Source organism: Meriones unguiculatus, chromosome 3 (assembly GCF_030254825.1).
Source record: "Meriones unguiculatus strain TT.TT164.6M chromosome 3, Bangor_MerUng_6.1, whole genome shotgun sequence".
Taxonomy (NCBI): Eukaryota; Metazoa; Chordata; class Mammalia; order Rodentia; family Muridae; genus Meriones; species Meriones unguiculatus.
In genome coordinates this window covers 91,700,419-91,843,104 of record NC_083351.1, presented here as the reverse complement: position 1 = coordinate 91,843,104, position 142,686 = coordinate 91,700,419, and the positions used below count along the sequence as shown (strand labels likewise).

The window sequence follows — 142,686 nt, the reverse complement described above, 5'->3', positions numbered from 1 at the left end:
AGGCCACTTCTTATGAATTATTTCCCTCTCCATGATTTTTCACATACTTTACAACTCTTACCTTCGCACACATGCCAGTGACTATAACTGAAGGCCCTAAGTGGCCTGTCAGGAGACACCACCAGGGTGGCTGCAGGCCATTAAAGCTTGCGTGTAAGGGCCACACTCTTTGCAGCTAAGCATCAAAAACAAGCTCCAGATAGCCACACTCTCAGGACCTCAAGGAGGAAGTGAGCCCTGGTTAAGAAGGAGCCTGGCTAAGGAGAAGTGAGTGGCCCCTGTTTGCTAAAAAGCTAGTCCCTCTGGCATTGAGCTGAGCCTCTGCTTGCTTTCCATCTTGACCTCATGGCCACATGGTGGCACTATGAGCAGGGTTTTCCCTGATTCATGAAAGTACATTCATGAGCTTTATTTATCTCCCAGATTTCAAGCTGCAAGTCAGTTAGCACACACTAAACCCAACAAAGAAGAAATGGAGGACAGGAAATTGAGGGTCCATAAACTACCTGTTTAAATCCCAAACTTCATCCCAAAGACCACTTAAACACAGGGAAATGGTGTTTCGAGTGCATGTGGAACAGCACAAAAAAAAAAAAAAAAAGCACTGTAATACCTCAGTGAGGCAAAAAAAAAACACTACTAAAGAGCAAGATCACCAGGATCACCAGGAAATACAAACACAGTATCTTGCAGTGCTCTTAAAAGGGAGAATATAGATTCATTGATTTTTTTTAATATATGCATGCATGTATAGGTATATTTTGAATAAATATTATATATATTTGAATACATATTCAACAAAACCAATATCTCCTGACCATCAAAAGGGCAGGTATGACTTCAAAGGGAAGCTGACCTTTGTCTCATAGTCTGTGAGGCTGTGAGCAGTTGGGGAGGTAGGGAGACCTTCCCTAGTCTTCTGCTAGGGACTATAAAGGAAGATCTTTAACCACAACTCTGGATCCTTTGCCTGGGATAGCCAGATAACCTACCCTTTTGCTCCTGAGGAGAATATATACGTTTTTGAACTTGGAGCAAACAGGCTTCCCCCAGCAGGCCCACTGCACCTACTGAGTCAGAATTCACTCCAGTTCTAATTTAAGCGTCCTGGTGACTCACAGCCACAGGAGTCTGAGAAGGAAGCACCTCTAGGCTGGGGTGTCCAAGGGACACCTCCATTCACCATGAGCTGAAGGTGGTGCTATCGTGGCTGCAGGGGTCTGTGGAAAGGAGCCTGCCCCCACCCTGCCACTTCCAGCATCACAACAAGCTGTCAATTCCCTACTTTTGTCACAGAGCAAATCTATTCACGACCACCCGACCTTTCTACTAGACAGCTGTCCTTGTTTTTCCAAAGATCCTGTTAGGTTCCCATCCTTGCAGGCCACTGGGGAGAACATGGCCTGCTGGGTTCCTCCAAGCATGGTGGGCCTGTCCTTAGAATGTGTGGGACCCAGGCCTATTTGAAGCACGTGGAAGGCTGTCCCCAGGGGTTTGAAAAGAATTTACTGTAGGCTTCAAAAGACAGTATCCTGTAGCATCAGAGGCAGCAATTTCAATATCTTGAAAAGTCCTGATTTCAGCAAAGAAAACTATATGGCACTCCACCTACCTGGAAGTGTGGCTTTCCAAGCCCTACAGACCTCCAAAATCACCTAGAAACCCTGTTTCATCATGACCTGGGTTATGGGTGAGTGACAGCTCCTGGGTCTTTACCCCATGTGCCTGTGAGAGTGAAGTTATTTGGGGACAGGGTCTTAGAAAGCTAACAGCTTAAAACTCTCAGGCAACCCTGACCCTGACCATAACCCTAAACCAGAGAGCTCTGGGTCTGGAGGTCAGCTCTCTACTCAAATGAGAGAACTCCTGTCTGCACCCACAACTGCCCAGTGCTCAGGAATCAGCAAGCCAAGTGCAGCCTTTCCCAAGCGTACCAGCCATGTTTCTGCGCACTTCTCATCTCCATGAGGCAGTTCCCAGGCTCTTTCAGGCAGCACCATGGTGTGCCATCTGTAGGAGTTCTGTCTGGTGGTGTTGGCCTGTCAAGAGCTATCCCTTGAGCCCACACTAACTGCATCCCAGCACTGTGGCCACAGCCTACTGAAGTCATGGGGATTGCCCTAGACCCCCTCTGACCTTCACTGCCTGTACTGCCTATGGGGTTTGCAGCAGAAACAGGGCCCCAGAGAATTCTTCAGGTGGGATGAAACATCCAAGGTGCTGGGAAGCATCGCTAGCCACCACCTTGTTAGGGGCTTCCATGGACCCAGAAACTCCTCCCTAGTGCTTCCCCCCTTAACCTATAGGGGTGGAAGGGAGCACCACAGCTTTGGAGCCATCCAGCTCACCACACCAGCGCAGCTGGTGCAAAATGGTCTCAACACAGAAGGGCTAACCTGGGGCACATACACCTTAGGTATGTTAGGTAGTTTGCAGTAAGTGCTAGAGGAGATTCAAAGAGGTTTATATTCAAGAGGGAGGTGGGAACATGACAGAAAAGAAAGAGGTGGGAGAGACACAAGAAGCACTGCTTGCCTCAGGACTGTCATGGAACTGCTCCACAAAGGGAATCTCCCACTATCAGTGTCAGGCTGGACACAGCAAGCTGTGCAGCGGCAAGCTTGTAGAAGCCTCCTGGTTGGCATCTCCCTCGCTCCTTTTGGATTCCCCAGATGATTCTTCTAAGGTCAAGATTGCCCCAAGCAGAACGCAGAACTGTTTTGGGTTTTGTTTTGGGTTTTGTTTTGTTTTGTTTTAATAGGTTTTAGCAAGTTAAAAAGAAAAATCTGACTACTTGTGAATAACTGTAAAATAGCATGCCAAAAAGAATTAAAATTAAAAATCAAAATTAAAGGCAGGCAAGAGTCTCAGAAATGGTGCTTATGCTGTGGTAGGAGGGGTGGTGTCAGAACTGTCTATTTTTAAATCTCCCACAAATCCATAAAACATGAAAACTCGAGACAGGTTGTGAATCAATAATTCAAGGAACCAAGATACAAGTGACTAATAACAATGCTCATTAGCCACAAGAAGAGGCCCAGGCACCCGCTGTGGTCAGGTGGGCAGGTAGGACTAACGGGGCAGAAGTCACCATGGCTACTGCAAACAAGCTGTGTACCTCTCTCCTCGGCTCCCTGGAGAATGCTTGAGTCCACACACCAAATTCATCACAGCTGACACTCTACCATGAGAGACGCCAGGATGGAAAGGCTGAGGAAGCCACAGAACCTCTGCCGGAGACTTAGCAGGAGTCAGGTTTCCCCATTTCCCATCTAACTCATTGACCAGGCAGGATCAGTGTGCCCAGGAAGAAAGAAGTGCGTCACAGAGCACCCTTGGCGCGGCAGGTCTTGGGAAGAACCGTCAGGCCAGCCTCACCTTCCCTCCTGAGACGCCAGTGCTGCCAGCACCTTGCCTGGCCTTGTACATCATCCTCCAGAACTACGAAAAGTGAATGCTTGCTCCTAAGCTAGCCAGTCCCAGGGTGCTGAGCAGGCCGGGGCAGCTTTCCACACAGATTCCCTCATGTGGAAAGGACAGGATCCAGCCCATAGGCTGCCTTCCCAAGCTCCTCCTCTGTACTCTCCATGATTCATTCAGGACATTTCTTCATGACTTCTTTTCTGGTTACTAATCCTTTTTCCAGTCACATCTAAACTACTGTTAAACCATGCACTGAGTTTCAAGTGTTTGCTTACTGAGCTTTTTGGCTAGGACAATCTCTGTGCTCTATTTGCAAAGACACGGGGGAAAGAGAAGACGCAGCGTTCCAGCCGAGGAAGCTCTAGGAAGAGAGGAGGAAAGTCAGTGCCTAAAGAAACACAATACAAGTATTTCCAGACTAATACTGCCCTTTGGCCTAATTTTTGTTTTCCCCCAGAAGCCCTTGACTTTGTTTTTTCTCACTGAATGAGCTCACGGGGTTGTCTGAAATCTCGCTGAGCTGGGGGCTGGAATCTGCACAGGTGGTGCCTTCTCCATTCTCTGCCATTGTGTTCATCTGCTGTCTCTCCTCGGAGCCTTGCTATCGCCTGTTTTATGATGCATGTTATTTTATTATCTGTCTCTCTCTGTGTGTCTGTGTGTCTGTGTGTCTGTGTGTCTGTCTGTCTGTCTGTCTGTCTGTCTGTCTGTCTCTCTCTCTCATGCATGTTTGTGTGTGTGTGTGTCTGTGTTCACACTCACTTGTACCTGGGAATGTGTGCATGTGTGTGTATGGATGTTCATGCATTTGTGTGCATACATACCTGTGGAGACCAGAGGTCATGTCAGGTGTTATTCTTCAAACACCCTCCATATTCTATCTATCTATCTATCTATCTATCTATCTATCTATCTATCCATCTATCTATCTATCTATCTATCTATCCATCTATCTATCTATCTATCTATCTATCATCTATCTATCTATCTATCTATCATCTATCTATCTATCTATCTAGAGACGGAGTCCCTCACTGAATAAGGAATTCAAAATTTGGCGGTCTGGCTAGCCAATTAGCTTCAAATCCCCACCTGCATCTGTGCTGTGCCTGGACTAGTGTTACAGGCATTCACCACTACACCCAACTTTTTACCAGGGTCTGGAGGCCCAACCTCAGGTCCTCAGGAATGCCCAGCAAGTGCTTCACCAACTGCTGTTTTTCCACCTCACGCCCCACATTCTATTTCCAGTATCTTTAAAGAAAAATCTAAGGTCATCGTGTCACACTCCTCCAGACAGGATGTGCTGTAGCTGTAAAGACAGGGCGGGTGATGATGTGTACTCCTGGCTGATACAAGCCTTCTATCACACACCCATTGTAGTCACAATGCTCAGCTGGCCTCGGAAGACAGTGCTGTAACTGTGTCTGGGCTTAGTGGCACCTCAAACCACAGACTAGGGGGTGAAAATACACTCCTCAACTGAAGAGAGAACCCACTCTCCCTGATTCTACATCCCAGGGAAAATCTCCACGATGCCATCCAAGAATATCGGGCTCCAGAGGCTCCAGCCTCCTCTCCACTCACTCTGCTGAAGCATGACCCTGAGCTAGCTCCCATGAGCCCTCACAAGAACCCTGGGGCTCTTACAGGCACCCTGAGCCAGAACCCAGACTGCACAGCTCTGCTGAGAAACACAAGACTTCCACATGAGCTTTTACTGTGCAATGCGTTCCAGGATACGAAAGTCTTCCTTATTCAATACAGACTATAATTTATATGAACGGCTTCCGAGTGCCTGAATGTTCATACCCGATTCATCCTTCCCTTCAGGTTTATCTCAGGAAATAATCAGAAATGCCTCAGTGATTCCCATGGCACCATGCTCACTGCATAGCTCATTATACTGAAGAAAGGGAACTCACTATCATAGAGAATACGCCAGGTACCAAGTGAAGTGCTGCAGTCAGAGGCGCACGGTGAAATATTACACATTTTAGTGCTTATAAACTTCATAGGCCTCTTAAATGCACCATAAACAATTTATGAAGAATTTCCTTTGTTTTGTGCAGTTGGTCATGATTAAAAAGTGCAAGTGATTGAAACAGCCAGGAGTTTAGAACCTTCTTCACTGTCACACTGACCATCACCAGGAGGACAGGCTTTCCCTCTTCTGTCCCTGTGCTGTCAATCAATGTCAATGTGCTATGATCAGCCACTCCTGGGATCGAGGACAACCAAGCTCTAAATCTCTTGTTATGTATGCGGTCACCATGTGCTGCCTTGGCTTCCTTGGCCTTCCCAAGCCATGGGAAGAGGGTTAGGGTCATTAGAGCCAGCTTATCAGTACTCACATTCAGGACAGCTTGGAAATTAAATCCCATCACAGCCATACCTAGCTTTGCTTAGCACTCAAAGAGTCCTCAAGGCCACAGGCAGACCCTGTGTCGCCTCCATGTCCCTATAGGATGCTTGGCCTTCATGCATAGAATCCCCTGCTTGACTTCAGTCTTCCTAATTCTAGCAGTTCCTCAGCCCAACAATCCATTGTCCCTACAGCATCTTCCCCAGGGACACCCATCCCAAAACCCGTGGGATCACTTCCAGGCTGCAGTAGAGCAAGAGCCTCTTATTGGATCATTTCTGGCCACAGAGGCCAATACCCAACAATTTCAGCAGCCTCCAGCCTCCTCCCTGGGGCATCCCTGCCCTCACACACCTGCCCTGCAGAGGGAGCAACGGGACTGAAAAACACTAGAAAGCCACACAGAAGAGGATACAGAACCATGCTCTCGTGTTATTGTTCAAAGAACCTCAGTGGACCTCCCACCACACACAGTGGGCTATGGAAAAAGATGCCCCCACTCTCCTGCACTGCTCCCATGATCCTGTACTCTGGGGGGACTTCACAGCTCTCCACCTATAGCAGTCTTGGAAGTTTCTGGAACTATCCACTTTGGAAAAAGATCTGGGAGCTTCTTGTAAAAAAACTACCTGTACTGCCTGTGACTCAGCCAGCCTCCTCACGGTATTTTCCCAAAAGGAAGGAAAACAGGATCTTGGAAATATTTGGAGAGCAGTGTCAGCCATGCCTTGACAGTGTTAGCCATTGCCAGCCCGAAGCTGACAAAGACCCACCAGAGAGGCAGAGCGGTTTGAGAATGACACGTGTGTACACTACTGAAGTGCACAACCATTTATAGTACCTACGTTGACACTCCCAGACAGGTCTCAGGGGTGTTCATTATCAAACGGCCAATTGTCCCCAAGGCTTCCCCGTAAAACAATAGCACATACCCGTGGCCAGTACAACAGCTTTGGTCTAGAAATTTGGGATGGGCTTAATGGGTAGGTTCTATTTTATTGTGCTCAAGAGGTTGTAAATGGAATTGGGGGAGGACGGGTGGTTGCCTGAAGGCCTGATCATGGTTGAAAGTTGCTCCAGAGTGGCTAGCTCCCATGCTGTGGGCAGCAGGTCTTGGTTCCCTTTCTCAGGACGCTGGATTGTCCCCATGGTGACTCACTGAAGGGCAAAGAGAAAGCCACATCTCTTTTAGGAACTAGTTTCGGTGGGGTCACAGGATCAACTTGGCCCCCTGCTCATCACAAAGCTGTGTGTAGCTGGAGCTCTGTTCCTTCCTGGTTGCTTAGGGCACTTCCAGCCCTCCACCCTTCCCACAGCATTGTGGCCTCTGGCTGCGTCAGACTGCACAAAACTGTTAGGTGTTCTTCTCCGCAGCCACACAAGTCTGCTTGGGGCCACACTGACGCAGGGCTGCAACCCAAACTGCCTGTCAACTGAAATGAACCTCACAGCTGAGGCTGCACAGTACATCCGGTGGGGGAAGGAAAAGAGAAGTGCTTTGACTATGACTTAAAAAAAAAAAAAAAACAAAAAAAAAAACAAACAAAACAAAACCTCTAATTGGCTTTGTGTTCTGTATAAAATGAAGGCAAAAATGAAAACCAATCCAACGAATGTTGCTGCAGACAGCATGCTAACTGCTGGCCACAGCTTGTGCTGGCCCTACCTTGACCTCTCCTGCTTACACGGTGAGTAAAGAGGACACCTATGAGAAACAGGCCCACCACTGGCCTGTGCACACGTAACAGTGTGTGTCTGACACAGTCTCATCAGCTTTTCCCGAACATACAGGAAACTCCTCCAAGCAAAGGCAAAGCAAGATTCAGAGCCTACTGAATATGCAATCCACCAACTTTGCAATCACTGAGGAGCCTTCAAAGCACAGAGAGTTTAAAATATTGGCTGGTTTTAAAGGGCTTACTTAACTGTCAGGGGTGAAATTAGGCGGACTTGTTTTTATAGCATTACTGTGTTTTAAGAAAATGGTTTAGGCCATTTATGCTGATAGCACACAATTCAAGTTTTATGGACACAGTGGTGTAACCTGCCTTGAAATCTGAAGAGGACACTGTGTTATGCTGTGGATGAGTCTCAGCCTAAGTACTTTTCTCTGACCCACTGCTGGCTGCGACCAGTGTGCCAGGTGCATCAGCTCAGCCTCATTGGACCCTGGCACCTGACACAGCATTCCAGGACACCTGGAAGAGCCATTTGTCAAGCACAGCTGGCCTGAGATGAGAAACTATGGGGTTTTGTTGTTTTTGTTTTTACCTGCACTAAAGGAAGAACGGAGAACGGGCAGAGTTAATGCCTGTTTATAATGCTCCCAATGAATTGGTTTCATTGTTTGTTTGTTTGTTTGTTTGTGACAGGGTTTCTCTGTGTTGCCTTGGCTGTCCTGGACTCACTTTGTAGACCAGGCTAGCCTCAAACTAACAGAGATCCACCTGCCTCTATTTCCCCAAGTGCTGGGCTTAAAGGCATGTGCCACCACAACTGGCTGTGGTTTCAGTTTTTAAAGTACGCTTTAAATAACTACTTGGAGACAGATGATCAATATCCTGAGCCCAATTTGGAAGAACCAAGCTTGTGGGACTTATTGAAAGCCTTTGGTCAGTATCTGCACTTTATTTCAATGAAACTTGTCTTTGTCTCTTCAGAGGACTCTCCAATGTCCTTGGTAGTCCCCAAAATTCTCCAAGAAGAAAGTTCAGTGACCTGCAGTGATCTCACAGGAAGAGGGTGGCCTGCATCCATCCCTGTCTCTCTCTCTGCTCATCCACAGTGTGCTGTGTCCTCCATCTAGAGCCACATCCTACACCAGCTAACAGTCAGTGTCTCTGTGAAAAGGCGGTGAGGGAAGGTCAGAGCAAGCTGGATGAACGAAAGTGAGCCGGGTGGGGAGTGTGCTAACAGCACAGAACAATGGCTGTGTTGGCTCCAGCTAGCGTGTCAGCTACAGACTGACCAGGACAGCATGCACACACACCCGTTGCCTCATCTAGGACTGTGTGTGCTGGAGAAGTTATGCCTGTAGTCCACCTTCAGAGTCATCTGTCATTGTCACTGACAAAAGGAAGCTGTAGAGAAACAGCACAGCGCTCTGAAAGTAGCTCTTGGCCTCTTGATGGGCAGTGCCCTCTGGGTCAGATACTTGGTGTACATAGGCCAGTGTGGGCGACTAGATGATATGGGGGTTGTTGTCTGGTTTCTTGTTTCTACCCCGCTTGTGAAGACACAAGAAAGCTCCTGCGGCCACTTGGTTAGCTGCTACATCCAACTTCTCACCCACCTGAATGTGTGAACTGCCACAGTAGCCACACTCCACAGGTACAAAGCTACCTTCCCTTTGTTCTGAGTGTGAGTGCTTGAGTGAGCTGAGGAAATCAGTGCAGGTGGCTGCTGGCCACAGACAGGGAGGCTGGTGTGAACCGGATCTGACATGAGCTTGGGGCCAGGGGCACTAGCAGATGAACCAGAAGCTCTGAGGGCATCTAGAAATGAGGACTAGGGCTTCCTCCCTGAGGTCCTTTATTGCCCAGGAACTCCCAAAATTATGTGTTGAGGCAGGCAGGTCGCTTTTCTGGCATCTAAAGACTGTGTAAGGGCCTGGCCTATGTTTCTTATAGGCCCCTTGAAGCTGGGTTCAGCCTAGTGGCCACAAGTGAGGCCCTGATCACCCAGTGATAACTAAGGTGGAGGTCAGAGAGTTCCTGATGACTGGAGCTTTGTTTTCACTCTGGTGAATTCTGGTCCTTCACTTGTGACTATACTGTCCTGGGTCAACTACTAGGCTCTGGGAGACTTTTTCCTTGTACAACTAGGGATCCTGGTGTTCTATTTTTCTGTTTGCTCAGGTCTTGTAGCATTAACAGGCTTCTTAGTGTGTCCTTCCTGCCATGTGACCCTGAAGGACATAGCACTCTATATGCTATCTGGACTCAGGTCAGCTAAACTCCTGGTGGCTTGGTCGTCTATCTGAATTTCTCTTGGAACCGAGGTTCCCTGATAATCTCCAGGTCACTTAGTTAGTTGCTATATCCAACTTCTCACCCACCTAAATGTGAACTGCTACAATGGCCACAATCCACAGGTCCTCCAGGTGGGCTTTCAGGACGGCACATGGTGGGAGCAAAGGCAGTTTCACTGATCCCTCCTGGAGATTCCTCCAAGTGTTTGGGGCTTTGTAACTGGCCTGTGGGGTGAGCTGGAAATATAAGTTTCCTGAAGTGAAGCACGGTGTCAAGACTGCTCCCATTCTGCTCCATGGCCTCTGCTCTGAAGGCCCAGGAGTCTCTGTGAGCAGGGCCCATCTATTTGAGGAATAAGTGCCCACCTGCATACACCACAGGGCTCAGAACCCAGGCCAGGCCCAGTCCTTTAGCGACCAGTGGCCACTATCTCTTCAGGACAGGGCTTTGCCTGAAAGTGTGGTAGATAGAGAATTAATCCCAAGACAAGCCCTCAGGAGTAGAGGGAATGAAAAGGCCACCAGGAATGAGCAGTTGAGCAGGAACCAGCAACTAAAGTGAGGACCTGGAAGGAACCAAAATGTGTGGACATGCTTATATGACATCTCTACAGAATGCATAACTCTTGTCCCTCAGAGGAGAAAACAAGGCAGGCAGCCAAGTGGGAAAGCCCACAGCACTGAGGAACCATGATCATTGGGACAGGCTGGGATCCTGGCTTCTCTTTCCTTCGAGGCTCCCAGGGAAGGACCTGATTTCTAGCAAACAGGGGCTGTGGTTGCCTTGAAGGCAGCTGCAGCTGTACAACTAGAACTTCATGAGGTTGACTCCAAGTCCTGTGAGTGTTCTCTGCCAGGATTTTACAAGGCCTTGTATGTCAGGGAGGATACAGAGTTATTTGGAGGCCATTGTGGTGTCCTAATGAGGGGACATTCTCTACTGAGTGAAGATACTGTGGTACAGCCTGAAGCTTGAAGAAGCATGGAAGTTGGCTCCACCTGTGAGGTGAAACAGTGACTCAGAACAGAGACCAAGCAGAATGCTTTGGAAAACAAAGAGCAGAAAGACATGGTAAGGACACTCCCTGACCATGTACATGGGTCTTCCTGCTGCAGACATTCTAGGCATGGGATAAAGGCATTGAAATGTCCTGCCAGACCTCCACTACCTTCACAGGAGGGTCTGAAAAATCTCTTTTAACCCATTCTTTGCCAGAATAGGCCACACAGGTTTACCCAGAGGGGCCCCAACTATAGCTCAGGGCCTCTTTAACACAAAGCAGAGCAACATAAGACCCACTCTCCCAGGCAGGCCTGGTCTCATCACAATTCTAAGAAGATCATTCTGATCAGTCAGATGATATCAGCTATGGACTCAAGGACAGAAACTGTCCAAGGGAGCAGAGAGTAAAATAATACATGTGACTGAGCCCAGGACGCATTGCAAAGTGGATTAAAGTCTGATTCCTGGGCATTTGACCAGAATACCAAGCACCAGGGTGCACACCCCAGCAGCACATCTATATGGCTCCTCCTGACTCAGTTGACCCTGGAGGGCCCTTACACTGACCCAGGAGGAGGAGCCATGTGCTGTGTCCTCTCCAGGAGTATCTGATGTCTGAGGAAAGTCCAAGAATGCTCACTTCCTAACAAAAACACCGAGCAAGGCCTAGAGAGTACAGAGCAAAGCCTCTTTCTGCAAAGCTTTAGGGAAGGAGCTCCCCAACCCATCTCTGCAGTGGTATCCTGGGCCAGCAGCCCTTTCTCACTCCCCACCAGGTTCCCAGGAACAGAACCTCCAATCTGGTGCTCTCCCAGCCCTGTGGGGATCTCAGGAGGTACGGGCATATTACAGCAGATACTGGACTTCCGTGTGTCTCACTGACCCACTCACAGGACCCTGCATGCCCAAGGGATGAGTAGTGCCCCCAATTAGCATTAGAGAAAATAGGCGCCTGTGTGTGCAGCTGGCGCCTGGCCCAGCAAAGAGCCTCCTGCTGTCTGGGAAGCTGCTTCTTCGGTAACTGATGAGTTCTCAGGATCCAAAGGACAAAGACAAATTCTTCTTCAGAAGAAGGGGCTGCTGTAGAGATGAGGGGCCCCTTCTCAAGGTTGCCATGGCCTCCTCTGTACCTCCCTGCAGGTAGCCCTAGGCTGATGGCATGGACGCCAAGTAGAGGCCATGGCTCTACCTTCCCAGGACTGAGCAAGCATCCTCTCCCAATAGGTCTGCATGTAGTACCTCCCTTCACAGCTGCCAGCCTACATCCCATCCTGTGGCTTTAGGAGAGACAGAGATGAAAGAATTGTTCTCCCTCAGGGTGTTTGCATGTACGTGTGTGCTTGTATGAAGGCCAGAGGTCTCAAGTGTCATTCTCAGAAGCCATCCACTTTATCCACTTTGTTTTCTTCAGACCTTGCAACAGCATCTCTCACTGGCCTAAAGTCTGTTTGTCAGGCTAGGCAGGGTGGTCAGAAAACCTGGGATTCTAAGAATGTGCTGCTTTTAATGGACTGTGGAGATTCAACTCAAGTCCTGTTGCTTGTGAAACAAGTAAGCACTTTACCTACTGAGCTATCTTGCCAGTGCCTGGAATGCTGCAAATAGCAAACAAATGTTGGCCATTCCCTTTTTCTGCTGAAATGTCTACCACAGTACAGAAAAATCCTAAACTCATCATGGTAATGACTATGACAGTGAGAGCTGGGGTGGGCGTAAAGGTCAAGAACAATGCTCAGAAAGCATTCTAAAGGATGATGAAGAATTTCCAGTAAGAAAAGAAATGCATTCCTGGAGGCACAGAAGCATGTAGGAGGGTAGGACTCTGAAGAGTTTAAGCACATAGTGGACACGTGAGGCACAGAGCCCACTGATGAAAGCTGGCATAATCACACAGAGTGGAGGTGAGGAAACAGGACAAAAGGGAGGGGGAGAGAGGGAAGAAGGGAGGAAGAGCAAAGGGGGCAAAGTGGAAGGATGGGGAGGAAGGGGGAAGGGAAGAAGAGGAAAAAGGAGCAAGATGGAGAGAAGGGGAGGAAGGGAAGAAGGGGGAGGAAGGAGAGAAGAGAGGAAGAGGGAAGGAGAGCAAAGTGAAGAAAAAGGGAGGGAGGAAAGGGGAGGAAGGAAGGGGAGCGAGGAAGAAGGAGAGGAGGGGGAAGCAGAGCAAGGTGGAGGAAGAGAAGGAAAAGGGAGTGAAGAAGGGGAAGAAAAGGGAAGGAGAAGGAAGGAGGGGGAGGGGAAAAGTTGGAAGCAGAGATCAGAATGCACAATCCAAAAAACACCTAGGACTATTACAATTGCCAGGGTCTGGAGCAAGGCCTGGGACTGATTCTGTCCAGGCCTTAGAAGTCCCAGGCTTTGCCTGCTGAGGGAGACCTGTGGCTGCTGATATTTTAATCACCTTATTTATGTTTCATGGCTGCTGCAGCCCCAAGACACTCATGAGGGTAGAAAGGTACAATGTAGGACCAATGAGTGACCAAGGAGCCAAGCTTCTGCACCCTGGAAACACAACCTACTGGGCTGATGGCACTGATTAATCCTCAGCCAGGGTATGTTCCACAACCACCTCACCCATGAGTCCTGCTACAGTCCTGAGCCCCAGGGGCGCAGAGCTGTGAGGATGGTGATCCAGAGCCAGCTGAGGATGCTACTTCTCATGAAACCATGAGTACTCTTAAGTCTTGGATCTTTACAGTTGGTCCCCTTAGAGACTAACTCTAGCTGCCAACATGTGAAACCAGGAAACAGCAACTCATGGGAGGGAGCCTGGCAGATCCCCCTTGACCAGTCCACCACTACACAGATGAGACACCCAAGGCCCAGGCTGAGTCAAGAGACATCTGAAATGGATGAAGTCACAAGAAATAAATTAAGCCTGAGAACCCTGGATTTTGGCTTTAGACTCACAATAGTATGGGGGATTTCACTTTTCAGATTCATTTCTTGAACAGTATGTTTAAGGGACTGATTCTTAACCTGTGCTTCTTCCTGGCAATTCGGTGATTCTACCTTTGTGAAGCGGATTGTGTTAGTCTTGGATGAGTTATTGCTCTGGTGAGCATGTGTATTTATTATATTATTATATGCTATTATCAGTTCTGGGGAAGCACTCTATCACTGAATCACAGTACCGATGTCAAGTGCATGCCTGACATCCTTGGGGCCACCACATCCATGTTGATCAGTGTCATTGCAGGACTCTAAGCACAGCTAATCTGACATGATACACAACATAGGGAGGTGAATTTTTAGCCTCATTAAACATTGCTTTGACTGACTTCCTTAATGTGTTGTTCTTAAGGCACCAAAAGCAGACATCTCACAGGAAAACTTCTTTCGAAGCAGCCAGCAGTAGAGCTAAGGGTCTGGGTCTGGTGGTTATCAACTTCCCCCAGAAGCCCTCAGTACAGACAAGAACCTCATGCAGCATTTCCTGGCCACAGCTGTTCATGAATGGAGATCATCTGGCTCACCAGGTGTGGGTTACACTGAGGGGCTGTGGCAGGTGTGTTCTCAGATGCTCAGAGCTAATATGGACAGTGGCAGAGAACAAAGTCTCGGTCTTGTCCCATCCCATGGCAGGCAGTTATGACAGCAAGTGGCGACATTCTGCTGGAGATTTTTGGCCAGGAACACTGTTCTCTTCCTAAAGCATGTCCTGGGAATGCATGACTCCAAGGTCTGGTAAGGGCAGGAAGTTGAAGCTGGAGCAGGGAGGGGCCACAGAGGTCAGGAACTTTTGTCAACTTCCAGCCACTTCTCCTTGGGAGTTCCTTCCATCTTGAGCCTCTTCTCTATAAAAGGGAGAAAATGGTCTGGCACAATGCATCCTAGAGAACACGGGTCCTTAAGGCCATAACTCACCCAGACCTCAGCCAGGTCTTTCAGCCATGAGATAGGCTTGTATTTTAATTCACTCCCTACCCCTTCTAGCTCCACCCCCCAAATCCAGCAGGATGAGGAGCAGATGCTGCACTCTCTGCCCTGTGACTCTGATGTGATACAAACCTACCCAACTCTTCACACACACACCCTCACACCCCTAAAAAGTTTTGGGCCCTTTGAACAAGTAACTCCTGAATTGGGCAACTGTGAGGAAATGGACAAGAGCCCAAGAAGTGTGCTTAGTGAGCTAAGATCTTAGGAAAGCTGCAAGTGTTTCTGGAAGCTTCTGGTGTTTGCAAAGGATGAAGAGAAGAGGGCCGCCTTTTGTCCACAAAGCTCAAGAGGTTCTCAGGAGAAATGAGTTGCAATGCCTTCCCAGATCTCAGGCAACCCAGTGTAGACACATGCTCCATGAGATTAGGCACCCTGGACAGACACCAGATCAAACACAGTTCCCAGGCAACCATCCCCCATGTGCACAGCCCACCAGGCTCCCAGAATACCACCAACCCCACATCCTCTGGAGACAGGCCTAACCATCCTTCGGACAGCCCAGGGCCTCCCCTCCAGCCACCCATGAAACCTTGAGCCTTATGATGGAAACTTCCTCTGCTATGGGGAGCCCAGGATGATTCACCCCTACTCTCATCAGAGAAAATGCAGAAGTCAGGCTTCAAGTTCCATACAGCCTCCCAAAACATATCAGGGAAGACATGATTAACTTCTTAGCATGATTAATCTCTTAGGGGTGCATGAAGCTAAAAGAAAAAAATGTAACTAGGTTGTAGCTCAGTGGTAGAGCACCAAGCTGGTGTGCTTGAGGCCCTGGGTTCATCCCCAATACCACAAACAAACAAACAAAACAGCTTAACTTTAATAGGAAGCATTATCAGTGTCAGAGTGATTGAAATGATCCTCATTTCAACAGAAAAGTCCATTTTCAGATTGTAGTCTAAGTGAAGCATCTTTATGCATAGGAGCATTTTACAATAATAGCACCTCATAACCACTGCCCAGGAAGCAGGTAGAAATGAGGGAGCTGGCCAACACCAGCTTTCCACATCATCCTCTTCCCTTCTGACCATGTCTCCAGCCTATGGCCATATGAAAAGTGGCCGAAATTCACCCTCATTGGGTTAGGAGGCCAAATAACTCCAGATACAGAGAAGTGACTGAGATGCTGGGAGGCTGAGATGTTTACCAAGGACCCTGTACGTCTGTGTCTGCGATATATGCAGTTGGACTTGAAGAACTATTTGCATGTGCACCCTGTGTGCTGTTGGCTTGTTCAGATGCACTCCATCCAACCTATAAGACCTTACTCAGACTTGCCCCTCCAGCAGCGTCTAATTAAAACACATCCATACCGGCTGGAGAAATGGCTTAGTCATTAAAGATGCCTGTCTTTATAACCGTGAGGACCTGAATTTGGACACCCAGCACCCACATAAAAGCTGAGTGTGATGGTGACCCCAGCTCGGGGTGTGAGGTGTGAGGGCAGCCCATCCCAGGCCTGCTGGCCAGCCAGCCTAGATGAGCCAGTGAGCTCCAGATTCAGTGAAATACCAGGTTTCAAAATAGAAGCAACCGATATTATGCTTCGACATGCCAGAGGTCAGTGCACACATTCACACATACCCAGCGTACACATATATACCACACAAATCTGTCTACCCATAAGACATCTGAAACCATAAAGGATTCTCCTCTACCAGGCACATGACCTTGGATAAGCACACATGTCCTGCAATCTCACTAGGCCCCAGGGTTAGTCCCCTCTCTTCAGAACCAGTCAGTCACCAGATTATGCACATCCATCCTGGTTATCAGTACTTTCTCCTTTGCTGGGAGAATAATCATCCTTGACCCAGAGATGAGAGTAGGGGTCAATTCAGCATCAGCCTCAGGATTCTCAAGGGCACAAGAATGGTCACTCCAGCCTCTGCACTCTGAATCCATCATGTGGCCGAGCTGTGCTAGATGGTGAGGACTCCTGCTCACCACTAGCCAGGAGCTTTGGCTCCTCCCACTGACCAGGAGCTTCCTGTTCTATAGAGGTCCCAGCCCACAAGGAAAAAGAGTCCCACCCTGTGCTGCCCTATCACTGGGTCAGAAGATATCCCCACTCAAATAGCCACAGCATTATCTAAACAAGCCTACCACGAGTCCAACACTCACCAACTCTGGTCATCTGAATGAAGCCTCCAGCCCTCTTCTACTCCAAGTTTAGACCATGTGTCCCTTCTTCGAGAGTACTCTGACTCACCCCAGGCACAAGTCTGTCTCATATCCCACGTTGCACACTTGGCTAACTTGAACTATAAGGGCAATAGTGAGGTAAAGAGGTGGCCAGCAAACAGCTTATTGGGCCCAGTAGACTTAGCCTTCAGGCCCACCAGAGCCTTGCTGGACCCCTCCCCCACACCACTGCTGTGGGCTTGGAGGAATCTCATTGCAGTTTCAAATGGTTTTCCTGCCAGGGAATAGTCCAAACAGCTCAGGTTCACAGACAAATAAAACTGGGTCTGGAACTGCAAAGGTCCCTCCACAGGTGGGGCATTCATGTCCGACTTGGGAGTGGTGGAGGGGCCCTCCGGGAGAGTTGCCCCCCCCCAGCTTCACTGGCAGACTCATGTCCAACTTGGTAGTGGTGGGGGCCCTCTAGCCTCACTGGCTGAGGGGTATGACTTGAGCCGATATTTGCTCAAGAGAGAGAACTGGCTGAGCACACACACTTCAGGGGATAAAGGAAAGGGGTGTCCTAAAGAGCCAGAGAAGATTGTTAGGATCCAGAAAATTTCAGATCCATAGATTCAGGGTGTCCTCCTGACCTGCTGATCTAAAAGTAGAGCGCATACTGCCCAGCAGACTGACCCAATTAAGGCACTTCACTCCCCCCCCCACCCGGCACCCGTCTGAGTCCATCACCCACAGGCCATGGAGGGGGGCAAGAATCTCTCCAAAGCTGGTCAGGCCGGAATAGAGGGCTTTTGTTGTGCTGAGACTTCCAGAGCAGAGCTGGCTCTGGCTCTGGGTGATTTTGTTCCATAGGCGAGAGGTTTGGCCAGTGCCCAGCTGGGGAAAGAAGGATCTGTGTGTGTGCTGTTAGGGCCACGTCATTGCCCAGCCGTGGTGGGAAAGCAGGACGGCTGTTCATGAAGCTCTGACTTGTTGAATGAAGTCTGATTTTCCAGAATAACTCTGACATCAGGCTGTGGTGATTGAGGTTGCCTGCTTAGAAATTACATTCAGATTATAAATGAAACTATGAGAACCTAAGGTTTGCCCCCTTCTCTCTCTCTCTCTCTCTCTCTCTCTCTCTCTCTCTCTCTCTCTTTCTCTCTCTCTCTCTCTCTCTCACACACACACACACACACACAAAGCTGAATGGAGTAATTAAGATAAAATCCCACTCTTCAAAAAAGCTTTTAGCTAAGAAATTCAGTGCCAAGCTACAGTCAGAAGTAAGCCTTTGCTGACATTATCAGCCCCATGAAAACCGCCTGTCATGAAGGTGCTGACACCACCAGACACCCAGGCCACATGGAGATGCCAAATCCCATCGCTTTGTTCTGAAAGGAGAAAGCTTGGCCATGAGCTGTAGTCCCGACAGAATGTGAAAATGCTGTTGCCGCAGAGGGTTGTGTCAGGACAGCAGTTTTGATAGTCAAGTATAAAGTAGAGATGATATGAAACCATTGCTTCATTAAATACTTGTAAAATACCCCTTTTTTCTTTTTGGGGGATTTCATTCATAAACACAGATCTCTCATATCCACCCAGCCCTCTCTAGCAAGTAAGCAAACACGGACATGAACCCTGGGCCCTTGGAGTAAAAATCAGATGCTCTACCAGCTACGCTATTTAAGCTCTTAAATACTTGCATATTTTCTTAGCATCTCACAGCTAAGAAATAGCCCAATCCAGCCCCAGGTCCCACTGCCCCTAACCAAGCCTTCGATCACCAATAAGAGGTGCCTTCCAGTATGAATCAAGACACATCTGGAAAGGGGAAAGCAGGGTCTGGCAGGGGAGAGGAGAAAAAAAGAGGGGAGACTCCGAGTGGGACCAGGGGGTAGGAGATATTGGAAGCAGTACATGGTTCTGACTGCAGCTCAAGTATGGGCTTCTTAATCACTCAGAATTAATTAATTATCCAGAATGAGGAGACATCCAGCCTCCTGAGGCAGAAATAACCCCCACCTCCACCACCACTCAGTAGACCTCAGGTGGTCTACACGGTACAGAGTTCCTGACAGAGCTGACCTCTGAGGTGCCCACACCTAGGATGGAAGAAATCCAGGGCACAGCCTGTTTCCAGAGGGTCACAATGAGGGTTTGTTGGAGTTGACAGCTTAGGAACGCATCTAGAACAACAATGTACCCACATTGCCTTGGGGGTCTGGCAGAGGAGAGGAGAGAAAAAAAGAGGCATGACCTCTGTGCCCCTGCCTCCTCCTCTGCATCATGCAACCAGGTCCTAGTTTCTTACCGAATGCAGCAGATAGCTCAATATGAGCCATTCTCCTTGGGGTATGCAGGGTCCAGAAGGCAGGTGAGCACAGGTTCCGTCATGGTCTGAAGGGGAGAGAGCCACCAGCAGGCTGAGGTAGCATCAGACCTCCTGTGTGTCCTGGGGAAAGTGGCCACTTTGCTAGCACCCAGCTATGTGTCCTTGATATCTCGTTTCCAGCCTTTGTCTCTCTTGGTCAGCTCAGCCTTGTTTTACCCACACTCCAGGGCAGGGCTAGCACCTTAGCATTTCTCTTGCATGTTTCCTCCACAGGCACTGGAAGCCTAACTGCACTTGAGGATCTGCTAGAAGTTCTGGCAAAGCAAGATGGGATCTTTTCAGAAGCAGCGAGTAAGTGAAAATCCAAATAGATGGGAAAGTGGGGATCTCAGGACATGTACGGTATGATGGTCAGTTCATGTTGTCAGTCAAATGGCAGTCTTCCAGAGAGTATTTTTTGCAAAACTATTTACTATTAAAAGCTTTAAAAAAAAAAAAACTGCAGTTAGAGAGATGGCTCAGTGGTTAAGAGCACTTGCTGCTCTTCAGAGGATGCTGGTTTTGTTTCTAGTACCTGCATGGTGGCTCACAACCATCTGTAGAATTTCAGGAGACCCAACACCCTTTTCCAACCTCCACAGGCACTGCACCCACCATGTGGTATACACACAAACACGCAGGCAAACACTCATACACACAAAATAAAAATCTTTAAAAGCTTTATAACTGGATTTAAGAAAAACAAAAGGGAAAAGAAATCAGAGAAGACAATTAAGTCAGCACCTAAGCAACAGTAGGACAGAAAAAAAATTGCAAAGATGTTACAATGTAAGCATGCTAGTCGGTTTGCTGGCTTTGCCTATGGGTTTTGCCCTATAGCATTCATTCCTAGAGGCAGCTCTCAGGAAATATTTGTATGTTTCAGCTTCCTCAGCTCCCACAGCAAATCTTTACTGTTTAACAAACCTGCACCAGTTTTCTCCTACCTCAGCAAAACATCACAAATAAGCTCACTAAGAGAAATTAGTTATTTTGCATCTCATTTTGGTCCATGCTTGTCTGGTCCCCTGTTAAGGCAGCATACCATAGTGGGAGCCCAAAGCACAGGTCAGAGAAAGAGTATCGAAGGTCCTGCTCTGCTCTGCTCTTCATTACTCCATGCTACATAAAACCATGAATTTTTCAGGCTGTGCCTTGAGAGACTCCATTTCACAAGGAGATTTTGACTCCATTTTGAGGCTTGGGGGTAATTGCTCTCCCAGGTAAACAAGAAAACAGTATCACCTGTCCAGCAGAGATCAATGAAGAATTTATTCCTGATAGTGAAAGGGGTGCCAACCTATGAATTTATCAAGGGGACTTGAGACAGTAGGCTCACAAGAGCATATCAAAATCCTACCAGGAAAACCAGATCTTACCAGATGTATGAGACAGACCAGAGCAAGGAAAGATATAACTTCCTCACAGCTGAACCTCATAAAGTGATATACATTTAACACTTAAGGGGCCACCCAGCAACCTAGCATCTGATATATCATGTGTGAATGAAGGACCAATGGAGAACCCACAACTGTCCCTGGGCTTCAGCACAACTCTGTCCCCCAATGTTTATGTGGTCTATTCAACTGCAGCCCGACTGCCCAGTGCTCTTCTTGTCCATCTGGATCTGTACCCACAATTCCATGTTCCAACATGGTTCTGCCCTCTGGTCTCCATAGCTGATCACATCTTTGATCTCAACTCTCCCTCAGCCTGAGTTCTAACAACAACAGCTTGTTCTCTGTGGCCAATTTTGAGTTCCTTATCTTAGCAATAGATTCTATTTGCATTTCTCTCAGCCTTCTTCTGAACCCCCTTACATTCTTCCGTAGCCTCTTTAACTGGTAATCATTCTATAAGCCACAAATGTAAACATAGCTATATAGATTATATTTACTCTGTGCTGTGTGATATCAGAGTTAATATCAGTAATTAAGATTGAAATAAGAGAATATAAGGGGAAAGGTTATTCACAGCCTTAATCCTAGCTCTCAGGAAGCGGAGGTAGGTAGATTTCTCGGAGTTTGAGACCAACCTGGTCTACATACTGAATTCTGGTCTATATACTGAGTTCCAGGCCAGCCAGGCAGACAAGACTACACAATAAGACCCTGTCTCAAAACACACACACAAAAGGAAGAATAATAAGAACCTATATTTGCCCCACCCCCTCAAAGATTATCATGGTAGGTGGGATTATCTGGAAAACTGTTGCCCTAAAAACTGCTACACCTTGTGAACTTGTTATTCAATACATTCTGACATGGTGACAAACCACAGATATGTTAGTCTCTGTTTCTGTCAATAATGCACTCACCATGAAAATCCCAACTTTGAGATCAGGAAACAAAACTGGGAAAGAGGAAGCAGCTGAGGCCCTACTGTTCCCTCTAGGGAACAACTGAACAGCTTAGAGTTCTCCCAGTGGGCCCTATGCCTTAAAGAGTTCACTGCCTACCACAAATCACTGCCCCCAGGACCTTTGGAGGATAGTTAGCCAGGGCTGAGGCCTCACTCCAACAAGAGATGCTGCTTAGGATTTCAAGAACACACTGGCCCAGTCAGCCCCCTGTCCCAGTGTCCTCTGTCCTGAAGCAGGCTAATGGGTTTGTTGCTAAAATTCTTTTCCAAGAGGAGATGAAGTGGTGTCCACCACTCCTTGGGCCCTAACAACAAACAGAAGCAAAATTCTGCCAAAGTTCATTCTGGGAAACCAATGAGTGTATCCGGCTTCTTTATGGAGCAGAGGTGTGGTGTTACTTATAAGGGTGTGGGTGCTCCTCCCTCAGCAGAACACACCTGAAGAGCCTTCACTGAGCACAGGTGAGGGTTTTCCTGATCGCTGCATAGACAAAGCACCCACACAAGCACTGGTCCCACTAATAAAGAACTTAGTGGTTGCTCTTGCCATCCCTAAATGTCCCACTTGTTCTTGAGAAGACTATTGACTCTGAAGGTAGACGAGAAGCATAGGGTATGCAGGGCCGACTCCGATATGGACACCAGCAGTCACTCACTTTAAGAAAGCCCTTGGGGGAGTTCCACCTGCTCTGTAACAGAGAAGAATGGCCACTGAAAGATCCAGGGGTTGAGGTGGTTATGCCCAGCACCGCAGCTCTGGAAACAACAATGGGGTCCCAAAGTATGTCTGAGCTCACCCATCTGAACACAAGAGGAAAGTGACCAGGAACAACACATTGTCTCAGGGAATGTTTATCTAAAGCATACCTGGGCACTAAAGTGTGCTCAAAGATGCTTGGCACAGTTCAGAGTGCGCAAGTAAACACTCATTTCAACTGGAATAGCACCTGCCCAAACACACATCTATTCTGGGTCATCAGTGCATTTTCAGTAGGGATAATTAAATTCACCAATGAAGAGAAACATTTGCCCTTCAGCTTGACTGCACAGAGTTCTAAGAAGGGAGGGCACATCCCATGTTGTCACAGAATGAGGCTCAAGCATCCTTTCCCAAACACCCAGCTACATTGCTCAGTCTGATGGCTATACTCCCATGCTGTCTCTTTAAAGCCAAGTGGCTTGAGAAGCCTGTGATCTTCAGAGACTATGCCCTGGTCCAGCCATGCTGAAACTATGTACAAGGGTTCTACTAGTCAAACTCCACCTCAGTGAAGAGCCAGACAGGCGCCTGTAGTGTCTGTGTGTAGCTGCTCCAGATCTCTGTTGAAGCACGGGTGGGGTACAAACAAACCTATGGGCCACCATGAAAGCACATTAGCATGTGTGTAGGATAAAAATGTGTGCAGGTGTAAGCAGATGCATGTGTGCCTAGCTGGCTTAGGATTGATTACAGCCTCCTGATTATCTTCATGTGGTGCCCAGGGGGTCACAGGGCCGTGACACCACACCACTAGGATGGCATCCACTGTCAGGTCCTACTTGGGACAGAGGAAGGGAGGAGGGAGAGGGGGTGGGGTCCCACACACTCCACCTACTTCCTCGTGATATGGTAGTGTGTCACAGACAAAGCGGGCCTGTCCTGGAACGTCACGGGGTCAGCTGCTCCAGCTTTGATGACCCATCCCCCTGAGGTCCCCATGAACTCTCTCCCAGACCTTTCCCAAACTGTCCCTCTCTGACTGCTGGGAGTTGTTCCTTCTTTGTCCCCAAGACTCTAGGTTCAGGTGGGTGATGGGTCATTAGTTTGCTTTAGGGCCATTCTAGGCTTCAGACAGAGCTTCAGTAGCAAAAATAGTTATTGGTATTAATGAAAATGAAGACATGTGTAGGTAAATCCTTCTAATGTTTTTTTCTTCTCCAAATGAATCTTTTTTTTTTTTTTTTGACAATGATAAATACCACTTGACCTAAATGTCTTGGTAGTTGGGAGCCAAAAGCCACATCCTTTAGAATCATCTGCTAATCCCTACAGCATTTCAGGCAAGTCTAGCCTGCAGGGTACATGTGACTAGAGGTAGCTAGGAATGTAGCCAAAAGTTTACAAAATTGACAACTTACTTAAAACATTATGAGTTTTATTTTATAATTTGTTGCAGCCTGAGTCCATGGTCCTCCAGCATGAGCTTGTTGCCTAATTCACATGGCAAATGGTGAAAGGTTGTTCAACCCTGTTAACGAGCTCAGCTCCAGGCCCTTTAGAGCATGGACAGCTGAGAAGATGGAGTTTCCAAGGGCAGTGAACCACCAAAGGTGGCAGAGGCTGCCTGCCTCGGGGGCAGAAGCGCTAGGGCATAGAGCAGCTCTATGGGCCAGAAAAAGCAGAACACAGGGAAAAAGCAAAGGGACAGAACTACAGGGGTCAGGCCCGGAAGAATGGGCCACCAGACTCCAGGAATCCCTGTGAGTAGAGGCAATACATGGAAGGGAACAGGGGTCCAGCAGAAAGTTCTTTACAGTGGGCTAAGCAAAGGCAGTGTAGCTGAGAGAAGCTGCAAATCAGAGTTTCTTGGGGGAATTAAAAGGATTTTCTAAATCTGCTTGGCCTGAAAAGACAAGTCCCACAGGCAGTGGGCTTTTGCTTTCTTGCCCCCAGCACCCTCAGTGACCACAAGGCTCATTTGCAAGTAGCAAAAAAACCAAAACAACAACAACCCTAGTTAAAGCTTTACTTCTCCCTCACATTTGTAGAGTCTAGAGGCACCCGGCCTAGGGCTGGCAAAGGGTAGCTTGTATAAGCGAATCATTACAGACCCTTTCAGTGTGAAGTGCATTTATAGCTCATCATGGAATCACAGATTAGCAGCAGGCGCTTAATCCTGGCCTTCCCTAGTCAGTGGCTCGTGCCTGCTCACCCAAACACATTTTATCTTACAGTTAAAAAAATAAATAAATAAATCAGTCTGCTATGTGACTGAATGCACAGATCAGAAAAGGAGGGAGTCTTAAGCCCCAGGAAGATGGGGGACCTTGGGTGGGGACTATGCTAGCTAAGCTCTAATTTTGTACCTCAGTGAAGATGTCAACCAGTGAAGAATTCAGAAGCAGAGAAATGCAATTAGGAATGTAAAAACAATTGTTTTGTGCTGAATTGGTGTGCCAGCCCCCCCCCCTTTTTCTTTTTCTCAAGCTAATGGCCTGGCATTATAAGATTGAAAAATAAACTGCTTAGCTTTTGCTACTGAGTCTTCAGAACCCCATGAGGGTCACTGTTTCTCACAGGTTGCATTCCCACAGTTGTTTCATAGCCCAGCACAAATGCTGGCTGTATCGCCAGCCATATCTTCTACCTTCCAGCCTCCAGGGAGATTAGTCTCCCTTTAAAGGCACTTCAGAAAACTCAAGTCTTGGATTTAGGTCACATTTGCTTCTAGAACCTAGTCATGCGACCACACCCTCAAGGCAGGGAGGCTAAGATATGTAGTCTACCCTGGGTGTGCTGGATAGTTTTATGTCAATTTGACACAAGTTAAAGCCACCTGAGAAAAGGGAACCTCAATTAAGGAAGTGCCTCAGGTTGTAGGTGGGCCTGCAAAACATTTCCTTAATTAGTGATTAATTGAGGAGGGCCCAGCCATTTCCTGTGGTTCCGTTCCTGGGCTGGTGATCCTGGAAGATCTCTGTAAGAAAGCAGGCTGAACAGGCCACAGGGAGCAAGCCAGGAAGCAGCACTCCTCCATGACCTCTGCATCAGCTCTTGCCTCCAGGTTCCTGCTCTGAGTTCCTGTCTTGACTTGCTTTGATGATGAACAGTGATATGGGACGTAAGCCAAAAAAGCCCTTTCCTTCCCAAGTTGCTCTGGTCATGGTGTTTCATTACAGCAATAGAAACCCTAACTAGGACATTGAGTATCCATGCTCCTAAAATGTGCAAGCTGAGTCACCAGAAGGAAGAGAATGGCTCAGGAGGTTCTGCACACTCTGACCTGGAACCCTCTTCATGAGAACACCCTTTTCAGGAGCCTCCTCCCAATAACAAAACCTTTAAGACTTTGTGGAATAGTATTCACATTAAATTTCTTACAGATGAGGGGAAGGTTGGGTTTGTGATTAATCAGGTTTGGTTTTTAGTAAATACTCATGAGACTCCCCACCCAAGGATCTATAATCAGTTAATGGTTTTCAGGGAAAGGAGAGACCTCGTCTTAGCAGTGTAGCCATTGGCAAGGTGCCATGCTCCTGTAATCAACCCTCACAAAACTCATCAGGTCATCACTAACCTAGCCTCCTGTCTCGAGAAACCCACAAGTGGAGGCTCTGCCCACCTTCCCCAGTTCCCTCTGCTCCCGGATCACCTGGTGCTCCTGCTTTGCTCCACACTGTGCTCACATCCTAGCAACCTGGAGGAGCAAGAAATTACGAGGCTCCCTCTTCTAGACACCCATGACAGAGTCACAAAAACCCCACCTCTGAGGCAAATCAACCACCAAGGGGATGTGAACACTTGTGTGAGGAGGTGAAGCATGAGGGCTTGACCCACACAACCCATGTGAACTCTGCCTGCCGTGGTGTAGGTCCATGCACTGGTGATAGGCTGAATCAGGACTCAGGAGTTCAAAAGCAACTGTGAAAGACATACAATGCCTTGCTGCAGACAGAGCTGTTTCTCCAGTGCACGGCTAAAACTGTAGCCCTAGGGAATGGGAACAGAATGAGGAACTAGAGAGTGGGGGAGGTACTCAAGGGATGGGTCCAGAGAGCTGCCTCACTCCTACCACACTACAGAGTTTTGGGGCTACTTTTTAAATTTATTTTATTTACGTTTCTTAAGGCCTCTACGTCCCTCCTCCACCACAATCCTTCCAACACCCCAACACCAGGTAGAGAAAGGTTAGTGGGGAGAGGGAGTGTAGTTTCCTTAGTTACTTCCTGCTGCTGATTAGGGTCGTCAGGTTCCTTGGAGCAAATTCAATCCTCTTCTCAGGAGATCTCCAACTTCTTGTCAAGCTGCATCGAAAGCAACCAGGAGCAGCAGGTAGGAAGCACCAGCAGCCTTTTTTTCCTTGGAGCCCCCTTTCTCTTTCTGGGCTCTGGCCTGCATTCCCTCTCAGCGTCCTCAGAATTAAACAATGCAGCTGGCAAAGAGCCCCTCTCAGAAGCCCACATGAGGCAAATAGTTTGCTGCTGTGGACAACCTGAATCAGTCCCATATCCCACGCCTGGGATTAAAACAAAAACATGTTTACATATCATAAACCAAAACTTGCACAACAACAGAGGACACTGGAGAAGATGTCATTTCTAAACTGAAAACCAGGCTTTCTTTCACCAGACACCATAAACCACCAATACCTTTGTCTTAACTTGCAGGACAGTGAGAAGCAAACGCCTGGGATTTAAGCTCCATGATCTGTGGTGTTCTGTGGCTAAGACAGACCACACACCAGTATGTGAGATCACCATTGGGTATATGGTTCTGATCTTGGCTCCAGAAGTAGGTCATACACTGGACAGTAATTACTGATGAGAGGGCAGCATGCGAGACTCCGGTCTGGCCAGAAAAATGGGGTGGAAGATTGTGGAGGTGAGGGCTCAGAGGGTGCCACAGGAACTCTGTGTTCACAGGATGAGGCAGGAGGAACCCAGAGGGAGGCAGGCTTTCAGGACAGCCAGCTCTGAGGTCCTGTGAGATCTAGATAATAGGAGGCAAAGATCTAGGGTCCACCAGTAGCTGAGGAGATTAGAATCAGGTGCTGGGGGCAAGAAGGTCACTAGAAGGGGCTCCATCCACAGTATCCACCTAACACAAATGTGGGACTGTTGGCTGGATGTCACCACACCAGCTTCTCTTAATGTCTTTACTTGGGGTCTGCTGTTGTAGACACAACCATGGCCAGCAGAGACCAAGCAGATGCCTGTAGCCAAGACACTGTACCCTCAATATTCTTCCCTCTGCAGAACTATAAATTCCATGGGCCAGCTCTGTGGTGTCCGACTGCCCAAGGAACTTCAGATCCTCAGACAGAAAGCACCTGGCACAGGGAGCTTATGCACACTGATGCACTCAGAGAAATGGAAATGTGTTTCCATCCAGGGCAGTGAAGAAGCCCTGAGATATCAGATTACATTTACTTTAAGGAATGGTGCTTTCTTTGTACTTCTTTATTTGGTTATGTACATTAAAACTAAAGGGAGTAGGCAGAAATGGCTAAAATGCACTAGAGAAAATCTGCTGAATGTCATTTTTGCCTGTAATAACTTTCACCTGGCTAACATTTATTGACCTCAAGCAATAGCAGGTTGGAGTCCTCCAGCGCCTGTCACTTCCTTACTATTCTCTGGAATTTCACTCCTGTGGCCCCAGGATGGCCTTGAACTTAACTATACAACACAGGTCGACCGAACTCAGTGTGGACCAGGCTGTTCTAGGACTCAAAGCAGAGTTCCCAAATCCGTCTTCCAACTATACGGATTACAGATGTGAGCCACTATGCCCACGTTGGGCATAAGTCGCAGGTGAGAGAGAACACAAAATGGTGTGTGCTGCGCACTGCTGCACTCCCTTCCCCTTAAACACACAATGTTTGCTCACCTTGTAGAAGTGGATCAGGAAGGGCTGCGGAGCTGGAACCTTACTCCACGAAGTATCCGAGGAGCCGCATGGCTATACGGTCCTAGCTCTGTTTCCCAGGACTCTGCTGCTGTGGTGTGAGTGACTGAATATACAAAAGGGACAGCAGGAAGCCCAACATCACCTCAACTTCTCCTGAGCCTTCAGTGTATAACAGATCCAGAAACCCAAAGAATCCACAACAAGTTGGGGTCCTGGGCACAGACAGACCAGATTTAAACTGAGTCTGAAGATAAAGGGGCTTTTGAAACCATGTGTGGTACGGATGGTGGAGGGCCCACATGAACATGCTGCCTTGAAAGGAGGTGCTATTTTGAAAGTCACATGGGAATGCAGTTATTCTCCAAGCCATCAGCCACAGAGCTTGAGGTCAGACAAGCTTGCTCGCTCAATGTGGCATTTGGCTCAGCCTCATCAGCACAACCACACATTTCTCCCATAGGGACAGCACCACTAGATTTAAGGCCATCGTAAACCCAGCATGGCCTCATCTTGGGATCTCACACGGCTGGAGGGCACCCCAATCCCCAACCTCAGTGTGCTGACGTGTAGGCATCAAAGAGCCACACAGAGATGCAAGAGTTATCCTTAATCCTCAGGATCTGTCCATGGCCTTAGGCTTACCTGGATTAGATAACTACCTAGATTTAGAATGTGCTTCTTCCAACAACGCCCAAACCTGGACTCTGTGAATGAAACCACTGGGAAAGGATCTTTGAAGGTGTGATGGAGGAAGAATCTCAGACAAAGACCATGCTGAGTTTATGCTGGCCTCATCTAGTGCCTGGTGCCCTCTAAGAGAAAGGAAGTGTGATGGGGAAGCACAGACTTAGAAAAGAAGGGCACAGAGCAAGGAGGCTTGGGGCATGATGCATCTGCAAGCCGAGGAGCACGGTGGACAGAGGCAGGAGCCCAGATTTGACAAACGCGCAGTTTCTGTTGGAGCCTCTGGAGGATTGGCCACTTGCTATTTAGCTCCCACACATAAGGGTGGTTGGTGCATCCTGCTCAGCTTCCTGAAGGATACTTGCCAACACGGCATACGTACTGACTCGCCTTCACTGGCAACTTGATTGGGTTTAGAATCAGCTAGGCAGACTCATACACCTCTGGGCATGTTTGTGAGGGTGTTTGCAGAGGTTTAACTGAGGAGGGAACATCATCCTGAGTGTAGCTATCACTGTCCCATGAAATGTGACTCTGGACCCTGAATAAAAGGTAACACAGAGAGAGGCAACGTGAGCATTCCTGTCTTTCTCCGAGCAGCCAATTCATACCTTCTCAGATGGACTGAGTCTCCTCAAACCATTAACCAAAATAAACCCTGCTTTCTTTAAGTTGTTTAAGTATTTTCTCAGAGTGGTGAGAAGAGTAATTAATACAAATGCCCATAAATTTGAAGATTTAGGTCATACTAAATATGTGAATACTAAGGGATTAAATTGTCAGTAACACATCTGGAATATTACTGAATATTTAAACACCAAACCCCGCTCTCATTTTGTGTGTTTGGGAAGTTTTAATATGATCATGTCTGCACATGTCAGTACACTTCCCATGCATGCATCTGTGGAGGGCAGAGGTGAGTGTTGTGTTGAGAGTCTTCCTCAATCACTCTTCACCTTATCTTTTGAGACAGGCTCTCTCAATGACTTGGTTCTTCCCTTTAGCCCAGTGGTTCTCAACCTGCAGGTCATGACTCCTTTGGGGGCTGAATGACCCTTTCACAGGAGTCACATATCAGATATTTACATTATGATTCATAACAATAGCAAAATTACAGGTATGAAGTAGCAACAAAATAATTTTATGGTTGGAGGTTACCACAATATTAAAGGGTTGCAGTGTTAGGAAGGTTGAGAATCGCTGCTTTAGGCTATGCTGGCTGGCCAGCAAGCCCTTCTCCACCTCCCCAGCAGCAGGGTTCCAGATATATGATACCATGTTCAGCTTTTACAGGGGTACTAGAGATCTGAACTCAGGTCGTTCCACTTACAAGGCAAGCACTTAAACAGCTAAGCCATTTTCCCAGGCCCCTAAAATCCAGTCTTCTAAACAACCTATGGCAAAAGAACATGCCAAAACAAAATCCAGAAAGCATCTTAAACTATATAAAACAAAGACACAGCACATTAACACTTCACTGCCTGGCCTTTGGGCAAGTCAGTTCCCATGAGAACATTTACACTGTTGCATATCTGTATCACAAAATGAAGGAGAATGTCAAATTAACACCTTGGCTTTTACTTTAAGGAACTAGAGGAGGAAGAAGAACAAATTAAAGAGAGAGAAATGCCCCCCAAAAAAGGGGTGTTGAAAAATAAGTCAGAGGAAGATAGCTCAGTTGTTATCTGCAAGCATGAAACCTGAGTTAGAGTCCCAGCACCCACATGAAAACTTGGGCATGGTGATAGGCACTTGCAATCCCCACACTGGGAAGACAGGCAGAACCCTGGTAATTGTTGGCTGGACCACCTGTTCTAGTTGGTGAGCTTCAGGTCGCAGGGAGAGACCTCAAGAAAGGCAAGGGTTTGGGGAGATAGCTGGTTAGGTAAAGGTCTTGCTATGTAAGTGTGAAGAGAATCAGGATTCCCAGCACCCATGTAAATGGCAGGTGAGCATAGTAACCTTTGTGTATATAGTCCCAGAACTTGGGAGGCCAAGAAAGAGGATCCCAGGAGCAAGAGGACTAGCTAAACTAGCTGAATCAGCAAGCTCTTGGTTCAAGTGGGAGCTCTTATTTCAATACATAAACTAGAGAGCAAACAAGAAAGACATCTTGATCAACCTCTTGTTTCCATGTGCACCTGCACACACACACACACACACACACACACACACACACACCAAACAACAACAAAAACAAAGGCAGCTCCCGAGAACTGATAACCCAGGTTGACCTTTTGTCCTCTACACATGCGTGTATACACATGAACAAGTACTCCCACACACATGAACCCAAACAAACACGCATACATACCACACATAAAAGGAAATAATACACGATCTCAGAGAAACCTGAGACTTTGCTAAGATCAACAAGGTAGGGGAACATCTGACCTGGCCCATCCGGGACCAAAGAGAACAGGAACTATTGAGAGACGAACCACGGTGAAAAAATGTGGGAACTAAGCAGTGTCAGAACACAGCAGGGCAAGCGTCATGAGAGGACACCGAAGCCACAGGCGGAAATGTGCACAGTGACATCCATAGCGCTCCACAGATTTTCCTTACAGGGGACATTGTAAGAATATGTCAAAGAATATTGCTAAATGATAAAAGCATGTCTAAGCATTTCAATTTGAGTAAATTATGAAAATATAATGAGTTCTTTACCCAGTTTTTACAGAACAACTGACATGACGACTCTGTGTAATTCTTTTTAATTTTTTTATTAATTACACTTTATTTACTTTGTATCCCCCCTGTGGTTCCCTCCCTCATCCCCTCCCAATCCTTCCCTTCCTCCCCCTTTTCCACGCATGCCCCTCCCCAAGTCCACTGGTAGGGGAGGTCTTCTTTTCCTTCCTTCTGATCCTAGTCTGTCAGTAGGTTAAAAATTAGCACATTTCTTCAATGAAGTCTAATTTAGTTATTATTTTACATAATTTAGTTAGCATAAGCCACTTTCTGAAATACTTACTTTTCTAAACTTTAATGAAAATCTAATGTTTTAATGATAATACTGTATCCTGTGCACAGGACAATTTGGCAATGTAATGCTTATATTTATACCATTTACGATGATATATTTGTGAACAAATCTCCTAAAGCTATAAAATAATTTTATTTTTTCAGATTGTATCTATTCCCAGCAATAAAGTAATCATATAAAAAGAAAAAAAAATGAATATGTCACTATGAGAGTGCATCTCTCAACTTAGATGAGATGGACAGATTCCTGGAAAGATACACACGTCAAAGCTTACTTGGGAAAGAGGCAGAACAGCCCTATTTCTACGGAGTTACTTGATCTTAGATCAAAGACAACCTTACTGGGAACTTCTGAGAACATTTACAGAAGAAACAACAGCACTCTGAACAAGCTCTCCAAGAAATCCAGAGGGGACAGAACGGGCACAAACTTGTCCATGGAGCCAACACTGTGCTGGTAACAAAGCAAGGCACAGGGAAAAAAAAGCCTCCACTGGGCAGAGTCTTCATGGAGGCAGATGCAAACATCCTTGCGATTGTTTGCAACCCACACTGCAGGGAAAGGCAAAGGTGAGTACCCCTCAGGTCCACTAAGTTGACCAAGTGGTCTAAAAAGTAAAAGCCAACAAGAAAAAGAAAGCAAGACGAGAAAGGAAGTCTTTATTGGCAGAAAGAATGATTCTGTGCCTAGGAATCCAGAACCAATGAAAAACACTACCAGAACTCACAAGAAACTCTGATTAAGACTCAAAGACATGAAATCAAGATGTGAAACAAACTTATTTTTGTATGCTGGGAATAAACAGTTGAAAAAGAAAAGGATCATTTATGGTAGTCCAAAACTACTGCATATGGAGGGGTCAACCACTGTATGCACGGCAAGCCACGGACACTGTGGGGTGAGATGATCGAAATGAAGCAAATTGTGTTTTGTATACTGGGTAAGTGGGTCAAAGGCTCAGCAAGAGCCTATTTCCTTCTTCTGTTCCCGTAGAAGAGCTAGGGTGGTTTAGGCCCACAGTGCCGCTAACTCTGGAGGACAAGGCTGAAAAATCACTTCACCCTGTGAGTCTCGGCTAGGATAGGCAACAGAGCAAGATTTTAATGCTACAAAAGGTCCTCTTCAAACAGTGAGAGGACAACTAAAGGAAGGCTCTGTACAGATAGTTCACTCCTATAGGTGAGTTACAAATAACAAGCAAGCACATGTAAATATGCTCTCTCACGCAAATCTTGCCAGTTGGGACCAAGACATGAACACTGGTCTAAGTAATAAGTGTTGGCAAGATCCTGGAAGTAAACAGAGGCATAAAAAAAATAAAGAAAGAAAAATAAAGGAAAAAAAAAAGAACTACAACAGAATTTTAGTCATCAGAAGAAAACCCACAGAAACAAAGGCAAATTAAACATATCTCAGACAACCACACTGTAGAAAATTATGAGCAAAGAGCCGTATACTTCAAAATATTTAGTAGAATTTTCTCAGAAAGAAGAAAAATAACACAAGACAATTCAGATTTGTACAGGGCAATGAATGAGCTTAGAAGGCAACCATTGGCATAAATACAAAAGTCTTTTTAATCTCTCGAAAAGATAATTGACTGTTAAAAGCCAAAATAATAACAGTGGGCTGCGGAGGTTTAGCATATATAAAGTTAAATAATAACAGTGGGCTGCGGAGGTTTAGCATATATAAAGTTAAAATACACAAGAGCAGTGGCAGGAAGGGCGGGAAGGAGATGAATGTGGGTATTGTGGAGTCTCACATGTAAAGTGGCATCATACTATTTGAAATGCCACCAGAGAATACATATTAAGCCCTAAAACAGACACTAAAATGTTAAACAGGTAAAGCTGATGAGCCAACAGCAGAGATAAGGTGGAGCCTCCTGAATTGGTCCAGGAGAGAAGAGCACAGAGCACAGCCACAGAAGATAACCGTGAAGCCAACAGCAGGCCTGAATATCTAACCTACGTCTGCTGGCACCTCACATGCAAGGGCTCTAACGCTGAGGTTTTGGTTTGGTTGGGGAGGGGCCTTATTTGGGAGGGTTGAAACAAGAGTCTTGCCATGTACATTAGGCTGGCTTTGAAAATCACAGAGATGCTCCTGTCTCAGCCTCCTAGGTGAAAGAATGTTTGGACGAATCACCAAGCCCATCTGTCTCAATACTGCCGCAAAAAGGACTGGATTTTGAGGTCGGTTAAAACACAAAATACATAAACATGCCAATAAACAGTGGACAACAATAAGGATGGGTCAGAGTCTCCATTATAATAAAGAGGTTGATTTGTGGAGGGACAATCTCTCTGTCATATATGTGCATAATGACATTGTTGCAAAATAATAGAAGACAAAATCTAAAAACACTAAAAAGCAAAATAGCAAAGTGTCCAAATAAGCCTGGCCTCGGTAATTAACAGAACAAGTAACACAAGTGCAGGAATATGCGGAACCTGCACAAAACTAGGCACCAGTGTAACCCACCAGCATTCACAGAACACTCCAGCCCAAATGCATAATTATAGGCCACAGACACAGGGAGCCCACAGAGCCCATGTGCTGTGACCACAAAGGAGTTATTAAAATTAATGACAGAAATGTGTCTGGTACCTTTCCAAATATTTGGACATTACTATGCAGCTAACTAAACAACACATGGGTCAAAGAGACCACCAGGGAAAATAGAAAGTAAATTAAAAACCGAAGGGAAGTGGAAAACCAGCAAGCCAGCATTTGTGGGATGCAGACAAAGCCGTGCTTGTAAGAAAATGGACGGCATTAAATAAGAAAGGTCTACAACCAGCAATCTGCACTCCCACCTCACAAGGCAGTGAAAGGATAGCAAGTTAAATGTGAAAGAGAGGAAAGGAAATAATTCTGCCACTACAGCTATAAAAGGGCTCGAAGTTTCCACTTGCCACTCTCCTGCTCCCTGAGTACTAGGAGTCCTCTCTAGGGTACACCATCCTTATGTGCCATATTGAAAGCAGAGATTGGTTCCTCATCAGACTTCAAGACCAGTGGCTCCTGTTTCAGGCTTAGGAGTGTAAGAGAATAATTTTCTGTGCCTTATAAACCACTCCTAGGTGTATTGTTACAGCACGACAAAGAGCCTAAGACAGGATGTTCCACCTGAGCCTCTGACGCTCCTCGATCTGTGAACAGGACTGTTTTCCTTTTGACCGTCCCTTTCTTGTCTCTGTGTCTCATCAAAACACGATCTAAACAAATCATTTCCTTCCCCTGGTCTCCTAACATGCCTCATTGACCCAAGGATCCACTGTGGGTTTCCACAAGGCCACATTTCCCACGGGGCTTCCACAAAGGCAGAGCAGGGCAGGTAGCTCAGGCAAGTCCTCTCCTGGGACCTGGACACTGACCCTGCCTGGCCTACTCACTCTGTTTAGATTGCAGGGCTGGGGCAGGGTGCCCCTCCTACCTCCACCCTTTCCAGGACCCATACTGTACTATGAATTTCCTGAGACTATGAACAAATGACTACAAGTGGGATGAAAAAGCAGCTCTCATAGCTCAGAAAGATGGACGTCCAAGATCAAGGTAGAGGCAGCTCCCGCGGACGTCGCTAAGGAAGGACCCTCCCAGCTCTCCCCAGCTTCAAGTGGCTGAGTAGCCTACATCAGTGAAACTCTAGTCTTACATGGCACACCCTCCTGCACTTCTCTCCTGGTTCAAACCTCCCAGTTATAAGGACATCACTAATACTGCATGGGTCCCACCAATTTATTAATTTTGGTTATCTACCAAGATTTTCTTTCCACACAAGGTAGCCTCCACAGGTACTGCATATTATGACTTCAACATTTATTAGGGGAACACAACTCAGTCCACAACACATTCTAACAGTCCCCCAAACCAAGAGCTTTAATTGGGCTCTGCTCCTGTCAGTAGACACATCTCTCTTACACACCAAGCACAAATATAGTGTGTGTGTGCATGTTGGTACACTGCTTTTTAACACAGGATCTCCTTGACTAACCCAGGCTGGCCTAGAATTTGCAATCCTCTTGTCTCAACCTCCTCACTTGTGCAATTACAATGATGTACCAGCACACCAGGCTTATATCAAGTATATCTAACTCCATCCTGTCTTCCTTGACTAGATGACCTGGGCTAACACAGCTACCCAAGATGCTCAGGGCTTCCTGAGACTCAACTTTGTACAGAAATCCTGGCCCTGGATGTCCTCAGGCTTCTTCGCCTGAGGACTTCATGTGGAACTGCCTGTCTTCCTTGGGGTAAAGGTGTGTATGCGTCCTGGAGTTTCTTGGTAAGGAGCTGCAGATCCTTGGATGCTGCTCTCTGCTGTCTGAGACCATAGCAAGTGGGAATTAAAAGCTAGAATCAGAGCAACATTCATGGCTAGGTCACAGGGCAGCACAGCAGAGCACTTAGGGTGCTCATACTCCTCAGGGCCTCCACAGCCCTCCTAACCGGGAAAAGGCTGTGTGTGCTGACTGCTGCTGCTGCAAGGCTCATTTTGCAGAGGGGACAAGGAGGGTCTCAAGATGATGCCAGGTGCCAAATACAACATGAAGCTTTGAAGTGACAGGACCTGCAAGTGCATTTTCCTCCTAGGCAACTTATCCAAACAAACGGCCTCCGCATGGTCACACATCCGTTAGCAGTTATAAGAGGCTCTGGTCACCCCATAAACAGGGTGTGCTGGGCTGTCTCAGATCGCTGGTGCCCACAGGAACATTTTCGAGGTTAGACAGGAAGCCAAGGGGATCTGGAATTCGGCAGAACTTGGCTCCTTCCCCACATCTGGTGACTGAGGCTGGACCCTCCGTCTCCCATCACCTGCTTGTGGAGGGTTCTATGAGAGACACAAATGAATGCACCTGGGGTTGCTACAAAAGGCATTTCGTTAGTTTTTCAAATGTGTACAGTTTGACCGGAAAGCTATTTTGTATCCTAGTTAAAAACATGATTCAAAAACTACAAAAGGCATTCAGTGAGTCAAATGTATACATTTTAGCAGGAAGGCTATTTTGAGCCCTAGTTTAATAGCGAGATACAAATTATGGTTCTCTAACCTTTCCCCTTCACCCACAGAGGCGACTGATGGATTACAATGGTCACGGAAAGGGTTGTGCTGCGCTGAGAAGCAGGCCTGGCACAGTCCGGGGTCGCTCCAAGAACCTCCCTCCAGGAGTCGCATGTTCGGGCGGGCTTAGACCAGCTCAGCTGGGTCAGTGGGGCCCTTAGCGGCCACTGTGCTCACAAGCCTCAGCAAGCCTCGTTCCAGCGGCCCAAATCTCACGGTCTCCCTACTCAGAGGAAATCGCAGGTTTCCCCGGGTTCTAGGTAAGTCCCTGAGCCTCGAGATGCGCAGGCGCATTCAAAGCCAAACGCGGTCGGGGCGGAGCATCCCGTTGGCCCCACCCACGCCACACCGCCCCCCTCCCGCGCCTGCGCCTCGGGGCGGCCGCGCATCCTCGGCCCTCTCCCGCGCACTCTACTGGGTCTGCTGCCTCCTGCTCCTCTGCTCTCGGTTCCGCTCCGTTGAGCTCCAGCGGCTGTGCTCCATCTGTTACGCTCTTTGATCAGGCGCGGGCCGCCATGAGGCTGCGGGGTCGCGGGCCGCGGGCTGCCCCCTCCTCCAGCTCTGGGGTAGGCGACGCGCGACGGCTAGCGCCCCCGGGGCGGAACCCCTTCGTGCATGAGCTTCGACTGAGCGCCCTGCAGAAGGCCCAGGTGGGTTCTCCGCAGCGCCGCTCTGCTCTGTCCACGATGCGCCTGGGATGCGGTGGGGAGGGGCTAGCCGCCGCCCGGTCCTCCGAGAGCCGCGCCCCTCCCCTGCAGCACCCTTGTAGCCCGCCCCAGGGTCTGGCTTCCCGCCGCCAGCGCGCTTGCTGACTTACACCCTCTTTGGTTTCAGCACGGGACCCTGCACTCCATCCCTTGGGCCCCGCACCCACATCCCTGGCCTGGCGCGGGTTCCCGCCAGCTGGAGGCCTGGTGGTGGGCGGGGGTGTGGGGAGTCCTCGCATCAGGCAGCCCCTTTCGAGCGCCTCTGCTCAGTTGGGAGGCCGACTGTGTGTCTCAGTGGCCTGGTGCCGGAACCTGGATGTTCATCTGGCTGGAGCAGCGGACATGCGGGGCCCCTGGCATAACCCAGCGGGATGATTTCCACATCCATGTTTGCAGATTGTTTCCTGTCTCGAGTACACTATTTCGGCTGTCAGCGACGCTCCTTTGGGGTGGCTATGAGCGCAATCAACTTTATACAATCTAGTTCTCACGTGAGAGGGAACCCGTGTGCGCCGCGGTTGGGCGGTAGTGAGTGGGAACCGGGATCCAGGCACAGTTGCCATCTGCTCATGTGGCTCTCACCGTGAGACCTGGCATGTGGGACTTTCCTGCTCTGGGGCCGGGTCTGTGGTGCTGTGGTCACTTGTGGGGCCTTTCTTTGAGTAATGAGCAGAGTTCACAGATTCAGACTTCTTTGGTCTTGTGGTTTATGGGCAGAGTAGTATTGCTACTATGAGGAACCAGCTCCGGGAGGAGATGATGTTTTTAAATGTGTGACTTATCAGACATAAAATTAAGTTTGAAGTCCACTGAATCTGTCACTTTCCCAAGCACCGGCTTCTCAAAGCCTCAAATGGGATTGGTTATCACCCGTGGGAACGTGATGGTCGGCAGAGTTAAACAAGGCGAGGGTAAAGCAAGGTTGCCTCTGCTGCTGTCAGTCGGTCCTTACTGTCTGGGCCTATGTCCAGCAGGTAGGCTTAGGGTGCAGTTATCTTTGAACTTAAGTACCACATGTTTCATTCCTCAACCCCCCATCCTGCAATTCTCTCCTCTTGAGGAACTAGTGGGTCTTCCTCCTCCTAGATCTGCTGCTTGGGTGGACTTGGGGGCCCCCTCCCAAAACACCCTGCCCTATCCCACCCTGGTCACATAAATAATCAATCCTTGGTTATTCTTTCCAGTCCTGTCCTTATTAGCCTGCCTCTACCCCATCTTGGTAGGTTCCCATCCCACCCTAATCTGGTCTGCCTGACTCCCATGTTGCCTCCATCTCGGACTTTGTGTCCCTGCCCCTCCCCTCCTGTATGTACTGCCTCTGCTCAGTCTGGATGGAGTCTTCCTCCCAGGAAGCTAGCTCCTCACTCCTTATGCACCCGTCCTTGTCACACAGTCTTAACCCGCTTAGTCTGATTCTAGGGCCAGGGCTTTGTCCCCCAAAGCATGTGCCCGCAGGCCCTGCCCAGAACCTTGGTGTGTCTACAGCCTGTGGCTAGAAAACATATTTATAAATGCCCTGAGAAGTCTGTTATCCATTTCCCAAGCTGTGCTTTTTAGGGTGTTTGCCGTTATGAAAGGTTCTGTTGATAAGTTTCTGGTGGGTACATGCAAAAGAGTTCTGCTTCCCCTTAAGGAGGAAGTCCCTTTAGGCTGAAGCTCATAAACTTCCAACTCCAAGTGGCTCTAAACTGCCCTGGGAGGGGTTACTGTATAGCTTTGGATTAAGGACACACAGGCCACCTCGGCCCCTAGCAGCCCATCTGTCACTTAACTGCAGATTTAGCAAGCAGCTTAAGCATTTAGTGGACAGAAAATAACAGGCGAAGATCTGCACGCTGGGGTCTGAAGTACTCGCTGCTTCCTGTTACAGCAAGGATACAGAAGGGCAGGCCTCAGAAGGTCCTGGGCTGTCAGCTAACATTCTTCACAATTTGTTATTTTTGAAGTCTGTTACAGGATTTTTGGGGTACTCCCCGCAAACTCTGTGGTACAAGCATGTACAGTCACAGCTCTGATGGGTTTTCCCGGTTTTGAAATTTAGCTAGATCTGAGTTTACATCCTGGTCAGCAGCCACCTTCTGGGGCCAGTCCTAGCTTAGTGGCAGGTTCAGATGGGGCTATAAACCCCACACCCAGCTCCTCCCAGGCAATGGTGAGCTCAACTGGCTGACAAGTTCTGCCCTAACCTCAGAGCTCTGAGTGTAATTTGCCTAAATACTGGAAGTCTCTTTTAGAAGGCTTTTCTTCTAGTGATCAAGTTAAGGCAAAGTGCAGCCGGTCTGTGCCCTGGCTCAAACAGGAGTGGTGGTGGCCAGCGCAAACAAAGTCCTGACAGCACACATCCTGCCCTCCTGTGGATGGCCGGGGTTTTGTGCTTAGTCTCTAGGCCCCATGCATATGGGCCCAGGGACAGTAATGTCGTGCTGACTCTTGCTGCCCTCTGGGCACCTGGGCTCTGCAGGGGACTTAGTGAGGGGCACCCTGTATTTAAAGGATTCTGTTGCACCTCGCTGTTGCTGCATGGAAGGGCAGGTGTTCCCCAGCCTGTGGACAACAGACACTGGGGGACACTGGGAGGTTTGTAGGAGAGGAGAGGAGGCACTGGGGTCACTGCCTAGCACTCCGGCAATGCCTGAAGCAGATGTCAGGGGTGGAGCGTGTACTTTCTGCAGGCAACATGGCACCTAATGGTCCCCTCCATTGGTGCCTCAGGGAGACCCAAAGTTGTTTCCCTGTGTCTGGACTTTGGTCACCTTAGAGCAGTGGTCCTCAGCATGCAGGCTGAGACCCTGTTGAGGGTTGAACGACCCTTCACAGTTGTCAGATATCATATATCCTGCGTATCAAACCTTTACATGATGATTCATAGCAGTTAGGAAGCAGCAATGAGATAATTTTATGGTTGGGGGTCACCACAACATGAGGAATCATTAGGATGGTTGAGAACCACTGCCTCAGAGGCGAGTGGAGGCCAGCTTGAGTTCCTGTGTCTCAGATGAGGCTGTGCAGGGCCAGGCTCTGAACTGTCCCTGTCTCACAGCTGCGTGGCATACCTTAGTGTAGATGTGTGCCTGCCTTTATAGGGACCCTTATCTGCAGGGAACTGTAGTCTTTCTATTGTTTTAGAAGGTGGTAACTGAACTCTAAGAAGGGATGGTTCAGGGAAGGACCTAACTTTCACTTTCATAGCTGTTTAGAATTTATTTGTATGTACACACTTTACATGTGAATGTACACTTTTGTTCTGAGCTGACTAGGAAGCACAGGTCTCCGCAGTAGTTAAGGCACAGACCTTGTTTTAACCCGGTGTCATTAGCAGAACTCACTGCACTATAGTCTTGTGCAGTTGAATTACCTGGCCTTGTGCTTGCCAGATTATAAAGGGCAGCAGATCATTTCTTCGTCTTCACCAATTTGGAGCTGGTATGTTTATGGTATATGCACATGTACATGAGGCCAGAGGTGACACAAGAGTGTTCTTTTCGGTCCTCACATTACATTCTGACACATGGTCTCTTGCTAAAGTTGGTACTGACCAGTTCTGACAGGCTAAGAAGCCCCAGAGAGTGTCCTTCCACCTTCCAGGCACTGGGCTTGCAGGCCCCTCTGCCACCACTGCCTTCCCTGTGGGTGATGGGATTGACTCAGCTCTTCATCCTGGGAAGCAGGCAATTTACCAGCTGAGCCATCTGTCCAGCCGGGCGCTGCCTTTTCTTTACTGTTAGTTCTGTGGGCTTTGCGTCCTTAGTGTTAGCAGTAGCAGCTGGCTGCTGGCCTGGCTCTCTGCTGGACACAGCTGGGGTCACCGTTTCCTTAGCAGTTGCTTGGGGGCTACTGTTCCAGAAGGAACCGCTGGCTGTTGTCTTACTTTGTGTTTTCCAACTGGCATTCCATCCCTTTCCTATGGAAGCCTTCTGGTTTGAATTGAATGTAACCCTTTCCATCTACAAGTGGTCAGTGAGGCAGCTGACTGACCCTTGGCTGTCACCATTTGTACAAGTACCAGTGACCTATACCTAACTTGTGAAATGGGCTTGAGAATATGTGGCTTAAGGGAAGATGTGGTTGCTGGGAACCCCAGGTCAGCCAGCATCCCTCTATGCCTGTGCCAGTTTCATGCAAGCAGACACTGTTATTGACTTCCATCTGCTGGCTGGTGCACATGGCAGCCTGAGGCTTGCAGGGTGGACGTGGAGCCTGAGGATGTTTGCAGGCTGCTCCTGGATGCAGCTCTTCTGCGCCCCATCTCCCTGTGGCAGCCTGAGTCTTTACTGCCAACGTCAATGCGTTATGTTTTTGTGCAGTTGAATTACCTGTTTCTTTTTTTTCATTTTCAGGTGCATGTGTGCCTACTTACACGTGCTCCCCCTTCACTTGCGTCGGTCGGGTGTGAGCACGTGCATGCGGAGGCGCGAGATTGGTGCTAGGGGTCATTTTCAATAGCTCTTCCACCTCATTCCGTGAGGCAGGGTCTCTTAATCACACACAAAGCTCAGCAATATGGCCAGTCTGGCTAGTCAGCTTGCTCTGGGGATCCCATCTCTCTCTGCTCTTATGAGGCTAGAGTTACAGGTAAGCTGCTATACTCACGGGGGAATGTTTTTTATTCAGGGGAGTCCCAAACCCTGTTTCTCACTCTTGAGTGGCAAGCCCTTAATCAGTGAGTCATCTCCCACACCCGTGCTTCATGCTTTTAAAGGTTGGGAACTTGTGCCTTAAATAGTGTCCATCTAGACGAAGCTACAGGCCCCTGGCTGGGCCCACCTGCTGGCCTTGTCTGGCACATGTGTTCTGTGCCTCCATTTGACCCTGTAATAGCAGAGAGCCCACAAGTCCAATTATCTACTCCTTACAGTGTCTGAGAAGGTTCTCCAGGCTTCCTTTCCCAGACCTATGAGGCTTGAGTGTCCAAGCAAATCTTTCATCAGATTCTGCCTCTCAAAGCTGCATTCAAGCATGCCTGATCCCAGGATCCAAGAGGACTTGCCTGAATATATGGGGCTCCTGGATATCTCGTTTCATTGACGTGTCTAGGAGAAAGCGTGACCAGCCTGGACGACCAGGACTGTAGCTGCTCTGCACTCAGAACTTGTGGGTCTGCTCAGAATGTTAGTATATCCTTACCACTCCTGAGCTGGGATCTCTGGTGTTCCTCGAACCTGTAGTCTAGATGTGAATTATCGTGGAAATGAGCCTGAAGGGACTACCCAGTGTTGGGGGTTGGAATGCGTGTGATATTTTACGGTAATGGCAGCCCATATTACATTGTATCACCATGGCAATTTTCTAATGAGGTAAAGTTAACCCATGTTGTCCGGGGCTGTTTTCCATGTGGTGGTCCTTTAGCATGCTGCCAGGACCATGGGTGGAGGTACTGGCCGTGACTTAACTGGGACATGCTTCTGGTGCGGGCCATTAGAGTTGGGGACAGCTCCTTTCAGTATGTTACCCTTCAGTCCTGTCTGCTTTAGAGTCAGAAAAGGGACTTACTTCCCCTGAGAACTTTTGCCATCTACAGGCTACTTAAAAACACAATTTTAGCTGCCCAGGTAGACATAGAGCTGGAGTGACCTAAAGTCCAGGAGGTCAAGGACTGGCTTTTGACCATGTAGTAGAGAGGAGAGCTTGTGCTGACCTGTGCAGAGATGCCTGTGAGCTAGGCTCAGGCTGGGTCAGGCAGCAAGCACCACACTTCAGGAGTCTCTTGCTTTCCGAGCTATCCTGTAAGGAGACAACTTCCATGGACAGATCAAACCCAAGGTCCACCTGCCCAACAGGTCTCTCGCCTACAGGAAGAGTCCTTGGTTCCTTTGTAGTATGTCCTGCCAGTTGTTCTTTTGACTTATATGGCCTCAAAAGTTCCTGAATGCTCAGGCCCCTCCCTTACAGGCTTCATCATCCCCTACTCCTCACAGGCCTCATCATTCCGGCCAGTACCCTGAGACTATATAGCTCCTGTGGCCAGTGTGTGGAGCCTTCTCTGGGATCAGATCAACTCCATTCTTCAGAAGACCACCCAGCCTCAGGGACAGAGTTCCCGCACACCTCCTTCCCTGAGCAACTAAATCAAATAAGATGTGCTGGGGAGCCCTCTGTCTGCAGGTGGTAGGGGTTGGGTGGCTGTAGTCTTCTCCATCTGGGAGTCAGGGAGTGCTAGAGACAGGTTCCAACCCACAGGTTGTGTAAGTTCTCTTACCAACAGTGGAGCGTGTGAGCCTCCCCTTTCCAAATAACCTGCCTCCAAAGAGTAAAGGCAGCTGGTGCTCTGGGTTCGAATCTTGTGATTCCTGTGCTCAGCCCAGCTGCTGGGTCTTGGGAAAGCCACAGGTTGTGGTAGATCTGTCTCCTGGCCTCAGATAAGTCCTGGCTACTCAGAGGGGACCAGAGTAAACCCCTGCACAGCTCTCAGGTCTGTGTGTCCCACTACATGGTGGACCTCTACTTTCCCAGAGTCCCCTCCCTGTGTTGTCTGATATCTATGGCTTCCAGCTCCCATGACCACCTCACCTGCATTTCAACCTTGGAGTTAGAATGTGAAATTGGTGCTTGGGTTGGGGAGGGTGTGGTTCATCCTGAGCCCTATCTGGCTGGGATCCATAGGCAGGGCCTCCATGTCCTAGACACTGCCAGGAATGACCCGAGGAAGGAACAGTGTGTTAAAACAGGCACTTCTCTGCCAGCTGATACTTGAAGCACCTCTTGGAGCCACCATCCTCAGAGAACAGGGTAGGGTCAGGGCTAGGGTCCTCTGGGAGCCAGTAGAAGCAAGCCTTTTAACTCGGGATCTCTCTATGGTCTCCTGAGACTAGACTGTTCACCCATAGGAAGCCTGGGCCTCCTGCACAGTCACAGGCCCTGGGAAGCTGTTGGCAGGGCTCCTGTCTCAGCTCCACCTGTTCCTGGTAGCCTTGGGCTGTTTCTACATATACATATGAGCTGAGTGCCTAGAGCTCCCTTTTGGAGGACTGTAATTATGGGGAGTCCTGCCCCCAGTGCTCCCTAAAGTAGGGCAGCTGCCATTGAGTCTCTGTAGCTCTGGAGAGGGATTTAGGGCCAGTTTTTGTTCTTGGAAGGGAGTGTAGCCCCCAGATGTGTGTCTTTGGGACTTTCTGCTTCGGCAGGACCTCAGCTGCAGTTTTTTTATTCACCTGTTAGGCTACAAGACTATCAGACCAGAACTCTGGGGACCAGAGGGACAGAGCCAACCATCCCCCCCTGCCCCCCCCCCACATTCATTCCTACACACATTCACACGCACTGAGACACAGGGAGAGGACTTGTGTTGAAATCATATGTATGGGAGAGAAAGTAAGAAAAGCAGCCCAAAGAGACCGCTGAAGCCAGCCCCAAGCCAGATGAGAGGCTCCCACACATACTTGCCAGGAATCAGAATAAGCGCTGTCCTGGTGTGCTGCCCAGCCTGGGTCCTCCCACCTAAGAACTTTACACTTGCCCCTTATGTGGGGCACTGCCTTCTGCCCATTTTCTTAAGCCCTCCTGGGGTCCACCAGTCACTGCAGAGGCCTGTCAGAGTGCATTCTCTGCACACACCTTAGCTTTTTACCATGCCTTCCCCCACGTGCTCATCAATGCAGGGTCTTGGTAGGCACCATTCTCGGCCACATCAAATAGACTTGGACATCACAGGTGTTGAGATGTGTCTGCTCAATGGCAGCTTGACCTTCCGTCAAATGCCTCTCTCCATTCAGTCATATCACCCATGTATCTGCCCAGGCCTCTGCCAGCAATGGAGTTGTGTGCCCCTGTTTTGGGAAGCCTGTGAGTAAAAGCGTCCGGTCCACAGACTGCCAGCTGGGAGAACACAGTCCAGTCTGGCCAGAGGGAGGGATGCCTAGGAGTCTGTATCTGCAAGCCACAGAACTGTTGGAGGCTCAGGCTTTCTAAGGGCTGGGCAAGTTCTTTACGTTGAGCACAGGCTGCAGGGCTCTCAAAGCTCAGAGGCCTCCATAATGAGGCTAAAGAGTAGAGTTAGAAAGGTCTTGTGTAGCTAAGGCAGGTCCAGAGCCTTTTTTTTTTTTTTTTTTTTTTGACAACTAGTCTGTTTTACTCTCCAGCCTCAGGGGATTCTCCCCTAACTCCCTGTCATAAGGGAAAGTAAGACTAAGAGGTTACTGTACTTCTTAGTCTTAGAGCAAGATGGCCACACCTGGGTGTGCTTAGGGTGTTTATTCTGAGCTTATCTGGAACACAGGTCTTCTCTGACACTGCAGTGTCTCCGATAGAGCATGCTCTTGGGGTTCCCAGGCCTGCAGTTATTCCCCCTGTGTGTCTGGTACCTTGCTGCTTTCCTGCCAGCGGTTGTACCATGTGATTATGTAGCACAGATGTTGGGCCAAGCCTGGGCCCTCCCTGCTGGGCATAGGCTGTGCTGAGATAGACAGCTTCATGGCCTACCCTGATAAATGGCTTTCGAAGGGTGAAGATTACCTAACACCCCACCTAGCACATAAGGAGACATAGCCGCATGATGTCAGGACCTGTGCTGTGGGACCTGCTGAGCTAGATGGATAGACAGTTGCTCAGTGGGCACCAAGTCCCAGCACCTGCCCGTTAAGTGGGAGCACAGCTGTGAGCAGGGATTGGGTAGAGAGCAGCGCTGCATACAGAATGCCATGTGGAGAACTGAACAGGTAGCCAGGTGACTTTGCAGGTCCTTGTTTGTCAAGTTCTGGGGATCCAGAGCCATCTCCGAGCCTGACTCAACTCTTCATGTAGGGTATCTCTAACAGGAGATGTGTTCACAACCTGTGTTTCAGTTTGCAAAGCGCTCAGCCATGTGTGGTTAGCCGCAGAGAAACAGGACTGTACCGAAGACAAGGGGAACCAACCTCTTGCACCCACGTGTGCAGTGTGCCCTTCTGTGGCACACTTCTTCCTTAGCCCACAGCCTTCCACAATCACACACCAATGTCCCCAGGATCGGGAGCAAATGCCAGGGTGTGCTGGCACCACTCCAAGGATGTTTCCCCAACATCTGTGTCCCAGCGGTGAGGCACCGTACACAGGCCTGAGTTGGAAGGATCCGGCTGACAAAACAGTTTCTGGCATCTTCCCATCAGACCCACAGAGGCTGATGAAAACACCCATGTGTGCTGAAGCTGGTGGTTCTGTGAGACCAGAGTGTCTGTGAGGACGGTACTGCAGTGGCATGTGTGCAGCGGGACAGCCCTCTAGGAAATTACTCCTGTAATTGCCCGTGTGGTCCCTAAGGTGATTCTGAGAGTTTTGAGTGTTCTTGAAAGACAGGCTCAGATCAGCCTGCATCAGGAACGCTCTGGATTGGCTGGTATGCCGAGACTTCATTGTACAGCCCCTGGGTGGACCTGTCATAGACCTGGGGAGTTGGGACTGAGGGTTTACAAGAAAAAATAGCTTCATCTTAGAAAAGCTATATTTAATTTTAGATTTGAGTGGGAGAGCTAAAAGGTACTTATAAATAGCCATAAGCACAGCCTCTGAGGAAAGTTCTAGTGGAACGTGGACGCTCCTGGCTGTGCACAAGCATCTGGTAACTCCAGCCCACTACACAGTTGGGACCTAAGGCCTTCAAGACAGGGACATTAACATGCTAGTGAGAAGTGGACAAATGAACCCAGTGGGAATAGCACTTTGCTGAAGTGTTCTGTGGATGCTCCCTGTGCCCTGGATCAAGCCTCATCTCGGGCTCTGGGTTGTGTAGGGTACCGAGACGTGGGTAAGTGCCATGGGACAGGTCTCAGAAGGCGGCTAGGGTGAGGGGAGCCTGTTGGATAGGGCTGGTTGGGAGAAGATGAAGTGCCTGCAGCAGTGTAAGGTGTGTTCTCGTCCTCTTCTACTTCCTGAGCTTTGGCTCTGCGGAGCCCTGACGAGAGCTCCCTGCCACAGAGCCACCTTCAACAGGAACAGTCACTCTGGACCTAATTAAAGTCCTGGGACTACCTAGGGCAGGGGCGCCTGTTGGCTAGTGTGCTTGTTTGCCTCTGGATCATCTAGATCTAGTTGAAGTCACCTGGGGCTCTGGGTAGCTGTAGGCTGTGGGCTTCAGCAGGTGTGCCTTTGGGTTCTAGCTGAGAAATGTGTGTGCAATTTATAGTGCTTTTTAAAGTTTGCATGTGCTCTAAAAGGAAAGGGTGAAATGAACTGTGTCTGCCTTTCCTGTCTGTTTTGGGGCCCTGGCTTTTGTAGATGGTTTTCACATCCATACTGCTCCAGGCATTAGTCATTAATTTGGGCTTTTGGCCCACAGTTGACCCCAGCGCTAATTTTCCCAGGTGTCCTAATGCCTGGGAGGCATCCCTGTAGTCTAACCTCTTCTTTCTCTAACCCATTTGGAAAGCCCATTGCTGTATCCTCAGAGCCTTGAGATGAGCAGGTTGTCCACCAGCCTCCGGGATAGCTTCTTGGACTATACAGGAACTGGATCTGCCTTCCCTTCTAGACTCAAGAAATTCCTTTCATTTCAGAAACAGCCTTGCTTCCAACAGGGCTCTGGCCTAGACTCCCACTTCTGGCTCCTGTCACCTGGTACTGAATGTTTCACCCATTACTTCTTGTGCTGGAGTCATACATACCAGGAACACGTGACATTTGCAGCCTTCTTTCCACCCCTCCTTGGCCACCAACCCAAGAGCCAGAGGCCCGTGTTAGGCTGCATTCTGAATTTGTTTTGTAGGAAAAATCAAAACGAGCTATTAAGAGAAAGACAACTGTGGCTGTTTGTCCCTTGGGATAGGACCTGTGGGGCGGGACAGCTGCTCCCTGGAGAGGGGATGCTCGGAGGAGTGCAGATTGTTACTCTGCTGACACAGGGGTCAGGAGGTTGATGTCATGTGGTAATACTGTCCTTGTGTCAGAGACGTCCTGAGAAGGGGAGGGGTTCCAGGCCCTGATGCTTGCTGTGTCCCCAAGTGGTCTCCATTGCTCCTGGAACCCTGGCTTAGGCTCTGATCAGCTGCTGCCTTGTTCCTCTCTCTGGCCAGTTTCTGCTCATTTCCCCTCTTGGTTTATAGTACCACACTGCCTCCCTGATAAGATTTTCTTTGTCCTCCTCAGTGGGCAGGCAGGCTAGTTTGGGGCATAAGGGCACAGTCTGCCTCCCCATCTTTTTTCCCCACTCAGGGAGGCTCACCTGTGTTTCTCGTTCCCTCTCGGTGGATGAGGGTGGATTAGGGCAGGGTTTTGGTTTTTTGGTTTTTGTTTTGGTTTGGTTTTGGTTTTGGTTTTGGTTTTGGTTTTTTGTTTTGTTTTGTTTTGTTTTGTTGTTGTTGTTTTTGTGCATTGTGCTAGGACAGCCCCTTGTGGTCCAGCAGCCCTTTGCACACCATCCCACCCAATCCCTGAGCAAATTTCCTTGCTCCTACCCTGAATTTCTAGATGGAGAAGTGACAATGGGGCCTCTGGCTTCTGGTCCATCCCCTCAGGACCTGGCATCAGGCTGTGTGCTCTGGTGACTGCTCTGAGTATAATGGTTAGATCCCTGTTGGTTTGTTTTATAGTTCGGCATGCCTGGCTTGGGCTGGGTATACTTGGATGTTAGCTCCTTGCTGTGGTTCCAGCTAAGCTGCTGGCTGTGTTGTGGCACTCTGTCCAGTCTCTTTGTCTGAGCCTTTCAGGGTCTCCTCCAAGTTGGCCATCTGTGTGACCCTTGAGCTGTGTGCATCCAAGCAGCTGGGGAGCCATTCCTGTTTGTTTCATCATCCCTGTGCTTGTTGCCTCGGATCTGTCCTTGGTGCCTTGTGTAACTTGAAGCTCCACCCTCAGCTGTCCCACAGAGAACCTAGACTCACCTGTCCCCCAGTGGTGCCCCTAGGGTGGCATCCAGCTCTGCTGCCACCAGCAACATTGAAGTTGGCAGCCTCAGACTGTCTCCCCGATGGATGGCGGAATACAGCTCCCCAGGGTACAAAGCTTGCCCCACATTTCCACTGAGCACACGAGGCCTGCAGCGTCACCTTCTGCATGGAACCATGTAGAATAGAGTCCTGGGACCTCCAGGCTCTTCTTCATGGATCCTAAAAGAAGCCTGTCAAGAAGGGGGTGGCCAAGGCTGTGGAAGCAATGGATACCAAATGTATGGAGGGGTCTTTGCCCAGAGACTGGACAGTGAGACAGAGAGATTGACCACCTCTGGAGTGCAGGGACACCCTCTGCAAGTGTCTCCGGGTCATTGTGATACCAGCCTAGGACAGAATGACCTGGCCATCGACCTGGATTGGCCTACCTCCGATCCCTAGACAAAGCTGGGAGTCTTCCAGCAGCCTCCCAGGAAGGACTGCTCATGAGAGTGTCTGCCTCTGGCCCTTGGTTGATTTTTCTAAGGAGGTAGAATGAGGGCCAGACTTTTTAGTATTGCATTGTGTGTGTGTGTGTGTTTATAGTATACCATGTCCTGGCCCTCTTGTCCATTGTCTTCATTGATGCTTTGAAGCTCTGTCATGGCCTGTGGGCCCCTGCATTCTGCCACTTTCTACTGTGTCCAGGTTTTGCTACACTAGACACTGGGGTTCAGTCCACACTTTCTGTCCTTGGCCCAGACCCAGCTCACAGGGAGCCTAGGTTTCATGGGACTGCTGTGGAGTGGCTGCTGTTGGACAGATCCTCTTGTTGGGGCCAAGTCACAGCCTCCCTCCCAAGGGGACCCTCAAAACCAATTCAGGCCGTCTCCTCTGGTGCTGTGATGCACTGTGAGTGTACCAGTGCCTGTTTGTCTAGACAGCGTCTGTCTCGATGGGTTGGTTTGTTATAATCAACCTTCAGAGGGCAATTTAAGTTAACACAGCCTCAGGCCAGTGTAGCTCCTTACTGAGTTGTAGTCTAATTACTCACTCTAGCTCACAGGCAAGATGACCACATGAATTGCTTGGCCTGGCACCTTAGAGAGTAGTGTGGCTCCTTGAGGTGAATAAGGGTCTCCACTGACCACAGCTGGTCTTAAGAAAGCTGGGCTGTGGGTCCCTGCATCAGTGTCCCTGCACCTTCTGTGTCCATGGAATCTCTGAGGAGTTGCAACCTGGAAGCATGGCTGAGCCCTTTGTTCTGTGTCTCTCCCCTCTTTCATCTGTCCTGTAGCCTGTGCCTGGCTGCCCCCTCAGTCATACTTTTGGCCAGTTCCTGCATAGGGTATCCAATCTGCCCCATGCTACCTCGCTGTCCCTGGTGGACAGCCATACTGCGCATGGCTTTGGTAAAATTGGCCCTGGAGACTTCCTCATACACATCACAAGTTGGTACCCAGTGTGGCACTGGGCATCATGGGTATGGAGAGTAGACTCCTGTCTTCCTCCCGGATCCCTCTGGCACCCTGTGCTCTTGATGTGGACAGAGCTCTTGGTTCCATAAGCTACAGCAAGAAAAGGTGCCTCCCAAGCTTTGGTAGAGACAGGCCCTGCCCTGGCGGGGCCTATCCGCTCCTGGCAGGGAGGACACTGCCAGGAGGGCATCTGGAAGCTTGTCAGACATTCCAGCCTGATTTTCTAAGAATGACTCTGGTGGCTGCCTAGAGCTGTGCTGAGTACTCCTGAAGACAGTGGAAATGTCAGGAGATGGGGCAGAAGGGAACATAGTGGGTTCTAGAAAGACTAGCAGGCCCCTCCAGTCCTAGGGTCGGGGTCCCTGCTCCCTGGGGTACAGACAGAAGCTGGAAGGCAAGCACTGAGTGAAGTTGGGGACCGTACAGAGGAAGCACCTGAGGCCTCTTGCCTCTCCCCGACTCCACCCACTCACCCACACAGTGCTGCAGAGGCTGTCTGCTCCCCTGCCCTATGCAGCTCACCCATGCAAAGGGCTTCCTCCTTAGCTCACATCCGCCCTCCATGCCGAACAAGGAATGGCAGAGGCTCTTTTAAGTTTGGCATTGTCTGGAAGCCTGCTGAGGGCTTCTAGGAAAACTCTTCATGGAGAATAAACAAGATTAACCCAGCGGGGTGAGGGTTGGGGCATGGTCAGGTCAACAAAGCTGGAATCCTAGAAACTTGGAAGCTGCAGCCAGCTAGCCAGAGATGTGTCGGTGCCAAGTGGCAGTGCAACAGTGTGGGGCCGCAGGATGTTATGAGTGTCTCCACCTGGAGATTACTGAAGAGCTGAACCAGCTCAGTCACCAGCAGGTCCAGCACCCCTAACCCAAGCCCTAGTATTGCGGGCAAGAATCTGATTCTGGAGGAACCTGGCCACAGCACTTTAGCATCTTGCACAAGGATAAGCATTATGTCCAATAGACGCAGGAGACGTCTAGACTGCGCAGTGCAGGCTGTGGGAAAGGGGAGGCCATCACCAGTTGTAAGATGCCCTGTGCAATCATTGCCCCAATGAGTGAATTACATACAGGAGTAGATATTGATACCTGGATCTGCTCTGTCCTCAGGCCACATACGACTGTTGAGCCTTTAAAAGGTGTGGACGACCATTCTCAGTGTGGAGTCCAAGCTGATTTCCAAGGCAGTGAAAAGTGTCTTTTTATCAGTGAGGCATTCGGGTCTGCCCCACAGAGCCAAACTACCACCACGTCTTCCAAACTCAGAGCCACAGGCAACCACCTGGTCCTGTAGCCTCCTGCTGCCCTGAGATGAGCTCTGGTTAGAGAGCTGTGCCTCCCTTGGGCTCTGGCCCTTCTTCCAACCTAGCCTTGGCTGGAGAACTGCCCTGGCTCCTCTACTCTCTGGTCCAGGGGACTACATAAACACTCTGTGTTCACATCAACAATTTGTGCATGTGCACATATGTGTCAAAGCCAGAGGTCAACCTCAGCTGTGAACCCACATTTGAGACAGGGTTTCTTTCTGGTCTGAACAAGCCTCCCTAGTGCTAGCATTTCACACCTAGTTTTTTCACTTGGGCCCTGGGGCTGAACTCAGGTCTTCATCTCCTTACAGAAAGTACTTTACAGACTGACCTGTCTCACCAGCCCCACCATAATGACTTTAGGGTGGGGTAGGAGGGTACCATGATGTGTTGAGCAAGGCACGGGAGCCTGGCTCCAGCTTTGGGTGTCAGGTCCTCTGCTTGGATGTGCTATCAGGGTCAGAGCAGAGCTCAGTGTGCCAATCAAGCTCTGTCATGTTGTTCCCACACTGTCCCCTGGGCGTCTTTAGTCAGGAGTGGAGGATGGAAGCCACAGTGATGACAGTGAATTGACTAGCTGTGACCTGGCTCTGCAGGACCTCAAGGCGCAGGCTGCTCCAACATGTTCTCAAACAGGAGTGCTTAAAAAAATAACACCTGTCTTCCCCAGGTGGCTTTCATGACGTTGACACTGTTCCCCATCCGGCTCCTGTTTGCTGCTTTCATGATGCTGCTGGCCTGGCCCTTTGCACTCGTGGCCTCCCTGGGACCTCCTGATAAGGAGCCAGAGCAGCCCCTGGCCTTATGGAGGAAGTAAGTAGCTCTGTTGGCTGGCAGTCTGCACGGTGTGTGTGTGTGTGTGTGTGCATGCACATGCATGCATGGTGTGTGTGTGTGTGTGTATGTGTGTGCACACATGCGTGCATGCATGGGGTGTGCATGCCATATTCATTGTCACAGTGTCACTGCTCAACCAGAATGGACCTGTCTCTCCCTTTCTAAGCCTGCTTTACTAGACCTGCTCTCCAGGGACCACTGCTATCTTCTTGATACTTCCTTTGAAACTAGCCTGTCCCTGCCTGTCTCTTGCTCTGGTCTTCAGGGTTCTACAGGTCATGTGGCTACAGTACCCATGCCCCAGAGCACAGAGCACCCCCACCACCATGGCCCCGTGTTCCAGAAGCTGCTCTGTCTCTTGATGGCCTGCGACTAAAACCGGAGCTCTCAGGCCACCCTCCCCAGCTCTGGATCTCCTGGTGGGAGTTGGGCAACACATTCTGCTTGGGCCCTGAGTGGACAGCTCTTGGGCAGTACAGTGACACAGGTCCCTGGCTCAGCCCCAGAGTATGGGTGCTGTGGTGTGGGGAAGTTGCACGTCTTCCAGGTATTTTTAAAGCAGTTTCAAGGGGAACACCTTCTGAGTGACAGATCACAGTTGGCACACCCTGCCTCCCCGGGTCACTGAAGTAAACAAGCCTGCACTAAATCCACTCTGACACCTAGGCTGCTTTCTGGTGAGGACTGACAGATTTGAAGCTCTGGCTAGCATAAGCTGGAGCCAGACGGTTCTACCCTAGTGGAGACCCTGAGGCAGTCCATGCCCCCTAAGTGGTGGACACTGCCGCTGCAGGCCGAGTCTCTCTTAGACCCAAACTGCCTGCTGCAGTTTTAGATGTGAACGAACCTCAGCTATCTGAAGATGGGTGTGTTGGGAACACAGCCAAACTGAAGCTCCCTTAAACCACATCCCGGTGTCAAGATGCCAGACACACTTCAAGTGTTTTTGTGTCTTGCCACCTGTCACAGTTATCTTAGCCAGAGCTCCAAGAATGCCCTGCTGTTGTCTCTAGAGCACTGTCAGCCAGCTCAGAAAGACAGACAAATCCTTGCTAGAAGTGCTGACAGAAGGCCTGCAGGCCAGATCTGGCTGCTCTGCAAATAACTTTTCCCGGAACATGACCAACCCCGGGCCTACTTTCACAGGGAGACAGGTTCTGTGGGTGTGGGGGCCCTCTGTGGCCCCAAAGCCTAAAATGTCACCATCTGGTTGGTGCTCCAGAAGCTGAGTGTTCACCCAGACTCCCCAGCTGTTCTTTGCTTGTGAGGGCCTGATGCACAGGATATTTGTTCAGGAGAGAGGCAGGAAGGGACGGCGTTTCCTAAACTTCAGTTCTCTGGATGTCAGGTCACAGTCAGACCTGAAGATCTGTGAGCACCCAGTGTGAGTGTTGAGTGAGGCTGGTCATGGTAAAGTTGTTGCTTGCTCTCAGTTCATCGTTTGTCTGAGACTCTCCTAATCCTCTGTGAAGAGAACCAAGCACATCAAATCTAGGCCAAACCTGATCCTGGTTTTGAGCTTGCTGGGTACAGAAGTTCCGCTGGGAAGCAGATTTGGGTGGATTTAAAGGTCCTTGGGTGACTGGTATCTGGTCTTAGTGACAAGAGGCTGAGGACACTTTGCTGACAGCTGCCCTACATGCTGCCTGCCTGGTACCACAAGGGCTTGTCACCCATGTCTCTGTTCCCAGCCCAGCTCAGAGTGCCTGAGCAGCAGGACCATCTTCACAGTGGATGACCTGGGCTGTACCTCTTCCCTCCCACCCCCGTGCTCCCTTGGGGCTCTTCTGTGGGCACAGTCACTGGGCTTCAGCAAGCTGCAAAGGGCCACAGCAGGCTTGTCTCTGCCACCTCTGTTCCTATGTGTCACCCAGTCTGTCCACAACAGCCTCACTGCACAGACGTGATGCAAGCACTGTTTCACGTGCTGTGAAAGGCTGAGATTTTTTATGGCCACAGTTTCCCTTGATCTTTGTATTGTATGTTCTTGTCTGCTCAGGGTATATGTCATTCTGTATGAGAGAGAATGTGTCTATGCCTGGGTATATATGTGGATAAGGATGCATGTGCGTGTATTTAGGTGAGTGTGTGTATAGGAACATTTACGTATATGAATGTGCACACATGAGAGTATGCATGTGTGTGCCTGTTGGAGTGTTCGTTTAGATGAGAATGTTTTTTTGTGTAAGTGTTGAAATTTGTGTTTATTGTGTATATGTTGGTGTATGTACATGTCTGAGTGTACACAGGTGAAAGTATGTATGAATGTGCACCCGTTGGAGTGCACGTGTGTATGAAGATGAAACTGTATGTAGGTGTTCACGTATGTATGTATGTATATATATATATATATATATATATATAGTTAATTGTGTTGGACTGTGAACATGTATGAATGTGCCTATGTACTATACGTGTGTGGAAAGGAGTATGCAGGTGTGTATGTTAAAATGTACATATGTGTAGAGTGCATACATGTGCTGTTGGTGCATGTGTACCCAGATGATTGTGTATATATAGGTTGGAGTATATGTAGATGATTATGTGGACGTATGTTGAGTGTCCTATGTACAGTGCACAGATGTGTACTGCACCTCCATGTTCAGTGCTGTGCCACATGAAGCCCCAGACACCTTCATTCAGAGTCTGTGCGACCTCAGTGGATTTGTGGCCCCGGGCTCTCACGGGTGCTTTTGACTCCTGAAAGGAACCATAAGGAGCCTTGGTTAGAGTGGAACAGAATTAGGAAAAAGCAGGGTTTAATAACTGCAGAGTAGTCAAAGTTACAACAGCGGATTCATTCAGCCTCACGTTACGACCGCACAGCAAAGCTGCCGTGAACAGATTGATGTGAAGATTTTTTTATGAATGAAGTTGGTAGCAACATTTCAGGCATTCCTGAAAATCTTGGGCTTTCAGTGAATGACACAGTTTTTTAAAAGATGCTTATTTTAAGTTTCTTTCAAGTTACAGTGACATACAAATCATACTGCTGCCTTTTGGTAGTACTGACCCCTAGACTGGCTCCTCTGCCCATGGGAGCACATCCTGGGTGGATCAGGCAGGCAGCAGTCAAGTCCTCCAGGTGCTGGTCCTTGGCTGATGGACAGCTTGAGAAGGGCTTGTTCCTAAGGGCTCCTCAGGACTCGGTTCCTGGGTTTATAGGGTGCTGCATCCCCCAGCCGCGAGACTGAAGGACTGAGTATCCTATCTTCACAGAGGAGCCCTCGCATCCAGGGGGATTCCTCTGTCTGCAGCAACATGGCCACACCCTGTGATTTAAAGTCTTAAACTGCACATTCTTCCTTTTGCCCAAAGGACTGTAGCCTTTGGGTCTCTCTCTCTCTCTCTCTCTCTCTCTCTCTCTCTCTCTCTCTCTCTCTCTCTGTATCTCCTTTTTCTTGCTTGTGGCAGAGAGAATATCAAAATTCCCAATTTAGCCTCAGTTCTCCAGGCCCCATGATCAGGCCTCACTGTGGAATAGTGCTTGCTTCCTGGAGCATCCAGACCTACCAGTGTCTGAAATGTCTGTTGCATCTCTCAGGTGGCTCTGTCTCTGAGGCCTGATCTTTCTCCCCCTTGTTGAAGTCTTTCTGGAGTGTTGGGTTCTCTTCCCAGAAAGAGGATTTACAAGAGAGTACAGCCCCTGACAACTACTTGATTAACCACTGACAACCAGCTTGCTTTCCCCTCTGCCTGTCATTCTGGTTGGCCAAAGTGCAGCAGGCATGTCCTTCACCTGAAGGCTGCAGGCTGTTGTCTTGGAACTCACGCACCCATGTTGTGGGGGAACAGCTGCTTCTCTTCAGAATCTCTTCATCTGGTGGCCAAAGCTCCAGGTCATCTTCAGCACTGAGCAGCTGTTTGGCTCGTGTTCTGCCCCCACCCACACCTTTCTCCTTTTGCTCCTGGAACTTTCTTCTCTGGTCTTTCTATAGACTTGACCTCTGAAAGTACCCAGAGCTCACTGTCCTCCCTGCCCCGTGAAAGTACCAGTAGGACGCAGGTCTTCAAGACTGGGGGTTGATGGTGCCTGCTCCGCAGCTCCCCTCTTCCTCTTGCTCTCCCAGGACTGGTGCCTGTTCCCGTGTAGCCTTCCCTGAGCCTTGCTTCCCCAGCATCTGCAGCCTCTTCCTGACCAGCAGCTGCACATTTTATTTCTATACATTTCTACAAGTGTCCAGCTGACATTGAGAGGTGCCATATCCATGTGTCACACCATCTCTAGAAATAGAACCTTGAATCTGCTCCCCAGTGTCTCATTGTAACTATGGCAGCTGCTTATCCTCCGAGTAAGCAAAGGTCTTTCCAAGGTGACTCCTCGAGGGGCTCTGTACCCAACAGCGATTGGCCTCTGCTTAGATCTGTTGGCGCTCCTCTCACAGAACCTCCAAGGGAGTTAGCACATTGGGAAAAGTCAAGGAACAGGGCTTTGAGTTTGTTTTTCTTTTTTCTTCCCTGTGTTGTTTTGGTGGCCTGGTTAGCCCACAGCTGGTGAGACCTGGCTCATTCTGCAGCAAGCCTCCTCTGGGACCAAGCTTCACTCAGATCTGCTCATAGCGCCTGTCACTGTAGGGCTCTCCTAAGAGGGATGAGTGGTGACCCAGGTTGGGCTAGTGGATTGAGTGTCCAAGTTCCTGTGTATTTAGAAAGGACGTCACAGGGAACTACCATGGATGGTCTAGGCCAGGTTTTTCTCTTCTACAGTCATGTCCTTCTAGGCCCTTCCAAAAGCTGGATGTGTTGATTCGTGTGGTCAGCCTCCAAGGCAGAGAGACCCATGGGATGTAGGTCTAGACTGGCCCACCAGGGCACTGCCCTTTGCTCTCAGCTGATTGGCATGTGGCTTCCAGTGGGTGTTCTACATGCTTTGAAGGCTTGTCTACTCATGCATGGCTGAGTGCTGACATGAGCAGATAGCTATCAATGCCAAGTACCTGTGCTCCCCTGCAGGCTGCTGCATGGTGGACAAAGCCTTTCAGCTGTCTGTCAGATGAGGTGGGAGACATTGGCTGTGGGTGCCCCGGAATCCGGCACACCAGTTTTCCTCTCAGGGTAGCTGCTGAGTAGCCTTCAACTCCTTGTAAAACTGCCAAGGCCCCAGCATCGTTTCCCCATCCCTTCTTCATGCCTGTGTAGTGGCAGGAACTCAGTGTTGCATATTTCTTACAGGGTCGTGGACTTCCTGCTCAAGGCCATCATGCGCACCATGTGGTTTGCTGGTGGCTTCCACCGTGTGGCTGTGAAGGGGCGGCAGGCCCTGCCTACTGAGGCCGCTATCCTCACGCTGGCGCCACACTCCTCCTACTTTGATGCCATCCCTGTCACCATGACCATGTCCTCCATTGTGATGAAGGCGGAGAGCAGAGACATCCCAATCTGGGGAAGTGAGTGAACACCTGGGATGAGCCCCCGGGAGCGGGTGAGGCAGGGAGTGGGTGGCCCCCGGGAGCGGGTGAGGCTGCACGAGTGGGTGGACCCCCTGGAAACAGTTGCAGGATTCAGTTGGGGGCAATACCAGTATCAGTCATCCAGAAGCCCAGGCAAATCAGCAAGCAGCAGATGCTGCAGCAGGATGAAGTCCTGCAGCAAGCAGTCCTCCTCCAGGCAGCCACGCCTTCTTCCTCTGGGCTGTCATATTTATACCCCGTAAAGTCCTCAGAATTCAACTAATTCCATCTGGCAAAGACCACGCCCCACAAAGGACACTTAACAGGTGTGGACAAACTAAAATCCCCAACTTGGAATTTTAACAAAAACATGTTCACCCATCATAAACCAAAACACCCACAGCAGTAGGCCATCACACAACAGGCTGGCTATGCTCTGTTTCGTTATTGTGGTTCCCCTGTAGCATGAGCTCTTTTATTTATCAGCACCTACATGTCCTCTGGTACTGCCACCTGCAGAGATGCATGTCTGAGGTCTGTCTTGCAAGGATGCATTTTCCTGTATCAGAGAGGAGTTCAGGTCTCTTGAGCATCTGGGCAGCCTGCTCTTGAGCTCCAGTGACTCCCACAGACCAGAAACAGCAGTGTCTTGGGGCTGATGATCAGATCACAAAACCTGAGTCCCTTGATGGGGCACAAGGTCTTTCTGTCACATTCTAGGAGTCCAGGGTTATAGCGAGTGTAAGGGGAGCCCTCCATAGGCTCCACAGGAGATCGTCCTGCCTGTCTAGTCACATGGCCAGCTTTCCTCTGTCCCTCTTCCGTGTGTGTGTCTTAGCTAAGAATTATGTCAGTGGATAATCCAAGATTTAAGATCCACAATTTAATCTGCATAGACTCTTTGTTCACAGGTTCTAGGGTTGAGAAATGGGGAGAACAGTATCTCAGCTTACATCACACAGAAGGGAGTCAGGGCAGGAACTCCAGCAAGGCAGAGAACTGAAGCAGAGACCATGCAGGAATGCTGCTAAGGCTAGATTTTCATGCCTTGCTCAGGCTTTTTTATATACCCAAGAACCACCTGCCCAAGACTCACCTGCATGTGAGTCTTCACCATGGATTCAGGTAACACTGTGGTCAGTAGCCTGAGCAAAGTGCTCTAAGGCTCATGGACCCTGGGTGAATTCCATCCATCCATAGGGTGCTAGTACAGCATTGGCTCATGTAGAGGTGAAGAAACTAGATTTGGGCTTGACTAGCTGTGTGTACAGAGCACTAGAGGATTGTGGCTCATCTCTGTCAACCGTTTGTTTCAGTCCCCTGATCTAGCCAGTCCCTTGCAGAGAGGCAGCAAGAAGGCAGAAAGCGGAGCTGCGTGTAGCATTCGCGCTCGTGATTAGTGCAACAGAGCCTGTGGGCAGAAATGAGCTGTCCTGTGCAAAGACATCAGCTATGAAGCAACTGAGCAAGCGGGGTGTCTAGCCTTGGCGAGGCTCCTTGGCTCCTTGAGCTGTCTGGGTCATAGGCTGTGTATTTATCAGTCAAATAAAGGAAGATACTCCACATGACTGGGAAGTTGGGTTGAATTCCAAGAGGTTTGGTTTTTTTTTTTTTGTTTGTTTGTTTGTTTTGTTTTGTTTTTTCCCAGAAGCAAGGAGGGGTTGTAATTGGTAGATGTGCAGTCCACCTTGATAACCCCGAAAGATGTCACAAATTTTAAACGTCACCACATGTGGCCCCTGGCAAGACACCAGGGCCTGCTGGTTTTTACAGAGATGTTATCACTGTGCACAGAGGTTCTTCCTGGAGTCTGTGTGTTTCCTGGACATTTATAGATAGTCCAGTGACCTGAGAGTGAAGGGTGGTGGCTATCAGAAATGTTCATTGTCCAGAGACAATGGTATGTGCCTATAGTCCCAGGCAGGAGGGTCACTGGATCCCTCACTCAGGCATCAAGACCTTGTCTCCAGAGGGAGGGGAATAGTGATTAGATTCCAAAAGGAACTCATCCCAGTTGGTTCCTTACCCAGCTACCTTTGAAGGCAATGTGCCAGATGAGGTGCTGTCCTGGGCACGCAGCTAAGGGTCCTCTTCACCCCTCCCAGGATGTATTCTGGTTCCTGTCTCAGAGTAGGCTCACATAGGAAATGCCTTGTCCCAACTTCCCGCCCGTCTTTTGGATCCTGTGACTGACGGCTCCTAACTGTTGAGATGAATGTCGAAATTACTTAAAGTGTTTTCGTCTTTAGGTCTGTCAGTACCAGGAGTGTAACCGACCTTATACCTTCTTCTGCCTCTCCATTGTCAGTCTTCTGTGGCTCAGCTTTTATTATGTGTCTGTTGCAGGTTTTTTTCTTGCTGTAATAAAACTCCATGAACTTAGCAGCTTGAGGTGGAAAGGCTCTATTTCAGCTTGCACCCCAGGTCACACAGAGAAGTCAGGGCAGGAATCTGGAGGCAGAAACTGAAGCAGGAGCTGTGGAGGACTGCTGCTTACTAGCTCGCTCCCCATGGTTTGCTCAGCCTCTCAGGTAGAAAGCACAGGCTGTAGAGATCATGTTTGCTTTACTATACAACCCAGCGTTATTTGACAGTGTGCTCTCTCACATCACTCAATCAAGAAAATGCCCCCACAGACTTTGCCACAGGAAAGCCACAGGAAATCATATTCTGTTAAGATTCCTTCTTCCCAGATATATCTAAGTTTGTGTCAAACTGACAAAAACTACCAGCCCAGGACCCATTCATTCAATGACCTGGTCACACGATGTTTGGAGGTAAAATGCTAAGTGTCATCCCAGGCCTGTTGGAACTTCAGGCAGGATTCTGGTGACCATTCACATGGCGTGGCCTGCTGGCAGGGAGCTGTGGTCTCGTCTTTCGTGGCAACTTGCCCATCAAGGTCTATAGTCATTTTTCTGGTGGAAGGTGATTTTCCCAGGAACCCTCAGAGACACCATCCTGGGTGCCTAAATGATTGCTGTTGCCTTGTTCCTTCCTTGGAGCCCTTCTCACATCCATGTGTCCATCCTCGGGTTCACCAAAGGACCGATAGGATCTCCCACTGAGTCAGTTCTCTTATCTTTGCCATCACGGACACAGAAAGCCTCTGTTCTCAGCCCCACAAAACACACTAGACAGAGAACCAGGGGAAGCCCCAGTGCCTCTGGGAAGATGATGGTGTCACAAGGCAAAACAGACAAGGTCAAGATTGTGATGTAACCTCTCAGCATCCTGTCATTTCTCTTCCCTTCATACTCTAGTCAATTTTAGCAGCATCAGGAAGTTGACAGAAAAGGATGCAACAATTGCTAAAATGACGAAACAATAAAATGATTTAAGAACTGGAAAAATACGGTCACTATCCCCTATGTATTTTTGGCTCTTTAGAAGAGTTATAAAGACCCAGTGGGCTATTGCAAGATCAAAGGGTTTTTCTCCCTCCCTCCCCGCTCCTTCCCTTTCCTTCTTCCCTTTCTTCTTTTTCCTCTTTATCTTTTCCTATTTTGTTTTATTTTATTTTATTTATTTCTGTGCTTTTTGGAAAAAAATCACAAAGTATTCTTCTCAAGTCTCAAAGTGACTTACAAAAAGAACCTACAGCTAAAATGGTCCTGGGATCAGCTACAGACACAGTAGGCCGGGGGCTTCAAGCAGCCGTGGGCCCTACTCCTTTGTCTCAGATCTTGGACTTATTAAAAAATCTCTTCAGGGTTTATTGAGCACTATCCTTTCAAGCACTATGTTCTTGCTTTGGTGGTCCCCAACATTTTGGTCAGTTGAGCCCTGTGAGCTCACAGCAGAATAAGTGCCTCAAACCTAATCAAATGTAGAGATACCATGGGTATCTCTTACTCCAGAGCTGTGTGTGATCCCTGGTGTTCTTGCATTAAAGAAGCAACAAGAGTTTGTTCTCACCACCCTGGAAGCCAAAAGTCCAAGAGGAAGCCATACACATGATGGCAGCTGGCAGTCCTTAGCACTCTGACTTGACAGCACAGCACATCCTTCCTCATCATGTAGCCTACTCTCAAGACCCCTGCCTCTGTTCTCTTACAAGGACATCAGACATTGATTAGGACCACCCTAATTAGAATACCATCAGAACTTTATCTGCATATATCTTCAGTTACAGTCACATTCCCAGGTACTAGGAGTTAGGGCTTTATCCCTGACTTTCAAGGATGCAAGTTCAGCCCACAGTGGGGTCCAGGAGTATTGAATCTCCTTGTTCTGCTAATGGAGTGGCAGCAGATTGTCCAGGTTTCAGTGGTCTTAGGTTCCCACCGTGTGTTATGTGTCCTCACTGATGGTCCTATGGACCCATTGCTCCTCCAGGGCACACAGGTTGTGGGGGTTCACTGGAAGGTCCCTTACCCTCCAGGCATCAGCATGGCCCAGGGAGGTAGGTGTTTGAGGTATGGCCTCTGAGAGGTTTCTGCTTCAAGCCTGCCGTTGGAAGCTATAGATGCTGATATCCTGTCTTGACTCCCACAGCTCTCATAAGGTACATCCGGCCGGTGTTCGTGTCCCGGTCTGACCAGGACTCTCGAAGGAAGACAGTGGAGGAGATCAAGCGACGGGCACAGTCGAATGGAAAGTGGCCTCAGGTAGAACCATCCTACTTGCTTTGATGGGATGATCTGAAAGATGTGCAGTTTAAGGATGGGAGAAAGAGGAAACCACAAAGCTCCTGTCCGGCTCTGGTGCTGAAGTTCACGTTGTTCGTTTGTCTCTGAGCAATGTGTGTGTCCAAGAGTTGGCTTGGTGTTGGACACTTTGGGTTTTAGTGTCTGGACTTAAAATGAAAACATTCTTTGTATGGAGTGGCACCCTGCTGATTGCCCTGGGTATGGTCTGCTTTTCAAGTTAACTGTGAGTCTGAGGATTTCAACTGTGAGTTCCTGGAGTGAGCCTCGTGTCCTGTTGGCTGGCTCCTGTAGCTGCATCCATAAGGCCTGCCTTTGCCCATGGCCCATGTAAGCCTGAGCTGCCTTGGTGTCACGTATGTTCTGTTTCTTCCTTTGCCCTTGAGCTAATAGTAGAGGCTGGAGGGTTTGAAGGTGCCCTGTCTGTAGTTGTTCAAAAGCTCTGGTGTCCACGGGCAGCCTCTGCAGGCCTCTGGCTTCTAAGGTGCGACAGATGCATATGTGGGCACGTGTGTGTGCCCCTCATTCCTCCCACACCACTGCTTCTCGAAGGACCTCACCTGTGCTCTCCCAGCATGCCCACGGAGCCCGCCCAGCCTCCTCAGTGGATCCCCCTCCCTTCAGGGCTCAGAATTGAAAGCTGTATGAGCTGTGCTTCCCACCATGGGGAGTTTTAGTTTGTTCCGTGCTGGCTGCCTTGGCCAGTGAGTCAGCCACTGACATGTCTATGGGGACAGGAGTTTTTTCACTCTGTAGTTGTCCAGTGTTACAGTTCCCTTCTTGCTCCCTGTTCCTCACGGTGTGGCACCTCAGCAGTGCCTCCACTCTTGCTGTCATTCTTTCCTGTGAATTCTGTGTGACTGAGAAGTATGGTGTCCTTCACAGCTGCTTACTCTGTGTTAATAGTGCACCTCATTTCACTCCCCTCGTCCCCAACCCTGAGGGGGGCTTCACAAAGATCCTCCCCTTTTCAAGAGCCATAGTCTAAAAGTTTGTCAGTAATTGAAAACACACATTGGTAGGTGGGCGCTTATAGACTCTGATTTAACTACAATGGTTTAATGCTCTCTTTTTCCTATTTGAAGATAATGATTTTTCCAGAAGGAACATGTACAAATAGGACCTGCCTCATTACCTTCAAACCTGGTATGTAGTTTTTTGTTTGTTTTGTTTTTTTATCATCCTCAAAAAGAGGAAACCAATCGTGACTTTTAAAGAAATGTCATCTGCTGATAATGGAAATCTCTGTTGCTGTCTTGTATGACAATTTCTGAGAAGCATTTCTATGAGTCCCAGGAAAATATTAGCATTTGAGCCAAGGACTCTAGACTGTTTGCAGGAGGATGAGAGATTATGAAGGCAGTGGGTATCATGGGGTGGTGATGTGTGCCTGAGCTCTGAGGTCCTGATCAGTGAGGTCCCGATATGCTGAGATCTTCTTGCCCTCGGGGCTACAAGGGGCCCGGGGCCTGGCAGCTCCCACTGACTGCAGAGGTCTTCCAGCCTGTAGCTTGCTCTCCTGGTCACACATGGGGAAGGGACTAGGCTAGACTGCCCTACCCAAGGCAAGACTGGGTGTACCTCATCCTCCATGGTGATCTACTCCAAATCCAGGTCATGGACAGTGAGTAGGACGAACCAAGGTCTACGGAGCAGACCTATGGAGAGAGGTCCTGGTAGTTCTGAGGTCGTGAGGTATGGACATACTGGAGACCCTCACTTCCTTTCTGCATCTGTGTCCATGTTGGTGCTGAGATGCCAGCAACTCCTCTCTTCATGGGCAGTGCAGAAGTAGAAGAGACAGTCCAGGAATCCAAAGACTGTCCTCAATTGACCAGGAAAACTGGCACAGAAAAGCCCAGTCTGCTGAGGTCCCACTTCCCCATGCTTTTTGTTGCCAGCAATGAGACCCCACGCTTTTCTTGGCAGGTGCATTCATTCCTGGAGTTCCTGTCCAACCCGTGGTGCTACGCTACCCGAACAAATTGGTAAGTGTTCTTCTGTGACAGGTGATGAGGTGGGTTCAGGAATGAACTGGGGAGATGTTTTGGCTGTGCCTGGATTGCCATGTCCCTGGGTCCTTTGTTCATGTACAGTAGTTGAGAGAGCAGTTGGTACCATCACATAGCCTCAGTGCAGAGGGGAAGGACAGGCTCCACAGGTGGAGCCCCAAGTGTAAGCTAGTTCCGTAGTATGTTTATGACGGTTCTAGAACAGCCTCAGCCTTGGCACACAGAGTTCCACCTTTCATAGGCCTCTGTCCTGACTCATCTCAGCAGTCCTCAGAAGCTCCCAAAGCCTGGCTCACCCTCTGGCAATTTTAAAATCCAGGGCTGCTCACATTCTAGAAGACCGAGCAGTAGGTAAGAAATCTGGTGGCTGTAGAGGTCAGTGTGCCTTTGTTTTGCTTCCTCTGCCCCAACTGGAAGTGTCACCAACTGTTTTAAAGTAAGACAGAGCAATTAGGCCCAGAACTCCTGGATGACCTGGAAGGACCCTGGCTCAGAGGAGGGAGGATTTTTTGTGAGGGAGGCTTGTTGTATTTTATGTTTATTATTTACTATTGATATATATTTTAGTAATGCTGCTGTTAATCCAAAACAGCTGTATAACCAAATCACCACACAAAGACTGTGATTTATTTAGTTAACCTAGAACACAATGCTGGGCAATAGATACTCCATCCAAAACCTCCAAGCCCTCATAGTTTCTAACATTCAGATTCACCCATTATACTTGCTTTTAGTGATATCTTAGGTCCGGTTCATTTGTCCATGGCGTTCCAAGATCTCTCCTCGAGCCTCTGCTCTCCCAGTCTCTGCTCTCTTCTCCCACTCCTCCTGTCCTCTGGCTCCTCCCCTCTCCCTCCTACTCCTTCCTCTCCATTGCTCGACATTGTGGCTGGTTGTTTTATTTTGGCATGTTTACACACAGTTGAGACAGGTGATGCTTAGAATAAGTATCACAATGCAATGTCCACATTGAAACCAGAGAGTGGGGGAGAGAAATCAGCATTTGAATGAACAAGGGTAAGGTATATACATTCCAAAAGAAGATTATACCAACAGAGACCTCAGAGCAAGTTCTGCTGGGTTTTACTGCCGGGCCTTTCTCTCAAAGGGCCAGCCCTTTGCATAGATGCCAACTGCAGATTCCCTTCTGATGTGACTCTTGGAGCAGGTTTTCTCAGGCCTTGATGGCTTATGAAAGTGGCCAGTCTATGAATATGAGCCCCAGGGCCCTGAGTTGGTGCTGGGCATGTGTAGCATTTCTGGTGGAAATAATAAAGTGGAGGTGGTTACCACGGTGACTTCTCCCTGCCTGCAGCAGTCAGACACCATAACAGCAGAGGGCACTACAGAAGGTAGCCTCAGCTCACAGTCTGCAGTGGCAGGAAAAAAAATGTAGGCAGCTCACACACACAGGGTCCAGTCTGCCTGTGTGGAGCCAGGCCTGCGTGCCTAGGCGTGAAGTCACCTGAGGCAAATGGATAAGCAATGGAGGCCATTTGTACCATCAGTTTGTAGAACTAACAGACTGGATGACTCCAGTGGGTATTGCTGAACCACAGAAGAGTCTGTTTCCTGTCAGTTTCCTGAGGAAGGCCCTGCCCTCTGCTGAGAGTCAGAACACCCAGGAATAGAGCAGCCTGCCAGCCTGTGTGTTGGAGTGAGGTTTCCATTCTGAGTTGATTCTTTAGCTTGGTAAGGGCCCTATTCCTCACTGGTCCCTTAGAACTTTGGTAGCTTGGTTATCAGGGAAGCAGGAAGTTGGCCTATGCTTCTGTTTCTAAGGTTTGTGTGACCTTCTTCAGCCATATAGCTACAGGATGTGCCCCCACTGCCAGAGCTCTGCGCACAGACCCTGCCTGGGGAGCCGAACCAGGGCAGGAAGAATAGATCGAGGATGGCGAAGGAAAGGAAGGAGCCATGTGAGGTGGGCGGTAGCTGTTGCCCAGCTCCTGTGGAAATGTTTGGTACAGCTGCTAAGGGTAGTTTCTGAAATCTTTCTTGACACACATAGGGTGAGGCAGCCAGGTTCCTGAAGTGGCAGGGCTCCCCTTTAAAGCCCAGGGTTGACCTGGGAGTAGCATGCCTTGGTATTCATGGCTGGACACTTGGGATATGGATACAGCCTTGGAATGAGGCAGCAATGAGATCACATGACCAGGTCTAGGCAGACCTTGCATGAGGTGCCTATGGAAGCATCTTTAGGGGGCAGATAACAGACACAGCACAGTTGGAGAGAGGGGTAATGGGTAGCAACCCTACTTAGGCCAATATTAGAATTGGCAGCATCAGAGGTGTGGTGAAAAAGATGGCCATTTGAGACATTGGGTTATTCAGAGCCCTGGAGCCCAGGGCACAGCTTCCTCTATTCTGCCTATATTAATGTAGAGGAAAATAATTGCATCTCTGGACTGGATAAGATTGCCCTTCATGTGTCTGACTCTACTTTTGACCCATCTGCTTTCTCACTCCCAGGACACCATCACGTGGACGTGGCAAGGACCTGGAGCGTAAGTTGGACATTGTGTCATCCTGTCTGTCCTCATTCTGTGGATGCACAGTGTGCTGTGACTCGCTGTGCCCTCGTTACTTTTGCAAATGTGAAAACTACTCTTGACAGCAATTAGGGTCAGCCCATTGTGAAAAAGCTAAGTGTTCCCGTGTGGCTATGTAACACTCCTGGATTCTGGGGATGTAAGTTCCTCGACACCAGCACCCACAGGAAGGTAACTGAGCCCTTCCCTTACCCACCTAGTACGTGTGGTACTGTCCACCTGGCAGCACCGGGTGTTTGGGGGTGGCAGCTTTTGTGTAGGTAGTGGGACTCAGGTGATACTAGGTGAGGGAGGCCCTCTAGAGTTGGTGTTCCTAGCCTCCCAGCACAGACACTGGGAATCGGTTGTGCTTTGATTATCAATAAGAGAAACCAAAACTACAGCAGCCATACTTGGGGCACTGGGCTGTCAAGGGTGTCCATAATACTGGAGTTGCCATTTGTGTGCAGGGAGGAGGGGCTTTAAGGAGGAGGGGAGTCAGATACTAGACAGCTCCAGGCCTTCCAGGGGTGTCTGGAGCACAGTGCTGGGGAAGTGCCACTGCAGTGATGTTAGACCACCACCTCTGAGACAGGAAGGTGGACTTAAAGGGTACTTGGAACTGGGTTCCAGTGTCTTGTCCTGGGCTCAGACTGACATGTTAGGGCAGAAAAAGATTGACTGACTCCGTGGGAGAGAGGAGAGAATGTGGCCTCAGGGATAGGGCTCCAGGTAGCCCTGCAATCCCATTCAGGCAAACGAGTAGTGGCAAAAACGCCGAAGATCCAGGACCCTGGAAGTCAGGCAAACAGGCAGGCCATGGCATGACTTAAAGCCTGGAAGTCTGTCCAGCCTAGATGAGTGGCTAGTCATCCTGGAGACAAGGAGACAAGGCAGGAGGGAATAACCAAAGACCAAAGTAAATGTTTAACCAGAAAAGTGAAGATCTCTAGTTAATAAAATCTTTTTATTTTTTTATTTTTATTTTTTTTTTTAACTATCAACTTTGGAAAGCTCCCCTTCCTCCCAGGTTCACTGCCCAGCAGTACCTCCTAAAGGGTTCTAGGCAGAATTTGGAGTCATGCAGCTACAGGAACTAGGAGTCTTAACCTTTTAACCATGTTGTAAAATGATTCAATGCTGTTTTTAAGGTTGAAAATCCTGTGGCTCACTCTGTGCCAGTTTCAAAACCACGTGGAAATTGAGGTAAGTGGGCATAGTGTTATGCAGCATGGTGGCTGATGGGTTAGGGGTGGTGTCTGGTCAGGGCCCAGCTCTGTTGTGATTTTTGGGATACTGGGTTCCATTGGGGTCTGAAATTTTGCAGTGTTGGAACAGTATTAGACTTGGGGATGGTGTGGATACAGTCACAATGTTACATGGGGGTCTGTGTGGATACAGTGTGCTATGTCGGGATCTGTGTTGCAACTTAGCCCCAGTTGTATGAATACAGTGTCAAACACAGTGTAACACTGGTCTGCAGGGATATAGTGTTACAACAGAGTTAACCCAGAGCTTTGTGGATATGTCCATCACATAATGTTGCACTGAGTCTCTTGTTGACACAGTGTCATGCTGTGTTACACTGGAATCGGCTTGGCACATCATTAAAATGCTGTTAAGCCAAAGCTGTATAGGTTGTTACACAGTATCTAATCTGTACAGATAATGTTACATATTTGTCCTTGGGTGTCTCTCTTATTTGTCTGTGTCCTAGAAGAACTTTCTAGTCACTTTTCCTTAGTGGCTTCCTGTCCTTTGTGTGGTTTGAATACATTTGGATAGGGTTTTGTTGTTGTTTTAAGATTTGTTCGTTTTTATATGTTTGGGTATTTTGCCTGTGTGTGTGTGTGTGCACATGTGACTGTATTGCCTACAGAGGCCAGAAGAGGGTGTCACATCCTCTAGAACTGGAGTTACAGTTATTAGCTGCCATTTGGATTCTGGGAACAGAATCCCAGGTCCTCTGCAAGAGCAACAAGTGCTCTCAACTGCTGAGCCATCTCTTTAGCCCCTGGACAGGATTTTTTAAAAAAAACTTACAAGGAAACTAAAGCTATCATTCTAAACTAAAGCAACACCATTTAGATGACTATTGCCTAAGAGTATATAAAATTGACACATACATTTTCTCTTTGCCAGCTGGGCAGTTGTGGCACATGCCTTTAATCTCAGCAGTCAGGAGAAAGAGGCAGGCAGCTCTTTGGGTTCTAGGCAGCCTGGTCTACAAGGGCAAGTTCCAGGGCACCCAGGGCTACACAGAGAAACCCTGTCTAAAAAACCAAAACAGAGACATTTTCTTTATGCCTTCATTATTAATACCATTGCAGCGAGATTTGAATAACTAAATTCATTCTATCATCATCCTGTTTAGCACTGGTTGTGGAGTATACCTGCCTTCTCAGCTTTCAGCTCCTGGCAGGTTCCTAAGTCCCAAACTCACCCTCTTGGCTAAATTCAACACATCATGTATGTGTGGCCTGTAGAACTTTCTCTGAGTAGAAAGAGTGTTGTTTTTGTTTGTTTGTTTGTTTCTTAGTTGTTTTTCTTTAAAAAAAATTCTGATGGGCCTGCACCTGAGTCACGTGCACCTTGTGTCGGGTGAAATAGTCTGCTCACTTCCTGTAAGTGCCGCAGAGCCATGCAGAATGAGCAGACGAGCTAGCGTGGCTTCTGCAAAGAGCACGGCCCAGACAGTGTCGGTCCTGCTGCTCTGGGTGCTTCGTGGCTCTTCTTAGGAGAGAACAGGATCAGGTCTGACAAGGAACGTGGTCTCGTACTGGGACCCCTGTGACTTTGAGCAGACTTATTTCCGGCCGGGTCTCTCATGTTAACATAAGAGACTAAGAGTGGCCCTGTAACATGCTGTGCGTGACCTTATTCACATTGCTGGTATGCGGTACCAAGGTTAATGTGGAAAACCATTGTAATTTTAGAAATCTCTAAAATGTAACCGAAAGCTTTTATGTATATTGTGAGAATTGATATGCTTTCAAGATGCTCCGAGAACAGAAATCAGGGATAGTCTTGCCATACCTTTCGTGGATGATATAGTCAGCTGCATGGGCCACTAAGTCATTTAAAATGCTGTGTTTCTAGCATGATTTATCACATCGATGTAATAGATGTCAGCTGCCAGGTGGGTTTCAGGTGTAGAAACTGTAGAAGTACGGTTGTGTAATCCTCAACACAAAACTGTCATTGAGGGATGGAGGTGTGCAAAAGACCAGGAGCTAGACATTGTAGCCTGGTTAGCAGTGCTCAGCTATAAAGCTTCCAGCTGTGTGTGTGTGTGTGTGTGTGTGTGTGTGTGTGTGTGTGTGTGTGCACGTGTGTGTGGGGGGGGGTCTAGATAGGTACGTGTGCAGAACTGACATTGTAGGTGTGAATATGAAAACATGTGGGCATGGGTGGACTGTCCCAGAAGAAGGGTTCTGCCAGTCTTAATGTTGTCCATTATGGTGGCTCTGGTGGGAACAGTTTCTTGTACTAACAGAGGTAACCCAGTTTTCCTGTCCTCAGTTCCTGCCTGTGTATTGCCCTTCTGAGGAGGAGAAGAGGAATCCCGCCCTGTATGCCAGCAATGTACGGCGTGTCATGGCCAAGTGAGTGAGCAGCTGCTAGTGGTGCTGGGGGATGGGTTTGTACAAGAGTGAGCAGGCAGGTTCTGCATATGCTAGCAGGAGAGAGTGCTTGGCCTTGGGTTTGTGTCTTCTACTTTTATCTGATGGTGTTTTGACTTGTTTAACATTTAGGAGATGGTTAATCTTTGCTTTGTTTTGCAAGTTATAAACCTGCCAGTAATCAGTGGCCCTGGCGTGTTTTCTGGGGCGTGCACTGACGTGGGCAGATGTCAGTCCCAGGTCACAGGTGTTTTGAGGCTTCACTTTGTCTGTGAACTCTCTGCTGACAGTGTCACTCTCCCTACTGAAGGAATCATAGTGTTTGTATGTTTAATCTCCTTAGGGTGTCCTGACTCTTGTGCACAGTTGAGAGCATAAGTGTTGTTTTCACTTTCTGGTTCCTCCTAGTCTGAACAACAGTCATGTTTCCCACGTGCTGTCCCTCTCTGACTTTCTTATCTGAGCCCCATCTCCCATACGTATACTAAAATAAAGACCTTCCAGTATTTCTTATACATACCAGGCGGTGATTGTACCCCACTGCAGCCCCATGGGGGACAGCCATGTTGATTCCCCTGAACGGGCCGTGTAAAGTGGAACTAAACTCTAGTCTCTCCACCAGGGAGTCAGGGGGAGTCCCACCCTCAGTCCTGGCACAGACCCAGAGAGGGAGTTCCGGGAGCATCCTGACTAGGCCCAGCTCAGCTCTCTAATCACTGTTTAGAACAGTCTCTTGCCCACATCCCCCTCACCCCTCTAGAAGGGCAGATGCCCAGATTACAGCTCGGTTGCTGCAGTCTCCACCCCGCAGTTCCACGGACAACAGTCTACAGACAACTCTGAACACGTGCTGACTAAAAGAACACTCAAGCCAGGCCAAGGTCCCTGCACTGAGAACATGTGCTGACTAAAAGAACACTCAAGCCAGGCCAAGGTCTTCTACTGAGATTTGATCTGCTTTGGGGGAGAGATTGGATCTTTTTAGAACTCAGCACGTGATTGCCACCATACTTTACTGCCAGATTATAACACCTACTTCAGTTAGATTTGAAGAGATTCTAAGGAGTTGGTGCAGAGAATGCAATATTCTCTTAAAGTCACATCCCATCCACCTGGGTCTTGAGTATTGTATGATCTGTACCGTGCCCATCCCCGCCTCCTGCTCCAGCCTTGTCTGTGGAACAGTCCGCCGTCTACATTCCTGACCCAGATGATCACATGCTTTCTGGTTGCTTGCTTACGTGACATCACTGGGCAGCACCAGACTTTCACTATCAGAAGCCATTTCTGTTTTTGCTTCTTTTTTTCTTCTTCTAAAAAAAAAAACATAAGTAGGGTGGAGAGGGAGATAGGAAGGATCTTGGAGGGGTTGGGAAAAGGGAAAAACACAATCAAAATATAGTGTATGAAAAGAATTTTTCAATAAATTAATATTTTTTGAGATTACAATAACTTACATCATTTCTTTTTTTTCCCTCCAAACCTTCTCACGTACCCTCCCAAGCCCTAGTCTCTGTCAAATTCATGGCCTTTTTTTCTTTCATTGTTGCATGTGTGTGTGTGTGTGTGTGTGTTGTAAATACATAAATATAACCTGTTTGGTCCTTTTAATGTTACTTGTATGTACGTTTACAGCTATGACCGTTCTGTGTTGGATAACCAGTCAGTGATCTCATCCCTGGGAAGACTATTTCTCCCATTCTCAGCGTTCTCTGGCTGCCAGTTGTTCCTTGTGTGAGGTTGAGGCCTTGTAAGCTTTTCCATCTGTGTTAACATATCTGTCAGTGTCACCCTTCCTTCTTCAGGTCCTATTGAGGTAGCCATGTTGGCAAGATTTCCGCAAACTTCCTGCCGCCCTGGCTTTTACAGCCTTTCTGCCCCCTCTTCCATGATATTTGATCCTTAGGTGTAGGAATTGTGTTGTAGATGCCTCAGTTGCCGCTGGTCCCACAACTGTTTTGATCAGTGGTTTTCTGTAATGGGTCTCTGTTGCAAAGAGAAGTTTCTTTGATGAGGGGTACATTTATCTGTGGGTTTAAGGACAAATATTTAGAATGTAGTTTAGGGATCGTGCTGGTTTAGTAGAGTGGCAGTTGGAGGTTCTACTCTTAAGATCTATGACTTCAGTAGCCCTTGGTAGGTGGCTAGGTTTCCAGTACCAGACATGGTTTTCCTCTTGTTAGGCAGGTATTAAATCCAATCAGAGAGCTTTTAGTTACTGCCAAGGTATGCATGCCACTCCTGCACCCATGGGGTCACAGTGACAGCTAGTCCGTGTTGTGGTTCATCAACCACATAGCTAGCAGGAAAGTCTGGTACATGAAAGCTAGCTTCAGGAAGGAGGCTGTAAGGTCAGATACAGATTGGGGGCCACTGTGTGCAAAGGGACTTACTCTCCACCTCTGGGAGCAACCAAGGGCAGTAGCAGTGGCCGATAATGTTTTAGCCAATAACTCAAAAGAGTGGAAAGCCCATAGTGAATTTTTCTCCATAATGCAGGTAATGAGTTTTTCTGCATAAATGTGTTTAATAGGGGTGTGTGTGGGAGGGGGTTGTTGTTGTTGTTCGTGAAATCTGACCCAGCTTTTGCAGGCAGTTAAATTCTTGGTGCAGGGCCTTGGCCTTCTGCTGTGGCCCTCCAGGATGACTCTGTATGGCTCTTCCAGACCCGTTAAATCTGAGAGGCTGTGCCGTGCTGGTCACAAGCACGCATTGCAGCTGTGCAGGCCACAGACATGCATGCTGTCAGTGGGGCATGCGTGCTGCAGGAGCAGGCATCTGCAGGTCTGGCAGCCTGTGTGCCAAGAAAGGGAAGTTTGAGATAGCCATCAAGCACAGGTGCCAGTTGTGAGCTGTGACTATAGAGCTCCTGCGGGTCTGAGCACTCTGCAAAGCCACCCCTGGGGACTCAGCGCTCAGCACTACTTCTCTTGGGGACTTGGCACTCAGCACCAACACCCAGGGCTCCAGTCAGGGCTTCTGCTGGCCACAGCTTTTCCTCTTTTCCAGGGTTCACGTACACATCTCATCCTGGCTGGCTCTGGGGAGCATTCCAGATGCAGGGCTGTCAGTTCCTGTTTGGGGCTTTTCTGTGGTTCCCTCCAAGTTTTCATTGGCAGACCCTGGGAGGGACCATCTTCCCGGAAGGAATGGTGGCATTTCCTACGTGTCTGTGTCCAGCTCAGGAGTAACCCTGGGACCCTGTCCTGGGCAGGACCCCTCCCAGCTCCCCCCAACCCCCAGGTTCCTTGAGATTCTGTGGGAAAACATGCCATGTTACCACAGCCCTGAGCCTCTGCTGGATGCCAGCCCTTGACTCTAGTGGGATCCAGAGAGGGTCTGATGGCTTGCAGCACATGGCGAACCAGAGTTGAGAGGACCTTCCTGCTCACATGAGTGCTTGGAGTGTGTACTTATGCAGTGGTTTTGCAGGCATCCCATTGGTTGTCTGAGCATTGCCAGCCTGTGTGCTCACTGCCTGTGTGACGCAGAAGAACTCTGTTCTCAGATGTGCATGTTCTTGGAAAGTGACAGCCACTCTTATTTTGGCTTCCATCTGTGTTCATAGGAATTTCCTGTCTCGGTATATAACTTAAAATAATGTTTTATGTGGCTAAAATATTAGCTCACTGAGACCTTAGCGAAGGCCTGGCCTGCGCATGGGTAAACCAGTTCCTGTCTAGTCCCAGGAGGGAGGATACACCCATCATTGGTCTCAGATGTGGGTTCGTGATTATGCTCAGCACCTTCCCCTCCTGGGAGGCCCATGTTGACCTGGTACCTGAGAGCGTGGGTACTAGGGTGTCCTGTAATCAGTGTCTGTGGTGACCTCTGGGCTTTCCTCTTGGCGTGAGCTGGTCTATTAGACTGAGTGCTCCCCTGCAGGCTGCCAGAAACTGGCTACCCTGGCTGCCCTTGGACACTCATTCCCTTGCAGCTCTGTCACTGCAGGATAAGGAGCAGTGGCCTGTCAGGGTTGGTGAAAGGATCCCTCTCTTGCAGGGCCCTGGGTGTCTCAGTAACTGACTACACATTTGAGGACTGCCAGCTGGCTCTGGCAGAAGGACAGCTTCGCTTGCCTGCTGACACCTGCCTACTAGAGTTTGCCAGACTTGTGAGGGGACTTGGGTGAGTTGCCTGTGGCTCTCCTGCATTCATTAGAACCCAGTGGTGCTGACGCTGCAGGGGACTGGTCAGGAAATCCTTTTTCCGCTTACGTTGGGTTTCAGATGTCATCAGCAGTCCACAAGAAGAACCTTAAAAACCTTCTTGCTGGACACCAGCTGTGTGTATGGGTGCTGCCCCTGTACACCATCCTGGGAATATACCCAGGGGACAAACAGACATGGAGACAAAATCCTGGCCTTCTGTGAACTGAGGATGTGCCATGCTCAGAAACTAACCTGCTGCTTGTTAAGAAATGTTTTAAATATTTTGATGGGTCTTCAGACTTTGCAGTAAGTCCCTTGCTTTAGTTTCTGTGCTATGATTTTATCAGTAAATCTCATTCTTTATTTAGACTAAAGCCAGAAAACCTTGAAAAAGATCTAGACAGATACTCAGAGAGCGCAAGGGTAAAGAAGGGAGAGAAGATCGGGCTTCCAGAGTTTGCAGCCTACTTGGAAGTCCCTGTCTCAGACGCACTGGAAGACATGTTCTCGCTGTTTGACGAGGTGGGTCCGCTGGGGAGAAGTCATTCTCGGGTGGGGGGAGGGGGCTCTCGGAGATTCTGGCAAACCTGTTCACTTTCTGGCAAAGCTTCACGTTCGAGAAGCATGCCCGGGAATCACAGTTTTCACGTATGTAGATATTACCAAGTCAGCTGGGATGAGCGAGCTAGCTAGAAGGTCCCTTGTGACAGGCAGGCAAACATGCCACCATCCGGATGTGTGTCTCTTGCAGAGCGGTGGTGGTGAGATAGATCTTCGTGAATATGTGGTCGCCTTGTCCGTGGTGTGCAGGCCATCCCAGACCCTGGCCACCATGCAGCTGGCATTCAAGGCAAGTGGATTCTTGGACTGGGCTTTATGTCAGTTATTACTCTTCCTACCGCAGACACAAACACCTGGCAGAACCATCCTGAAGGAGGGAAGGTTTATTTGAGGGACATGGTTTGAAGAGATACAGACATAGTGGGGAAGGCGAGGCTGTGAAGTGGCTGGTTATGCTGCACTAGGGATTAGAAACCAAGATAGGAATGCTGAAGTTCATCGGGCTTCTCACTTTCTCCCTGTATACTCAGTGCTGGAAGCCCGGCCTGTGGGGTGGCACCATTCCGCTCAAGGTGTCTCCCTTCATCAAACCTCTCTGGAAGCACTGTTACAGGCATGCCCAGACGTGTCCCCTAGCCTGCATCTCCAAACTTGAAAATCTCCCACTTAGAAGTTCCAAAGGCCTAAGAACTGCTGGCATTGTTCTGTATTCATTACCCTGGTCATGGCTGTAACCAAATACCTAACAAGAAGCCACTTGAGGGGCTGGAGGGACAGCTTAGCAGTTAAGAGCTCTTGCTGCTCTTGCACAGGACCTGAGTTCAGTTCCCAGCACCCATGTCAGATGGCTCACAGCCACACCATGAGTCTGTCTTCAGCCTCTGTGGGTACCTGCTTGTTCATGGTGCCCATACGTACACACAGACACATGAACAAGCCTTAAGCCACGTAGGGGAGGAAGGATTTGTTTTGGTTTATAGCTTAAGGGACGACTGTCCAGCATGGCAGAGGAAGCGTGGCAACAGGGGTGCAAGGCAGTTGTAGCCACAGCCAGAAAACAGCTAGAGGAACGCTGGTGCCCAGGCAACCGCATTCTGCTTTCTCTCCTTTCACTCTGTTTGAAACCACAGCTCATGGGATGGTGCCACCCCCATCCAGACTGGGTGTTTCCTTCTTAGTCAAGATGATTCGAGAGAAAACCCTCACAGAAATGCTGAGAGGTATCAGGAAGCCCTCGTCTCTCACGACCTCCAAAAGCTCCCTTTCCTTCTTGTCTGGTGTACCATTCCACAGCAGTGCTAGGAAGTGTCCTCAGTTGTCGAGGTAGCTTATGTGGGTCACTCCAAGAGAGTTAACACTTGCTGGCTGGTTGGGGAAGCCTGAGCCTCCTGTGTCTGCACTGTGTGCTGTTCTGGTGGACTCTAAAGTCATCAGGTAGAATCTGTCATAAGTTTGGTGTTGAGCAGCACTCAGCAGCCTTGGCAACACAAGCAGCAGAACGTGGAGTGCAAGCCTCTCACAGCTGCTAGAAGAGTAAGCGTGGCAGGCAGCTGAGCACCCTGGTAGTCATGCTGGGGCCATATTGCCACTGTGATAGGACGGTAGGCATGTGTTCACTGTTCCTACAGATGGCCAGGTCCCATTGCACCTCATTCCTTGGGCCAGCTGTCACCTCTTAGACTTCTGCAGGCTCCACCTGCACCTGTACCTTTCCAGGCCACTGTTAACAGCAAGGCCCTGTCCTTACTTGCTGTCCCCAAGACATGGCCCTGGGAACATCAAACCAGAGTGACGGTGACAGGGTTTTGGTGGAATGTTCTATAAGGATGGGTGTTCCATGACTTTCTGGGAAGACATGTCTCTTCACCCAGTCTAAGAGATAGACCAGTGAAAGATTCCAGCAAGCCCAGCTTGGCAGATAAATGACTTCATTAGGTTCCATGTGCAGCACTGCAGCAGTCTGTGACGGGGCATGGATGCCTTTCTTCACACCACACTTAGGGCCAAACGTCAACATGTAAAACAGCTTGGTGTCTGTGAGTAGGACCTGAGCGACATGTGTATTCCTGGAGGTAAAATCAGAAACATGGTCCTGCCCCTTTGGGGTCTCTTCCTGTTTTCCATGTTAGTATCACCCCTGCAGGAAACTTCCAGGTGGGGGTTTCGGAAACACCTAGTGCATGGGAAAATGGGAAGAGAAACGCACAGGTGTTCATGTCTCCCGCAGCATAGGAAATTGGAAAGGAAAACTCACAGGCCCACATTCATGTCTTCTGTAGCCCCTACTGTTCACTTTCTCACACTGTCACCTGGTCACCGGAAGATGCTGCAGTTTATCTCTTGACCACTAGGTGGCACAGACGGCACACTGTTCTGCTTTTCTGGTTCTTGCTCTGAGAGCCTGGCCACTTCGCTCTGGCGTCCTGAGCCCTTCTGGCACTCCTGCTTAAGCTAAGTCTCGGCTCTATCTCACTCTGCTTGTTGCTTTGCTCCCACAGTTATCACAGCCTCCAAGTCTCAACCAAGATGTGTTTGTGCAGTGCCCATAAGGGACTTGGACAGGCCAGTGGAGACAGGCACATCTCTGCCAGGGCCTTACCATCTACTTGTAGGCATCACCTGCTCAAGGGTGCCAGCTGCTTTGACAAGGTGGGGCCAGGACCACTGGGAAAATGTACCAGGCCTGGCCAACACCAGAAGGTGGTTCCCCCAGGGTAACTCTTCACTGTCCCTTGCAGATGTATGGATCACCTGCAGATGGCAGCATCGATGAGGCCGCCCTGTCCTGCATCCTCAAGACCGCACTGGGTGTATCAGAACTAAGAGTGACTGACTTGTTCCAGGCTATCGACCAGGAGGAGAAGGGGAGAGTCACATTTGGTAAGTGGAGCAGAATGGTGTCACCTCCAAGCAGGGGTAGGATGTAGGGGCACTCCAGCCCAGGTATGAAAGGAAGCATAGCCTCAGGGAGCATGATGGAGCCCCTCACCCACCCCCACAAACCAAGCTGCTCCCTCCCCTCACGTAGCACTAGATCCCCCTGAAGAAGGTCCTTCCAAAACCCAGCAAGATATGGTGATCATGGATCCAGTTTCTTCCTGTGATTTAGAAGCAAACTGGAAGCTTTGAGCCCACGGCAGGCAGAAACTACAGGGGCTTCTGATCTATGCACCCGGAGGGGGAGAACACCCGCCCCAGCCCCATTAGCTGCTGTCCTGCAGGCTTTAGTTACAACGCCAGCACCTACAGCCCCACCGTTAGGCCTGGCCTGAAGAATGTCTGGTCATTGGACCAGTGTTGGGGCGGTAACTTTTCTTGCCAAATACATCTTTCTAGAGGGCTTCTGACCAGTAACGGGTAATAGGGCTCTCTCAATCCCGATAATCAGCTTCCTTGTCTTCTCAGATGACTTCCGTGGGTTTGCAGAGGTGTGCCCTGACTTCGCAGAGGACTATTTGTACCCCGATCAGACACATTTTGACAGCTGTGCACAGACACCCCCAGCACCAACTCCCAATGGCTTCTGCATTGACTTCAGCCCTGAAAACTCAGACTTTGGGAGAAGGAATTTTTGTAAGAAAGTGGACTAGAATGGAAGATTCTGGAGGGACGAGGCGCCCCCTGCGTCACCGCCTGCCTGCAGTAGCCTGGGGCCTGCTTGTGTGTTGCGCCGTCTGCGTTTCTGTCTTCTCATGTCTACAGACGTGAGGTGCAGAGGATTTTCCCTGTCTTTTGTTTTCTGTCAGGTCTGTTTAGGGCCCAGCCGGGCATCTGCAGGGAAGCTGCGTGTGTGCCCATATGCCCGTTGCAGCAGGCAGGCAGGTGGGGGCTCAGGCCGCCCTGTGGGGCAGGACTCCACAGGCGGGGTGGGCACAGGTCTGGCTGTGGCTCACCTGGGACGCACTGGTCCTGAGCTTGTGCCAGGCTTTCCCTTCTTTGTCTGTCTGTGCTCAGTGAGGGGCCTCTGCACAACACTGCACACATCTATCCTGGAATATTCACCTCGCCCCGACACCTCTCACTCAGTGTGCTGGGGCACCATCCGATTCTAAGTGTTTCCGTGTCTGTGCAGGAGCTCGTGACTATTTTATAAACCTTAGGTACTTTGGAAAACATTCAACATTTTTTAAAAAAGAAAAAAAGAAAAATTTGGTTTTCTACTTCATTTTTTGTGTTAACATGAGGATATTTATTTCCAGGCTTGTTTTTGGTAGTCTCTAAGACTGTCTCTGGTGGCCACAGTAAAAAGGGCCTCTCTGTCCTCTTCCCACTTAGGTCATGGGATGTTTAACCACGAAGACTGGCCCAGAATTATTTTTTTCCTGTGTTCTTTAAGCCTTCCTGAATCCCCCCATTGGTTTTTTTGTTTTTTGTTTTTTTGTTTTTTTTTTTTTTTTGGTTTGTTTGTTTTGTTTTGATGAACGTTGCCAGTTTGGTGTTTCAGTTTCAGTATAACAAAATCTACTTCATGTAACTAGTGAAAGCACTGAATGTGGGTAAAGAACCAGGCGGGGGGGAAGAGACCGGAAGGCATTGCCTCGTTCTTATCCTGCCAGTCTAATTCTTTGAGCAGACACACAGATGGTCCAGGGGTACTGCCCAAAGCCCACCACCCCCTCTTTGCACCAGTTACCATGGTGACTTGGGAACAGCAGCCACCCTCTGAGCACAGGTGGCCTTTCTCTGTGAAGGTAACAGGCTGCAGGGGACAGGCCACACAACTGTGCCCCACCCCACATGAAGTCAGGAAGGAACAGGGTCCATGTTGCCTTTGGCATTACCTGGTTTCATCTTTTCTTTCTTTTTTTAATGATAAACTCATCTTTCAAGCGCAGGGGGTGGAGATTTACTTTGTTTCCTCAGTAAGGGTTGCTTTGCAATTTTGTTTCTTACTCCTAAATTAGATTTTACAGAAAATGACCACCAGGCCAGTAAGTGCAGGAACAGGTGTTTTCTAACTTTCTCAGAGAGTTACTGTGTGCTTTTTCCCAGGAGAAATCCATAGACAGAACCTCTCAACCTCAGTCACATAGCACCACACTGCCGCAGGAAGGGCAGGGAGACTGGTTTCTGGGCTCTTAGCTTCTTAGGTATGAATGAAATGTGAATACAGACTTTGTAGCTAACGGGTTGGTTTTTATAACTGTAGAGTACAACGTTTTAGATGAGAAAAGCCACCAAAAGGCCAATGAAGGAGACTCCTGGACTAAGATGTCCCGAGGCTGGGTTCTGCCCTGCCAATCTGCAGGTGACGGATTCCTGTGGAATGCCCCTGGGCATGTGGAGGGAATCCTGAGCAGACCTGGGACGGATGTTCATTCTCCTGATTCTCTTGCTAGTAACCTCAGCCCGCGCATCAGAACTGTGAATGTACATAGCAGGCAGGAGCAGGGGCAGGGCCCACCCTGCCTGCAGTCTCCTTTGGGGTGCGGTCTCCAGGTTTCCAGTGGAATAAACACAGCACAACGCAAACATTTGACAGGCTTGAGTGTGTTTTGTTAAGTGCCCCGCTTAGCAGAAACACAACAGATGTTTCTTAGCTTGGTAGGAAAGGCTGTCGAGATGCGTTCATCTTTTAGGCTTAGAAAGCACCACAGCTATGTAGAGAAGCTCTCCTGGACATGTCGGAGCTTGAAGCTGCACTGTCACCCACATGACACACATATGGTCCTAGAGTTTTTCTGTGTGATACATGTCTAATTTCAAGCACATTTGTTAGCAGAGCCACCTCATGAAACCAGTATAAAAGATGGAGAAGTAAAAAACAGCCGAAGAATTACACCCTCTAAAGGGTGTGCTGGGTAAATGCTTGCCATAGAAGCCTGAGGACCGGAGTCCCCAGAACCCACAAAAGATGAAAAGCCACGTGCAGTAAATGAGCTTATAACTCTAGTGCTGGGCAAGTGGCAAGGTCCCTGAGGCTCGCTGGCCAGCCAGCTGAGGCTAGTTAGTGAAGTCAGGGTCAGTGAGAGGCTGTGTGAGAAAGCAGGCTAGTGGGCGCCCCTGAGGAACAAGAACTTGGGTGGTATCTAGATACGTAAGCACACACAAAATGTATACGAAAATTAAAATGATGTAGCAGTTAGCTTCAAGGAATAAATGACACTGATGTTTACTGAAACAGTGGGACTCCAATATACATGGTCTGGCCTCATGTAGTAAGAAAATTCGTCCTAACCCGATAGAAGGTTTTATTTACAGCATGTGTTCTAAGATTTCGTTTTACTGGTTTTACTTATGTGTGTGCACATGGATGCAGATGCCCTGGCAGTTAGGTCAAAGGTGTCAGATACCTACAGCTAAAGTGTACAGGTAGTTGTGAGCTGCCCATGCAGGGGCTGGTAATCAAACTCAGGTCTTCCAGAAAAACAGCAAGTGTCTTTACTGCTGAACCATCTTGGCATCATTTGTGCTTTTTGATGAACTTGTCCTTTTTTTTTAAGTTGCCATCAACTCAGAAACTTAAGTTTGCTTAAGATTTTCTTACAAACTTATTTTACTTAGTTTTGGAGACAGGATCTCATGAGCTCTGAGTAGCCTGGAACTCACCATATAGACTAAGCTAATCTTAAATTCAGAGAGCCGCCTGCCTCTGTCTCCAAGTGCAGGGATTAAAGGTGTACGACGCCATGCCTGGCTTGCTTATAGTTTTCTAAAGGTTCGAACCAAGACGTGAGCTGCATTCCTTCCATGCAGAGCTGGCCACACTTGTGGCCGCAGCCAGGGGGACACCATGCTTGGCGGACAAGATGTGTCTGCTGCTCTGATCACCCAGCTTCCCTGCCACAATGGGGCTGGAACAGCCTGCAGCACATGAGAAAGAAGTGAAGCCACTCCAGTCTTTCGGGAAGCTGCCTGTCCTGGAGATTCAGAGGAAACCAGGGTAGGGAGGGCCAGCACCTGCAGCTTGGAGCCCCCACCCCCTCACATATACACAGGGTAGGTTACATTCCTGTGCATCCTCTTGCATGATGCTAGAGTCATAACCACAAGTTGTACCTTCTCCCAGGAAGATGGATTCCACCAACCTTGACTCCACCTTAAGATGAGTTTTGTTACAAACCCATCTAAACATTTTCTTACAGAGAAACAGTTTCAAAGGTCACTGCTCACCACTCCCGATGTTCTCTATATAGAATGATAGGGGTTCCCAAGAAGTAGGAGGAATGAATCACCATTTAACCAGCTGATGTGCAAGGCCACACACAAGCATGCACACATACCAGCATGCACACAGGTATGTACATGCCCAGTCAAGTATACAGTCTGCCCTGTGTCCCACGACAGGGTGGCAATATGTGTTTACAGATCCTTCCAGTACATACTGATCCTTCCCTCCCCCTACGTACAACAGCACTCTCATTTATCATGGCAATGCCAGGAAGCGCATGGAGAGCCACCGACCTCCAAAGGCAGTGGCATCACCTCTCTCTGCTCATCCTATCCAGTCTCAGAACTGGTCCCTCCTGTACATCATTAGGACATTTCTCTTGGGCCTTGACTCAGGAAAAAGGCAACCCCGGGGCTGGCAGCTGCTGAGCTTGGTGCAGCATGTGTCTCATGGTCCCAGGTAGAAACTTCTGGTCTTGGGTACTGGGGCAAAGTATTCTAGCATGGAAGGAGAGGAACAATCTCCAGAAGGGCCTGTGAATCTGCCCAGGCCAAGTTACACAGTAACAGAGTCAGGTCAGCTAAGTGGATCTGTTTCTCACTTAGGACAGCTCTTCCCACCGTTTACTTGGTTTGAGTTGTGATTTCATTATCTCCTTTCCCTTTCTTTCCTCAAAATTCTCCCATCTACCCCTGCCCACTGTTATTATCACTGTGTCCCAGGCTGTCAGTCACCCACCTGCCTGACTGGGCAGAATGGTCAGCTGGCCATAGGCAGGAGCACAGTGAGTGAAGAAGGACCTGGAGAAGGTGAAGGGAGTGTTTAGCACAGCCACTCATCCCCAGACAAAACTGAACTACTGCTCACTCCTCAGTTACAGATGCTTTTCTGGCCATAGTTAGCAACACGCACTAGTCCCCAGGTAAGGCACCATTCTGTTTGTGGGAAAGCAGCCCAATATTTCAGGTCCACCTCCAGTGTCAGAGCCCAGCCCTGTGTCCTTCCAGGTTGCTTTGGCTGTGTACTTACTAAGTTCTGGCTACAGAACTTAGGTAGGAGATAGACAATCAGGTATAAGGCCATGTTGGCAGAAAAACCAAGAACCAAGATCTGTATCCTGGGTGTGTCTCAATCAAGAAAGCTTTGCAGTCATTATGGAAAAGTCCAGAAAGATTAACCTACCTGGGGGAGCTGCAAGGTCCTTCTAAGAGTGGTGCCAGCTCAGGTCTGGAAATTGAAGGACAAGGAATGGGCTAGATAGTTTCTGGCCAGACTTACCACTGATCCACGTTTTGCCTCCATCTCTCCTTTCTATCCGCTTGGCAAGGATCCTATAAAGTAAGCACTGAGCTGGTGGGAAGAGACAAGCTCACACCTGTCACACCTGAGAGGTCCTAAGTGGATGCACTGAAGGAAAAAGGAACCTGGAGGTTAGCAATGTTTAGCACCAGCAAGCATGGGCAGGAAATACAGAGATGGAAATGAGTAGCCCAAGAACCATGGTCAGATACCTTTTTGGGAACAGAGAAGAAAAATATTTGACAAAATAATAGCTATAATTTTCCCAAATCTATAAATGCAGACATAAAAGAAGCAGCTCAGTGAGCACCAAATCGAACAAATACCAAGCAAGCCTGATGACCTGAGCTTGACCCCGGGGCCCACGTGGTAGGAGAGGACAACTCCCACAAGTTGTCCTCTGATCTTCACTTGTGTGCCAGGAACAGGTGCACGCACACACATATACACACACACTGTAGAAATGTGTATGCCCCCAAGGAACAAAGCTTGCTCCAGTGACTGATGAGTGCCCACTGGCTAGTGACTGACAGCTGCCTTCCCAGTGTCAGCCAACACCTCAGTGATCGACAGGGCAGAATAATATCTTGAAAAAAGAGGCAAATTAGAAATGAAATAAAGAAAAAAAAAGACCAAAAACAAACAAACAAAACAAAGAAATAAAGTAGGATTATCCTATCCATGAGACTCACGCCAGTAAATTTATGTACCAGCAGGCTCCCAGAAAAGCCCCAAGCAAAAATTTGTCCAGGAAGTCATCTTCCCAATTTGATGGAAACTCGAAGCTGTCATAGGAAAAGAAAATGAGGACTATGAAGGAAGCTTCCCCCCCAGGCCTCAGCAATGCTCAGTGTCAACACCATATAGACAACACAGAAAATCCAATCAGAAGAAGACACCTTTCTGAGGTGCAGACAAGAGCTAGACAACAAGTGACCATCTGCAAAGCAGCGACAGGAAAGAAATTGCTAACCAGTCAGGATCTGCCCAGCAAAAAGAACTTATAAAACAGAAAAATCATACTTCCAGACAACAGGAGGCTAAGCAAACAACTCAGCAGCAGCCTCTCAACACAAAAGCAAGTCTTTTGTGAGCAAGATAGATGAGAGCATTTGGATATCTGGGTTCAAAACAGGGAAAAAAGAAAAAGTAGTTATGAAGATAATAGAAAACCTTCCTTCACTATTTAGATCTCTTTTAAAGGACGGTCATCTGTTAACAAGTGGGCAATTCATTCTGCCATTCCTAACATGTACAGCAAAATATTTGGTTCTACCAGCACAAAAACTAAAGAGTGCACTCTGGTCAAGTGTCCATGCTACAGGTTAAGCTAAAGCTTAAGCAAGAGCAGATACAGTGAGATGGTGCATAGTGCATGCAATGAAGCAGCTGACATAATGGCAACACAATGAGACACAAGCTGAAAAGGGATGAGAAAACACAGGAGAGGAGAAAACATAAAACCAAGAGCCAGCTGGTAGACACAAGTCCAGCCAACCAGACTTTATATTGGTGTCCATGATACACATGCCCCAATTAAAGAGCAGAAGGTGTCCAACTGGATAGGAAAGCCAGACCCAAGCAGCATACTCACAAAAAGCACAATGCACATATGAAGACACGAGGTAGGAAGGAGCAGACGGGAGCGTGTGTGGGTACAGTTTAGCATTGTCATATTGGAAGGTTGAGTCTTCAGCCCAATTGCAGGCCACAGCTGTGTACTGAACTGACTTCAAGGAAAGTGCAGCAGCGATCCGGTAGAGGGAGGACCACATTCCCAACAACTGGAACTGGGACTGTAAGAGAGTCACATGAAAACCAGTGAGATGCACCTCCAGAAGCCATCTTGTTCTGGTCAGTTCAAAATTGAACACTCAATGAAGTCATGCTAAATGGATGGAAGGCATTTCCATTCATGCTCCATGTTGTTTCAAAAAAAAAAAATCCAGACACTCCCAGGGGCCCACTTCCTTCTGTAGTTCTACCTGGTACAGAGTGGGATCTTTTTAATGAGAGTCTTGGTTAATCCAGCTCACCAGCGCACAGAAACTCCACCAAGGGGCAAATGTTGCTTGTCTTCTGTTTCTTCCTAAACTTTTGCAAGTGTGGGTCTTACCAAATGCGTGGAACCGGGCTCCACATAGTCATTACTGTCTTAATTAGGGCACCTGTGATTACCCAGAGGTGATTACCCTCAACAAGACTGGGTTTGTTGATAATGTATCAGAAAAGGAGGGTGAGGAGAGCATCATTAAACCCATACCCTGGATTCCAGCCACCCCTGCCTGTGCCCTCCTGCCCCAGCTATATGGAATTCTGAGTCAGTGTGGAGAGAGGAGTGCTCTCTATGCAGCTCACAGGATGCTGTCACCCAAGAGGAGTGGGATCTTCTGAGAATGCAGCTACTTGTGGTGACTCACACTTTTCTAAATCACCCCTCCCTGATGCCTCTGTAAGTAAGTCGTATATATTCATTGGCTCACCAAGCTGGACTTGGGTGGAATCATCTCTTTGATCTGTTGTCAGTGCCCTATCTGGGGTGAACAAAAACAAATGTTTGTTTTAACCTCTCTGGGAAAAGTCACCCAACACCGAGGTGTCCTGACAGAAAGGAGTGTCAGAAGAAAGCTGCTAACCTTCTGGAAGCCAGGGATGAAGAGAAGGCCTGCGCTGGGTGGGCTCCGTGTTTTCCTCCTCTATTCTAGCCAAGGGGGCTCTGCCCTTTTAGTAATTCCTCTACAAATGCTCTCATGGACAAACTCAATGGTACATCTCACTGATCTCCTAGGCACACCTCAACCCACTCACACTGGCAATCCACTACTGTCTTAGTCACTGTTCTATTGCTTTGAAAAGACACCATGGCCAACGCAACTTTATTTTATTTTCATTCATTTATTCTCTCATATATTACATTCCCTTTCCTCCATTCCTCTAAGTCCTTCTCCCCCTTTCTTCTCCCTATCCACCCCTCCTCTGTTCCCCTTCAGAAAAGGGCAGGCCCCCCAGAGATATCAACCAAATATGGCATATCAAATTGCAATAAGACTAGGCACCTCCCTTGATATTGAGGCTGTATGAGGCATCCTAGTAAGAGGATGTCCCAAAAGTAGACAAAGGCGTCAGAAACAGTCCCCACTCCCTCTGTTAGGAGTCCCACAAAACTACTAAGACATACAACCACAAATATATGCAGAGGGCCTAGGTCAGACCCATGATTGTTGCTTCAGTCTCAGTGAGCCCCTATGAGTCCAGGTTTGTTGATTCTATGGGTTTTATTAAGGAGTCCATGATTCTTCCGACTCCTACAATCCTTCCTTCCCTTCTTCCACAGGACTCACTGAGCTCCACCTAGTGTTTGCGTGTGGGTATCTGCATCTGTTTCCAGCAGCTGCTGGGTGGAGCCTCTCTGAAGGTGATTACTCCAGGTTCTTGCCTACTAGTACAGCATAATGCCATGTGTGTTTGCTGCTATGCTAGGTCTCTGGGCCATCCGGCCTCTGGTTCTGGTGCTCCAGACAGTAGCAGAGGTGGGCTTCCTCTCATGGCATGGGTCTCAAGGTGGACCAGTCACTGGTTGGCCAATCCAACAATTTCTGAACCACCTTTACCCCAGCACATCATGCTGGCAGGGCAAATCACAGGTCGAAGGTTTTATGGCTGAGTTGGTGTCCCAATCCCTCTAACTAAAAGCCTCGCCTCATTTTAGGTGATGGCTGGTTCAGCCTCCATATTCCCCATTACTAGGGGTCTTAGCTACAGTCACCCTAATAGACTCCTGAGAGTTTCCATTGCACTATCTTTCCACTTGGCTCCAGAATTGACCCTCAAATCCATTAGTTTCCCAGTACTCTTTCCCTCCATCCTTCCCCAACCTGATCCCTCCTGTTTCCCTTCCCTATTTTCTGCCATCCCCTGTCTACCCACAATATCTATTCTATGTCCCCTTTCCAGGAAGATCCATGCACCTTCCTTGAGCCCTCCTTGTTACTTAGCCTCCATGGGTCTATGGATAGTAGCATGATATCCCATGCCATTCCTATAAAAGAAAACATTTAATTGGTAGCTTGCTCACAGTTTCAGAGGTTTAGTCCATTATCACACAGTGAAACATGGCAAGGGAATGTTAGCACTCATGGCACTGAAGCTGTAGCAGAGAGCTACATCCTAATCCACAGCCAGAGAAAGAGAGAGACAGGCAGGCAGACAGACAGAGACAGAGAGAGACTGGGCCTGGCTTGAGCATTTAACCACAAAACCAACCAACTGTGACACACTTCCTTCAATAAGGCCACTCCTACTCCAAGAAGAACACACCTCCTAGTCATTGTCAAGTAGCACCACTTCCGATGAGCCGATGGAAGCCATTTTTATTCAAACCACAATATATGGCACCACGTGTTTATTATCTCTCTGTCTCTAGCTCTAGCTCTGGCTCCATCTCTCCCAATGTCACTCCATTGGAGAACGCTGACTTTTTCCTCTCCCAGCAGGTGTACATGGCAGTTCTGTTCTTAACCTAGTGGCTAGGTTTATAGTTATTCATTCACTTTTAAATATATATAACAAAGTAAAACATAATAAAATAAAACTATCATGTCAATTTCAGTCAGGAGAGACAAACAGAAGGAAAAGAGCCCAAGGGAGGGCACAAGAATCAGAAACCCATTCATTCATGTGCTCAGGAATCTCATTAAAACACTAAACTGGAAGCCATACTTTATACACTGAGGACCTGGTACACACCTGTGCCTGTTGCTTCAGTCTCTGTGAGTTCATATGAGTTTTGCTGGTGTTGATTTAGATGGCCTTACTTTCTTGATTTCTTCCATGCTCTTTGGCTCTTACATTTTTTCGCAACCTCTTCTGTGGGGTTCCCTGAACTTCAAAAGGTGGTAGTTGTCTTAGTTGGGGTTTCTATTGCTACAGTGAAACAGCATGACCAAAAACAAGTGAGAAATGAAAGGATTTATTTGGCTTACACTTTCACATGGCTGTTCATCACTGAAGGAAGTCTGGACAGGAACCTGGAGGCAGGAGCTGATGCAGAGGCTGTGGAGGGCTGATGCTTCCTGGCTTGCTCCAATGAGTTTGCTCAGTCTGCTTTCTTATAGAACCCAGGACCAAGCGCCCAACAATGGTGCCACCCATCATTGGCTAGGCCCTCCACATCAATCACTAATTAAGAGAATGTCTTACAGCTGGACCTTAATGCAGGCATTTTTTTTCAACTGAGGTGCCTTCCTCTCTGAAAACTGTAGCTTGTGTCAAGCTGACACAAACCCAGCCAGTACAACTGACCCTTGTCAACTTGACACACAAACATATCACTATTTTTATAAAACTTTGTATATGTAATTTATTTATTTTCATTTTATGTGCATTGGTGTTTTGGCTGCCTGTATGTGGCTGTCAGATCTTGGAGTTACAGACAGTTGTGAGCTGCCATGTGGTTGCTGGGAATGGAACCTGGGGCCTCTGGAAGAGCAGCCAGTGCTCTTAACTGTTGAGCCATCTCTCCAGTCCCCTCCCCAAACACTTAACTTCCTTTCTTATTCATCCTCAAGATCTCACATGAAAAACATAAATAACTTCAAAGACCCACAGTCTTTACAAATTCAAACGTGTCAAAGTCTCAATCCCTTTAAAATAGCCAATTTACTTTAAGATCCAAAAGTTGTTTAAAATTAAAAATCTCTCAACTATGGACTCCAGTAAAATACTTTCAAGAGAGAAAAATCAGGGCACAGTCACAATCAAAGCAAAGCAAAACCAAATTTGAAAACTGTCCAATGTCTGGAATTCACTCATGATCTTCTGGACTCCTCCAAAAGGCTTTGGTCACTTCTGTGGCCCTGCCCTTAGTAACACACACAGCTTGTCTTCTAGGATGGCTGGCTCCACTCCACTGCTGCTGCTCCTCTTGATGGCTGACCCATAGTACTGGCATCTTCATAACTTCTGGGTCCCTTGCTGCATAGGCTGCACTTTCAGCAATAGCCTTTCATACGTTCTCTTCCTGGCCTCAACTTCTTTACATGACCCCTTCAGTCCTGCACCTTCACCCCTCCTGGCCTCTCACAGTGCCAAGCCTCAACTGATCTCCATGACCCCTTCAAGCCTTCAAAACCTTTCCTACCTTGGTGACTCTTACACATTACCAAGTTCAGCTACCAACACAAGGTACAAGCGTGGCCGCCTCTGGAGCACAGCTTGTGTGTGCAAGACTCTCAAGAATCACTTTCCTGAAGACTTCACGCCATGAAGCTGGTCTCTTCTTAATCACTGCTAATTTCTTAGTTCCAGCTAACCAGCATCAATTAGTTGGCTCAGTAATGCGGTTTTCACTTCAGTGATGCTGGTCTCTTGTTAATTGTAGCTGACTCTTCAGCCCCAGCTGACCAGAATGACAGAATCTTAATTCAAAATAGCAAATGGTCCTGATAGAGTCTTTAAATTTTGCTCTGAAATTTCATAAACGAAGCCTCCATCATCTTCACTGCTCTTACCATTCTTATCTTCCAAACAACATCCAACTGAGGTATCAATGCTCAATGGCTTTTCTATCCCAAAGTTTTGAAGTCTGTTCACAATTCTCTTCATACCAATGTCAGATCTGTCTATCACAGCAGTATCTGACTGTTGGTTACAATCTGTCTTCATTAGAGTTTCCATTGCTGCAACAAAACACCATAACCAAAAATTAAGCTGGGGAGGAAAGGATTTATTTAGCTTATACTCTGTCCATTATCAAAGGAAGTCAGGGCAGGAACTCAAGCAGGGCAGGACCATGGAGCCAGAAGCAGATGCAGAAGCCATGGAGGAATGTTGCTTACTGTCTTGCTCTCTGTAGTTTGCTCAGCCTGCTTTCTTATAGAACCTAGGAGCACCAGCCCAAGGATGGCACCACCCACAATGGGCTGGGCCCTCCCACAGTGATCACTAATTAGGAAAATGTCTTACAGCTGGATCTCATGGAGCCACTTTCTCAATTGAGGCTCCCTCCTTTCAGATGACTCTAGCTAGTGTCAAACTGACATACGACTAGCCAGCAGAGTTGGTCACTCCCACAAGTTTTGTGCCATCATTTCCCTAGCATATCTTGCAGATAAAAGGGTTTGTGGCTGGCTTGGTGTTTACATTTCTCTTTTGATAGCATGCACAGTACCTTCCTGTAAGAAAGGTCCTAGGACATAGGAGTGAAAACTCTGTGTGGGCACCAGCTCGTCATCTCCATGTGCAATGAGTTGTGTATGTGTTGTCTTCAGCTATGGGGACTTGCTGTCAGTTTGTGGAGAGCAACCTATATAGTCTTGGCAACAGCCTGGGTTGCTTATGGATTCCTGTGGAACCCCTTTGGCCAGCAACTCCGTCAGATGTAACCCAAACCCAGGACTGGAAGCTTCATACAGTGTCAAGAGATGGCCAGTTGGATTTCTGTCTCCCATTATTTGTCAGCTTCACTTAGCTAACCTTCATATATGTGTATGTTTTAGAGGGTCTCTACTGCATTAGGTTTTCATACTACCCCTCAAATACTCTTTAATTTTAGCTGTCTACCCCTCTATTCCCTTCCACTACCTCCTTTCCCCTTTCCATCATCACATTTCAGACACCTCAAAGTACCCCCTGTTTTCATACAATGCTCTGAGCCAACAGCCTCAGCAACAACTGTAAGGAATACAGCTCTGCGTTTAGCCAAAGTTCCAGCATGCAGTGATCAGCTATTCAATTGGGTGCGATCAACTCAGAGCCAATCACACTTCATCTACCTGCACAAGCCCAGAAAATGAGGTGGAGATATGTGGACTCTTAGCTCTCTGCCATTTGTAGTGAGACTAAGGGCTCAACCCCACACACACAGGCTTTTTTTTTCTCTGAGAACATGCAAAGTCCCATTTGTCCTAGCTGCATGGTTAGGAGTCAGGTGTGGCAGGAATAAAGGGCTCCTGGATATGTGACATTGACCAATATAAGCAACATTCGATCACTCCCTATCACTGAGTTTCACACTACTGAACTGGTGTGCTTTGTCTATATGCCACCTTATGGTATTTTCTTCCTCGTACCGGGGGTGGTGTAGAGGTCCCCTTGCCCCATGGTATTTCTTTCCATACACTCTGGGTAGTGCAAACCATTCTTTTCTATTCTTAGGGCTCAGACTGCTGTACTTCTTGGCTTGTCTCTGTTTTAAGAGTTGTATGAACCTGAATTTTTGCCCTTTGTCTCTGTTTTTAAATGACCCCTTTAGTCATTCCCAATTTTTTCCTTACTCAGCCACTTGTTTTCCTGATGATTTCAGTTGGGCCTATGGTGGGCTCCTGCCCCTTTCTTGACATAAGAATTACTACGGAACAGTCTGTGGGTAAAATACTCTGAAGATAAACTCAGAGTCATCAAAATGCTTCGATGTCACATTAAAGAAAGGAAAATCCAGCACTTCCATTTTGGATTAGTTTGACTGATTGGTGAGTCCACGTTTGACTCCTCCCCTTCTATTCCTGGAGCTCCCGTCTGTCCCAAACAAAAGGCTTTGCTCTGTATTTACTGAACAGAGCAGAAAGCATAACATGGAAAATGAGAGATTCTTTACAAAAATCAATAGTTTTCAATGTATTATGTTACTGATTCTAATCAACCTAGAAATACTCAGTACCACAAAGACACTTTATCAAGCTATATCCACAAGTTGATTCAGATGATGTGGTGATATTCATTGTAAACAGTTGCTTCCAAGCTGTGGGCTACTTTCAGCTAATGCCTACAACAATGCACCCATACACACATGCATTACTCTGGATCAGGGTGTGCATTAGTGTAGGCTGTAAGAGTGCATTGTTGGGAAACTGAGGCAAGGAAGGTTAGTTGTTACATTGTTCTCTTAAGGGCAAGTTAAACGTCAACAGGCTGATTACACAGTAGGATAGCAGGTTGTGACTTCAGTGATCTCAAAGTGTATTATTAACTTGGTTGTGAGGTCCAGAAAAAGCCAGTCTTCTTGAATGTAAGAGATATTTGCACAAAATTGTATTGCTATGGAGCAGAGGCCAGGCACATTGGCGTCTCCTGATGTCCCTCTTGCCAGCCAAGTGTCAAGGACTAAGACCATCCCCACCCTCTCCTTTGTGTGGAAATCATGCCCTCTATCCCCACCCTCTTCTCTGTGTGGAAATCATGCCCTCTATCCCCATCCTCTTCTCTGTGTGGAAATCATGCCCTCCATCCCACCTCTTCTTCGTGTGGAAATCATGCCCTTTCCTGTCAGATGGTAGCCAGAATCAAGTCCTGGGATGCGACCAGGTTTCAATGGCTCCACTTCAGAAATGCTGGTCCTTATTGTTTACCTCTGCCCTGGAGAGACCCTAGAGAACTTCCCGTTTGCCATCTGGGAGCGGCCCTCTCCAGATCCTCCCTGGGGATCTGAGTCGTCCAAGTCATTACAGGAATAAATGTTCTCTAGCTGACTCCAACCTTGAGCTGTTTCCCTACAGCAGCTCCAGCTGACCACTGACAGCCATAGCAGTCTGCCCTCCCCATTAATTCCACATGAAAGAACAGCTCTAGGGGCCTCCTGCCTGCCATCAGCCCCATTATTGGGGGGCTGACGGAAATTGATGACAGGACATGGTCACGGAGGGGTAAGCAGGAGGAGGAGGAGCCAGGCCATTTTGGAGTCCCAGCAGAAAGAGACGCTGCTAGAAACTTGGTTTGGTGGGGCCGGCAGGTGAGACACCCCCTCCAGGGCCCCCTTGCTCTGGGCAAACTTGTCAGCTAACCTCTGGGAAAGCAGAAATGGAAAGGAAGGGTGAAAGGAAGAGAAGGGTGTGAGAAGGTATGAGTGCAGGGAACGGAGGAGTGCAGAAAGGAAACTTGGGTTCTGAAAAGGGCTCACAAGCGCTGCTTACCCTAGGACCTGCTCACATGTGGGTGTTCTGGAACCTCCCTAGATGGTAAATGTCACACACATCAGGGCGGGAGAATTCAGTTCCTAGTCCTTTGGGCCCTGAAGCAGGCTATGGACCACACAGGCTTTCTAGGTCCCTTCAGGGAAGTCGGTTTCTGAGGAAGCTGACTGGAGTGAGCCTCTGAGTTTGAGTCAGATAGATGACCTGGCTTCGTGTAAACAAATATGCTCAGGAGAGGCTCCAGCAAACAAGTTAGAGAACGGGGGATGGGGGAGGGGAGCGAGGGGAGGGTCTGGGAACAGGCACACACTCTACAAACATGCACTTGTAACCATGGGACCTGAGAAAGGTGGCAGGGAGTCAGGGCGCATCCATGGAAAGAGTGTTGGTACTTTTAGGCCCTAAGGTCAGCGCTCACTGCGTGAGGAGGGAGGAGTCCCTGAGCAAACTGTCCAGGACAGGGACAAGGCTCGCTGTGACCTGGCTAGAAACACAGGCAAGCCACCACCACATCCCACTTGCTTTGTCCCGGAGGACCTGAAGTTGGAGAATCTTGTCCTCAGGTTGTTCAGGACCGCGGGAGCTGGGGGATGGGGAGAGTCGGAAGGCATAGGATGGAGAAGTGGGGAGAGTCCCGGGAGCTTCGTGCAGGTCCGCGCTTGCCACTTAGCTCTCTTCCCGGGATCTGCTTCTCTCCGACCTTGCTGGAATCAGCGGCTGGAAGTCCCTTGCAGGCGCTGGCCGGCCAACCCCGAGGAGAACAAGCAGGGACCGGAGACCTGGACTGCTTCCTCCTGGAAGCAACTCCATCTGGTCCGCAACGCGTCCAGCCTGGAGAGCTCCTGATCCCACGTGGTCGAAGCTCTCTGGCCACACAAGACAGTGGCCAAACTCTGCCTGCCCAGGTTCAGTGGGCTCTGGCTCCCGCAGCCAGCCTAGTCCCCAAGAGATGCTGGGGCGCTATCCTGCTGTCCTCCGCCCACCCGGGGCGGGACGGAGGCGGAGCCAGTGTCAGTGGGCGCCCTCGACGGCGGGCGGGGCTAGGCGGACCGACCCCGCGATAGAATAAGAGCTCAAGGCTGAGACCCGTCAGAGCTGTGAAGTGGGACTGAAGGTTTACAGGACCACAGGGCTGAGGACTGGCGCAGGAGGCAGGTAAGAATCAGGGTCTCTTCTTACGCATCCTCCGCGGTGGCATCTCCTCTATCCATGCTCCACTCTGACCCTGGACGGCCGTGCCGCGGAGCGTGGGGCAGGAACCAGAGCCATCCGAGATCCTAGCCCAAGTCTCCAACAGCCAGGGCTTTGGAGAGCAGCTCCATCCACACAGAGCTAAGGGGTGTGCACTCAGAGTAGGGGTCCACAGAGCCCAGGCTCAAGACCTTGTTCACAAAAGGGGGACATGGATGTCTGTGGCTGAAGTGGGCACCTCAGAACCTTGGTGCTTGACTCACTCCACCTCAGCGGCCCGGATCTGGAGGAAGCGCACTCCTCGGGGTTATTTTCACAACGTGTCAAAAGCTCCATCTCCCTTCTCCGTTTTGTTGTGTTATTTTGTTTTTTGTCTTTTCTGTAAGCCGGGCTGAACTCAGGTTGTTGGGGAAGACAGAGAATCTTGGCTTATGAGCCACCTGTGTCCTAATCCAGCCGGTGAAAAGAGATGTTTTCTCAGGGGCCATTTATCTGTCTGTGCCCAAACCTCATCTCTGAGTCGAGGAGTAGGGTGGGGCAGACAGGTGCCTCTGTGCCTGTATGTCCGTCAGAGAGCTGGGAGCAGAGCCTGGGACGGGGCCCTCTGCTCTTGCCCCTTGCCTTCTCCCAGCCAACCTACTCTGGCAGTCCTACCTGCCCCTCGCAGCTGCAACCCTTTATTCCATTTCCAACACATGTGAGGAATTTGCATTTGGGTTTGTCACAAAGAGGCCACAGAGAACTGGTGCATAAAATAACTTCTGTCAGGAGTTTTTGTTTAGGGACGCAGAGGAAAGTCACCCCATTAGAGCAGCCACGCAGATGTGGGGCTTCCATCAGTGTGCTTGTCTGAGTTCAGTGGAAACAGGCTGTCACTGGGTGTGAGGCTGCTGCCTCCTTTATGCCTCAGGGCCCTGGCTCTGCAGAAGCCTAGGACAAGCTTCTTCCAGGCGTGCTGCTGGGATAGCAGTGGGCTGATCCCTCCCCAGTGACTTTCTGGTAACTCTGTCAGCTCAAAGGCCCATGAAGCCATGGTCATGGGCAGGGTGCTTTGTACACTTGGAGAAACTGATGACCATTTGTCTTAAACTTTCAGTTACTGTGGCTGATTTTGGTTATCTACTGATTTTGTTTTTTACTGTGCTACTGAGCATAAAGAAAGCCACACACCCTTACAAAGACTAAAGTGAGTGGAATGCTATTGGCAAGGTGTAAAGTTCCCCCGGGAATGTGGATAAGCGGTGCAGGCAACACCTAGGATTGTTATTAGGAAGAAAATTAGAAATCACACAAGCCTGCACTGATGGGAATGAGGGCTTAGACGGGAAAGGGAAGCTCAGGGGTGTGTCTGTTTCTGTTCTCTATAGCAAGTTTCTCTCATCTCTGTGAACCTCTCCCAGCATGCCCCAGCTATCCTTCATGCTGGCCATGGCATCTTAGATGCTTGACTCACCTCAGGTCTCTGTGCTCTACCAAGGTGCCCTGTAGACATGGCTATTGAGTCTGTGCATTGCTGTGTGTGTGGTTTTTTGTTTTTGTTTTTATGTTGGCTGAAGTCCAAGAAGAAAGAAGCAGAATTCCTTGGGCTCCAGTCTACCCATGAGTAAGAGTAAATGCTCCGTGGGACCAATGTCCTCTGTGGTGGCCCCAGCTAAAGAGCCCAATGCCGTGGGCCCCAGAGAAGTGGAGCTCATCCTGGTCAAGGAGCAGAATGGAGTGCAGCTGACCAACTCCACCCTCATCAATCCACCACAGACACCAGTGGAGGCTCAAGAGCGGGAGACCTGGAGCAAGAAAATTGATTTCCTGCTATCAGTCATTGGCTTTGCTGTGGACCTGGCCAATGTCTGGCGTTTTCCCTACCTGTGCTACAAAAATGGTGGAGGTGAGTGTTGCCTGGCTTCCTGTGCCTTGGCAGGGAATTCAGGGACACAGTAGAGGAGATGGAAGCCATGGGACAGTGAGGGAAGGGCTGTGCTGTCAAGAAATGCTCACATTGAAGACTGAGGAGACAACTAAGTCAATGAAGTGCTTCCCGTGCAAGGATGGAGACCCGAGTTTGATCTCCAGGCCCCACATAGAAAAGCAGGAGTTGGTGGGATGCACTTGTAATGCTAGTTAGTGCTAGGGAGGTGGGGACATGTAGAACCCTGGGGATTGACAGCCATCTAGGGTCAGTCTAGCCTATCCAGGAAGAGGCCAATGATAGACACTGTCTCAAAAATCAAAGTGTCTGAGGAATGACACCCAAGCGTGATGTCTGGCCTCACAGGTATGTACAAACATGCTCCTGTATACACAGGAACATGAGCACAAGAATTGCTTTCAGTGGGTCAATCCAGTCTTCCTGTAGGATGGTGAGGCTGCCTCTCCAGCAGCCCTGCTTTTTATTTTTTCCAAGCTGGAGAGCTCAGAGAAAATCTAACAGCCAGGGAACATGGAACCCAGAAAATAGAAACGAGAAGGAAGGAAGTGGAGGCATCGGACCCTGACTCCTATTTCCACTAGAAGTTTTACTTTGGAAAGGAAATTCTCAAAGGCCAAACAACATGTTTTCTGTCAATGTCAACAGTGTTTATAGAGTTGTTGAACTTTGTAAAATTTCAAGCTAAAAGACCAGAAGATGCCACTGAATGGAAATATCTCTGCTACCTCTTCTCTCCCTCCCTCCCTTCCACCCTCCCTTCCTTCATCCCCTCCTTGCTTTAAATACAGGGATGGGAACTGAGCACAGAGCTTTCTGCATGCGGGCAAACACTCTAACACCGAGTCACATCCATAGCCCTCTTAAAGTTTTCAGTTTGATTAAGAATTCCACTGTGTCCTGGGCAATTCTTAACCTCATTCTGTAGATCAGGCAGGCCTTGAACATATAGTCTCCCTGCCTTTAGCTTCTAGAGCAGCTAGGATTATGAGTCTCTGCCACCAAGCCTGGCTCCCCTACTTTCTTATCTCAGTTCTCGAGCCACAGCTGTGCAGTGGACCTAAAAAGAAGGCAAGGCACAGGGTACACAAAGAAATCCAACTTGAGTCCAGCAGTCTGTTTTCATGGCATGGTCACCCTGACTAGTTGCAGGGTATGAAGAATTGCTCTGGGAAGGAAAGGCTAAAGCAAAGCATGAGTACAGTGGCCTCATTACATGCTTTTGAAGGTGAGAAGCCCAGGGTCTCAGCAGCTCCAGTTAGTGATGCAAAAACTTAGGTGAGAGGGCTCCCACCCTCCTCATCCAAGTGCCAGGAGAAAACTGGGGTCAGCCTCTGCCTCAATCAAGAGCAGAGCTTGGAGAGCAAGAGGACTTGGGTGGGGGTGGCCTTTTTGTGCAATAGAGTGCACAGTTTAAGCAGACTAAGCCCTGCACCCCAGCTCCAGGAAACTCCTGGCAGCAGAAACTCAGCTCTAGTCCCCAGAGAGGCAGTCTCTAAATGCAGGACTGGGTCACAGATCCCAGGACCACAACTCTCAGGGGGCAAATAGGATTAAGACAAAGTGGGGCTGGGCATGAAGGGGCAGACAGTGCTAGGTAGGAATAAGGCTGAGAAGCAGCTCAGGGCTTTGACTGCCTTGATTCTGGAGGAGTATAGGATGTGGGATTGGGGACAACCTGAGGCATTAAGGGGAGAACGTCCAACACTGATAGCAGCTGGGATGGGCAAGAAGGTGGGGTTCACTTCCCATCAAGTATATCCCCTTGGGTGGTAGCTATGCAGGAGCCTTTCGCTCTAGACAGGAAACCGGGTGGCAAGGTCACACTTGAGGCTATATCATTGGGACCCATGTGCAGATAATGAAAGCAGCGCCTTCTGTGGCCCCAAACTGAAGCTGCTATCCTATGCACAGGTGCCTTCCTGGTGCCCTACCTGCTCTTCATGGTTATTGCCGGGATGCCGCTCTTCTACATGGAGCTGGCTCTAGGGCAGTTCAACAGAGAAGGAGCTGCTGGTGTCTGGAAGATCTGCCCTGTCCTGAAAGGTAATATTCAGGGGCATCCCCCCCCCCCGAGACATGGCTGTGTCTCTGGGGCTTCAGAACAAGATGATGACATTATGTGCAGGTTCTTCTTTCCTAAACTGTGTGGACATGTGCACATGCTCTTCTAATCCGGCTCTCACCTTAAAGACTAATGACCAGGAATCTTTCAGAGCATTCCTTCCTCCCAAGCCCAGCTTCCCTGAAGCTAAATGGTGGTATTTTTGTCAGGGTGTTAAAATGGTAAGATTTAAAAAAAAAAAAAATCCTATAAATCTGTCATCCATCATCCACTTACCTACCTATGGTCCATCCAGCAAGCACCTTTTTAAAATCTATCCTCTATCTATACAACCATTATCTATTATCTATCTCCATTCATCTACTATCATCTACTTATCATCTATGTACATATCTATCTGTTCACCTGTCAATCATCTATCCTTCATCCATCATGTATCTACCAAACATCCGTCTAGTTCAGTGAGCCTCAGAATGTTTATTCAAGGCTTCAGAACTATGAGGTAGAGCTGTACCTTACCCTGAGCCTCGGTAGCCTGCCCAGTGGTTGATACTTCCCAGAATACTTTTGTATCCCCAAGAGATACAAACACTGAGAAGAAGGCTAAAGACTTCTCTGTGTGTTAAAGGCAATCCTGCATCCTATCTACCCCAGTCCAGTTTTGGATCACCCTTGTCCTGATCCAATGCCATCCCAAAGAGATAGGGTTTCAGGAGATTTCAAGATTCTTCTTAGAAGAGACTCGGTGACATTCCCTAACAACCCTTGAAAGACTAGCATTTGGGTTTTTTCAAAAGTATTTGAGCAGTGGCTACATGGAAAAAAGAAGAGCCCCGGTTCCCCTCACAGTGTCTGTGGGCCACTAGTTGACGCACAAGATGGAAACTACTGTTCTGAGGGCTTCTCACAGCTGCTCAGGCCATGCTCTTCGTGAACATGCTGATCTTTTGCAGTGGCAATGAGAAATGCAGAGGCTGCTGGCACAAACAGTAGGCTTCTCTGTTTTGGATTCACAGCTGGTAAGTGTTAAGATGGTAGCAATTTTTTTCTAGGCTAAAATGATTCTCTGGATCACAGTGAAGTGGAACTGTGTAAAAAAAAGACTTCATCAAAACCTACCTCCACGCACAGCATTCAAGCCAGACAGACTCACTGGAGATGTGTATTGGCCCTGGATGCTCCACGTTGAGATCAAAATGCAGGATTCAGCACGTAGAGGAACACCATGGGCCTGTCTGACACCATTCCTGGTTTCTAGTGGAGGACTACTGCAGCACCTGGGAACCCTGGGACTCTAGGCGATAATTCTTGTGTTGAAGTCCAATTACTATATGAACAAGGTCAGTGCATTCAACCTAAGAGCTTCCAGTGAATGTGAGTGACTCATGCCAAGTCCTCCTTGACTATCTAGCAGTGCTAATGCGACCCAGGGAGCAGACACTTCTGAGGCTGTGGCTCACGGTAGCCAGGATGAGCTTCAACCAAATGTGGCATTCAGGTGGCAGCTGAGAACCGAAATGGAGACCCTGCCTGCTCGTCCTTGCAAAGAGGACATGTCCAGGGTTGGTGGCCATATGTAGACATGCAGACTGCTACTGCAGTGATGCCAGAATCTGCGCTGCTGGATTTATTTATTTATTTATTTATTTATTTATTTATTTATTTATTGTCTCATGCTCCTGGATTGTGGAGTTTCCACAGGGCACAAACAACCGAATGCCTCAGTCCTCACTGGCAGTCACAAGACTGAAAGACCAACAGGAAACCAGAAAAAAGGACAGATTCAGTACCCAGGGCTGTGGCCATCCAGGAAAGCTGGTCAGCTCAAACATGGACCTATGCACAACACAAAGTTCTCTATCAGTAGCTAGGTATTAGTGATGGTCCACTCCAACAATCCCAGCACTAAGCAATCTGAGGCAGGAGGATTATAAATCCTAGGACAACCCTGGCACCCTAAGAGGCTGTCTGAAAAAAAAAAAATCTCTCCAGCAAAACCACTAAAGCAATTTTGTTTTAATTTTGCTGTTTGTAAAATATCAGATAAACCACTTAGAAGAGCTGAAATGCTTCACAGTACTCTAATAATCTGGCTTGGAGCACAGTGGAACTGAGAAGGCATTGATACTGACAGCTTTGTAGGGAAAAAAAGATAGTGGCTGTGTGACTAGGAAGACGATAGAACCTCAAGAAAGTGGGCAGAGCCCAAAGAACCGTGCTGCCCTCAGTCCTTGGTGATTCTATGCCTGCTTCCTAGGTGGTCTTTTATATCATTTCAAAGACAAGTCTGTGAAAGGGCCACACTGGAGCAGAAGCAAGGTTGTGGGAAGAGACTATGAACCCCAGGTGTGGGATCTCAGGCAGATGTTCTCATCAGCTCCTAGCTTGAGGCTGGGGAGGTTCCACTCAAAGAAGCAAAGTGTGAGTCCTCTCTCTCTCTCTCTCTCTCTCTCTCTCTCTCTCTCTCCCTATCTCCTCCCCTATCCCTCCTTTCCTTCCTCCCCACTTTGAATCATCCAATGTCACACCAGCTACAGTCCAAGAGGATCTTTCCTGCTTGTTTTCCTGACCCCCTTGGAACACATGCCTTCTCTTTCCTTCTTTATCTTTTCAAAAACTAGTTACGAAAATTATCTGTATTGGTGCACAAATTTAAATTCTCCATGGACAGTGAAGAAGACAGTTAAAATATCCAGCACAACTGTGGGATAAAAGATTGAGCAGTTCCTCAGGAAACACTGGGTTCTCCTACCTCCTGCCAATCTCCTCTTCCTAACTAGGAAAGAAGCTCTATCTTTGAAAGCCAGATAGGAAAGTCCAAGGTAAGAACATAAAGTGAAGCACAAGGTAGGAGATAGTGATGACAAGGTGAGGAGAGTGAGGACAAGGTAAAGACTGTGAGGACAGTAAGGACAAGGTAAAGATGGTGAGGACAAGGTGAGGACAGTGAGGACAAGGTGAGGACAGTGAGGACAAGGTAAAGACTGTGAGGACAATAAGGACAAGGTAAAGATGGTGAGGACAAGGTGAGGACAGTGAGGACAAGGTGAGGACAGTGAGGACAAGGTGAGGACAGTGAGGACAAGGTAAAGACTGTGAGGACAGTAAGGACAAGGTAAAGATGGTGAGGACAAGGTGAGGACAGTGAGGACAAGGTGAGGGACAGTGAGGACAAGATGAAGACAGTGAGGACAAGGTGAGGACAGTGAGGACAAGGTAGGGGATAGTGATGACAAGGTGAGGATAGTGAGGACAAGGTAAAGACTGTGAGGGCAGTAAGGACAAGGTAAAGATGGTGAGGACAAGGTGAGGACAGTGAGGACAAGGTGAGGGACAGTGAGGACAAGATGAGAACAGTGAGGACAAGGTGAGGGCCAGAAAGTGAAGTCTAAGTTGGAGGACAGAGAAGTCTCAGGTGAGGTACAGGTGCAGTGAAGTCCAAGGTGAGAAACATGGAAATCAGGGCCAGCTCTTTAGCTGTGAGGGTGGGTACAGAAGCTGGAGCGGCCTCATCATCTGAAGGCAACATCATGGGATCTCTGAGGAAAGGGTCCTTAAATCTCTCTCTTTTTTTCTACCCTCCTGCTCTCTTTCTCCATGTCTACCTCTCTGATGTAAGTAAACACACACATATATGAGAGAGAGAGCACTGTAGTCACTAAAACCACCCAGATTTATGAGAATGTCCCCTGTCTTGATTATAACCTGGTAAATTTTGCAGCCTGTGCTTATAATAAGAAAGGGCAACAAATGGAGCTATAGTTAGAGTATTTGCAATATGGTAACAGTCATCACAAGACGGCTCTTTTTGTTGGTTTTGTTTTTTGTTAGAAACAGGGTCTTACTCTATATCCCACGCTGACCTCACACAGTGATGCTTCTGCATCAGTACACCAAGTGCTAGGATTTCAGGTATGTTCCATTATACTCAGCTGTAAGAACATTCTTATGGCAAACAAGAACATGTGGTGGGGCAGATTAAGGCCATGTCGTATAGGACATAAAGGAGAAAGCCAGTAGTGTTGGCCGGTTGGTGATAGGCTTCTGCAGCTGAAGCTAGTGGCCTTCTGGGGCTCTGTATTCCTGAGGAGCAGAGCTCATAGTGACCAACTCAATAGTCAACCCTTGCCCCCTTCCCAAGGAGGCATTTTCCTTTCCCAGCATTTGGGACAGCCAAAGAGATATAGATGGGAGGGTGGTCTGTTGCAAGTCATCTCACTCGTAAGCCCATTTGCGATGGAAGCCACATCAGTTGGTGGCAGACTTTTCTCCATTGTGAAGAAAGATGTTCTTGTCACTCTCTTGTAAAGCCCAGATGGAGCACTCCTGCCACACTCAGCAACGTCCCCAAAGGATGAGGGGCACAGTCAGCTCTTTCTTCAGACCCTGCCTTTACATTTCACCGTAATAGATGATCAAAGGTTTCTTTGAGTTCCTAAAGTTTCAAGCTGAGGACTTCAGATACAAAGTTTTTATCCTTAAAAAGTTACAAATGGGGCATCCACTAACAGCCCCTTTTCAGGAAAAAACCTTCATTATGCAATTTGGAAAAATGGGGATTATGACAACATGGCTCTCTGGCAACATGGCTGACAAACAGCATGGCTTCCCAAAATGGCTGCCCGATGAGTTCACTGTAAATCAAAGCCTTTCTCCTAAGGAGCTTGGTGAATGAAACTGCAATGTGGAGTGGTTTGATCTTGATTAATTTTATACATGAGAAGGCTTTCCAAAGGAAACAATTTGGATTTTACTGTTTCTATTTCTGAGGACATTCAAGTAAGTTCACTTATTCTTCTGGGCTTAACACAAATACATTTTAGTTCCTTCTCTTTGCCTTCATAGAAGGAAAATAACCTTGAGCATGAAAAGACCTTCTCCAAAGACCATCCAAAGCAACTAAGACACAACCTGAAAAATTCACCTGTAAGTCATACTTCTCTCCAAGCAGACCAGAAAAGCCATGGAGTCTAATCAAGTTTTAACAAAGTCAACAAAAGTCATAAACCCAAACAATTATATCTGCAAAGCTGAGAAGGGATACTCAAATGAGAATTCTGCATGTATTTCAGTCAAATGAACCACAGTCGCAGGAATGTGACTGTGCTTACTTAGCATGGAGCATGGAGGAATCCCTTGACCAATGTGAGGAGCATTTTAACTGCCTGACCATCTGCCCACTGCTCATAATGGCCGTTTTCTGAGGACTGCTTGCCTCTGTGTTCTACTCCAGTTTACAGAAATGCCCACAAAATGGCTGATCTCAAATCCTGGGTTTAGTGATCTCTACAAAGCCTTGGATAATCATAGCAGTTAAGTGAAACCATGAATGGTCTTGAATAGTCCTTGGTGATCTAAGATACCCTAGGTGCACCTAGTTGTTCTGGTTTTACTCTGACTGATCCTTGAATCCCCTGGGTAACCCTGTATGGCCTGAGAGCTCTAGGTGACTGTGAACATTGCTAGATGACTGTCCTGGGTGGTCTTGGAGAAAGGGCTTAGTTATAAATGACTAAGTCTTGAGAGATTCTGGGTAGCCTTAACAGATATGCATAAATACAGATGATTGTGTATGGCCTGTTCAATTCTAGGTGGTCCTGGGTTTCCCTGGGTAATTAACCTTTGATTGTTTTGAATAAACCTTAGTTCTTGTAGATGGCCATAAAGGGTCCTAGTTGTTTCTTAATGATTCTTGGTGGCTCTGGATAGCTTAGAGAATTTCTGGGTGACTATAGGTATCCTCTGATAGCTCTGTTATCATGAGTGTTTCTGGTGGTCCCAATGGTTGTGGATGATTCTAGAGGTTTGGTGTGGATCCCATAGCCATAGATAACTATAATTGGCTTTCCTGAATGATCCAAGGAAACTATAGATGATACTAGATGTGTCTAAAGGACCCTGGCTGCTTCTTGAGTGACTATGGTGGAAATAAACAGTCTTAGTAACTCTGTATGGCTGTGGGTGATCCTGGATGGTCTAGTATATCTATGGCTGACCCTTAGGGAATACCTGAATGTTCAGAGGGTAGTCTCAGATAATTTTTGATGGCCTTCGATGACCTTTCTGCTTCTCAATGCCTCTCTGAGACATATTGATGTTTCTGGTAGATGCAAATGATTTTGAAAAGTGGCAAACCCTTCTCTGTAATCATAGGATAAGGCCTGTCACCCATCCTTCCTGTGTGTTTTAAGGTGTTGATGTCGGTGCACCAGCTCAGAGACTAGATACTGGTCATCCTGCTGATGGTGGCTCTACTGTCATCACCAGGTGTGGGCTTCACTGTCATCCTCATCTCTTTCTACGTGGGCTTCTTCTACAATGTCATCATCGCATGGGCACTCCACTACTTCTTCTCCTCCTTCACCATGGACCTCCCATGGATCCACTGCAACAACACCTGGAACAGCCCTAACTGCTCTGACGCCCATTACAGCAACTCTAGCGATGGCCTGGGCCTCAATGACACCTTTGGGACCACGCCCGCTGCTGAGTACTTTGAGTAAGTGAGTGGTCAGTTCTTCCTGTTAGCCTGGAGAATGGGAGGGTTGACAGGTCTGGGAACTCAGGAGAAGCACTGAGGACACCATCCCACCTTTTTGTTCTCAAAGCTGTGCTGAACACATCCCTATCCTTGCCCATAGGTGCTGAGCCCTGTTCCTTATGCAGTATATTTCTGAATTGCACAAGGATGGTCTCATACATCCTTAGCCAAACTCTAATGATGGGGGCCTCAGGAGGGATGGACCCTGGGCTGTTGCCCACTTGTTCCATCCTGCCTGTATAGTGGGTGTGAAGGAGCCTCCCAAGACACTGCAGCAGTGCTTAGAAGGAAGGAGGCTCTGGCTTCAAGCTCCCAGGACACAGAACACAGAACAAGCAAGCTCTCTGTTAGCTCCAGAAAGGGAGCTCTCTGAGCATTGCTGCTTGGGTGCCTCAGCTTCACAGGCAGGCTGATGACAGGTTGAAGGGCTGTCCCCTTGCCACGAGGTTTTCTCTCTTATAAATATTTCTTCACTTACTTCACTGTCTCTCTTTTCCTTGCATGATGCTAGCTTTCCTTTCCCAATGCTGGTACACTCTCATCTCCAGTGAGACTTCCTGGTTTTCTATCTTCTTGCCAGGTCATCTCCTTGTTAGGCCTGGCCTTTTACCATCTACCTGTAGGCTAGTGGAATTTGTTTCTCTGAGTCCTTCTTTCACCCATCAGCTCTTTATGCCATTCCTCATCATTAGGTGGCCTATCCTGGAAGGGCTGTGACATCTACCCCATAGGCTCACTGTTGACCTTTCTTGGAGTCTAGGCATGTGTGCATGTGTACATTCATTCATATGTGTGTAATGTGTGCCTGTGTGTGTATGTGTGCACACATATGTATCTGTGTATGAATGTGAATGTTTACCACAAAGAGCCATACTGTTATAGGCAATGTTTTCCCCTGTATGATTTTCAAGATGGTAGCTATGGAGATGTAAATTTACAGATGTGTAAGGTAGTCTGGCTCCTCCATGAAGCTCTTGAGATGCCCTGCCTCTCTTGGGACACTACTGGTGCTGGCTGTCCTACTCTGACTAAGGCAGGGTCTGCTGAAGTGTGGCTTCTGTAACAGATATGAGCAAAGGCACTTGAAGCAGTTGCTGTCAAGGTGAGGATTTTCCCATGGACACTGATGTTCTTTGTAGGACTGAACTCTTACTGACCTATTTGAAATGTTTTACTACTCATGTTTAAATGTATAAGATTTCACTTACCACTTAGCAGGAGAAGCTGTAGCTGGGCCAGTGCCTATGATCCTAGTACTCAACAGACTGAGGCAGGAGAATTGCAAGTTCAGAGCCAGCCTGGACTACAGAGGAAAAGCAGAAGCTTAGCTGAAAAAGCCATTTTTGCTTTAATGTCAAACAGGTTCATTTGCAAAACAAAATGCCCCACCTTTAAGGTTTTAAAAGTTGTGCTCATTGGAGGTCCTGAGACTGGAGAGCTGAATGGAAGAACTGCCCTGAATGTTTAGATAGAGGTTTTCCTAAGGCCAGCAAACAAGAAATGATGGCATTACTCAAAGAGCACACCCACCGTCTGTTGAACTAGATTTTAGTGAATTCTTAAGGCTGTTCCCTATTACCGTTCTCTTACTGAATACTCTAAGGAGAAAAGCCCCAACTTAACACACAAGGTTGTCAAGTGTCCCCATCTGTGGGAGCAGTGTCTGACCAAAGCAGAGGGATCAGCAAGAGTGGGAGGAAGCCAGTGCCTGAGGCCTCCAGCAGAAGAGTTAGTTTGGGAGATCCATCAGTTGCACCAAAGGAAACTAAGAGCCAAGTCAAGTTTGAGGTCAACTTATACACAGAGAAAAGGGTGACTAAGTTTTTGAGCTCATGTGTCTTTCATAACTGCCAGATGGACTGAAATATGGTTTAAAGACTTGGAAAGGGCAGAGGTGTCAGAGGGAGTGAGAGTCCAGGGAGCTGCCTGATCTGTCTTTGTAAGTCGTTGAGGGCGTTGATCCCTCTGTGTGGTTTTGTCTTTGTAAGTCGTTGGGGCACTGATTCCTATGTGTGGTTTTGTCTTTGTGAGTAGTTGGGGCACTGATTCCTCTGTGTGGTTTCCAGATAAGAAAATTAGAGGGAAAATGTAATTAGCCTAGATATTTGTGATAAGGAATGATGAAGGAAAGACTGTTGTCTTTTAAAATGAGTCTGTGGAAGTCTGGAAAGGAAGGCTGCAGAGCAGAGGTCTTCAGCTCTGTGCTCCGCAAAGGCCTGTAGCCCTGGCCAGATGATGAGCTCTTACTAAAGCTCACTAGGATGGGGTGGAGGGACAAGAAGACAGCATACGTTGCCCTGTGTAGTATGTAGAGACCAAGTTAGTGGCTGACAGGAAAGCTGTGCCCTGTAACACAGGTGTCCATGGGTGGCAGTCCCACCCTTCCTGTACCTGTGTCATGCCACCTCATGGATTTGACAGCTATCAGGTTGGCAGGGACACGTGTGAAGAGTGCCACTGATCATGTCTGCTGTGTCCTTGAGAACAGCAGTAAGGCCTCGGGGGATACCAAATCCCGGATGTCATCCCCAGGCTCTGACTCTACAAGAACCATCCAGCTGTCCAGGATGAGGTATGCTCTGCAGACATGGCAGTCCTCTGTGCAGAACTTGTTCCTGTGCCTACAGCCAGCTTAGTCCATGGCTACCAGGGCCAACAATGAAAGGGATGTCAAGGAGAGTGACCACAGCAAGTCCCATGTTCCTGTCAGCCACCTCTTCCAGCAACTTCCCTTCCAGGCAGCAGCCACTAAATAAAGTGATAAAAACTACTTCTAGAGAAGAGTGAAAGGCTGTGTCTGCTATGGGAATATGGAGTCAAGACAGTGTCAATGGCTAACTTGCAAAATTGTTTTTATTGCAGTGACTCTTAAACGCATTAGTCTCTTTGTTTTTTTAAGGTTCTAGGTCTTGAATCAGGACCTTGTATATGTGAGACAAGGAATCTACCACAAAGTCATTTCCTGTGTTTAGACAGTTTTATGTCAACTTGACAAAGCTAAAGTCATCCAAGAGGAAAGAATCTCAATTAAAAAAAATGCTTCATAAGATGGAACCATAGAGAAGCATGTAAGATTTTTCTTAATTAGTGATTGATAGGGAGGGCCCAGTTCATTGTGGGTGGTACCATCCCTGGGCTGGTGGTCCTGGGTTCTATAAGAAAGCAGGCTGAGCAAAGCCATTGGAGGCAAGCCAGTAAGCATCATTTCCCCATGGCCTCTGCATCAGCTCTTGCCTCCAGGTTCCTGTCCTGTTTGAGTTCCTGTCCTGGTTTCCTTCAGTGATGAAAGATGATATGGAAGAGTAAGCTGAATAAGCTGTTTCTTCCCCAACTTGCTTTGGTCATGGTATTTCATCATAACAACAAAACCCTAACTAAGATACATCCCAGCTACCCTTTACTCTTTTTATTATTTATTTAAAGTCAGGGTCTTGCTATGTAGCCTGCTTTGCGTGATCCCTCTGCCTCCACCTCCCACTGTTAGGATTACAGGCTTGAGTCCTTTTGCTAAGTCCACACATTTCTCCCCACATGCCTGTCTTCTTACTCTTTCTGACATTTCTTCAATATCCATTCTTTTTAATATTTTTTTTATTTTAATTACAGTTTATTTACTTTGTATCCCAGCTGTAGCCCCCTCCCTCATTCCTTCCCTATCCTACCCTCCCTCCCTTATCCCCTTTCTGCCCCTAAGTCCACTGATAGGAGAGGTCCTCTTCCCCTTCCATCTGACCCTAGCTTATCAAGTCTCACCAGGACTGGCTACAATGTCCTCCTCTGTATCCTAGCTAGACTGCTCCTCCCACAGAGGATGTCCATTCTTAATAGGCATGCATAAAAGAACTTCTGCAGGCTCAGAGCAGAAACTGCAAGCTCAGTACTGTCATGACTGTGGTTGTGCTAAGAAATTATGAGTACACTCAATAGATATGAAGACCAAGAAAATGCATATGATCTGTAGAACCTTCCAACAAGGCCATATAACTCTAGCCACTCAAGACTCCCTGGCTTCTTTAAATGCTCAGTACCTTGTCCACCTACTTTCTAATACAAATCATCAGAAAGTTAGTGATTTAAAGCTATAAATGCGCCTCTAATGGACTGCTGTAGCTACATCTCACTCTTTGATGTTTTCATTTCAGTTCAATTTAGAGTGTTCCCGAATCTCTACCGTAATTTCTACTTTAATAACGAGATGTTTTTAAAAGACACTTTTTTAAAATCCTGGGATTGTCTATGTTTCTTTTAACAGCTTGTAATTTAATTGTCTTGACAACATGTATTATAGGTTTTACTCATAAAAATTTAATGTTACTACATACTGAATGTGTTTTGCAGCCTATGATACGGTTTTTGTCAGGAAATGTTCTGCATGCATTCCAGCCACATTGCACGTTGCATGCTTGTGGTCCCAGAACTTACCTGAGCCCAGGAGACGGAGGCCAGACTGAGAAACATAGAACATGATATGAATGCCAGCTATGCATGTTTGAGATTGTTGTTCAGGCCCTAATTTATTTGATGATTTCCTGTCTACTTGTTTAATAAATTACTGAGAATGGACTTTGAAATCTCAATTATAATTGTGATTTTTGTCTGCTACTATTTATAGCATCAATGGTTATTGTTTCATCTGAAGCTGAAGTTTTTGTTCTATTTATTTATTTATTTATGTGTTTGTTTATTTATTTATTTATTTATTTGTGTGTGTGTGTGTGTGTGTGTGTGTGTGTGTGCATGTGCTCAAATATACACATGAGCATTTACAACAGTGGGGCCTGCAGAGGTCAGAGGACAATGTATGGGAATCAGTTCTCTCCTTGGTAGCAAGCATCCTTACTTAGTGAGCCCTCTCACTGGCCCTGATGATTGGGTGTTTTGAAGTACATGTGTTCATGAATGTTAAGCCTTCATCTTGCTCCTTTACCCATCAGGAAATGTCTCTCTTGGGTCATATTCCTCCTTGTGAAGTGTACTGTGTCTAGTTTCAAGTAAGTCTGCCCCCTTTTACAATTAGGTGGCTCCCTGATAAATCTGCTCCACCCTTTTAATCTCAGCGTGTCCCGTTTGAAGTGAGTGACTGGGAAGCAGCGTAGAGCTGGTTCTTTCTTTCTTTTTTTTCCAGTGTAACAATCTCTGTCTTTTAACTGGAATTTTTGTCCAATAATTGCCAGCATGCGTGTTTTCTCCAATATGTCTCGTTTTTTTGTTTATTGTTTTTATCTTTTTCTCCCTCTTCCTTTGAATTATTTGACTCTCATTCTCATGTTTATTTGCACTATTGGGTAATAAACCTTAGCTTGGTCCATTTCTAGCGGCTAACATTAGCACCACGGGGCTTGACTTACCCAGTCCTCATCCCAGTGATGTCACCCCACTGTGTACACCTTTCAGAGCCCGCTCTATTTCTCTCACCTTCCGCACGTCTTTTTCACGAATGCCAGTACAGATCATACTTACCCATGCTGTGGCCAGCAAAATACATTTTTATATGGTGTGAAGTTTTCAGATGATTTCACTCATTTTTTTTCCTTCTTCTTCTTCATAAGCCAATTAGAAGAGCTAGATTAATAGTGAAAAAAGAGAAAAAGCGGGTTTACTCAACATGGCCACATTGGGAAGAGACAAAATATTCAGCTCTGCTCCCACCAGGTCCGTCTTCAGAGATCCCACCATTAGCATAAGGTTTAAGTGGGGGCCAGGCTTAATGTATAACTAAGCAGGCAGTCATGGTGTTCAACAGTCATAGGTACAACACTGACCTATTGCTGTCTCTTCTGTAAGGCGGTCTAACAATCTGTAAGTCTCTCTTCAGAGAAAAGTGTCTTCTCTGTCTGGCCCAGGCTCTAGGCTTTCTCTTCCGCCAACATGACATTCCTGGAGAGACTTCAGTTTCATGAGGTCCATTATTTCAATAGTTTAATGGCCAAAGGTGAGGGACACAGTGTCTCTTTAGAACATTTTCATCCCAGCCAGACTAGCTACATAATCCCACTTTTGTACTTCAGTATGAGGTAGAATGTGTGTGTGAAACAAATATAAACTAAGAACCAAGGTCAGAACACACTGAGTCAGTGTCAGGTTGCTGTCCTGAAGAAACATTTTTCTATAACTGTTGGATTGTCTCTGCTGTTGGGAAGGCTAGCACAAATAGTTCTGTCTTGTTGGTTTGTGACAAGGTCTTTCCGGGAAGCCTAGGTTGACCTCAAACTCATGATCCTCCTGCTGCAGCTTCCCAAGTCCTGGAATTACAGAGATTAATTGATTACAGGGTAGCTGGTGTTGCCATGCAGCATGGAGTTCAACTGTCTTTATTAGATGGTAGACTTGGTGAGTTTTACACTAAATAGTATTTAGCATTGCTCTTCCTTTAAGAGCATGAGGTCTGTTCTGGGAGGTCAGGGGTTGGTGTCATGTGGTCTTTCTATGGCTTTGAACTTTGTGCTTGTGGTTCTAGGAGGTTACCTTGAAAGCGAGTACATTCTCTGTAATTTGAGGGCTTTGTGTGAACAGTAAGTTGTCTCCTCTGCTCCACCCCCATTTTCCTGCAGACTGCACCGCAGTGTTCAGGAAGAACTTCATGCTCTTACAGGTAGATTGTGGAGACCCTTTCTAGAAGGGAGCTTCTTTCCAAGACTCTGCCCTGTAGTGTGCAGTTTTCTGGGCTCTCTGAGCGCCAGTCCATTCCCTGTACTTAGTGAGACGCAGAACTGATCTCAGAACCCTGCCCTACCCTGCCAGGGCTGAGGGTTCCTGCAGGTGGAAGCAGGCACTGTCTAGATACATCCCCATGTGCCCCTTCCCCAAAGCTCAGTCCTGGGTTACCTCCAGTCCAGTGTCTGATATCCCTTCCTGAAGGGTTAGGGTGCAGGCTGTCTTCAAGCCTCTCTTCTCCATTATAGCACACTTCTGTGGGCCTGGCCACAGACTTGTCTCATCTGTCTATTGTAGCATGCTGCCATGGGGCCGGAGGCAGAAATCTGGGCCCAGATCTCAGCTCTGCTACTTGTTGGCAGAGCTTATCTTCTCTATGCCTTGATTTCTCTATCTGTAAAATGGGGAGAAGGAGGGGTGTCCCAGGAGAGACTGTGTACATGATACCCCTGGTACAGATTCCTGTTAAGGCAAGAGACTCATAGCCAGGATCTCAGCTTTGAAGAGAGCACAAAAGAACTGACACTATGAAGCCTTCCTCAGTGCTGGTGAGTATGCCAGGCTAACCATGCCTGGCCCTGCACACCACATAAGCATCATAAATTTCTGAATATCACCTCTAACTCTCTACACTCACTGGATGCAGGCCCCCACTTTCAGGAGCATCGTCCCTGCTGTGTAATATAGGGCTCTCTGTCCATTGGTGGGAGGGGAGGTGAACAGTATGGGGTGGGCGCTGGACTCTCCTCTAAACAGCCCATGATATCTTGTATGCATTGTATACCATGCACTTATGTGCGATGTATGTGCTGTCTGTGTGGGGGTGTGTACATAAACCTGTAGGTGCATATGCATGAATGTTTACATGGATATAAACATGTGCTCATGTAGCTAGGCATACATATGTGAATACATGCAGCATTGGTGTAGGTGCATGTCTATGTTGGGGACAGAGGTCAACTATGGCTATCTTCTCTAATCACTCTCCATCTTACTGGATGTGCTTGTGTGTCATATGTACATATTCATGTGGGTGTCTTCACATGTGTTTGTGTGTGCATATATGTGTGAAGTTCAGAGGCTGGCACTGGGTGTCTTCCTCAGTCATCCCTCGCCTTAGCATTTCTGAGACTCTCGCTGAATCTGAAGCTTACTGACTTGACTAAGCCAGCTGGCCAATGAGTTCCAGGGATCCTCCTGTCCCCTGCACCCCACTCCAGCATTAGTGGTTGTAGGTATGCACCAACAGACCTGCTTTTCATGCAGGTTCTGGGAATTTAAACTCAGTTCCTAATGCTTGCATGGCAGGTACACTACCTGCTTACCATTTCCCCAGCTTCCAGACCATGGGATCTTAAATACTCCAAAGCATCATGGCTTTTATTACAAAATGGAACCAAAGTGGTACAGTCCAGCTCATGTCAATAGTGACTTGGTATGGTCACTGGTAAAGTCATGTGGGGCAGTAGCTTCAGGTGCCAGACCCTCTGTGTCCACGATCTTCCTGAGGAGCTCATCCTTCCTCTGGAAGGAGCTGAACCATTGTGTCACATAAAGTTGCTCGCATGCTCTCAACCCCCATCCCTTTTCTCTGGCTCCAGGCAGTGTTGTTAAGAAGCTCTAAGAAATGAGGTCCCACTGGGACAGCAAAGCAAGGAACACTGGACAGCAGCCCAGGGCAAAGGCAGAGGACTTAAGAATCTCCACTATGAGGAAGGATAGAGGGAGCTGGAGGGATCAAGGACACCACAAGAAGACCTACAGAGTCAACTAACCTGGGCTATGGGGCTCACAGAGACTGAACCACCAACCAAAGAGCCTGCATGGGCTGGACCTAGGCCCCCTACACAGACGTAGCAGATGTGCAGCTTGGTCATCATGTGGGTCCCCTAACAATGGGAGGAGGGGCTGTCTCTGACTCTGTTGCCTGCCTTTACCCTAGATGGGCTGCCTTATGAGGAGAAAACATGCTTAGTCCTGCTGTAACTTGAGGTGCCAGAATGGGTTGGTACCTTTTGGGTACCCTTCTCTGAGAAGAATGAGGGAATGTGGAGGAGGGAGACATGAGATTGTGACTGGGAGGAGAGGAGGGAGGGGTCTAGGTTCAGCCTGTAAAGTGAATAGATAGATAGATAGATAGATAGATAGATAGATAGATAGATAGATAGATAGATAGATAGATAGATAGATAGATAGAAAAGAATCCCCACTACTAGACAGAGCTGCTAATGCTACCAGAAGGTGCACTGGCCTGTCTCCTTTAGCTCAGGTGATTCATACTACATACCCACAAGTGAAGAGCTTGCACGGTACTCATGGTAGACAGGATGCTGAGCAAGAAATTTACACTCTGTAAGAAGAGAATGGTGGTGAGAGTCTCACGGCACAACCATCTGTCCCCCTACCCTTACCAGACTGGGACCTCTGTCTGGGGACGTTGGCCCTAACTATTGTTGGAGTGTGATAGAAGGGCTGAGCTGCATTTTCGGTGTTGCACTGCCCCGCTGGCAACAGCTAGCATCCCAGGTGTGTTCCTAGACTGTGGGGATCAAAGTTCTCCAACTTGGAGCCATGATTCCTGTTTTTTTATGAGAATCTCCAGAAAGCTCAGTTGTGTTCTGTTGTGAGGCTGGACATTAATTTCCTGGGAAACCTCATCTGACCCACAGTCAAACAAGTCTTGGGCTGTGGTGGCTTCTTTCACTGTGCAGCCCTCCCCATCCTTTGATGCAGACGCTGCATCAAAGCCCTTGACTATGAGGGTGCAGCCTCCCTCACATTGCCAGGCTCATTGGGAGCAAGTATGCCCTCCACATATTCACCTTACGATGGCTTCCCTCAAAGATGACTGCAGCCTTGGCTGGCTTCCATCCGGATCATTCCTCCGAGAGCCTGCCTAGAGTGGCAGGGACCACGAAAGCAAGGATGAGAGGAGTCAATACAGAATGCACAGGAACATGCATATGGAGTTTTACTGCTCAGGGCTTTCCTGGTTTCACTCCTGCAAAGAATCCTGGGACTGTTACAAGACAGTAGCACATGGTGGCTTCACTCAGTACCTTCTAATTTCTGAGGTCTCAATTTATCTGTAAGCCCAAGCTGCCCATTCCCTCCCAACTCCAAAACTCAGATTTGTTGATGGAACAGGGTAGTGCTGATCTGATGCAGGTTTCCTGGTAAGGCATCCTGATTCTCTTCCTCTTAAAGCAGTTCTGTGACTCGGAAGACAGACTTGGGTCTTCCACAATGGGAAGGGGTATTTATAGTCAGATCATACCAGCTACTTTCCATATGACAGAGATGAGGAGGATAGGGACCATCTCAGTGCCCCAGTCCTGGGAGACAACTGCTCCCTCCGGAATCACTGTTGCCTCTCCTCCAGGCGTGGTGTGCTGCACCTCCACCAGAGCCGTGGCATTGACGACCTGGGCCCTCCACGGTGGCAGCTCACAGCCTGCCTGGTGCTGGTCATTGTCCTGCTCTACTTCAGCCTGTGGAAGGGAGTGAAGACCTCAGGGAAGGTGAGGCACTAGCCAACAGGACCTGAGAAGACATGGCTGTGGATGGGTGGGTAGATAAACATGTGGCCATAGTTTCTGAGTAGACATGTGGTCATGGTTGGTGGGTAGACGCATGGCCATGGTGGGGTAAAGGAACATGTAGCTGCAATTGCAGGGGAGCACACGGCCATGGTCGGGTGATTAGACACAAGGTCTCCGTTCATGTGGCCATGTTAAGTGGGTGAACATGTGGTATTGGTTGATGGGCAACATGTCTAGGGCTGGTGAATAGACATGTAGCCATGGGTGGGTGGGTGAACATGTGACAGTGGTCAGTGGATAATATGTGGCCGTGATTGGTGTATGGACATGGAGCCATTATTGGGTGGGTGAGCTGGCATGTAACCTTAGCAGGGTATACAGACATTTGGCTATGGTTGGGTAAGTGGACGTGAGGTCATGCTTGGTGGGTGGGAACATGGGTGTGGTTGAGTGGAAAGTAGATAGGTGGTCATGGTTGAGCTAAGAGTAGACAGGTAGTCATAGTTGGTTTGGCCGTGGTTAGGAGGGGATGCATGGCCATGGTTGAATGAGAGTGGACACATGCCCATGATTTGGTGAGAGCAGTAGGTACATGATGGTGGATTGTGTTTGGGCTAGGGCATTGAGAGAAAGCATCATTCATAATGGTGTATCCAGCATGAACCTAAATTATTTTATTTTTTACTGGTAAAAATACTTGGGAGTTATATTGGTTATGGGTACATATGCCAACACCTGGAACCCTCCAACAATAACAGGTTTCTCCTTCCCTGCCTTCATGACTCAAATCACTCCTTTCCACATACTACCCAAAATGCGTCAATATAAGCCCCTACCAAAGTCCCCCTGCAGGTGACTCATACCCCTGGAGACATGGTCTTCTCTTCCAGGTGGTATGGATCACAGCTACCATGCCCTACGTGGTCCTCACAGCCCTCCTCCTACGTGGAGTCACCCTCCCTGGAGCCATGGACGGCATCAAAGCATACCTCAGTGTGGACTTCTACCGACTCTGTGAGGCATCTGTGAGTGCATCGCTGCCCCCGCCTCCCCATGGTTGGCAGTCCTTGGGATAGTGGGGCTTTGGTACAGGGCTCCAGCATATGATTCAGGAGCCCAGTCTGTGGCTCAGCAGCAATTCCTTCCTATCCTATGAGGCCAGCAGATGCAGGCTGGCCTGTCCACCTGTCCACCTGTCTCCTTCATAGGCAGGGTTGATGGAGGAAGGAGTCATAAGACCCTTCAGGGAGCTGAGAGGATGAAGAGAAAGGAGACATGGGATGGCCATCTCTGGCTCTCCACAGGAATGGAATCCTATGCCATTCAGAGTATCCTGAACACTCATCACATTCTTTATCTGTGATACTACTGGTTCCAGGAGCTCTTTGTGTGTGTATGTGTGTGTGTGTGTGTGTGTGTGTGTGTGTGTGTGTGTGTGTCTCAGCTGGCATTGAGAGCACAGTCTGTGGCTCCGTGTTAACTGTCTGCAGGGCTGAGCTGCCTCAAGGCCCCATGAACCAGGGTCTGTCTTTGGGAGTCTGTCTGAATTTCTGATAGACTGGAGGTTTCTTAAGTAAAGGAAGGAGCTTTTCTAGGTTAGAAGATTTGGAGAAGGCCTCATGAGAGATGGGCTCTTCCAGGATTTGGAAGATGTTCTAAGAGATGAAAAGGACAGCCACCATCTTTGGAAAGCAAGGAATGAAACCATTTTAGAGGGGCAGCTGTGACAGAATTCCACGAGGAGTTGTTGGAAGTCATATGGGCTGTGTTGGGACAGGCGATAGAACCCAATGGCAATACAGAGAAGCTCAGACCCTGGTAGGCTGCTAGAGACGTGTTAAGTTTCTGTTGGGATTGGGGGCTGGGGCATGAGCTGGGCAGAAGGTATGTAGGTCTCCAGTGCAGAGAGCAGGAGGGCTGCAGATCCATACTGGAGCTGAGTTACGAGGTCCTTTCGGAGTCTGCTGCCTGATTCAGACCTGAGGCAGAAGCAGGCAAGAAGGAGCTGAGGTGATCAGGATAAGGAAGGTTCAGTGGGGAGTAACAGTGTCAGCAAACTCTCTGTGAAAGTGCCTGGGAGCATGCACACAGGCCACAGAGTGAAGAAAGAGGTAGGGGACAGCAAGGGATCTGTGGAACCAGAACCAGGACTATGGATATCATCCCTGTGGGAGCCTGGAGAAGCCAGGGTCAGGAAAGGCATGCTTGAGAATTCAAGAGAAAAAAAGTGAAGGCCCCTAGAGTCTCAGCAAGCAGACAAGCAGCCCACAAAATAAAACAGAGAGACACTGCATGTGAGAAGGTGCTACATGAGAGGTTGTGAGAAATTAAGATGGCAGTAAGATTGAACGGATGGATGATAGATGCTAGATAGTGCTAGATATTGATAGATTTTATTGTTAATATATGACTGAGCGATAGAAATAGATACCTAGATAAATATATAAACACAAAGAACCAACCAGGAAAGAAAAAAGAAAAGAAGCTCTTTAGCACCTTGAGGGAAAGTGGTTCAGGTAAGGTCAGCCAAGTGTCTGAGAAGTGTGTGGGGAGGTGTGAGTGGGGTGTGGCAGAGGTCCAAGCAGAATGCATGATGTGAGCCTGGTGAATGGCACACACAAAGCTCTGGGTGAACACTGGGGGTAAGTTGGAACCGAGAAGTCCTTGGTGATGACGTTCCACCTGACCCATCCCGATAAGTGAGCTAGCTGTGATATGGGACTACACAGGACAGCAGGGCACAACCACTCTACTGACTGCCCACTTGCTCAACCACTCTGGACTTGGTCCCTCCATTATGCTGGGGCCTTAGTCATCTCTGCAACTTTGACCATCTGGCTGGATGCCTGTCCTCAGAAAACACATTCCCCAACACTCTGGCATTGCTACTCAAAGGACAGCAACACCAGATCCCTTGTAGTCTGGGTTCCCACAGTCCAGGGGTCCACTCTCCTCAGCAGCAACAGGTCCCTTGCTCCATGAGCTCAGGACGGCCACTGCATACATCCTCAGCTTGTCCACTGCAAATTCCAGTGACAGCTTCTGATATTCTTGTCTCAGTGTCTAAGCGCCTGGGTTACCCTGGGCTATCCTGAGCTATGGACACTTAGAAACAATTCCCAGTACTGCCCAGTTCAGGTTGTAGGCCTGGCTCAGATCCCTGGGTGAAGACTTCAGCAGCTCCTCCCTAACCTTCCCACCAAGACTGCCCAGGAGCAATTCAGTTCTGACTCCCTAGGTGATCTTAGCCTGGCCCTAACTCAAAGAGGTTATAGCTGACGTTACCATTTTGGTGCAACTATCAGCTCTTGAGTCTTTCTTTTCACATTCAGAGAAATGAGCCTGCTATCTGCTGGACACCTATTTCTGGCCTTAGGTGGCCTGGGGCTCTGTCCATGTGCCTCCTGAAACCACAAGTGATACATAAAAACAGCCTCTCTTTTGCCATGTCCTTTCATGCCGGGGATGCTGGAGGGCCTGTTTCCTGAGACAGCAGGTGCCGACCACCACCAAGCTGAGAACTTCTGCTGCCTCGGCTGGAGGCAGACATATGGAGTGCATATGGGTCACCTGTGCTGTCATTTGGACGATTGCCTAGTGACAGCTCCCATTCACCCCTGGAAACTTGCATCCCACAATTCTCTCTGATCATCTGTCTCACCCTCTCCCACCTCTGGCTGTGACAGGTGTGGATCGATGCTGCCACCCAGGTGTGCTTCTCCCTTGGCGTTGGGTTTGGGGTACTGATTGCCTTCTCCAGTTACAATAAGTTCACCAACAACTGCTATAGGTAAGCCCTGAGCTACTATTTCTGGAAGAAGGTCTGCAGAACTTAGTCAGTGTGGCTGGTACTGGGCTCTGCCTCTTGGAAACGAAGCATTCCTAGAGAAAAAAATCACAAAACTTTGGAACCACACAGATTTCCTTTCCTTAGTTTTGTTTGTTTGTTTGTGTTTGTTTTTGTTTTTGTTTTTCAGAGATAAGGCCTTATGATCTATCCTAAGTTGTTGGGAAATGTACTCTGTAGCCCAGGCTGGCCTTGAATGATGGCCCCTCCTCCTGCAGTAGCCTTGCATATACTGAGATTACAGGTGGGAATCACCATGCTTGGCTCCCCACAGCAGCTCCCAGCAAATTCTTGCTTCTCGAGTTAAAGAAGATATTGAGACATGTGGTGATGTGTGCCACCTTCTGAGAAGAGCCAGGTCCCCAGGACAGGATAGCAGGCCGGCCCTTTCTCTGCATATCCACTTTTACCTCTTCTTGACCGCCTCCCCCTGTCTCTTCTCCATTCTCTCTCCCCCAGGCAGCCCCTATGAATTTTCTCTCCCTTGCTCAGGGTCTGGTGTTACCTAAGACCTTCACCCAGGGCATTTGGATGTAACCTTCATAGCCTAAACTGAGGGAGCCTGGGCCTGGGAGGATGCCCCTGGGCCCGAGAACCTCGGTCTGAGTCACCTGCAACCACATGCTGGAATCCCAACCCTCCTAAAAATAGGAGCAGCTAATGCCAAGATCTGTCCTCCTGAGCTTAGTGGGCTTAAGCCTGCTTTCTCATCCTAAGGACAAAAAGCACTAAAAGTACAGAATAAACAGAAAAATGGTTCCCAGGCACAGAGGGAATTTGCATGGAGGGAAATAAAGTGGAGGGTGGGTGTGAACAATATATAGTCTTGGGACAAGCCCTACCTGACGCTCATGTGTGTACATGCGTAGGCACTCCTCAGCAAAACGTTGGGTCCTGTGCTGCACACTGGTCACAGTGGGAGACCCTGGCCCTCCCAGTGGTCCCCAGACTCACCACCGTCCCTTATTATTAGTGCTTAGAGTTGATCCACCAGACAAGGCACTCTGACGCACACATATGTCCATGAAAACTTTGTTTCACCAGTCCCCAAACCTGTGCGTGCCCAGGTCCCAGTGCCATGATGGCCTAGCAAGTGGGATACAAAGTGGTCATCTTTTCCTCTACCCTGAGCCCTGACAGACCTCAGGAGTATGAGGCTCCTCTCAGAGGCTTCCCTCTGAGCCTGCCCACCCCCTGCCCAGATGCTGAAAATGGGTAATAATGGCTGGCATTCCCAGAGCCACAGCTTAACTGGTGTCAGGACCGTCTGTCTTGTTCCTACAGAGATGCAATCATCACCACCTCCATTAACTCTCTGACAAGCTTCTCCTCTGGCTTCGTCGTCTTCTCCTTCCTGGGGTACATGGCACAGAAGCACAATGTGCCCATCAGGGATGTGGCCACAGACGGTGAGCTCTTACCCCACCACATCCCACTCTGCCCTCTGGAGAAAGCCAGAGGGGCACAGCCTGGGCCCAAAGGTGCTGGGTATGAAACTGCTGCCTCAGATGGGAGCAACCATGGCCAGCCTATGTTCGTGTCGCTTACAAGTCCCCGTCTGCTTCCTCCAGACCTTCTATGCTGGGCTCACATCGAAACCAAGCAATTCAGCCAACACCTCGGTCCCCCAGCCTGTTCCCTGTAAATACTGTATGGAGGTCTGGGTGGACATTGTCAGGCGTTGTCATTTGAGTCCCCTGGGAGCTCATGCCATGGTGGAGTGTGTAAATCTCAGGGCAAGGAAAGACTGAGCTTCTCCGGTCACCTAGTGTCAGGACGGGAAGATACGAGGTTGAACATGGCTTGTCAAAACAAAACTTGTTGTTTCTGATGTTGCTATCAGTGTTCTCTAGTAAGTGTCCAGAGGTCATGGCAGGCTCAGGTGAGATTTGGGTCTAATCTGAAAGGCCCTTGAGTCTTTGGCATATTACTCCTCATTTGGCTGGTTTTTGGACACTGTTGAGTATCTCTCCATGCCTGGAGTTTGTGACTAAGAGTGGGAAAGGTGGAGGAAGGACTCAGCATGGTTGGATGTTTTAGTCCATTTTCAGTTGCTATAATAAAATGCCTGAAGCTAAATGACTTTACAAAGAAAGGTTACTTTAGTTCACTGAAGTCTAAGAGTATGGTGCAACCATGAGTGTGGTTTTGGTGAGGCCTCCAGATAGAAAGGAGAGAATGCTATCAGCCCAGTGCAAAGGAGCTAAGCACATAGCGTTGCCTCGCTTGGGAAGCGCCCGCCCTCTTTGTGATTAATTATACTACCCATCCTTTGGTCAGTGTGATAAAAAGAGGAAAGGCTTGTTTGAGCTCAGTTTCAGAGATCTGTGCCCAGCATCCCTTGGTCGTCGCCTTGGGCATGTGACAAGACAGAGCATCATGCAGGGGTCAGCGTAGTGAGATATGCTATTGAGTTCCTGATGGCTAAGAAGCCAAGGGGAGACAGGTTTGGGAACACCCCATATGAGCTATTTCTCCCGCCTAGGTCCCCACACCAGCCCATCCAGTAGGAACTTATGCACTGATGATGCTGGTTTTCCACCTCTGAGAGCCCTAACTCAATCTCTATAAATGATCTCTTTTGAGGGGTTGGTACTCCCATCACCCGATACTTCCTGAAGGCCCTTATCACCCCATTGTCAATCCATCTTCAATTAAATTTTGATGTGGGGGACTGGGAAGAGAGCTCAGTTGATAAAATGCTTGTCATGAAAGCATAAGGGCCTGAATTCAATCTCCAGAACCCCCATTATAAAGCTGCTTTCAATGGCACATATTTATAATCCTAGTGCTGAGAGAGCAGAGACCAGCAGATCCCTGGGGATTGCTGGACAGACAGCCTAGACTGATGACTTTGGGCCAATGTGAAACAAGGTGGAATGTGCATATATACTCACAGCCACATACAGAACCTCCAACACAAGCAGGAAGTAACGCTGTGATGTACAAGTAGAAGACCACGAGGACAGACAGGCAGAAGAGAAGGGCCTCAGGGCATTGAAGAAGTCTGTCTGGCTTCAGAGGAGACTCAGCAGCCCCTGAGTCAGCTCAGAACCTGGTGGTGTGGGATGTGTCTTCTGGGACCTCTCCCCTGCCTTCAGGCTTATCCTGTGGTCCATAACTGGTGACAATAATACCATTTCTTTCTACAGACTGACCTACTAGGTTGGGGTTTTCCCATCTTGTGTCCCCAGTCTGGCATCTCTGGGGCTCTCTCCTATTCATCTTCTTCCCTTAGGGACGCCTTGCCCTGGCTGCCATCACCATTGGCTAATCACTTCTGAGTATCTCTATCATCTGTGCCCTGAGCACCAAGCCAAGGTCCACTTCAGTTGTTCCCTTGGTTCTTAGAGAGCAGACTATCAGGGCCCTCACATCACAAGCAGGAAGCAGGTTGGGGTCGAGAGGGAGGTTCTGGACCTGGGAGAAGGCATGGCGGTGCCCAAGGCTTCTTCATTCTTGCTCTTTCCTCCAGGAAAGCACAGTCGAGGTGGGAGAGAAAGATAAGGCAGAGAAACACAGCCAAGAATTTTCTCACCTTCATACTCAGAAGACCTCTTCCAATTTATCTTGCTAATCAGCTCTAGTTGGCAAAACCTGACCCCTGAAAGTAAAGTTGACAGATTCTGTCCCCTTCCTGGCAAGCAAAACAAAAGTCATTTACAACCAGTTTTCAGAACTCCAGCAGAAAAACTAAGATATAAAAACAAAGGGCTTGATGTGAACCTAGGATTATTTCCCAGGTTCAGGGTTTGTAGCATTTAATCTTGAGTACTGTCCTGTGTTGAAAACTGCCCTGTCCACTTGGACAGCGTGTCAACTGCATGGAGCCTAGACCTGCCCTGCAGACTTCCAGGAGGTTGACCGGCCCTGGTCTTTAACTCTGTGAAGACTGATAAGCGAGCCCTGCTGGAGGGGGAGAGAAGGGACCAGAAACAGCCAGTTCCAAGTCTATTTGTAGAACTGTAGGGTCTAGCCTGTAATCAGTGGCCCTGTCGCTAAGCTGAGTTTCAAAAATGGCCAACTCTGAGTTACACGAGTGAGTACTTTTTGCTTAGGAATCATCTGAAATTAGGTTACATTGTGTTGGTGTGGTCCCTATGGTGTGCCTGCCGCTGTCCATACTGGTGTCACGGCTGGCAGTGAGGATGGAGTGCTCCCAGCAAGCCATGGGGTAGACACTTTTTTGACCCTGGAAGTGTCACTGTGGCCTGATGTACCCTTGTTCTTGATGAAGAAACAAGGTAACGGATTAACACTGGGAACCTTCCAGCCTCAGGCCCTTTGTCAGACAGGACCGTGGCTTGTGTTCCAGTGGCCAGTGTCTTGGTGGCTTATGGCTACTCCATTTCTTGTTTTCTCTCTGTGCGTCCTCTTGGGACTGGTGGTATGCTCTACTCTTCCGAACCCCTCAGGACCCCAGTGAATGAATTCTCAACTAAATATCCAGGCTCCCCTGCTGCAGGGCCAGTGGGTGACAAAAGTCCTGCTTATCTAGGAAAGATTCACTTGAAGGTGACGTTGCATGCTGCATTGCAAAGCCAGAGCAGCCACTGGATGCCAACAACTTCAGCGGGGAGGAAGGAGTCTTGTTTTCTCGTATGCTGAGAGGGCAGAAGTCAGGAGCACCCTAGATGTAGCGCTTAGTGTAAATAAAAATCAGCTTGAGAACGTGTGTATTGTGTACATACTTGTGCACATGCGTGCCCTTGCCTGTGTGGTATGTCTTTGCATGTTGGTATGACTATATACATGGGCTTGTGTGTGCTGCATGCATGTGTGTACGAGTTCGTGTGTACATGTAGGGGGTGCATGTATGATCTGTGCAGAAAAAAACTAACTGAAAGAAATCAGGGTCTGTCTGCAGCAGAAGTACCTGCCTTTCTCTGATCCCTGTGGACATACGTGACGTGGAGAACAAGGGTGCAAGCTGGCTGAGCAGGAGCTCTCAGGTGGCCATCTACCAAGTGCTCCAGGGCACCTCAGCCAGTGTCTGCTCAATTCTCAGGAAGGAGGACCCTCTAGAGAAACAGGAGAAAAGCAGTGGGGGAGGGAGTTCCAAGTAATCTGAGCGCTGCTGGCATTGGCTCGGCTGAGTGGCCTTACAGGGTTGTGGGGTAGCAACAAAAAGCAAACTGTAACAAGCAGGGAAGCAGGAGGCAAGCTGGTGGCAGTGGTGAGCCCCGGGTGTGACAAGTGGGAAAGCAGGAGCAAGCTTGTAGCAGTGATGAGGGTTTCTGCCTATAGGACCTGGGTTGATCTTCATCATCTACCCTGAGGCAATTGCCACGCTCCCGCTGTCTTCGGCCTGGGCTGCTGTCTTCTTCCTCATGTTGCTCACTCTGGGTATCGACAGTGCTGTGAGTAATGCCTACCCCAAGGCTCCACAACCATGCCTCATTGTCAGCCTGTTCCTGGAGGACACTGCCCCTATGGGCTAAGTGTGACCCCAGACAATTCCTCAAACACTATGTGCTTATCACGGAAGCTGCACAGCAGGTTCAAACACATGAATACCGGAGCACCTCTCCGGACCTGAGTGGTAGTGATCGGAATGTAACTTACCCTTTTTCTCCCTCATCCAGTGTGCGAACATACACAGAGCAGAGTCCCAGAAGCCAAAAGGTTGCCTCAGAATGGCAGAGTGATTGCTTTCAGGGTGCACAAAAAGGCCTTCCCTGACCTCTGGACTCCCTTATGATGGATGGAAGCTGACCAGGCTGGGCCTTGGAAACTCTTTGCAGCCCCCTGGTGCCCAGCCTCAAAGAAGGCAGAGCCAACAAGCTTTCTTAGACTCCTTCAGACCCATCAAGTGCTCAAGACTATTTATTGAGTCCTAATATCAGACTTGATTGGTGGCACCTTTGGTGGCCCATGCCCTTTACCCACCCTGACAGAGCACAGCTATTATAAGCTTCCTGGGAAGCCTGACCTAGGAATCCCTTGTCCCAACAACACAGATGTTACACCACAGCCCCACCCTCATCTTCCACCCCACTGGTAGCCAACAGCTTTCTTGTCATGCATTCAAGAAGGCACATCTAGTGAGCATAGCTTGCAGACCACAGGCCCTGCCTGGCTAGCTCCACTGTGGTACAACCTGGGGACATACCCAATGCCCAGCCTAGGGCTATGCTTGCAGGAGGGACATTTTGCTTTGGTCATCCACTCACTCCATCATTCTCATAAGATTTTTGGCCACTTAGCCCTTAGTAGACCTAGTGACTCCAAGGTGACTGTGGTTGCCATTCCTGGACTCTTTCTGAGGCTTGTGTTGCCAGGGAAGCTTCAGCAAGGGCTCTTTCCTCATCTTATCCCAAGTCAGCTGTACCTTCCCTTCCTCACACACAGGCCTAGTGTACGCTCATTAGATGAGAAGTCAGGCCCTGGGAAAGTAGTGCCAACCACTGTTCTCTGTGTCCCACAGATGGGGGGCATGGAGTCTGTGATCACGGGACTTGTTGATGAATTCCAGCTGCTACATCGGCATCGGGAGCTCTTCACTCTTGGCATTGTCCTGGCCACCTTCCTGCTGTCTCTCTTCTGCGTCACCAATGTATGTAATTGCCTGCTTCTGTCATGTCTGCCCTGGTGCCTGGCACACAGCTGGTGCCATGGGAACAGACACACGGAATCATTTCTAAGAAGCCTCATCCTCTCCCTCATGTAAACCTCCTTCCCTGTAGTCACAGGCAGGGCAGCCATGGGCCTGGAGCCTGGTCCCGGAGATAATTCAGGACGCAGACAGCATTCAGGATGCACCTGCAGCTGAAGCTGCCTGCCTTTCTGAGGGTGAAGAAGGGCTGGAAAGTGGCAGAGGACTGTCTGTTGGGGTCTTGGCCACTTCTGCAGAGGAGACACCAACAAGCTTGGCATTTGAGTGTTTCTGGCCCTTGTTTTTGGGAGCCTGGGAAAGGAAAGCAGGGGAGAATCTTTATTGTAATGGATGTGTCCCTAAAAAGTTGTGTGTGAATCCATGTCTCAAATCAAACTTTATAGGGGTAAATAAGAAATATCTCCACAGTGAACACACAATATGGGTTATCTTTTAGGGAAAGTATTTTGATGGTGGAGCTGCTGCAGCTGTCCCCAAGTTCATTGAGAGTCCCTTCTCTTCCAGGGTGGCATCTATGTCTTCACACTGCTGGACCACTTTGCAGCTGGCACATCCATCCTCTTTGGTGTGCTCATTGAAGCCATTGGGGTGGCCTGGTTCTATGGTAAGTCTTGGTGGTCAGATGGTCAGACCAGCACTGTGGCATCAGTGTGTCAACCAGGCTAGTGTCTTCTGGCTTGCCTTCTGGAAAACCCACTTTGAAAAGGGGCATTTGGACTCCAGAAGTTTAAGTCATGGTTCTCATGGCATCACAGGGTAGGTGACCAGGATCTGTATACTGGATCAAGAAGGACAGTCAAGTGGCTGCCTGGGAAGCCATGTTGTGGTCCGAGATACTCAGAGACGCTGTGTTGGGTGGGAGAGTAAGGCTTATTGGGGTGCTGGACCCTTTACAACTACTGGCAAAAGGCAAATGCCCCATCCAGCTAGCCAGGACCCTGGTAATAAGCACAGAGGGGCTTCAGATCTATCTGGGCCGCTGACAGCCCATACAGGGACCTTGATCAGATAATTCAGTTGGTCTGTGAGAGGGATGTCAAACCATGGCCACTTCCCACAGCTGTGCCTCATATGTATGTTCTATACAAGCCAAGTTGCTTATGTATAAGGTCAAACCATAGGTCTCTCTGTGAGAATATTCTATCCGCCATTTAATGTGCTAAGGTCCATGGGGGTCTGAAGCTGGATGAGGTAGGAGCTGAGCTTCAGGATCCTGAGGACCTCATGAAGTTGGCTGAGGCCCATTCTTTCCAACCCACCCCCAGTCATCTTGCCACAGTGGGGTTCTAATGGTGCCCTGGAACATGAATGAAGCTCTAAGCAGAAGACCTTGATTGGAGCTCTAGTCAGAGACTCTTCCTGATGAGACTATGAGGTCTTCCAAGCTTTCCAAAGCTAGACATGCCACTGCAGGCTGGTAAGCCAAAGACCAGGCCAGAAGTGGGTGAAGGAAGTCACCATTAAGATCTCCTTTCCGATTCCTGAATAAGAAAAGCTGGAAAATGTCACTGAAAGATAGATGTTTCTAAAGTAAACTGCTGAGAGAAAATACCAGTTACAAAGTACGTAGAGATAACTTTAAATTAAAAAATCAGTACACACACTGGAATATTGAGCCTTTAAAAACAAGTAGATTCTGACATATGCTCTAACATGGATGAACCTCAGAGATGCACTTGCTAACTGAAGCAAGCAAGTCCCAAAAGGACATATACCATGATGCCACCTACATAAGATCCCTCAAGGGGCCAAGTCCCTAGAAACAGAGAGTGGAATGCTAAGTGTTAAGGTGGGAGTTGGAGTAGAACAGACGAAGTCTCAGCTGGGGAAGATGAAAAGAAGTTCTGAAGATAGAAGGTATCAATGCAGCCACTGAGATGACCCTCAGAATAGTAAGTTTTGTGTTTGATGCGCTCTGCCACGCTTTTCGACAAGCTGGGAATTACTGTTTGAAGGAGGTAGGGAGGCTGTGGGGCCCAGAGAAGGAGCTGACTGGGGGTAGGACTGAAGTAGTGCTGGCCCCTCCACTCACCCAACAGACCACAGGCCTCTCTGAAGCCCCATCAGCGCCATCCACTATATGGCTGAGTGGGATCAGGATTATGGGATCTGAGGGGCTTGGCCCTTAGCATCAGAAAGAACTTAACGTATGTCCAGTGTCGTGACCAGCCCCATGGCCACCTCTTCCCGCTTAGGCGTGCAGCAGTTCAGCGATGACATCAAGCAGATGACAGGGCAGCGACCCAACCTGTACTGGCGGCTCTGCTGGAAGCTGGTCAGTCCCTGCTTCCTCCTGGTAAGGACTGTGGGCCCTAAAACTTCATGCTCCTGCCTCTGACTCCATCCCAATGCCCCGAGATCGCTGAGAAGGATGCCTGAGAGTTCGCCTGGCTCTGAGCAATTAGTTAGCAGCGATGTAGATTCAACTGGTAGCCCCCTGCAGCCTGGGGGAAACTCATGCACAGTCAGTGGTCATACTTAAAATAGAGGCAGCGTATCAGTGGGCAGGGGACCTGCCTGGGAACCCCTGCAGCACCAGCCTCTTGGATCTGACTGAAACAGTTGTTTTGTTCAACTATCCCGTCTCTGTCTTCTCCCTGTTGACAGGCTTGCTGCCCAGCAAAAAACTTGATCTCAGGAGGCTTGACAAAGTCTTTTGAGTATCATTCCACATTGCTTTGCAGAGTGTTAGATTAAAAGAAAAAAATCTTTAAATTATGCTACAGTTCATTCTACCAGCTTCCTGGAAGCATGATTTTTGCAATTTTAAGCTTAATTTTAAACCCATCCCAGATGAAGTTAAAACCTTAGCAGGAAAAAAAAATGTTATTTCATGTTCCTCTAAGTCACTGTGCTGCCATGTGGCCCCGGCAGACCATGCACAGGGCAGGCATGTGTGGCTATGTGACTTCTGCAGCAGATAACATTCCCAAACAACCCAAACAAATTGACCAAGTAAAAATCAACTTACACGCAGGAGTGTGGCTTTGACAGGCACAGTGCTTTCTTTAAAAAAAAAAAAAAAATGTGTCATCTATTGAAACCAAAAACAAGTTTGAGGTAGTTGTGTCCAAGTGTGTTTTCTAAGATGTCTTTGGACAGTAAACTTTGTTGACCCTGAGAAATATACACAACAGGTAAGGATCTGCACCCCAAAATACACCCTAACCCAATCCACTGGCCTTCCTATGTTTAGGAAGGGCTAGTGTGCCCAGATAAAAGAACTCGTAGGTGTGCTGTTCATGCCAGTCATGTGCAAGGACAAAGTGCAGGTGTGGTGTGAAGCGCGCGTTTAGGTGCACTGCACACGTGCAAGCAGAGGGTATGCAAATGCATGTGTTGGTGCAGAGTGTAGGCACTAGCCCCGGTGGCCACCTGGAAGCACACTTGTGTGTAGCTATGAAACACATGTGTGAACAGCACCGGCGCCCAGGAGGGCGCTGGGCTGCCTGGGCAGGCCTGGGTAGCCTGGCTGTGGTTGGCACTTCTGGCCCGTGCAGCTAGGAGACCCTCTGTAGAAAGCTGATTTCCTGCTCTATCTTCACACTTGCCGGCAAAAGCTGCCTCATCTCTGTACCCATTTGTTTCAGTATGTGGTCGTGGTCAGCATTGTCACCTTCAGACCCCCACACTATGGAGCCTACATCTTTCCAGACTGGGCCAATGCATTGGGCTGGATCATCGCCACGTCCTCCATGGCCATGGTACCCATTTATGCCACCTATAAGTTCTGCAGCCTGCCAGGGTCCTTCAGAGAGGTGGGTATTTTTAAGGGGCTCCTCGCTCTAATGATTCAGGTGGTATCTCCAACCCTGGTCCATGTCAGCCAGCAGGAGGGAAGAGGTAGATTGTGATGGAGTGATGTACCTATTCAACAGAAAGGAGGGCCACGTGTGTATATGATGTATTTGTGTGCATGTATGCTGGTGTGTATGGGTGCAGATCACATCTGTGACTGTGCATGCCTACTCGTCTGGTGTGTGCCCACATGTGCCAGTATCTGTATAAACCGCATCTCTGCATCCCTGTGTCTGTGTGATGACAGTCTGTGCCTGCTTCTCAGTTTGACACACCTAGCTACTGTTCCTGGAAGAGATAAGAACTTCTAGGACTAGAATTATGAGTGGACTGATTTGTTGAAACAATCCTACACTTGAGCCCCAGGGGCTTCTGAAGTAGCAAATCACATTGCACCCACGGGGCCAAGGACTCCACCTTGGAGCACAGTGCCCTTGATGTTGGATACTTCATCAGGTCCCTCATCTCACTGGCACTCAGAGGTCCCTCTGTAAGTCAGGCAGGACTGGGTCTAGAGCAGACATCAGAGTGTGTGGCCAGGGCACAGCCCCAAACTTTTAGAAGGAATGGGGCTGCCACCGTGTCTAACTGAGATTCAAAGGCAATCCTGGGACCTGAAGTCTATTCTGGGAGCCCACATGACGTCTGGACTTCAAGAACAGATTAGGAGATAGAGGCAATGCTTTCTACAGGGGAAAGTGACAGGCCCTGAGACATACACAGGCAGCCTCTGAGAGACTGCACTGCTGTACCCAGGGCATTGTTGGCTTGCCCTCACTCAGAGTTCAGGACCTGAGGCTGTGGCCCCTGAGCCTCACTCCTTTCGGAGGAGTCCTTGTTATTATAGTGGGTGCTGGCTGGTCTGTGCCAACCCAGGCCCCATGCTATACCAACAATCCCACTCTCTCTTAGAAACTGGCCTATGCCATCACACCTGAGAAAGACCGCCAGCTAGTGGACAGAGGAGAGGTGCGCCAATTCACGGTGAGTCTGAAATCCTGTTCACCCCTTAGGGAGAGGATTCAGGGAGACTTGAATAGTATCCTCACCCCATAGCTGCTCTAACAGCCCCCAGAAGACCAGGAAGCTGTGTACAGGAAAGCATTTGCCATACCAGTAGATCTTTGGTGCTGGCCAGGGCCACCCAGAGCCCTACGTTGTGGGCAGGGCAGCCAGCAAGTAGAAGAGGTCCATGGACATGAGCAGCCAGGGTGGCACTGACAGGGATGCCTACATGAGGGGAAGAGCCCTGTGGGGACAAATATGAGAGACAGACCCTAAGCCTATGGGAGTCTATGCCCCCCCCCCATTCCTGGAGACAAGAAAAGTATGAGACAGAGGGCTGGAGCTGCTCTGGAAGCAGAGCCAGGTGGGCTGAGGTTCACAGGGGGAAAGCTCATGAAAGCTTGGAGTTAGTCAGATGACCATCAGGGTACCTAAGGGCAGGGAAGCCAAACTGAGTGATTGGAGTCCAGCTTGGTCAGATGTCTGTGGAGGAGGCAGGCAGGCTGGGGAGTTTCCTGGGGAGTGGGGTCCCTCAGGCCCCCGGTTTCACTCATTCCTGTCCTCTCTCCTTTGGGAGTCAGGTGAGTTCTTGTGTCACACAGGCAGGGGACGTGTGCTGTGAGCATGCATGCTGTTGGGAGGCCACTCCTTCCCTGCAACGTTGCTCTCTACTCTAAGGTTCCCCCCCCTCCTTTGGCGGTGAATGTACCGGCACCTGGTATCTTTGACTTGTGTGAAGCCATCCCTCTCTCCTCCTCAGTGGCCCTAAGACTTAGTTATCTTTTGCAACACTAACCTAAGCTTCAGGTTTCACCCTGATGATCTGACATGGCTGACTGAGTCACTCACATATAAAGGAGCTTCGTCTTACTACCCTTTAACTCTGTCTGCCTTGTTTTGTGTTTGTTTTTCTTTTCCCTTGTTGCCTTTTTGTTGGTTGATCTTTTTGCTTTTCCTTACTCCACTCATCTGCTTCCACTTGCTTGGAACCTGCATTCTTTAATTCCTTTAATAGTTATCTTGGAGAGTGACATATTTCTCTCAAAATTCAAAGTTAATATCTCAACTTACCTCATGAATATTAATTACAATGACTTAAATCCTGTTACTGGTTACCATCCGGCCCGTGCCAATCTTTTTAACCCACGATTAGACACTGCTGCTGTGGTCACCGTGTTTTTACTCTGTGTGGCCCATGCTCCAGGCTCAAGTGTACTTGCTGTTCATGACTTCACTGTATTTTTGTTGTGCATTTTTTTCCTTCTAGGATCATTTTCTGGGTTTTCAAAAACAAGTCCTTGAGACATCTCCTTAACGACCTCTCACAATAACCCTCCCCACCTTCATGTGACTGCAATCCTTTCATGTTGCCTGTGTCTCTGAAAGGTCCCAGACCCCTCGTCCTAAGGGCCCTTCATGGCTGCACTTTAAAATTTCTCCTTTGCACTGGGTGGTGGCGCACTGGGAAGGCAGAGGCAGACATATCTCTGTGAATTCCAAGCCAGCCTGGTCTACAGAGCAAGTTCTAGGATGGCCATGTCTCCACAAAAAAAAAAAAAAAAAAAAAAAAAACAAAAAAAAAAAACTTTGTCTCAAAAAAATTAAAAAAAAAAAAACCCTTCCATTGTTCTTCTGTTTTGCCTCTGAGCTCTAGAGTATATGCTTGGGTCCTTTGGGACTCTTATCTACATTTGGACCTTTAAATTTGGACTTCAGGGACACAGTTGCACAGGGCTCTGGTCCCTGGTCCATGGACTGTGTGCTCCCTCCCTGTGACTCTGTATTCTTCGGATGCTTTGTGATGCATCTCCCATGGTTCAAGTTCCCATGAATCAATTTATTGATCCATCTATTCATTTTTAAATCAATTGATGTTTTTCTGTGAGCCTGTACAGAGAGTATTTACCCTTTTGCCTGTCACAGTTTCTTCCTTTGAGGTTCATTTGGGGTCTATTTGTATCTTCCCTGTCTCCTCTTAATTTTTTGAACAGATACAGTGAAGTTATCTGAGAGTTGAACCTTTCTGTCAGTTGGGGTCAGTGTCAAGTGACTGACTTTGCTTACTGGGGCTCCTCCTCCTCCTCCTCCTCCTCCTCCTCCTTCTCCTCCTCCTCCTCCTCCTCCTCCTGCTGCTGCTGCTGCTGCTGCTGCTGCTGCTGCTGCTGCTGCTGCTGCTGCTGCTGCTGGAGGAGCAGCACAAAAAGCATGTTGGGGTGGGAAGCAGTGCACGCATGTGTATGCATCCCCATGAAGCTGGCATTATACCCTCCGGTGTTCTGAGTGTCATCCTTACTTAGTAGTTTTCTCAGAAGTAGAATGTCATCTGATTCATTTGAGACAGGATCTCTGATTAGTCTGAAGCTCACCAAGTAGGCTAGGCTTGCTAATGCAAATCCCAAGGATACATCGGGCTCTCCCTCCCCAACATTAAAATTATAAGCACAGGTGTGTGGTGCACACCTGTAATCCCAGCACTGAGGGAGGCAGAGGGAGGCAGAGGGAGGCAGATCTCTGTGAGTTCAAAGCCAGCCCGGTCTACAAAGCAAGTCCAGGACAGCCAAGGCTACACAGAGAAACCCTGTCTCAAAAAAACCAGAAAGAAAGAAGGAAGAAAGGAAGGAAGGAAGGAAAGGAAGAAAGGAAGGAAGAAAGGAAGTAAGGAAAAGAAAGAAAGAAACTAAGGAAGAAAAGAAAGAAAGAAAGAAAGAAAGAAAGAAAGAAGAAAAAAAGAAAGAAAGAAAGAAAGAAAGAAAGAAAGAAAGGAAAGAAAGAAAGAAAGAAAGAAAGAAAGAAAGAAAGAAAGAAAGAAAGAAAGAAAGAAAGAAAGAAGAGATTATAAGCACAAGCACCATGCCTGACATTTCTACACAGATTTCCTGGGGTTGGACTCAGGTCCTCATGCTAGCAAAAGCAAGTGCTTTATCAATTGGGTCATCTCCTAGCCCCCTATGTATTGGATATTTTATTTTGTTTTTATTCTAGACAGAATTCCCTTATGTAACTCTGTCTGGTCTGGAGCTTGCTATGCAGACCAGACTGGCCTCTAACTCATAGAAATATACATGCTTTCAGCCTTCTGAGTGTTTGGCATTAAAGGAATGTGTCACCACACCTGGATGGATATTTTTCAATACCTTTAAACACTCTTGGAGCTCCTTGGATCTCTGGAGGTGGGCTTTTTAAGATCTGCTAGGTGGGTTCCAAGAGGCATTGCCTTAGAGCTGTCTCTGCCGCAGCAGCACAGGCTCCAGTAAGGAGGATTTCCAACAGAGGTGGGCACTGTTCCAGCCCTCACAGGTCCCTTGATGCCACTTCCCATACCCTGTCACAAAGCTGCCCTGGGTGTCACGAATGCCGCTCAAGACTCAGCCCAACTCTCCAGGTGTTCCCTGCTGCTGTCCTGAAAGCTCCAGCCACATGGTTCCTCCACATTCCAGGTCTTTCTCTGGGCTCTTGCCCTGCTCTGAAATTCTGAGGCCCTCAAAGCACCAGGGTGGGTGGCTGCCTCATTCACTTTTCTTGAGGTATCACTTAACCATGGCTACCTGATGTCCAGGGTCTTGCAATTCTCATGGACATATGGTGTTTAATTGGGGCCATTTCAGATGGTTGAGTAAATTCAGTCTTCTCATTCTCTTTTGATCTGAAATATGGGCGTGGCTCTAGTCCATCTACTTCTGCCTGCCCAGTAATATTACACTATGTCAACAGCCCATAATTTATTCCTGTCTCCCTAATCACATCCACTCCTCTAGTAACTACATTCTGAGGCTCATTTTGTCCAGGAGAACACATATCTCTGGAAACACTCTAGCGTCCCACACATTTCTGTGTTATGTTGTGCCAAATGCAACACCCCTGATCCTGGATTCTGAACTCTAGATTCTGGGTTCTGAGTTACAGTTTTTAATGATCCTTTCTCAGAGCTCTATGTTCCCAGTTTTTTAAAATATAAGTTATCCTGTGGCCTCCTTTCTCTTGAAAGTATCACCTAATCACCTTCTTCTGTTGGTGACGAGGCCGGAGGGGGCAGGGCTGTTCCCCTGCTGTCCAATACTTGGGGAGTATTCTGGCCACCATGTCTAGTACAATTCTGCTTCTTCCCCGGGCCATATGCCACACTTGACCAGTGCCCATGCTGGCCTAACCTGCAGACCACCTTAGGCTAGACCCATGCTAGGCCATGCTGTGGCATGTCCGGACCAAAAATGAAAAAGCCCCAAAGAACCACTTGAGAGGAAACCAAAGAGATTCTCATGTGGCAGCAATGGCCGTGGCCTCTCTTCTACCTCTGCTTCAGTGTGTCAGACAATAGTGTTACAAGCAATGTTTTGAAAACATTTAGCAGCACAGAGCTCACCAGTCAGTGTCAGCAAATGCCTTGCGATTAAAAACGGGTTGAGCAAGTAGCAGAACAGTGGGCTGCTGGGATCAGTCCCTAAGCCACCCACGTGTTGCTTTCTGCTTTGCTGGATCAACCCAGCAAAGCAGGCTTCAGGGCAGCGCTCCCTAGGAGGACCTCAAGAGAGTTTCAGCATGCAAGGGAGAAGGACATTGCTGGGCCACCAAGGAGTCAGCAGAGGACAACATGGATCTAAAGATATTCTGCTTCTCTCACCCCAGCTTCTAGTCACAAATACGCCAGCCAGAACTCTGATCTTCTAAGCAACTGAGCTCCATAAGACTTGGTTATTTGTTGTGATGTTGATTCTGCTTTGTTTTGCTTTATTCTACTTTCCCTCTACCATGACAGAATCTTACTGTAGCCCAGGCTGACCTTGAACTCATATTACTCCTCCTGCCAGCCTCCTGAGGGCTGTGATTGTAGATATTAGCCACTGCACCTTGTTTCCAAGGTCTCTTCTTCATCAAGTAATTTAGTACTTAAAAGTTGACATCAGGTCATTCGCCCTTGGTGCCCCTAAAGAGTGGCATCCATTAGTGGTAAGCTTCCCTCCCCATGGGCGGGTGGTGCCACCTGTTGGGTCTATTCTGATTTCGTTATAGGTTCAGTGGCCCATAAGCCATGGTCTGCTTCTCACTTCTGAATAAATGATGCTTCCTTTCCAGCTCCGCCACTGGCTGTTGGTGTAAAGTGGAAGGAGACAGCAGCCAGGCAGGCCATCTCACAACAGCAGGGACAGGGAGATCGCAAGAGAAAACTCAGGCGCCAAGGAAGGAAGGCCACCTCCGCTCTTCCCATTTGACGCATGGGAAATAATCAAATCCTGGGCTTTGTCTTTACTGTTCACAACCGACCCATGCCGCGAAGAGGCGCCCGTCTGTGTGTGGCCGTGAAGCCTCTACACAGTGAGGCCGGCCTCTGTCCCTACGCCGTGGAAAATGCCTGGCTGGCGCCCTGTCCCTGCAAGGCTGACTCCCCCTTCTGTGGCCACCCTGGAAGAACAGGTCACACTGTTCCCTGCATTCTAGGAGCGGGACCTTGGTACCTGTATATACACTGTACCACAATTCTTGTGCTCACAGCAGTTGCCTAGATACTTTCTTTTGCTTAAATTTACAATGTCAAGTATCCTATTTTGCTGTTGGTAGGAAAGACAGTTAATACATGCCAAGTCCTTTCCTGGTGCTTGGCCCTGAGCAGACACCATGACCTTGGCATCCTGTTCACACATTACACACACAGGGTCTGTTCTGAGCCATGGAGGAATAAGGGACTTGGTGCAGGTGACCAGAGATTCTGTGGTTTTTCCTTTAGAGCTGAGATAGATAGAATTCATAAAATAAGGCTGGGAGACAACCCCTACTCCTGGCCCCTGGAAGACCTGGTCAGCTTGTGGTCACTTCAGTATGGACTTCTAGGCCACAGAGAAAGTGTATTCCTCAATTGCCACCTCCTGGACACCTGTTCTGCACAGGGTCCCAAGGCAACCTGAAGATCATATTCTTGGCCTCGAGCCCTGCCTGATTTTTGAGGAAAGGCACCCACACTTGGGTTTGATTTCCCACAGGCTCCTGCCCATCAGTGGACTTTATCCATGTTATAAATGGCTTTTTAAAATCATATTTATGTGTGACTAATAATTATTCTCAAAATGCAAGGTTAGTGTGTTCAAATTTGTTTGCTGAAGAGTAACTAGCAATACCCTAGGAAGAAGATAGGCCAAGAACCACCTGCCCACAGAGTTCTGTTTCTAGCCCCTGCAGTGAAAAGTAGATGTCATGATTTTCCCTTGAGCTAATAAATGTGAACTTTGGCCTGGCCTGTGTCCCATAGAAATGGTACCATGTGTCTGAGAGAGTCAACCTTAGGCATTCTCTGCAAGTGGGCATTTTCACGAGGTAGTATGGCTGAGAAGGGTCAGGTTTTCTGTGTCCTCTGAGGAGTGGCTCCATGTAGAAATCCAGGTGTTGTCAGCATCTGTTTTTGACTCATCGCCAGTACCTTGTGTGGGTTCTTATAAACAATAAAAGAAATATATGTTGGAAACAGGCTCATCCATGCTGCCATGTGTTGCTTGCTCTGTTTTTATGTACAACACCCAGCTCACCTGCTCACACATGGGGAAAGGAATGGGTCCAGCTCCTCTAGAGAGAACTCTTTCTTTCGTCCCAGTACCCTTCCTCCCCATTCTCCACCCCCTGTACATAGCCACACCTGCTTCTCCCAAGCCTGGCTCAAGTTCATCTGTGAACTCCCTCACATGTGTGCTGAGTGCAGTACTCACCCTGCTCCAGGGCCACACCCCTGTCATGTCTGTGGCGCTCCTGCTCACTTCCCTCCAGCCCTCCTCCTCTCATTAGCATTCGGTCAGTTCCCTCCACATCCAGAAGCAGGCCCTTGCTCCACCACCACCACAGCTGGCTGAGGTCCCCTCCCAGAGACACAGCCCAGGATCTTCTGAGTGGGCCACTAGGTTGTCTATTCCACTCTGTGACTGGAGGGACTTTTGGGAGACAAAGCCACACCTGAAGGAAACTTCCATGGGTCTCCTTATCCCCTTGTTTAATGCAGTGGTTCTCAGCCTTCCTAATGCTGCGAGCCTTTAATACAGCTCCTCATGTTGTGGTGACCACCCCCAACCATAAAACTATTTTGTTGCTACTCCATAACTGCAAGCTTGCTATTGTTATGAATCATGATGCAATACTGATGATATTTAGGATATCTGATATGCAACCCAGTGAAAGGGTTGTTTGACCCTCAAAGGGGTCATGGCCCACAGGTTGGGAACCACTAGTTTAGAGCAATATCTTTAGTGTGGCTTGTGACAAGTCATGTGGTCTTCAATACCATGACAAGACAACAGTCTCCATATAGCCCATGATAGAACAGGCACCTCCATCCTCTTCATGATAGCTGTCAGGTCTCAAAAGAAGAACCTCACTTCCTTCAGGTCTTGGCCCTCTGAAAAAAAAATGATTGGAGAATCCACCTTGACCCCAGATCCACTTGATGAGTAAAAGCCTCACTGCCAGGGCCCACTGCCTGTGGGCTCCAGAAGGCTGGCCATAGCAGCTTCAAAGGTATTAGATCAGCTCCCTGCTTGTGGCTACTGTCTGTAGTTCAAGCCACTCTGCAGCTACACTTGCTACATACGGCTACGCTTGGTCAGGGATTTGGGAAGGGTGCACTGGCCAGTGCCGGAGGCTCAGGACATATACATGGCTGATTACTTGCCATTCCACCTTTCCCAGCCTCTAGCTTTTGACTGTTCATGCTACACCATGCACAGCACAAGAGGAGAATAAGGCAGAAGGGCTAAGTGGGAGTACCTCTCTATGAACAAGCACCTTGACAAAACACAGGGAACCCCATGTAGATGATGCCCCGGGTAAGACAACTACCACCCCATGTCCTTAGGACCATGAGCTGCTCTCCCAGGCTTTACAGGCAGCCAAACCTGAGAGGAGCTGTGCAGAACATCAATGGCTGGAGACTTTCCCAGTGCTCACTATAACAAGTGATTCAGAAAATGTCCTAGGGAGCAAGGGCATGGGAGGCGTGTGCCCTGAACATGTAAAGAGCTCTTACAAATTAATAAAATGGTGGTTCTTCAAGGAAACTGACAAAAAATCATGAGTGGGTGCTGAGTTGTTCATCTTTTATTACCGTAACACACACCTGAGAGCCTCATAAAGAGAAAGGGTTGTTTTCTCTCACAGCTTTGGAAGTTCCCGTCTCTGAGTGGTTGGTCCTATTGGCTTGGGGAGGAGCAACTCAGCCATCATGACTACAATGAGTAGAAAAATGGCTCCACCATGGGCTGGGACATGAAATAGAGGAAGAACAGGAAGTTATGGGGCCACAATCTCCTTCAAGAGCATTCCCCCACTGACCTAACCCCTCCACTAGGCTTTGCTTTAAAGATCAACCACCTCCTAACAATGCCAAACTAGAGACCAAGCATTTAGCTCAGAGGTACATGTGAGTACATTCCAGATCTGAACTTCAGCACATTCGCTCCAGAGGAGGGTGGCTAAGTGGTCAGAGTCTAGGGAAAGGGGCCCAGACTCACTCATGATCAAAGAACCCACAAGGAAACCCTCACATTCCTGAAACAGTTAAAATCTCAAAAGTCTGAGAGCATGTGTAGGTGAGAACCTGGAACAAGAACACTGGTGCATTCTGGGTAGAAGCATGCATCCATGTGGTGCCTTAAGGAAGTCGTGTCAACATCCAGGAAAGGTGGCTTTCTAGGTCTTGTTTCTGCTGGAGCCTCTCCCCATGTGTGGGATTTCCTTCACCCCTCAGTGGTGGCACCCCCACCTACTGTGATGATATTATACTTAGCCTACACTGTGACCTATCCCCAGGGCCTGCCCCAGCCTAGCCTATCACCAAGCCAACCTGACTCGACATCCCTTTAGGACCAGGGTGAGTTTGACTTTGCCTGAAACTCGCTTGTTCCTTCCCTTCGTATCCTGTTTGCTTAACCCCTTCTAATTTTCTCACAAAAGTGCCACCATGGAATGAGGGAACAAGAATTCTGCCAAAAATTCACAAGAGTTCCAACCTCAGATATATCCACCCAAGCCTACAATCTACCTCAGTGTGTCCTCCAAGAGTCACATGTCAACCCAAGCTCCCTAGTCTATCCTTTTTCACTCACCAGAGGTCGTGTGTCCATCCTGAGTGCATCAATGATGTGCCAGAGTCCTCTCTCTCTCTCTCTCTCTCTCTCTCTCTCTCTCACACACACACACACACACACACACACACACAAGAGTATTCATAAAAATACAAATTGGGCACGCTGATGTTAATAAGCACATTCTTGCTTTAGGTAAGGAAGAACCTTTAGTTAGTGACACTCACCTATGGGGGTGGAGCTATAGATTGAACTATAGGTTGAATATGCTCCCATATATCTGAGGGAGTCCTACTCCCTAGTACTTATGAAGATTATTTTAGGGCTATTTTATACATGTATCATATATGTGCACATGCATTTGAATAAGCATACCATACCATGCATGTTCAGGTAAGAGAACAACTTGAAGGAGATCATTCTCTCCTTCAACCCTCAGAGTCCCAAGGATCAAACTCAGGCCATCAGGATTGATGACTCCACCTCCTGAGCCATCTTGCTGACCCCAATGGTGATTTAAGCAGAAGGTAGAGTTCACATAGTTGTCCTTCTGGATGGTTCTAAACCTGATGTGACCAGAGATCTGAGGAAGAAATAGAAAGACTCCGTGAGAGAAATATGTGTGGAAAGGATGTCAGAGATCCAGGAGGTAGAGATGGAACAGGGAGCCAGGACTGCCAAGCCCACCAGAGACTGGAGACCATGTGGGGCAGATATTCCCCTGCTGAACCCCCCAAGGAGCTGGATATGCATGCTGTGTAGGACCTGTGTGGTTAATTCTGCAGCTCCACATTTGATTCTACTACAAATGGCACTCTGTATAAGTAAGGCTTGCATCCATGAGTTTTTGTTAAATTCCAATTTTTCATAATGTCCTGCTTTAAATGTTTCATAACTTTATAAAATTATTTGTTTTTATTTTATGTGCATTGGTATTTTACCTGCCTCGTGTCTGTGTGAGGGTGTTGGACCCTCTGGAACTGGAGTTACAGACAGTTGTGAGCTGCCATGTGGGTGCTAGGAATTGAAGTCTGGTCCTTTGGAAGAGCAACCAAAGCTCTTAACCACTGAGCCATCTCTCTAGCACCATGTTTCATAACTTGTAAACATGAATTTTTATTGATATTCTTTGAGAATTTCATATATGCACACAATGTATTCGGAACATATTCAACTCACGCTCCTCCCAGATCCAGCTCCAGCCCACTAAACCCGCCCAATTTGCTGTCCTCTTAGTTTGGTTTGGTTTTCATAACCTACTAATCCTAGTTTGTACTGCCTATAAACTATGGGACCATCTACTGAAGTAAAGTGGACCTACCAAGGTCCACACCCTTAAAGAAAACTGACTCTTCCTCCCTCAAGAGCTACCAACTGTCAGTAACTCCTCAGCGACTCTTTCACACCTTGGTGCTGCAATAGTAACTGGCTTGATCCTGGGCAGGCAAATACAGCTGCTGTGATCTGTGAGTACAGTCGTCCTGGCAAGTCCAGAATACACTGCTCTGGTACTTCCCAGCCTCTGGCTCTTACACTCTGGCCGGCCCCCTTCCATGATGGTCCCTGGGCCTTGGGGAGGGGCCATAATACAGAAGTCACAATACAGTGACTGAGCGCTTTGCAGACACTTATTCTCTGCACTTTGACAGTGTCAACATTAACAGCTATTAACTGCACAAAGAAAACTTTTCTAATGTTTAAAAGCTGTAGATTTTTGTCTAGAGGTGAGACTCTGTAAAATTACCCCCTTGCATGTGAACATTGGCCCAGGTTGTTAATGCAGCCATTTCTAGGAGAGGTTGTTTTTATAAAAGACTTCCTAGAAGTCTGGCTCTTCACTCTCTCACCTCATCTTCTGTGATGTTCCCTGAGCCAACTATGATGCAGATGTATCTGTGAGGGCTCCCCACAATCTGCTGACCTGTGCACTGTGTACAGTTGTGGTTTTCTGTGGTGGTCTCCATTTGTGTAAAGAGAAGCTTCTTTGATGAGGGTCGGTAGCTACACTTATCTGTGGGTATGAGGATAAAATTTAGAATGCAGTAAGAAATCATGCAGTCTAGCAAAGCGGCAGTGGTACTAGACTGGGTTCTGAAGTCCATGACTTCGCTATCACAGGAAAGCTGGCTAGGTTTCCAGTAGCAGACATGATTTACTTCCTGCTGAATGGAACTTAAGTCCAACTAGACAGCTGTTGGCTGCCAT

At 48.4% G+C, this 142,686-nt stretch overlaps 2 protein-coding genes across 3 annotated transcripts; both read left to right on the top strand.

Annotated features, from left to right (window-relative positions):
- The first annotated feature begins 37,024 nt into the window (after positions 1 to 37,024).
- Lpcat1 (lysophosphatidylcholine acyltransferase 1) lies at positions 37,025 to 81,406 on the top strand. Of its 2 annotated transcripts, none has more exons than XM_060380360.1 (14): positions 37,025 to 37,173; positions 52,847 to 52,989; positions 58,186 to 58,400; positions 62,901 to 63,013; positions 64,138 to 64,198; positions 64,982 to 65,040; positions 67,537 to 67,571; positions 68,747 to 68,801; positions 71,118 to 71,200; positions 75,221 to 75,346; positions 75,738 to 75,891; positions 76,121 to 76,219; positions 78,669 to 78,810; positions 79,336 to 81,406. In XM_060380360.1, the coding sequence occupies exons 2-14, from the start codon at positions 52,856 to 52,858 to the stop codon at positions 79,518 to 79,520; spliced, it is 1,461 nt and encodes a 486-aa protein (XP_060236343.1). In that variant the 5' UTR covers positions 37,025 to 37,173; positions 52,847 to 52,855; the 3' UTR covers positions 79,521 to 81,406. The 2 variants fall into 2 exon arrangements, with proteins under 2 accessions (XP_060236343.1, XP_021487114.1); XM_021631439.2 differs by lacking the exon at positions 37,025 to 37,173 and adding an exon at positions 37,296 to 37,563.
- Positions 81,407 to 95,262: 13,856 nt separating this feature from the next.
- On the top strand, positions 95,263 to 137,878 carry Slc6a3 (solute carrier family 6 member 3). The gene is made up of 15 exons (XM_021631438.2): positions 95,263 to 95,400; positions 96,993 to 97,321; positions 99,275 to 99,406; positions 105,693 to 105,924; positions 116,003 to 116,141; positions 117,053 to 117,187; positions 119,849 to 119,952; positions 121,294 to 121,418; positions 125,257 to 125,369; positions 126,437 to 126,565; positions 127,130 to 127,229; positions 128,821 to 128,921; positions 130,216 to 130,383; positions 131,336 to 131,407; positions 136,499 to 137,878. The coding sequence occupies exons 2-15, from the start codon at positions 97,036 to 97,038 to the stop codon at positions 136,520 to 136,522; spliced, it is 1,860 nt and encodes a 619-aa protein (XP_021487113.1). The 5' UTR covers positions 95,263 to 95,400; positions 96,993 to 97,035; the 3' UTR covers positions 136,523 to 137,878.
- The last annotated feature ends 4,808 nt before the right edge of the window (positions 137,879 to 142,686 follow it).

Bases quoted from the DNA above. Each gene is read 5' to 3' on its own strand.
- Lpcat1 (XM_021631439.2), top strand. From the start codon at position 37,429: ATGAGGCTGCGGGGTCGCGGGCCGCGGGCTGCCCCCTCCTCCAGCTCT. The intron at 37,564-52,846 runs GTGGGTTCTCCG...TGTCTTCCCCAG, and splicing joins GCGCCCTGCAGAAGGCCCAG to GTGGCTTTCATGACGTTGAC. The intron at 75,892-76,120 runs GTGGGTCCGCTG...TGTCTCTTGCAG, and splicing joins TGTTCTCGCTGTTTGACGAG to AGCGGTGGTGGTGAGATAGA.
- Slc6a3 (XM_021631438.2), top strand. From the start codon at position 97,036: ATGAGTAAGAGTAAATGCTCCGTGGGACCAATGTCCTCTGTGGTGGCC. The intron at 126,566-127,129 runs GTATGTAATTGC...CTTCTCTTCCAG, and splicing joins CTCTCTTCTGCGTCACCAAT to GGTGGCATCTATGTCTTCAC. The intron at 127,230-128,820 runs GTAAGTCTTGGT...CTTCCCGCTTAG, and splicing joins TGGGGTGGCCTGGTTCTATG to GCGTGCAGCAGTTCAGCGAT.